Source organism: Entelurus aequoreus, linkage group LG14 (genome assembly GCF_033978785.1).
Source record: "Entelurus aequoreus isolate RoL-2023_Sb linkage group LG14, RoL_Eaeq_v1.1, whole genome shotgun sequence".
Taxonomy (NCBI): domain Eukaryota; kingdom Metazoa; phylum Chordata; class Actinopteri; order Syngnathiformes; family Syngnathidae; genus Entelurus; species Entelurus aequoreus.
In genome coordinates, this window is record NC_084744.1 from 36471383 (window position 1) to 36598916 (window position 127534).

General features: G+C 39.0%; 3 protein-coding genes, 1 long non-coding RNA gene and 1 pseudogene across 6 annotated transcripts; 4 read left to right on the forward strand and 1 right to left on the reverse strand.

The window, feature by feature from the left end:
* Nucleotides 1–15172: 15172 nt before the first annotated feature.
* Nucleotides 15173–17417, reverse strand: LOC133665363 (E3 SUMO-protein ligase ZBED1-like). Its single transcript, XM_062070651.1, has 4 exons — nt 17136–17417; nt 16909–17029; nt 16687–16826; nt 15173–16581 (listed from the first exon to the last, which is right to left on the reverse strand). Exons 1-4 carry the CDS (start codon nt 17397–17399, stop codon nt 15451–15453), a joined length of 1656 nt encoding a protein of 551 aa, XP_061926635.1. The 5' UTR covers nt 17400–17417; the 3' UTR covers nt 15173–15450.
* A 543-nt stretch (nt 17418–17960) lies between these two features.
* LOC133664284 (calcium homeostasis endoplasmic reticulum protein-like) lies at nt 17961–23792 on the forward strand (annotated as a pseudogene).
* A 715-nt stretch (nt 23793–24507) lies between these two features.
* On the forward strand, nt 24508–25364 carry LOC133665364 (uncharacterized). The gene is made up of 4 exons (XR_009828736.1): nt 24508–24699; nt 24782–24861; nt 24940–25044; nt 25202–25364. It is a non-coding gene; the product is annotated as an uncharacterized LOC133665364 (long non-coding RNA).
* A 4878-nt stretch (nt 25365–30242) lies between these two features.
* On the forward strand, nt 30243–69240 carry LOC133664822 (importin subunit alpha-4). Its single transcript, XM_062069755.1, has 17 exons — nt 30243–30440; nt 39338–39382; nt 45485–45574; nt 47301–47330; nt 47418–47470; nt 47619–47714; nt 48100–48185; nt 53742–53828; nt 53983–54152; nt 54404–54448; nt 54521–54652; nt 54739–54867; nt 59614–59718; nt 59889–59960; nt 63831–63993; nt 64086–64180; nt 65930–69240. The coding sequence occupies exons 1-17, from the start codon at nt 30372–30374 to the stop codon at nt 66026–66028; spliced, it is 1566 nt and encodes a 521-aa protein (XP_061925739.1). The 5' UTR covers nt 30243–30371; the 3' UTR covers nt 66029–69240.
* A 5887-nt stretch (nt 69241–75127) lies between these two features.
* On the forward strand, nt 75128–96942 carry rcbtb1 (regulator of chromosome condensation (RCC1) and BTB (POZ) domain containing protein 1). 3 transcript variants are annotated; one of them, XM_062069756.1, is made up of 11 exons: nt 75129–75301; nt 78444–78585; nt 84049–84199; nt 84266–84432; nt 86235–86393; nt 86461–86568; nt 86639–86787; nt 86855–87045; nt 92317–92443; nt 95840–96122; nt 96195–96942. In XM_062069756.1, exons 2-11 carry the CDS (start codon nt 78460–78462, stop codon nt 96333–96335), a joined length of 1602 nt encoding a protein of 533 aa, XP_061925740.1. In that variant the 5' UTR covers nt 75129–75301; nt 78444–78459; the 3' UTR covers nt 96336–96942. The 3 variants fall into 3 exon arrangements, with proteins under 3 accessions (XP_061925742.1, XP_061925740.1, XP_061925741.1); XM_062069757.1 differs by having other exon boundaries at nt 86639–86781; nt 96195–96937; XM_062069758.1 differs by having other exon boundaries at nt 75128–75301; nt 95840–96342.
* The last annotated feature ends 30592 nt before the right edge of the window (nt 96943–127534 follow it).

A 127534-nucleotide genomic window follows, 5' to 3' on the forward strand; every position in this document is an offset into this window, starting at 1 on the left:
ATATATATATATATATAATAATAATAATACCTGGGATTTATATAGCGCTTTTCTAAGTACCCAAAGTCGCTTTACATGTTAAAAACCCATCAGTCATTCACACCTGGTGGTGGTAAGCTACTTTCATAGCCACAGCTGCCCTGGGGTAGACTGACTGACATATATATATGCTATATTTCCATGCATCACTCCTTCACCCTATATATATATATATATATATATATATATATATATATATATATATATATATATATATATATATATATATATATATATATATATATATATATATATATTATAGGTGGGAGGGGCCTATCCCCAGGTGCATGTCTTTGGAGGTGGGAGGAAGCCGGAGTAAAACCCACACAGTCACAGGGAGAACATGCAAACTCCACACAGAAAGATCCAGAGCGCAGGATCGAACCCAGGACCTTCGTATTGTGAGGCAGACGCACTAACCCCTCTCCAACCGTGCTCTTGAACTTGAGGTTTGAGAGGTTTAAGCGCGTTTGCCCTAATAACAGGCCTCACTTATATTATCCTGGCCGACCTTCGGTGGGTACTGCAGATTGTTCCAAAACAGCAAATGAGGAAAACATGAAGGATTAGAGAGATGTTGTAATTGTATGTCACATTTTCCCACACCCCTAATATATATATATATATATATATATATATATATATATATATATATATATATATATATATATATATATATATATATATATATATATATATATATATATATAAAATTTAAAAAATGCTAGAAAAATAATCTGTGATTAATCAGGATTAATCACAGATCTAGAGTGTGATTAATCTGATTAAAACAAATTAATCACTTGACAGCCCTTAGATATACGGTATAAATGTTAATTTTTGTATATGTATATATACATATACAGTATGTACAGTATATATATGTAGCTGAGTGGTTAACACTGGCAACTGTGCACCAAGGGGTACTGGGTACAAATCCCGGTCAGGTTACAAGGCTCCAGCCAAAAGAGTCAGTGTTTTTTTACACATCCATTTGTAGTTAACTGAGACAGGTTCTCATTTAAATATGTCATTGGGGCATGAAAATCAGATTTTCAGCCAACCAAGGGTAGCTGAGTGGTTAAAGCAACTAGCTTCCAATCAAAGAGGACTGGGTTCAAATCCCAGTCATGGCCGAGCAGTGACTGGGTAAACTCCGGCTGGAGGAGTTACTTTTTTGTATCATAGTTTACTGAGACAGTTTCTCAATTAAATATGTCATTGGGGCCCGAAGTCTTGGCTCCAGCAGACCAATGATAGTTGAGTGGTTAAGGCAGCTAGCTGTCACTCAAAGGGGATTGGTTTCAAATCCACGTCATGTCGTGCAGTGACTAGGAAAGCTCCAACTGGAAGAGTTGCTGTTTTATATCCTAGTTTACTAGGACAGGTTATGTCATTGGAGCACGAAAACTGTGAATTGGCAGACAAAAGATAGCCGAGTGGTTATAGCAGCCAGCTCCCAATCAAAGGTTACTAGGTTCAAATCCAAGTCATGGTCCAGCAGTGACTAGGAAGGCTCCAGCTGGGGAGTTATATCATAATTTTCTGAGACACCTTCTCAAATAAATATGTCATTGGGGCCCGAAATCTTGTCTCAAGAATAATTTGTTTCAACTATTAAATGAACCAAAAAATGACTTATTTTATCTTTGTGAAAATATTGGACACAGTGTGTTGTCAAGCTTATGAGATGCGATGCAAGTGTAAGCCACTGTGACACTATTGTTCTTTTTTTTATATATATACATGTCTAATGATAATGTCAATGAGGGATTTTTAATCACTGCTGTTTTGATATTGTTACTAGTATTGATGCTGTTGTCGATAATGTTCATTTTTGTTTCACTACATTTGGATTGTTCCGTGTCATGTTTGTGTGTCCTCAATTGCTCTGTTTACTGTTGTTCTTAGTGTTGCTGGGGCGGGTTTGCTTTTGGAATTGGATTGCTTTGTTGTGTATTGTTTTGTTGATTGATTAATAAATTCATAAAAATATTTAAAAAATAAACATATATAAATCAAATGTTAACAATCAAATGTAGATACTTTTTCTTATGCTTTCTTTTACACCTGTTGGGAGCGCATTCCACATTGATGTGGCATAGAAAGAGAATGAGTTAAGACCTTTGTTAGATCGGAATCTGGGTTTAACGTGGTTAGTGGAGCTCCCCTGGTGTTGTGGTTATGGCGGTCATTTACGTTATGGAAGTAGTTTGACATGTACTTCGGTATCAGGGAGGTGTAGTGGATTTTATAGACTAGGCTCAGTGCAAGTTGTTTTACTCTGTCCTCCACCTTGAGCCAGCCCACTTTGGAGAAGTGGGTAGGAGTGAGGTGGGATCTGGGGTGGAGGTCTAGAAGTAATCTGACTAGCTTGTTCTGGGATGTTTGGAGTTTAGATTTGAGGGTTTTAGAGGTGCTAGGGTACCAGGAGGTGCATGCGTAATCAAAAAAGGGTTGAACGAGAGTTCCCGCCAGAATCCTCATGGTGCTTTTGTTGACCAGAGAGGAGATTCTATAGAGAAATCTCGTTCGTTGGTTGACCTTTTTGATTACCTTGGTTGCCATTTTATCACAGGAAAGATTAGCCTCTAGAATGGAACCTAGGTAGGTGACCTCATCTTTCCTGGTGAGAACAACGTCACCCACTTTTATAGTGAAGTCATTGACTTTCTTAAGGTTGATGTGGGACCCAAACAGGATGGATTCCGTTTTACCCAAGTGTGTGGATAGCTTGTTGTCAGCGAGCCAGGTGCAAGTTCTACAGAGTTCAGCACTGAGGATTTTCTCCACCTGTGACTTGTCCTTGCCGGATACCAGCAGGGCCGAGTCATCCGCAAACAAAAACAATTCACAGTCGCATGCCGATGACAAGTCGTTTATGTATACCAGGAACAGTAAAGGCCCTAATATACTGCCTTGGGGGACTCCACAGCTCACTGAGAGGGGGGGGACACGGTGCCGTTCACCTCTACCACCTGTTTCCTCCCCTCCAAGTAGGATTGCATCCAGCTCCATGAGGTTTTGTTAAATCCGATTGCTCTGAGCTTATCCAACAGTATCTGTTAGTCTGTCTCTACCCCCCTCTGTGAAGCGACATCCGGTGGTCCATGTATCCCAGAGTAAGCCTGTCTCCAGTTCTCCACTCTCTTCCCCTGACCCTACCCCTCCTAGAATTCTGGATAACGATGACCCAGTTTGGACCGTCAAGGAGATCCTTGGGGTCCGTCGGCAAGGTAGGGGCCTGGTATTTTTGGTAGATTGGGAGGGTTATGGTCCAGAGGATAGATCCTGGGTGTCGGCCTCCTACCTTGCTGACCCCACCCTTCTGGAGGACTTCTATCAGGTCAACCCTGGAGCTCTCCGGCGCTCGTCGAGAGCCTCGCATAAGAGGGGGGGCACTGTTACGGCGCTCGCGCAGTCTGCTTCTCCCTCCTCGGCAGGAGCTCCTCGAAGCTACGCTGCAAGCACCGCAGGACACGCCCCCGCACGCGCCACGCAGACCGCGGCCACACGCCTCCACAGCCGGCGGCAATCATCAATCAACGCACCTGGTCTTGACGAGAAGCAGCAGCATAAAGGCTCACTCCACTGACTACTCCACGCCGGAACAAAGCCCTGATTCAGTAAGCTTCACGTCTCTGGCTCCTCACCTGTATCGCTCTCTTTTGCTCGCTTTGTCTCCCTCGTGCCTAGTCCTTATTTGTCCTTGTCATCTCCTGTTCCCACAGTACATCCGTGTCTCCGCAGTGAGCCGTGCGCCTCACCTGCCGATCTTCCCCCTGGACTCTGACTGCCTTCCTCGACCTCCGCACTCGGACCTGGACTTCTGGACGCCTCTCTCCTGCCCCCACGGACCTCGCTTGGATCACGAACCTCTTTTGCTTCGCCCCTCTGGACTTCTTTGCTGCCACAACCAACACACACTTACAATAACCTCTGGTAACTTATATTTGGTTAACTTCTACACATAGCCCTGCATCCACACACATAGTAGCATACACACCCGACGTAATCATCAAGCTCAAATAAAACCCGTTGAGCTAGACCTCCTGCTGTCGTACCGTCTCCTTCCCCCTTCGTCTTACGTAACAGTACCGGTACCAAAATGTATTTTGATACTTTTCTAAAAAAAAGGGTACCACAAAAAATTGCATTATTGGCTTTATTTGAACAAAACATCTTAGTGTACATGAAACATATGTTTATTATTGTAATTTAGTCCTCAAATAAAATAGTGAACATACTAGACAACTTGTCTTTTAGTAATAAGTAAACAAACAAAGACTCCTAATTAGTCTGCTGACGTATGCATTAACATATTGTGTCATTTATCTACCTATTATTTTGTACACATTATGAGGGACAAACTGCAAAAATTGATTATTAATCTACTTGTTCATTTGCTCTTAAAATCTGCTTATTTTCTGTTTCAACATTTTCTATCTACACTTTTGTTCAAATGTAATAATCACTTATTCTTCTCTTCTTTGATACTTTACATTAGTTTTGGATGATACCACACATTTAGGTATCGATCTGATACCAAGTAGTTACAGGATCATACATTGGTCATTTTCAAAGTCCTCATGTGTCCAGGGACATATTTACTGACTTTATAAACCTAATATACATTTTAAAAAAAGGAAAAAAGATTTTGTGACGATAAAAAATATCGATGTAATCATAGTAGTATCGACTAGATACGCTCTTGTACTTGGTATCATTACAGTAGATGTCAGGTGTAGATCCACCCATGGCATTTGTTTACATTGTGACGGCGGTGAGATATTGTATCCTCCTACGGTGTGTAGTGAAGCATGTTTAGGTATTCCTCATCCTCCAGTGATAATGCTACTTGTAAAAAACTTACTTTATTTGTTGCCATGGAGGCCAGGATTAGTGATTTAGAAGTAGCTAAAACACTGTGGATGTGTGTTAGCTGTGAGCTAGTTAGCCATGTCTTAAAGCAGCTCTTCCTGAGGGTGTTTCAGTGTTATAACTTCACCTTTATCTTTACTTTTTACACCAAAATGCGTCCATTCTCCCTTTTCTGTCTACACACTGTGTCTGCTTGTAAGTACTCTGTGTGTGTGTGCTGCCCAACAGCAGTAAAACCAGCAATGTCATGATTGACTATTTGCTTGATCAGTAACTTAACAAAGCTCCAAAGTTTTGGTTCACCTCCATCGTAGTTCACTAAGACGGGTCCTCGATTATATTTGTCATTAGGGCCTGGAATCTAGCTCTACAAGACCTGGGATAGCTGAGTGGTTAACACTGTTGGCCACCAAGCAAGGGGTACTGGGTTCAAATCCCAGTAGGGAGTTAGTGTTTTGTTTCACTATCATTGTGATTTTGTGAGACAGGTTCTCAATTAAATATGTCATTGGGGCCCGAAATCTAGCTTAAAGAAGACCAAGAATAGCTTAGTGGTCAAAGCAGCTAGTGCCCAATCAAATGGGACCGCGTTCGAATCCCAGTCAGATCGTTTGGTGACTAGGAAAGATCCAGTCAGAGAAATTACTCTTTTATATCATAGTTTACTGAGACAGGTTCTCAACTAAATATGTGATTGGGGACGGAAATCTCCTTTCAAGAAGACCACAGATAGCTGAATGGTTAAAGCACCTAGCTCCCAATCAAAGGGTTCTGGGTTCAAATCCCAGTCAGGTCACTCTGAAGGTAGTAAAGATCTAGTCAGAGGAGTAAAACTTTTGTATGATAGTTTAAAGAATCTCAATTATATATGTCATTGGGGCCCAAAATCTAGTAACAAAAAGACTAAGGGTAGCTGAATGTTTAAACAGCTAGCTCCCAATCATAGGGTTCTGCGTTCAATCCCAGTCAGATCAATGATCTTTGATTTGCGTTTTGTAACATGTATTTAAAACAACAGAGTGCTCCTGTCACAGAAAGGATCTTTGACCTGCATTTTTCCACAGTACAGTGCTCCCGTCAAACAAGATCTTTGATTAGTGTTTTGTAACACCTCCATTCCACTGTATTATCCTGAATCAGATGCACCTGTGTGAGGTCGTTAGCTGCATAAAGACACCTGTCCACCCCATACAATCAGTAAGAGCCAAACATTCAGCATGGCTAAGAGCAAAGAGCTGTCCAAAGACACCAGAGACAAAATTGTACAACTCCACAAGGATGGAAAGGGCTACGGAGAAATTGCCAAGCAGCTTGGTGAAAAAAGGTCCACTGTTGGAGCAATCATTAGAAAATGGAAGAAGCTAAACATGACGGTCAATCTCAATCGGAGTGGAGCCCCATGCAAGATATCACCTGGTGGGGTCTCAATGATGCTAAGAAAGGTGAGGAATCAGCCCAGGACTACACGGCAGGACTTGGTCCTGAAAAGAGCTGGGACCCACTGTTTCCATGGTCACTGTTGGTAATAACGTCATGGTTTGAAATCATGCATGGCACGGAAGGTTCCCCTGCTTAAACCAGAACATGTTAAGGCCCGTCTTAAGTTTGCCAATGACCATTTGGATGATCCAGAGGAGTCATAGTAGAAAGTGTTGTGGACAGTGTTTTATCGCATCTCTATCATAGTTTACAGACACAGGTTCACCATTAAATCTGGTCTTAAGAAAACCCAAGGTAGCTCAGTGGGTTACATCAATACTGTTAACCAATGGGTACTGGGTTCAAGTCCCACTTACAGTTTTATATCATAGTTTACTGAGACAGGTTCTCAATCAAATGTTTCATTGGGGCCCGAAAACTTTTTTCTAGAAGACCAAAGATAGCTGAAGGGTTAAACAGCTACCTCCCAATCAAAGGGTTCTGGGTTCAATCCCAGTCAGGTCACTCTAAAACTAGTAAATATTGAGTCAGAGCAATTAATCATTTAAATGAATGTTTACTGAGACAGTTCTCAATTATATATGTCATTGGGGCCCGGAAATCTGGTAATTGTATGGCCGAGGATAGCTGAATGGTTAAACAGCTAGCTCCCAACAAAGGGTTCATGGGTTCAGTCCAAGCAAGGGAGGGGAGTAGCGTTATGTGCGGGTGTATCACCAGATAATTAATTATCTCAATTGAGATAATTAAGATAATTATCTCAATTATCTCAATTGAGATAATTAATTATTGCAATTGGAGATAATTGTAATTGAGATAATTAATTATCTCAATTGAGATAATTAAGATAATTATCTCAATTATCTCAATTGAGATAATTAATTATGTCAATTGCAATTATCTCAATTGCATGACAGACATGTTTTTATTAATCTCATTTTTTTATTATTCAATTATTATTTTTTTGTTGTATCAATTGCAGTTTTTTTATTTTTTATTATCTCAACTGCAATTAGTCAGACCAGGAGAGCTGATTGGTCAACACTCACAATGAATTAATTATCTATCTTTCTATTCCCGCCCATCCCAGCCAACTTTAGCCTCGGCAAGGAGGAGGAGCTAACCCCCGAGGTTACCCTTGACTTTTGGACTATAGACTATTTGTTATTACTCATACTTACCTTTTTAACTATAAGTTAATTAACCAGCTACCACTTGACTTTACTCTGTGTGGGGGAGGTGATACACCCCCACATAACGCTACTCACCTCCCTTGCTTGGACCTTGGACTGGGATTGAACCCATGAACCCTTTGTTGGGAGCTAGCTGTTTAACCATTCAGCTATCCTCGGCCATACAATTGCCAGATTTCTGGGCCCCAATGACATATATAATTGAGAACTGTCTCAGTAAACTTTCATTTAAAAGATTAATTGCTCTGAGTGGATATTTAGTAGTTGTAGAGCGACCAGACTGGGATTGAACCCAGAACCCTTTGATTGTAAGATAGCTGTTTAACCATTCAGCCATTCTTGTTCTTTTTATTACAAGATTTCCGGGCCCCAATGACATATATATTTGAGAACTGTCTCAGTAAACTTTCATTTAAAGGATTAATTGCTCCGAGTGGATATTTAGTAGTTGTAGAGTGACCTGACTGGGATTGAACCCAGAACCCGTTGATTGAGAGGTAGCTGTTTAACCATTCAGCCATCCTTGCTCTTTTTATTGCCAGATTTCCGGGCCCCAATGACATATATATTTGAGAACTGTCTCAGTAAACTTTCATTTAAAAGATTAATTGCTCCGAGTGGATATTTAGTAGTTGTAGAGTGACCTGACTGGGATTGAACACAGAACCCTTTGATTGAGAGGTAGCTGTTTAACCATTCAGCCATCCTTGCTCTTTTTGTTGTCAGATTTCCGGGCCCCAATGACATATATAATTGAGAACTGTCTCAGTAAACATCCCTTCGTATTGAATGAATAGAGAATCCTTTTGAATCTGGAAAATATCGTTTTTAAATCGAGAATCGTGTTGAATTGAAAACAAATCGATTTTGAATCGAATTGTGACCCCAAGAATCGATATTGAATCGAATAATGGGACACCCAAAGATTCACAGCCCTAATATATATATATATATATATATATATATATATATATATATATATATATATATATATATATATATATATATATATATATATATATATATATATATATATATATATATATATATATATTTTTTTTTTTTTTTTTTTTTTTTTTTACAGTGTACCTAAACAATATAATAATCAAAGGCATAGGAAAATGTGTATATTTTTAACTGCTCCATGCAGCCCTCTGAGGGGGTTTGACACCCATGGGTTAGAAGAACATATAAAAAGGAGGATACATACAAAAGTACCTTTTTTTTGCAAGATGGCACTAAAATATTTGACTCCTAAGTTGAAGTCTAGTTTTGGCTCTGCAAGAGTGTTTTTAGCACCTCACCAATGGGAAGGACGTATTCATATGCCTTCACCAGCACCTGCATCAAACATACAGAGAGTTACACAAGGTAGGGACTGATCTCTGAAATATTAGTGAATAGATAGGCCCCTTGGGTATTATCAGTCATGGTTAACTGATGGCTCTCTCACAATGCCCACCTCACTAGGAACGGCAGTCCCTCGTCGACTCCCTCCACCCCCCTCACCAGCAGCCCTCAACATGTGGCAGACAGAGGAGCCTGGATCCAGCCTGGCCTACAGGCCAACATGGCGAGGGGGAAGAATGGCCGACAACGTTTCCTGCTCTGGTGAGCAATAACTGACAAGTACCGGATGGTCATTCTGTGCCACAAATTTTGGAAAAAATTCAAATTCACAAGCAATCACATATTTTCTTCAAACTTTGTCAATAACTTTTGTCATTAACTGAGGTCAATAGCTAATGTCAGGATTATGAGTAATGAGGATAAACACTGAAACATGTTCATTTTATACTGCTGTTTGTCAACAGCGCTTGAGGTAATCCACATCCTTAGCCTGCTGGAAACTATTAAGCACAACCAAGACCAGCTGATTGCGAAGGTAAACTTCTTAAGCCTTGAATAGGTCAATAATTCATAATGACATTGATTTTGATTCATTATTATTTTTTAAAGAAAGAAACAGCCTACATGGCAGCTTTGTGTGATTAGAGTAAACACTGCTACATTTTCTTGTTACATTTCACCTGTTTGCTCTTTATATACCACTTTTAATGTATTTTATTTATTTCAATCGTATTATTTAAAAATGTGCCCTGGGGCCGTTAAAAAATTACCTGCAGGCCGAAAATGGCCCCCGGGCCGCACTTTGGACACCCCTGGCCTACACGAATACAAACATAGAATGATAGTACAAATATAATAAGAAAACAATGTCAACCTCCCAAAGTTGGGTTATGGATATTTATTTATGTCCCCCACCCCCAACAGAGCCAAACAAGTACTCTGATCAAGGAACCAAATAACGATATTGTTTAAACATTTTGGATGTCTTGCACACCTATACCCTGATCACAAATTCATAGTTTACGCACCTTATTTTAACCACCTCCAGTAACTTTAAGTCATGTTTTTTTTTCAAATGTAATCTCCTTAATACCTATCACATATTTTGTATTGTGTAAGCATACTTGGCTTTGGATGCTACATACCATAAACAAATGTATCTGTCTTGTAATCTTGTTTGATTACAGGTGCTGTGAGAAAAAATGTGTTGACAAGGTCAGCCACGGACGCTGAGGTCACCAAACACGCCATCAGGTGGTTCAACTTGGCGGGGGATCGGGCAACGAGGAGACGAGTCCCGCTTCCACCTCAGGAGGAATAGAGATGTATATGTATAAATAAACAACCTTTTATTGGACTTCTCGTCATTCACCAGTTATTCATTTTCTGATATGTTAGCTAGGCATGGAGCAGCATTTCGTTGAAGTTGTAGCCTAATAGATTAAATATGTATATTTACTTTTTATATATATATTTATATATTTACTTTATAGAGTGAATTGACTATTTTCTGTTTCTGCCTATTGACAATATTGTTAGTTTAAAAATACAAGGCAATGCATATGTAAGCTTATATTGCTGTAGTAGAGCTTAGTGAATTTTTTAGTTCCCTATTTTATCCTACAGCAAGAACAGAAGGGATTTTGAAAATAAGATAAAGGGGTCCAAAACGGCCAGATGAGCCAGGGTTTTTATGAGTCCGTTGCTGGTCCGCGGCGAGAAGTTAGGCTTTGATCATGGGTGCGGAGCAGATGCAGCGCGCCGCCACGGCGCACCCGCCGCGGAAATTAGGTTTTGATCATGGATGCGGAGCGGATGCAGCGCGCCGCCATGGCGGATTCGCGACCCGCCTCCGTGGCGGATACGTTCCTGAGAGCAAGTGGACGCCGACACGGGTCCGTTTCGCGGTTCCGTTTCGCGGTTCCGTTCCGGAAAGCGCGACACCTCTGCGGGGGATCCGCCGCGGAGTGTTTTTGCTGTGTGGGTAGCTGAATGGTTAAACAGCTAGCTCCCCATCAAAGGGTTCTGGGTTCAAACCCAGTCAGGTCACTCTACAACTACTAAATATCCACTCAGAGCAATTAATCTTTTAAATGAAAGTTTACTGAGACAGTTCTCAATTATATATGTCATTGGGGCCCGGAAATCTGGTAATTATAAGACCCAGGATAGCTGAATGGTTAAACAGCTAGCTCCCAATCAAAGGGTTCTGGGTTCAATCCCAGTCAGGTCACTCTACAACTACTAAATATCCACTCAGAGCAATGAATCTTTTAAATGAAAGTTTACTGAGACAGTTCTCAATTATATATGTCATTGGGGCCCGGAAACCTGGTAATTATAAGACCGAGGATAGCTGAATGGTTAAACAGCTAGCTCCCAGTCAAAGGGTTCATGGGTTCAATCCCAGCCAGGTCTGATAGGCTTGCCAAGCCGAAGTAAGCAAGGGTGGGGAAGGGCATTATGTGGGGTTGTATCACCTCCCCCACACAGAATCAAGTGGTAGCTGGTTAATTAACTCATGGTAAGTATGGCTAATAATAATAACAAATTTAGAATTATTTTTTAATTAATCAATCCAACAAAACAATACACAGCAATACCATAACAATGCAATCCAATTCCAAAACCAAACCCGACCCAGCAACACTCAGAACTGCAATAAACAGAGCAATTGAGAGGAGACACAAACACCACACAGAACAAACCAAAAGTAGTGAAACAAAAATGAATATTATCAACAACAGTATCAATATTAGTTACAATTTCAACATAGCAGTGATTACAAATCCCTCATTGACATTATCATTGGACATTTATAAAAAATTATAAAAAAAGAACAATAGTGTCACACTGTGTCCAATATTTTCACAAAGATAAAATAAGTCATATTTTTGGTTCATTTAATAGTTAAAACAAATTTACATTAATGCAATCAGTTGATAAAACATTGTCCTTTACAAATATAAAAGCTTTTTACAAAAATCTACTACTCTGCTTGCATGTCAGCAGACTGGGGTAGATCCTGCTGAAATCTATGTATTGAATGAATAGACAATCCTTTTCAATCCTGCTGAAATCTATGTATTGAATGAATAGACAATCCTTTTCAATCCTGCTGAAATCTATGTATTGAATGAATAGAGAATCCTTTTGAATCGGGAAAAAATCCTTTTTGAATCGACAATCGTGTTGAATTGAAGAAAAATCGATTTTGAATCGAATCGTGACCCCAAGAATCGATATTGAATCGACTCATGGGACACCCAAAGATTCACAGCCCTAATATATATATATATATATATATATATATATATATATATATATATATATATATATATATATATATATATATATAATTTATTTTTTTACAGTGTACCTAAAAAATATATTAATCAAAGGCATAGGCAAATGTGGATATATTTAACTGCTCCATGCAGCCCTCTGAGGGGGTTTGACACCCATGGGTTAGAAGAACATATAAAAAGGAGGATACATATAAAAAGTACCTTTTTTTTTGCAAGATGGCACTAAGATATTTGACTCTTAAGTTGAGGTCTAGTTTTGGCTCTGCAAGAGTGGGTTTTTTTTACAAATCCTATCTGAAAAGGATTTTGATTGATTGAGACTTTTATTAGTAGGTTGCACAGTGAAGTACATATTCCGTACAATTGACCACTAAATGGTAACACCCGAATAGTTTTTCAACTTGTTTAAGTCGGGGTCCACTTAAATTGATTCATGATACAGATATATACTATCATATATACTATCATCATAATACAGTCATCACACAAGATAATCACATTGAATTATTACATTATTTACAGGATAGGGCGTACGTTCCCCTCCAGAGTCTATTGCTGTCATTAAAAGACACTTGGGCAATAGCCAGAGGTTATTTCTTCACATGTCTGCTCCTCTAAATAAGGGACACTCAGACTGCGAAGTCTGGGACTCTAAATAAGGCACACTTGCAAATAATGCCTTTCTTTATGTGTGCAATTGCCGCAGAAGTCCACAGGAGGGCGCACGTTCCCCTCCAGGCTATTGCTGTCATTTTAAGACACGTGGCGGAAGTGGCTCACCTGAGCAGGTGAAAACAATCAGTCAATCACAATCACATCTAAAACATCCAATAAATAGACTGCAACAGTCAGAAGTTTACAAGCAGGATGGAAGCAGCAAGCGAGGTAAGAAGGAGCTATTTTCTTTACAACTTGTTTCAACTTTAAATCAGAGATGACAGATCTTACTAGTGATGGGTCGATGAGGCCTCATGAAGCGTTTCGACACATTGCAAAACTGTATTGATACTGTGTCGATACTGTGTCACTAAATACTGACATCTGCTGGACATTAAAAATCCCTACAGGCAACCTATGGGCCGACTCAACTGACACTGATTTTATGACCTAGTATATACAATAATATAAACCAAGCCATTGTATTTCATTTAGGATTATTTCATATCTTCATTTAAATAAAAATATATTTTTATCTTTTTTAGATACAGTCAATAAATAATGTGAACATGTATCGTGACTAGGATGGTAGAAGGTGGGGATTGAACCCCAGTAACCAGCAACCCTCCGTTTGCTGGCACGGCCACTCTACCGACTTCGCCACGGCGTCATTCCTGTAACCTTCTCTAATAACAGTAGTGATGGGTCCCACAACACAGATGCATCGGCGCATGCGTCGAGCAGCTCATAGAGCGAAACCCTGTGTCGGTGCGCGTACCGCTTTTAGAAAGTCACGTGACCGATCATGAGCTGCTTTGGTCACGTGACCGATCATGAGCTGCTTTGGTCACGTGACCGATACGCGAACTGTATCGCACTGACGCCTCCTCTGTGCCCTGTGAGCCACGTTCCCTCGAAGGTGCGCGCCTGCGCAATTGCGCAGTGCTCAAGCGTCCTCTGCGCACACCGTGCGCCGCACAGCCAATATATGCCGCGCACCAAATCAAACCCATCTGAATTCTAAACAAATTAAACACATTTATTCTGTGTAATTTTGAAATGCAACTTTGAGTGACAGTGACAACAAGCGGCCCTAACGGTGTTCGTCAACAACTAAGCGTTTAAGGCCACACAAAAAGTCGGACAACTCAAACACCACACAAAGTTACACTATGATTCCTCAGTCATACGTGTGCTTATTTTTCTGTCATTTATTATTAATATTAATTTATTGATATTAATCATGGAATGCTGTTAGTCAATAAATAATGTGAACATGTATCAGAACAGTGGTTCTCAACCTTTTTTCAGTGATGTACCCCCTGTGAAATTTTTTTTAATTCAAGTACCCCCTAATCAGAGCAAAGCATTTTTGGTTGAAAAAAAGAGATAAAGAAGTAAAATACAGCACTATGTCATCAGTTTCTGATTTAGTAAATTGTATAACAGTGCAAAATATTGCTCATTTGTAGTGGTCTTTCTTGAACTATTTGGAAAAAAATATATAAAAATAACTAAAAACTTGTTAAAAAATAAACAAGTGATTCAATTATAAATAAAGATTTCTACACATAGAAGTAATCATCAACTTAAAGTGCCCTCTTTGGGGATTGTAATAGAGATCCAACTGGATTCATGAACTTAATTCTAAACATTTCTTCACAAAAAAATAAATCTTTAACATCAATGGGACATGTCCACAAAATTTTTTAGCTGTCAACACTGAATATTGCATTGTAATGAATGGAATAGCCTACTTGATTTGATGTCCAGTTTATGAACTTACATTCATATTTTGTTGAAGTATTATTCAATAAATATATTTATAAATGATTTTTGAATTGTTGCTATTTTTAGAATATTTTAAAAGATTAAGATTAAGATTAAAGTACCAATGATTGTCACACACACACACTAGATGTGGTGAAATTTGTCCTCTGCATTTGTCCCATCCCCTTGGGGAGCAGTGGGCAGCAGCGGCGCCGCGCCCGGGAATCATTTTGGTGATTTAACCCCCAACTCCAACCCATGTTGCTGAGTGCCAAGCAGGGAGGTTATGGGTCCCATTTTTATAGTCTTTGGTATGACTCGGCTGGGATTTGAACTCCAACCTACCGAAAAAATCTCACGTACCCCTTGGCATACCTTCAAGTACCCCCAGGGGTACGCGTACCCCCATTTGAGAACCACTGTATCAGAACATGGAAATCTAAGAGAATGTGTTGTAAATGATGATGCTTGTGGACTGGGATTTTTTTTTTTTTTTACATATTTTTATTCAAAAAAACCAGTTTTTCCAAAGTATTAAATTTTAAGCGATTTCTCTTTTTGGTTATAATTTCTCCAGCTGTAGAAAATACCCGCTCACAGGGCACAGAGGAGGCGGGAGTGCAGAGGAAATGAAGAGATAGCTGGAAGAGGTTTGGGAAGGTGGTCTTCTGTTGGTCCCAGTATTTTAATGGGTCCTGGGACCTAGCTACATTTCCCTCTGCCAGGTACCGTTGGACCTCTTGTATGGCATCTACAGTAGAGTTTTTTGTCTGCCTTCCCACTTCCATATCCAGATGTTTCCAAAGGTTATCTTAAAAACAAAAAATATGCATTTTATTACATGATTTCAAACAACAACAACAAACAAATAATGCTGAATAAATGCCTGAAGTGGGTGCAGACAGCTGTTCTGCAGATGGTCCTGGCAGGGGCTCATTTGTGTGTCCGATGACAGACGCACATTCGGAGCGTAGGCGAACGATGGCGTCATTTAATTTAAAAGAACTGCGGAACCCGAGTGATTTATATCTGGGGTCAAGAAGTGTTGCTAGGGTCAACACACTTAATAACTCCAGATTGGAAGCAGTGTCTGTGACTCGACGCTTCAAATTTTCATGGAGGTGTTTGGCTGCCTGTGTTTGCAATGTTGAAGCACTATGCTCTAGTGCAAGGTACAGCATTTTCATCATCGGGATGACCTTTGACCCTGACACTCGCCTCTCCTCAGACAACTCCACTGTGGCTTGATGGAAAGGAGCAAGCACAATAAGTGTTTCTCCTACGATGTTAAACTCATCAGCTGTAAGTGGAGTCAAATCTGTTTTTAGAGAGGCCAGAGATACCCACACTGACTCCTTCTCATCATGTAGCCTTGACAGCATTTCATATGTGCTATTCCAGCGTGTTGCCACCTCATTGATGAGTTTCAGGGTTGGCCGTCCCATCTGTTGCTGCACTTGAGCAAGCTTTTCCTTAGCTGTAGTGCTCGATCTGAAGTATGTGACAATGTGCCTAGCTTTGTGTCTGATGGATGCAAGTGTGGGGATCTGGTCACATGATTTTCTAACTAATAAATTAAGACTATGTGCAATGCAAATTGAGTGTCGAATTTGGAGCTGTCTAGTGGATGCAATCATGTTTGGTGCTGCGTCGGTCACAAAACACTTTACTTTATTAGTTATGGCCCAGTCTGCCATCATGTCCCTTTTGACCTGGGCCAAATTGTCAGCAGTGTGACTTTGTGGAAAGTATTGCACACCCAACACAGATGTACACAACTGCAAATTATCATTTATGTAGTGGCAGGTAAGAGCCAAGTAAGCCTCCATGTTTACAGATGTCCACATGTCAGCTGTTATACTCACTGCCACAGCTTGCTGTACTTCCAATTTCACTCGTTCCCGTTCCTCCTCATATTTTGTCACCAGCATTTTTTTGATGGTCTGAAAATAACACCAAGTCAAACCAAAAGCAACTCAACGTATTTAATTTAAATATTAAATAAATTGGATGTATCAACTACAACTTTAGATCATTTCCACACAAACCTTTCTGGTAGGCAAAACATATGATGGCTCAAGGACCTGCACCAGTTCCCTGAACCCTTCACTCTCCACAATGCTGAGGGGCTGGCAGTCCTTCACAATGAAGTTCAGCAGAGCCTCATCCAGCATCTGCTTTCTGGTAGCTTGATGGTTAAAAATGAGATAAAGAAGAAGGGAATTAATTCTCAAAAAATAAACTGAGTAAGTTGTAGAATGGCTGTATACCTGAGTTTATCCTGGGTGTCTCTGGAACTTCATTTTCATGCCTGGCCCTATGATGCCTCAGCATTGAGGAGGTGGATTTGTTTATGTACGACAATTCTGTCGAACAAATGCGACATTTAACCTGCAGAAAATATGAATAGTAAACTAAGAATCATTTTGAATTCTAATAGATCAAGTGGAAACTTTGAGAGAAGAGGATGAAACGAGAAGGAAATAAACACCAATACCTTATTATCCGGTATTTGATCAAAATAGTCCCACACGGCGGAATTTTTTCTTTTTCCCTGAGGCTGCTCCATGATCGACGACGATAAATGATAAATGGCCAACAAGAGAAGTGCGCCGATTCTGTTGCCAGGTGCATCTCGTTGACAGATGCGCCGCTTCCTTATAAACACAGTTTGGCGCGCACGCGTCAGTGCGATACAGTTCGCGTATTGGTCACGTGTCCGGAACAGCTCATGAGCAGTCACGTGATAAGAACAGCTCATGAGCGGTCACGTGACCAAAACAGCTCGTGTTCGGTCACGTGACTTTCTAAAAGCGATACGCGCACCGACACAGGGTATCGCTCTATGAGCTCGACGCATGCGCCGATGCATCTGTGTTGCCGGACCCATCACTAGATCTTACTTTATCTTCCTGGTTCTTGTATCACTACGTGTTAGTGATGGGTTGATGAGGCCTCATGAAGCGTTTCGACACATTGCAAAACTGTATTGATACTGTGTCAATACTGTGTCACTAAATACTGACATCTGCTGGACATTAAAAATCCCTACAGGCAACCTATGGACCGACTCAACTGACACTGATATTATGACCTAGTATATACAATAATATAAACCAAGTCATTGTATTTCATTTAGGATTATATCATATCTTCATTTAAATAAAAATATATTTTTTAGATACAGTCAAATAATGTGAACATGTATCATGACTAGGATGGTAGAAGGTGGGGATTGAACCCCAGTAACCAATTGCTGGCACAGCCACGCTACCAACTTCGCCACGCCGTCATTCCTGTACCGTCTCTAGTATCAGTAGTGATGGGTCCACACAGATGCATCGGCGCATGCATCGAGCTCATAGAGCGAAACCCTGTGTCGGTGCGCGTACCGCTTTTAGAAAGTCACGTGACCGATACGCGACTGTATCGCACTGACGCCTCCTCTGTGCACTGTGAGCAACCTTCCCTCTAAGGTGCGCGCCTGCGCAATTGCGCAGTGCTCAAGCGTCCTCCGCGCACACCGTGCGCCGCACAGCCAATATATGCCGCGCACCAAATCAAACCCATCTGAATTCTAAACAAAATAAACACATTTATTATGTGTAATTTTGAAATGCAACTTTGAGTGACAGTGACAACAAGCGGCCCTAATGGTGTTCGTCAACAACACGCATTGCGCCGCTTCCTAATAAACACAGTTTGGCGCGCAGGCGTCAGTGCGATACAGTTCATGAGCGGTCACGTGACCAGAACAGCTTGAGTCAAACGTCAATGTTTCCGCCAGGCCGGTAAGAACTGGATGTTCAACAACGCCAAGACTCCGCAGCACAGTGAGCTGATGACATCGCATCGTCGCAACCGCATCACGGCTGACGGAGTGCACTTGGAGCTCCGCCCGCATCTCATCTATTTGACCAACGACGTTCTCCATCACTGGTAGGCGCCCTCCACGTGAATACAAGTAGGCATGTTCCCATCAGGGGTCTATGCTGCCGATACCATCATCTTTTAGCGCACAGGTGTCAAACCCAAGGCCCGGGGGGCCAGATGTTTATTTGGCCCTGGAAAGCCTGGAAATATGTATCAATAAAGTAGTGAAGTGAAGTGTGAAGTGAATTACATTTATATAGCGCTTTTTCTCAAGTGACTCAAAGCGCTTTACATTGTGAAACCCAATATCTAAGTTACATTTAAACCAGTGTGGGTGGCACTGGGAGCAGGTGGGTAAAGTGTCTTGCCCAAGGACACAACGGCAGTGACTAGGATGGCGGAAGCGGGGATCGAACCTGCAACCCTCAAGTTGCTGGCACGGCCGCTCTACCAACCGAGCTATACCGTCCCAAAGTACTGTAACTTTTCTTACTAAATGTATTCTTTGTATTTTGGCAGAAAAAAAATACATGTACTCCAAATTATGCGAACTTAAATTATGTCTAATTATGAAAAAATATATGATCAAACATTCAAACCATTTTTTAAATATAAATAAATACTAATAACAATGATTTCAAAGCAAGTTCTCCATTAAAGTGTGCAATGTAAAAGTAGCAATAGATTTCATGGTCAAATTGTGAAATTGACTGTGGTTTTTACTGCATTTGTCCCAAAATGAAAAAAACTGTACTTTTTTTTACTGTAATAAACTGTGGTGTCATTTTGGCATTTACAGTAATACACTGAAAAATCTACACTTGTTGATTTGCGGTAAAAAACAAAAACTGGCAACCTTTTTTTAACAACAAAAACAGCAGTACTGTTTTTCCATTTACAGTAATATACACTACATTTTGAGCTGAAATGATTGCAACTTACCATATTTTTTTTTACATTTTAGTTTACTTTTTTTGTATTGATATTATGTGTCTATTGTGATATAAATATATGAATCATTTTAGTATCAATCATGTAGTGATATTACCCACCACCAATTTATGGATCGCTCCATCTTGCATGTCAGCACCAGTTATTATATTATTTCATCTATTTGTATGATCTGCTTACTTTCTGCTCCAACATGCTTCCATCTACACTTCCTAAACTTTACTCAGCACTTGTTTCTTGGTGTTGTTTCAAGCTAGCTTTGCTTTTAGTGTGTTTACTTCCTGCTTATGGCTTGCTCACTCGGTGTGTAACATGTGTAGCCTCCTCCAGTGATAATAGCACTTTTAAATGCAGTTTATTGGCTGCAATAGAGTTGATTATCATTCTGAACTTAGGGGAGGGTCTCCACACTGCGTATGGAGACACGGTATTAGCTGCGAGCTTGTCTGTCGAGGGACTAAAAATAAATGCAGCGTTAATCGGCAATGGCGATTAGGTTCTTCTTCATGAGAGTGGGCTGATGCACCCCTCTCGTAAAAGCCATCTTTCTCCAAATGACACGCATAATGTCCTGCTTCTTCAGCCAGCGCAAACAGCAGAAGGATTTGCTGGCAGCTTTGCAGAAAGTTGTGGTTCCAATCTAATGCACCAGCTTCCTGGCGTCGTCTTCGTGGCTTCCGTCCGCAGTTGTTGCAGCTTTGGGAGAAGAATGGCTACTTCGACGACGAGACCATTCAGCAACTCCAGAACCCGGCGCTGGGCCTGGGCCAGGGCCAGTACCAGGTGACGTCACACGCCTCCCCCGGCGCACCTCGACCTTTGACGTTTGACCGCACCTCTCCCGCAGGCCTCGCTGATAACGGACCACGCCAGCGTGGTGCAGCCCATCCAGCTGGCCTTCCAGCAGCAGATCTAAGCCCTGAAGAGCCAGCACGAAGACTTTGTGACGACGCTGACACTGCAGCCCGCCCCTAAGCTGGCCCCGCCCGCTGACCCCGAAAAGGCCTCGCTCGTGACCGCAGGTGACGCCTCCTTTCGTTGTTGTGATGTCATCATGTGTGTCACGTGTTAGTCATACGTAGGGATGATGTTTGACAAGGAATTGTCGAGTTCGAGCCTATTATCGAATCCTCTTATCGAACCGATTCCTTATCGATTCTCTTATCGAGTCCAGATAGGTTGTTGTATATGGAAAAAAACACACAATATTTGGTTGAACTAAAGCTCACTTTTATTATATAAGAAAAAAATAATTTCTAATAAATAAATAAATATTGACTGTTACCCCCCCTAAAAAAATAAAATAAAATAAATATATTAAGTGGGATTTTTCAGAAAAACAAATGTATACAGTAACACAAAACAAGCTGTCTCTGTGATCACTATAGGTGTATAAATAATAATATAGTGTTCAATAAAATCAGTCCCTTGGGCACAAAACTGAAAATAATACAGCTCTGCAAAAAGTGCACTTCTGCTGCTATTTGACATAACTGTTTGTTATGATGCTTTGACATTTTTGCACTTCATTTCTTTATTGAAAGAAAATCCTATGAAGAGAAAAGTTGTTTGCAAATGTGGTTACAATGCTAAAAAATGAAAAGTTAAAGCTAAAAAAAGAAATACAATTTATTGAGTTAACATTATTTCTTTATAGGGGGAAAGATGTGATATGATGAGCTAGGGAATATAACAACTATACTACCCAGCATGCAACAGGACTGACGAGCATGCGTGGTAGCCCCGAAAAGTGTTGTTGCATGTTGCCACCCGGCAGCTAAGAATGAGGTTATGAGCACGCTGTGAAAGTAAACGTCAAGAACTCAGCCAACGCGCCTCGTCTGCATTATTTATAATTAGATAGACAACACTTATACAGTGTGATTTTGTTTTGTTTACCGTACAAGGAAAGAAAAACAAAAGTTAAAGAAGGGAGATGTGTTGTATATATATTAGAGATGCGCGGATAGGCATTTATTTCATCCGCAACCGCATCACAAAAGTCGTCATCCACCCGAACCAACATTTTATCAAAACCACACCCGCCCGTTGTTGTATATCCAATATAGACGATGCAAGGCATTAGTGAGGTTAGAAAGCTTTTGCCTGTTAAAGAAAGGAGACTGATCCGATGCAGCAGAGACATTCAATGCGTGCCACGCATTAATATCTCTTGGCCACGCATTAGTGGCTAAGAGATATTAATGCGTGATATTATTTATCATTATTATAATATTATTGTCATTTCCATTAAGAAAGTGTTGACTATTGTTGCCAATGTCCTCAGATCAGGAGTGCGTTCATCACACTTTGTGTGCGCAGTTGCAGCAAGCAGAACGAGGCTTTAAAGAAGTTTAAAAAATGTTTTAGAAAGACTAGGCCTATATTTTCGTTAAGTAAAAAAAATTTTCTGAATTTATTTCAATGAATATTAACTTGTTAACGTTATAATGCTCAAATAGGGACGAGGGCGGGGTGCACAGTGAAACAGTGAACAATTTTGCGACAAAGATGAACCTTTATTGATTGATCTGCAGCCATGACAAAATATCAGACAATCTCCATTGTCAACCACAGGCAGGAAAATAAAGATGAACACATAGAACTATGTTGTAGGCATAGGCATAGGCTCATACGTTTTTAAGCTGAAATTAAAAAAAAAAAAAAAAAAAATGTGCCTCACAAGCCTTAGGCTGTCAATCACGCACACAAACTTAAATTATACAATAACATATGTATGTCATCCCTATTTAAACAAAAATAAATTAAATACATAATAATAATAAATTACGTGCAACTTATTGGCCAAGGCAAATAGCTGAAGGGAATCAAACCCATCAGACTGCACTTTATCATCAAACTTGAATTATAATGAAAATAGACAAACAAAGCCGGTTAAATAGCCTTACATTGTAGCCAATCGGAGATGTGCTTCACTTGAAAGCGAGGCCAAAAAATTAAAACACAGTAGTACATCTCCAATAGAAAAAACCCACAATAAACAACGCAATTGCCTTAATTCCTTTGCGTTGTAGTGCGTCCAAACAACACGTAACCATCAAAATTATTCAGCTGACCCAACTCAATATAGGTTAGACATGGGCTTATTTGGTATAGCCTAGGTAACGTAGACTAATTCGTTTAACATATCCAACCGTATGTCTACTTACTTTTTTTTTTTGTTAGCACTATGCAGGAATAAAATGGCATCTACAGTGCCAGGATTCAGGCGAGAGCGTCTGGCCTCTAAAATGCGCCCTGCTGTGCATATATACATTTAACTATGTATATATATTTCCGAATTGGTTCAACCGCCACCCGCCCAAATCTATTTAAAATCAATTTTTTTTGTCATGTCACCCGCCCAACGCGCGGTTTATCCGCGGACTCCGCGGTTGTGTCCGCAAACCGCGCATCTCTAATATATATGTATGTGCTGCGGTTGCTTTAAGAAGGTTGCGACAGCTGCCAGAAAGGAGGTGCGTTGCTAGCCTGGTTGCTATGTTTCCGGTTGGTCGTAAAAGTGTTTATGTGTTTGTACCCTGCTCAAATCTCTCAGTAAAGTTATTCATTGAATTATACCTTTTGTTTTGAACTTTATTACACCTTGAAGCGCTTTTTCCGGTCCATTGTTTTCCTGCTTTCCCTATCTGCGCCTAATGACTGAGCTACGTGACGTCATTTCTTGTGATGTCACACGGGGCATTTCTGGTTCGTTCCCAGGGATTCGAATAAAGAACCAACTCTTTTTCTTTACTATAGTGGTCTCGATAACGGGTACCGGTTCTCAAAAAGGGGTTCTTTTCTTATCGAACAACCGGGGAAACCGGTTTCGAGTATCATCCCTAGTCATACGTGTGCTCCGCAGCAGAGGCAAAGTCCCCCAGGTCAGGTCGGTCTCCAGGAGACTTTGACGAAGCTCCATCCAAACCTCAGGACCCCAGCGGACCCTCAGAGCTGCCCCCAAGCCTGTGTGGTACGACGCCCAGCACATGGGCCCGTGGAACCCGAACCAGCCGGTAAAAAAGGCGTCACCATGTGCTCTCCTGATCTCCGTCGACCACTTTGCTTTGTCCTCCGCCAGCCACCCTTCGACCCCAACCAGCCCCCCGCCTCCGTGTCCGCACTGGAACAGCCACGAGGGGATGTGGAGCGATCAGAGGGAGCCGGGCAGCTGGAGCGGCGGGGCCCTGAAACTCGCACGACCAGCCGCCTCCGTGGGGGAACCAGCCCGATCAGCCACCGTGGGGCCAGCGGGAGCCACCCCCCCCCCCCCCCCCCCACATGCAGGCATGTTTACATTTCCACTCAATCCACCATTATTGTGTGAATGCTCCAGAACATTCACACATGCTTTTCTACCCCAAAATTCATCTATTATTATTATTATTATTCTACAGATTTTGACGCGCTCTACCTTCCACATTTTTCATCCGATTCAAAGTGTTCCAACTTCAAACTGTTCAGCCTATTCTGAAATTGCGGGCTTTCCCTTGACAAATTCCCAGAGTTCCCAGAATTCCAGGTTTTCCGGGACATTTTTCCCATTCAAAATGAATTGGCCATTTTTCTAACTTCCACCATTTCCACATTTTCCAACCTACCGGTATTCAAATAATTCCACCTTTAACACATTCCACTCATCCTGGACATTCAAACTATCATTTTTCCAAGTGAAAAAAAATTCCAGGAATTCCCAGAATTCTCGTTTTTTTTCACCCTTTTTTCTGTCGACTACTCCTCCCACATTTTTCAACCGTTCCACCGTCAAATCATTCCTTTTAATCAGGACAAAACTGGAAAAATTCCCGGTGTTCCTGAAATTCCGTAATACTATTTCTCAATTAAAAATGTTACTACTTCAACATTTCTCGACCGATTTGAATAATTCCAACACCAACCATTTCCACTCATTCACAACATTCAAAGTATTTAGCTTTCTTTTTTTTTATTCCCAAATTTCCATGAAATTCCCATTGAAAAGAATGGGACATTCTTCAAAGTTCCACAACTCCCACATTTTTTTATCCGATTCAAAGCGTTCCAACTTCAAACTGTTCAGCCTATTCGGGAATCACAGGCTTTCCCTTGGCAATTTCCCAGAATTTCAGCGGCACCCCCGACACCTCCTTCCACAGCTGCTGGAGGTCCGACGGACACATCGTGGCTGGCAACCTTAGTCGTTCTCGTCATCACTGGCAAAGTGTTTTCTCTCCTCTGAGGTTCCTCCCAGTCAGGTATCGGGTGTTGTCTCTCCTCTCCCGATACCTGACTGGGAGAGGAGAGTCAACTTTTCTCTCTACTCTTTGCGTCCATCAGGATCTTCTTGTGAGGTTGACGGATGACGTGGATCCATGTTTTCTCTACAGCCTCCACATTTCAGAGGAAGATTTTCAAAGGTTTGTGTCAGAAGTCGTTCTTTCCACTAATAAACGTGTTGCCTTTTTTGACTTTTTTTCTTTCGTCTAATTGCACAGTTTAAAAGTGCAGCGGAGAATTCGGTTGGAATTCACATCGTTTCCCGACATGCTCATGGAGTATTTTAATGAATGTCGATCCGAGCAGAAGTCCAGCCATCCCAGGTAGGAATGTAAATAAATAAAGGTGTACCGGTACATGTCAGGTATCCTCCTCCTCCTAATGTGAACTTTAGGATGCATGCAGTTAATGTCTTATCGTGAAAATACACAGCATGCACAATAAATTCTGACATGTGTTTGTTGGGTTTTTGGGCTGCAGGTTCCAGCTGCTTCTTCCTTGTGACTCTGCCTCACTCCAAGGCCCCGCCAACTTCAGTGTGGTGGAGAGATGTTCCTACCAAGACACGGACCGCCTGACCCTGAGGCTCAAGCCAGGCTCAGACAGAGAAGTCAATGAGTATCTGGCTGCGTCTCTGACATCTCTCAAGGTTGGTGTGCTCCAAAACTGATGCGTATACAAATATACAGTAGTACCTCAAGTTACAAGTTGAATTGGTTCTGTGGCGGAGCTCTCAACTCAAAACACTTGTATCATAAACCAGCGTCAGCCATTGAAGTCAATTAAAATAGAGTATTTCATTGGAAAGGCACAGCATGTTTTGTGTTCGACATATGTGAAGAGCAGTGTGGTTAAAAGGTCGGAATCGGGTAAAAAAAAAAGGCACATAATTTTGGGCATTGTAATACAATGACCATGTCCATTCATTTGAGTGGGAATTTCTTAAAAATTTGGGAATTTCGAGATAAACGGGTATTTTTGAAATAATAAGTAATACAACAATTGTCCTAGATCAGTGGTTTTCAACCTTTTTTGAGCCAAGGCACATTTTTTCCACGGAGGCACACCACCAGCAGAAAAGGTTAAACAATGAAACTCCACCAGGTTGTCGTGCCTTATTTTGAGTTTGTTGTTGTTTCTTGTGTGTCGTGCTTCAGTTCCTGTCTTGCGCTGTTATTTTGGTGACCCTTCCTGTTTTGTTGGTGTTCTCCTGGAGCAGCTTCACGCCTTCCTTTGAGTGCTATTGCCCGCACCTGCTTTGTTTTGGCAATTAAGACTCTAAGTTGTGCGTACGCTATCCTTCTTTGTGGGGACATTGTTGATTGTCATGTCATGTACGGAATGTGCTTTGTGGACGTCGTCTTTGCTCCACACGCTGTAAGTTTTTGCTGTCGTCCAGCATTCTGTGTTTGTTGACTTTGTAGCCGGTTCAGTTTTACTTTTGTTTTACATAGCCATTCCTATGATTCAGTGCCTTTTCCTAGCGGGACTTATTTTTTGGTTGAAGCGTTACATACCTTTTTACCTGCACGCTGTCTGTCTCCCGCTGTGCTCTGCATATTGGGATCACGACAAACCATCCTCGACGCGTTCCGACTTCTACAAAGCAATGAACTACCTGCTGCCACCTACTGGTATGGAGTATTACAAGATTACCCTGCCAAGCTCTACACAGCACAGGCACTAGACAACGGCACATTAATATGATTATTGATTTGAAAAAAATCTTTTTTGGACCAATTAGGTGAAGTTGCATAATTTCCCACGGCACACCAGACAATATCTCACGGCACACTAGTGTGCCACGGCACAGTGGTTGAAAATCACTGTCCTAGATGATATGATGAATGAGTTGTTGGAATTTTTCAAAACGGCTAATAAATGTTGACATAGCAACAGTTTAGATTGGAATGGGTATTTCAGGAAAATCGGGAATTTGTACGAAAAGAAAAACTGTAGTTTTGTTGTCCCAATTAAGAAGGACGTTTTGAAGGATGAATGGTCAAAAACGGTTGAAAAATGTGGACTGTGAAAGCTTTCCAGGAAGAGGTAAAAATAGGGCTTTGGAAAACCCAGGAAATCCTGGAATTTTTTTTAATTTGGTAGTGGTAGTTTGATCGGAAAGGTCAGTGGAGTGTGTGGATTGTGGAACGGTTGAAACCGGCTGAGAAATGTGGAAATTGTGCAAGTTCGAAAAATGGGTAATATGGGTAATCAACAATATTTTTTTCTTTTTTTTTTGGGCAGTTCACGATTACCGGTCGAGCCGAACGTTTCGATACTCGAATGGTTCCGATCGGATGCAAACTGTGTGCCAAAGTGCTTGTCATTCACACAAAAAGTATTAAAACAAGCTAACTAGGAACATGTAGAAAAGAATATAAGAGTCATTTATTAGACAGGAACAAACATCATATTAGAGCAACATGGGGCATCCTGAATAGTATCATTATAAATGGCACTAAGAAAGGTTACCCTCAAAACTTTATAGGCGAAAACATAAAAAATGACAATATGAACGAAGCGGTGGAACACTTTAATGACTACTCTGTAAATATAGGAACCTATTTAGAGCTAAGGGTTTGAAAAACCGGGTCAGTTAGGTACCTAAATGACACAATAAATAGAAATGTTCCTAAATAATGTGAGGGGAAATAATCAAAATCGTAAAGAAATGTAAGTAAGACTTCAACAGACTGTCACGGATGAAATATGAAAGTAATAAAATGGGTTATCGGAGGAATTTTCGAACCTTAAACGTATGGCTATAAAGAACGAGAGAAGAACATATATGTTAGTAATTGCTATGAAGTGGAAAAGGGGTAGGATAAGGGTTGCAAAGGGGTGGAAAGTTTCCGGTAAATTTCCGGAAATTTCCCACGGGAAGTTAAACTCGGGAAGTTTGGAAATTTTGACCATTTTTAGATTATTCAAAGTTGGACACCGTCCATCTTATTGTGTAGAATAAGATGAGAAGCTTGTAAACACTAATGCAATGCCACACACAGATAGAAATAGTCAGCTAAACAATTGGAGTAGTCTTTAACAATATTTGACTGATGGACAAATGAATAGAAATAGGCTAGATGAATAAATGAACAGTCAATCAGCATGCTCAATCAAACTATAAGCTACATTCTTGTATGACAACAGAATGGCTAGCAGAACAGAAGGCAGAGGAAACTACACCTTTTGATTTACTATTTGCTAGTTGAACTTTACACATCACAAAAAAGGTCAATTCTGATCGCTAACGTTGTTAGCATACATGAATGGGATTTAACATAGAGAAAATTAGCATCACGGCTAACGGAGAAATATTTTGGGTTCATTATGAGACTGTGGTGGTACATAAACCTAGCTAGCTAGAGATATTGGCCCCAAAATCATTGAACAAGTACAGGAACAGCTAGTCTGCTGGAGTAGTCTGCAGTCATACAGTAACAAGCAATTACACCTCTATTCCACTTAAATACCATAGATCAAATATTATTATTATAGAGGTTTATTTAAAATAGGGACAGATACAAAAACATAGACATCTGAAACAGTTATCCGATGCATGCATCACAGTGTTTGTAGCCAAAGCTAATTTACAACACTTGTCCCCAACAACACAGATCCAACATCATTAAAATAGGAAAATAAAAAATAGAATGAGTTGATAATAATGATAATAGTAATAATACAAAGTGCAGACTAGATAAAAGCCAATAATAATAATAATGATAATAACACAGACAAAGTGCAGACTAGATAAAAACCAATTAGTAAAAATGAGTAAAAACTAAACATGGGAACACGATCGTTGCTCAACTAGCCATAATTGTGTTTGTTTTTTGAAAGTGACAAGTGCAGGTATACTTTTCAAAGTGTCCGGTAAAGAGTTCCATAGTTGTGGTCCTTTTATTGAAAAGGCAGTCTGGGCAAAAGATGTTCTACGGAATGGAACACAACAGTTGCCTTTTGACACTGCTCGGGTGGTAGATCTGGTACCACTTTGCAGTCTTGTAATTGCCTTGCAGAGCGATTGGGGAGCAGAGTTATGCAAGCATTTAAAAACCAGTTTGACTGTGTGTAACAAAATAAAATTGGTAAAACTTAAAATATTGTATTTGGTTAAAATTTGGCAATGATGATATCGTATACTCTTCTTGTCTAGAACTTTCAAGGTGCGGTTATAAAGACACTCAATGGTCTTGATTGATGACTGGTGTGCCTGGGACCATGTGGTTAAGCCATAAGATATGTGTGACAGAATCATTGCATTCATAAAAGTAAAAGCACAGCTAAGAGTTAAGCAGTGTCTTTTTATATAAATAAGACTTTTGAAGTAATTTTGATAGTAGGCTAATATAGCTAATATTTCCATCATGTGTTGTCTTCATTATTACACTTATATAAGACTTTTAAAAATAAAGCTAATATAAATGATAAATGGGTTATACTTGTATAGCGCTTTTCTACCTTCAAGATACTCAAAGCGCTTTGACAGTATTTCCACAGTCACACACACATTCACACACTGATGGAGGGAGCTGCCATGCAAGGCGCTACCAGCACCCATCAGGAGCAAGGGTGAAGTGTCTTGCCCAAGGACACAACGGACGTGACTAGGATGGTAGAAGGTGGGGATTGAACCCCAGTAACCGGCAACCCTCCGATTGCTGGCACGGCCACTCTACCAACTTCGCCACGCCGTCCTGTTGTCTTCATTATAACACTTATATAAGACTTTTAAAGTAATTTTGATAGTAGGCTAATATAGCTAATATAGACACTTACATCATATGTTGTCTTCATTATAACACTTAAATAAGACTTTTAAAGTCATTTTGATAGTAGGCTAATCTAGCTAATAAAGACACTTCCATCATGTGTTGTCTTCAATATAACACTTATATAAGACTTTTAAAGTCATTTTGATAGTAGGCTAAAATAGACACATCATCATCATCATTTCTTTTTATTCCTTTCATGAAAATGCATATATACAAGCCATATACAGTTGGCACTTTCTTTGTTTTTGTGTTTCTTATACATTTCCATGATCAGAAAGGAGCAGGTGGAAGAATACTATTCTTATATTTATCTGCCCCCTTTTCAACACAAATTATTTGAAATGACTTTATCACTGTTCCCTCCATCAACACCCCAACTCCAACATACTTTAAATTTTCGTTTAAGTATTTTCAAAATGACACGTCCAATCAAAATCAAAAATCAGTTTTGATTTGACACTTACATCATGTGTTGTCTTCATTATAACACTTACATAAGACTTTTGAAGTCATTTTGATAGTAGGCTAATATAGCTAATAAAGACAGTTACATCATGTGTTGCCTTCATTTTAACACTTGTATGAGACTTTTAATTTTTTGCGGCTCCAGACCGATTACTTTCTTGTATTTGTGGTGGAATATAACGTGACACAAATAGACTTATGAAACCAGCATGGCGTCAAAAAGTCCAAACTCCACCTACTTCCGCCCGGTGATTCATGACGTCATCGCTGACCCTCCCCTCCCAGAAGCCCAGAAGCCCAGCAGCAGCAGCAGCAGGACACGAGCTGCCTCATCTCTCTCAGAGGAGATCCCGAAAGAAAAACCCCCTCCCGCCTCTACGCGCACAACACACACACGCAGAGCCATGGCAGACAACGCCGGCTTGGAAAACCACCGCATCAAAAGCTTTAAGAACAAGGGGCGAGATGTCGAGGTGAGCCGGCGACTTCTCGTAACGCCCGCGGGTCATTTTGTCCGTTGAAGAGGGGGATCTCTTCGGGCCTCGTTGGTGGACGATGAGGAGGAGGAGGAGCAGCCCAGCTACTAGTACAAGCTAGTTGACCTAAAACAGCACTAACATCGCTTATTAGCCCACATGAGCCTTTTTACACATTTTACCCGAGTGGAATGATGTTATTTAGCACACTTTGCTGTAGTTTGTCTGGATTTCTGATGGAATTGAGTGAGTAGTTAGCAGCTAGCTGTCAGTGTGTTTGGCTAGCCGGGTGGAAGCCGGTGGCTAGCGGGAAGGGTGGGCCCCGGCCAAGCCTCACTTTCGCTATATTTGCACCCACATTGTTGAAAAACCGTACACTTCTCACATTAAAGCGCCATTTTTTTACACGCAGTCGGCGTAGTTTTGGACTTCGGTTGAAGACTATCCGGCTTAATCGGAAGCGCTAGCTAATATTGTGAAGGTTAGCCAGGTGAGCTAGCTAAAGCGAGCCTCGGGGGATTAAACATCGACATGTTGTGAGGCTATTTTTGTACATTTATATTCTATACGTTATACCAGGCTTGGGCAATTATTTTGACCCGGGGGCCACATTTAGAGAAAAATATGTGTCTGGGGGCCGATATATCTATTTTTAGGAACACTAATACAAAACCTCACAATAATGTCTGACTGAATGCTAAAAACGTTATGACAGACCGCCTTAAAAAACGTAATGGAATTTTAAATTTTCCTATGAACGATAAAACACTGAATATTGACAAAATATAAACGCAACACCCCCAGATCGAGATATTTTACAATCAAGTGAAACGCAACAAAAATGCAACAAACAGTGAAATATGAACGCAAAGGGTACAAAATAAACCTAACCGACAATCTGATACATCACGAAGCTTTAGAACTTTGTTGTGAAAATCTCCTTCCGCGTCTGTGGAAACGCTTCCCGCCCACACTGCTTGGTGCCTCGTCTGAGCTGCTGTGACGTAGATGACCATAGTAACTAATTAGATTACCATTGTAACTAATTAGATTACCATAGTAACTAGAATATTATCCCAAAGCGCAGATTCCAACCATTGAAATACTTTGTATAGTTCAAGACTTTCGGTCATTAGAAAACATCACTGCACATCATAATGGCAGCTAGTTTCCATCTTAAACATCTAAAAAAATTATTTGGGAATGTCCGGCGGGCCAGATTGAAAAGCTCAATGGGGTGGCCCCGGGCCTTAATTTGCCCAGGCCTGCATTATACTCTCATGGTGTAAGCGGGAATAGTTACAGTTGCCCGTGCACAATGTTTACATCACCCGTTAACCAGTCAAGAGTGCCACTAGCCTCTTTTCAACCAACATATCCAGGGACTTTTTAAACCAGGTAATCAGTCTCATTTACCTTAACACCGACCCTCCATCCATCCATTTTCTACCGCTTGTCCCGTTTGGGGTCGCGGGGGGTGCTGGAGCCTATCTCAGCTGCATTCTGGCGGAAGGCCGGGTACACCCTGGACATGTCGCCACCTCATCGCAGGGCCAACACAGACAGACAGACAACATTCACACTCACATTCACGCACTAGGGCAGTGGTTCTTAACCTGGGTTCGATCAAACCCTAGGGGTTCGGTGAGTCGGCCTCAGGGGTTCGGCGGAGCTTCCGCCACGGAGGTAAAGACACATCCGACTTATCGTGTAAATAAAAACTTATCCCTATCGGCGTATTATGGATACCCCCAAACAATGTTCCCTCTAATTATCCATCTGATTTGCAGGTTTTTTAGACTTAGACTTAGACAAACTTTAATGATCAACAAGGGAAATTGTTCAACACAGTAGTTACAATGATGGAAAGTGTAAGGATGGAAAGGACAATGCAGGTATAAATAGACTAATATAGCGATAAAAAAAAATCTAACATATATACGAATATATACATAATATGTGTACAGAATAATATATATACAGATATATTATATTATGTCTATAACATATATACAATATATACCAATGACCATGTACAATATTACAGTATATACAGTATATGTGACAGCAGCAGCATAAAACAGAGAGTAGATCCAGCAGAAAATAGACATTAAAAACAAAGAGAAGTAGCTAACATGTCAGGTAATAGGCAGATATCATCTATTGCTGTATGGCGAGTGATTATACAGCTGGATTGAGTGTGGAATGAAGGAGTTCTTGAATCGCACAGTGCGGGAAGGAAGCTGGAGGAGCCTGTTGGAGTATGAGCTCCGCTGTCCCTTAATTGTCAGGTGGAGTGGGTGGGCGGGATTGTCCATGATGGCCAGCAGTTTGTCCAGTGTCGTCCTGTCCCTCACTGACACAAACGCCTCCAACTGCGTGCCAATAGTTTGGCCGGCTTTCCGGATCAGTTTATCAATCCGGTTTGATTGATTGAAACTTTTACTAGTAGATTGCAAAGGAAGAGAATACATTATATGAAACAGTACAGTTTACACAGTACAGTACATATTACATACAATTGACCACTAAATGGTAACACCCGAATAAGTTTTTCAACTAGTTTAAGTCGGGGTCCCCGTTAATCAATTCATGGTAATGTGTGTAAGGTGTGTAATTTGTTGTGAGTTCATGCACTGTGTTGGTTTTGTTCTTTGAACAAGGTGATGTTCATGCACGGTTCATTTTGTGCACCAGTAAAAAAACATGACTTTTTCTTGAATTTGAACATTTTATTTTTCACTAAAGAAGGGTTCGGTGAATGCGCATATGAAACTGGTGGGGTTCGGTACCTCCAACAAGGTTAAGAACCACTGCACTAGGGTCAATTTTAGTGTTGCCCATCAACCTATCCCCAGGTGCATGTCTTTGGAGGTGGGAGGAAGCCGGAGTACCCGGAGGGAACCCACGCAGTCACGGGGAGAACATGCAAACTCCACACGGAAAGATCCCGAGCGCAGGATCGAACCCAGGACCTTCGTATTGTGAGGCAGATGCACTAACCCCTCTTCCACGGACCCTTGAAGTTCAAATCAGTACTGATGACAATGTCATACAAATAAACAGATTTGGCAATCAAGTAGGGCTGCAACTAACAACTAATTTGACAATCGATTAATCTGTCGATTATTACTTCGATTAATAATCGGATAAAAGAGACAAACTACATTTCTTTCCTTTCCAGTATTTTATTGAGAAAAAAAACAGCATACTGGCACCATACTTATTTTGATTAGTGTTTCTCAGCTGTTTGTAAATGTTGCAGTTTATAAATAAAGGTTTATAAAAAAGTAGCCTCTGCGCATGCGCATAGCATAGATCCAACGAATCGATGACTAAATTAATCGCCAACTACTTTTATAATCGATTTTAATCGATTAGTTGTTGCAGCCCTACAATCAAGTAATTGTAGAGATGGTTACAACATCTTCAGTTGTTCCATAGTACCTGTGAACCGACATCTAAAATAACAAAACAACAAGATATTTGACACATTAGCCAATAGCCTGAAGCGATGAAGCCATCTTTGAAATGGCTGCTGTCATAACTGCGGTTGAATTTTGCTATCTGGCAGCACGGTGGAAGAGGGGTTAGTGCATGTGCCTCACAATACGAAGGTCCTGAGTTCAATCCCGGACTCGGGATCTTTCTGTGTGGAGTTTGCATGTTTTCCCCGTGACTGCGTGGGTTCCTTCCGGGTACTCCGGCTTCCTCCCACCTCCAAAGACATGCACCTGGGGATAGGTTGATTGGCAACACTAAAATTGACCTTAGTGTGTGAATGTGAGTGAGAATGATGTCTGTCTATCTGTGTTGGCCCTGGGATGAGGTGGTGACTTGTCCAGGGTGTACGCCGCCTTCCGCCCGTGTGCAGCTGAGATAGGCTCCAGCACCGTCCGCAACCCTGAAAGGGACAAGCGGTAGAAAATGGATGGATACTCTCATGGGGCGATATGACGTAGTGGGTAGAGCGGCCGTGCCAGAAACCTGAGGGTTGCAGGTTCGCTCCCCGCCTCTTGACATCCAAATCGCTGCCGTTGTGTCCTTGGGCAGGGCACTTCACCCTTGCCTTCCTTCAGTCTACCCCAGGGCAGCTTTGGCTACAAATGTAGCTTACCACCACCAGGTGTGAATGAATGATGGGTTCCCACTTCTCTGTGAGCGCTTTAAGTATCTAATAATAGAAAAGCGCAATATAAAATCTAATCCATCATTATTAGTAGTATTATTATGGTGTAAGCGACAATAGTTACATTTGCCCGTGCACGATGTTTACATAACCTGTTAACCAGGCAGTAGTGCATATGTTACTGCCACTAGCCCATTTTCAACCAACATATCCAGGGACTTTTTAAACCAGGTAAAAATAATTCCAGGTAATGTATCTCTTTTACCTTTACACCGACCCTTAAAGTTCAAATCAGTACTGATGACAATGTCATACAAATAACAGATTTGGCAATCAAGTAATTGTAGAGGTGGTTACAACATCTTTAGTTGTTCCATAGTACCTGTGAACCGACATCTAAAATAACAAAACAACAAGATATTTGACACATTACAAACATTACAGGGAGACAGAACAGGATCGCTGAAGGGGCCGGAAGTTGGCAGATCCGTCAGCGATCCTGTTCTGTCTCCCTGTAATGTTTGTCTGCTCTTGAATGGGATTGTGCTGAAAATCTTAATTTCCCCTTCGGGGATTTAAAGTATTTCTGATTCTGATTCATTAGCCAATAGCCTGAAGCGATGAAGCCATATTTGAAATAGCTCTCATAATTGCGGTTGAATTTTGCTTTCTGGTCTCACTGTTATCATCATTAGCTTGGGAAAGTTATTTCCTCCTCTCTGCCGAGTCCCAAGATCGTAAGATCAAACTTGCCAACATGAGGGCATTTCTGGAGGAGGGGAATATATTCTTACACAAACATGTTTTTGAGTAATCAAAAAAAAAAAGCTTGGAGGGTGGCACTCACTCCTGCTGTAGTTTTCTGATCTATTAGTAATCCTGAGGTAATCCTCATGCGGTACAATGCTATGTGATGGCGTATAATGACCCAGTTTGCAAAATCCAACCAGCACAGTTCAATGTACGGCGAGTAGTTGTTTTGAATGAGCTGGGAGTCAGTGTGACAAGCACATGGCCGCTTTGACAGATGGACTTTGCCAATTGCATTCTTGATGCTATTTCAAGCATCCTGGATGTCTTGACTGAGCTGCTCCTGCTGCTGCCGCCGCTGCCAGCGTCTCCTTTAGCAGCCTCTGTGTCTGCATGATTGTGTTTGCTTAAACGCATGACTCAGACCACAGCTGGGTCGTTTAATTGCAAATATCCGTTACTTTTATTTAGCTACCATTTTGCGCGAGCATGCATTGAAGAGCTGTAGCTTAGACACAATAATGATTATGGTTTATTTTGAACATGTATACAGTTACAATATGATACATCATATATTTGACATATTTTAATTTCTTGTTACAACATGTGTTGTACAACATGAAAATGGTCAGTTTTGATGACACATTCGGGTAAGGCTGGATGATTATGGCAAAAAGAATAATCACAATTATTTTTTATTAATATTGTAACCACGATTAATAACACGGTTATTCATTAATTTGAAAACATGAGTATTTATTGTACCACCAAAACTGAACTTTAAATATAGTTTAAAAAAAACCTGGATATCAATGAGTAACAAATAAACCACAATAAGTAAAATAATAGTAATAACAAATGTAAATAACAATAGCTATATAAGAAACAAAACAATTAAGTTTCTCCGTTTGTAATTGTTTTTAATTACATTTTTGACCTTTTACACTTATTGTACCACCATAGAGTGTGTGCTTTTTGTGTAAATTAAATTAAATAAAATGTTTAACTAAATGCAAACATCCTCACATTTATTGGTGCAAGACAATTTTGACCAGTATTTTCGATCAAAACATAATCATTTTGTAAACGTATTAATAAGTGCTTTAAAGGGGAACTACACTTTTTTGGGGAATTTTGTTTATCGTTCATAATCATTATGAGAGACAAGAAGACAAACGTTTTCTTTTTTTTTTTTGCATTTTAATTTGTAAAAATCGGCTCATTCATTGTGGCTGGAAATGGGAGCAATCCTTTTTGCCCCTAAATCCCTTTAAAAATGCATCCAAAAACCACCAACATTATATTTAATTTACATTCCATAATCTGTATAATAACCAAGCTGTAGCAACATTGTTTTGGTAGGAGCAAACACTGAGGAACTGTTTATCTAGCGTAGTAATACATCATCTAGCGACAGCATACTACGGCAAAAGGTAAGCTAGCTTTTGCGTCAGCAGCTGAATCGCTTTTGAGTTTGTAATGCACAACACAATGCGATAGGACACCAATCTGTAGTGAATGAAAAACATATTACAGTATCTATAAAGTGTTAGCTCACATTTTGTGTTTTGTTTGTACACAGCTAGCTCGACAGCGTATGTAGTTGTAATACCAAAGAATGCTGCTTCAACGTTTCACCCTCCATTTGTGCCCATTTTTTTAACCAGCAGTTCATCCTCTGTATATTCAGCTTAAAAAAAATAAGGTTGTGAATCCTTATTTGTCCAAAAAAATAGTCTGCCCTGATTACAACACAATCACGTTTATTTCCGGATGTAGGAACACACAATTGTTGCTGGAAGTCGGAAGTGCGCTGAATACACATAATGTTGTCTGGAGCAGAGGCAGCATGTCTGCAATGTGGACATACTTTAATATACCGTCAACAGCGGTCTTCAAAATTTAAGATGACAGTGGCGGCTTTTAAGGGAAGGATGGCTCCCAGCAGCGTGAAGCAAGAGTGACGTCAGGCTCTCTGCAGCTCACTTTTCGTCGCGGACATGGGGCGACAGAAGTGAAGAGTCTCTAAACAGGAGTGCAGTCTACAATAACACCAGCAATAGATGCTAGATTTGTTGCCATTCGTTTTAAATAAAGAGTTACTATAAGGATTAGAGATATATTTTGAGAGAAAAAATTCTCAGCAAAGTACATTGTAAAATAAGCAGCAACAATTAAAAAATAAAGCAAAACTATGTTATTAATCTGTTTAAATTTTTTAAAATAATGTTATACAAAGTCCAATTTATATATATTCTAAAGATAACCCACTTCATAATAATTAGAATTTAGCAGCTAATGTCCCTTCACAGGGCAAAGCTACTTTTAAGTCAGAAATCCTCACCTCCATGGCGGCAAACAGACTGTTTCTTACAAGTATGACTGGAGGACGAGGAATATCTAAACATATTACAACAGAAAGTAACAACGACAGAAAGTAACCAACTATTTACTGTAAATTTGCAAGTCGATTAATAACAGTTTTGAGAAAATAATACATTTGGAAATGACGCAATATGTTTTTGCATATGTCAGCAGACAAATTATGAGCCTTTGTAACCTGTTTTGAAATGGTTCTATTATCATTCATTTACCAAATAATATATGGTTATATACTGTGATCGCAAGAGTTTTTTCATTAAAATATTGTGATTAATTGTGTCAAATGCTTTTGTTAGACAGTTTGTCGTTGCATCCCGAATTAGATTACTCCTTGCGCTTTAACGGTATCACTGATCACGATACAGATTTTAGGCCATATCGATCATCCCTAGTTCAAATTCGACAAGGATTTTAAAATACCTAAGTATTTTGAACAGATTTTCCCAAAGTTAGGAACAGGCGTCCAAAGGTGTTCTATTTGGAGACACTCAGTCCAAAGTCTTTATGTGAACTCCATGCAAACACAGCTGCTTGGCATCCTGACACAAAGTCACAGCATCAAGGGAGTTAATCGCTCGCACAGATTCCATAGCAACTGAGCTCCACTGACACAATTACTGTGAACAACTTAACAACTGAATGTGATGTTGTGCACGGCCCGATTCCTGTTGCTGTTTTAGGTCACGTCCTGAGCCTCTCAAATATGTTGATAGGCTTAATTGCCTTTTATCGCCATCAGAACTAGAGGCCAAGTAGTGTTTGCCGCCTCTACTGCCTCCCACTTTGAGCTTTTAATGTGAACACAAGGGCGCTTTTCGCTGACCATCCACACATTTGCAGCAAGCTGACGCCACAAGCTACACCTGTAGCACGCTGAGCTGGTTTGTCGTGGTAACACGGCTAGAAAAGACCAAAAGAAACCCACACATTTAGATTAGCTGACCCTGTTGCTGCTGTATTATACGCCACCTTTAACAGTTGGACAGTTGAACAATGCCTACTGGGTTACATTGTGGTACTGGATTGTAAAAATTTAGATTTTCTATAAAGTTTTGGAATAAAAGGAATTATAACAATACAGTATGCGTGACAATTTGAAACGTGCTTTAATTTCAAGGTGTAATATTTGCATAGGTCCTCATCAATTAATCAACTAAAATTGTTAATTGTTGTTGCTCTGCGGCAGCGGTCGGGAAGCACCTCCACCACAGCCTCCCTCCCGAGTAATGACTGTGACCACGTTTACGCAAGAGGCTATTTGGGAAGGCAACATGACCCCGTTTAAACAGTCACAAGATCTCGGACCATCTCAAACTGGATACGCCAACAGATGCACAAATGCAGCAATTGCTCCAACTTCCTCGCCCCGTTTACGTTCCATAAAAAGCTTTTTTTTCAGGAAACCGTTGAAGATTATGTAAATGTAGAACACCAAAATGTTTGTTCATGGATAAGAAACAGTTTCCTCCATTACTGTAATCCGGGACATAACGTTTTGTTGCAATTACAGCATTAATATCAAATTAATCATGTGTCAAGAGTCCTGTTGTTTCAACTGATAGTAAAGTCGGTCTGCAAGGTGTGTGTACTTCAGACCATAAACCACTAATAGTTTGTTTGTGTTTAATTACAGACTATGCGAAGACATCGAAATGAAGTGACGGTGGAGTTGAGAAAGGTAAGAACACATCAAAGCAGGGGTGTCTAAAGTGGGGACCGGGGGCCATTTAAGCCCGTAGCTCGAGTTCTGTTGGCCCGCAGCATTGTGTGGAATTAAAATAAAAACAAAATAACAGTAAAAATGTTAAAAAGAAGCGCAAAACACTTTTATGAAATGAGAAAAGTCCAAAATGCTATACAACTAACACAAAGTTTTCTATGTACAAGGTGAAACTCAAACCATTTAAATATCTTGCAAAAGTCCATTCATGTCAGCAATTCAACTTCAAATGTCAAACTAATATGTTGTATAAACTCATTGCATACAAAGTGATATATGTCATGCCTTTATATCTCATCATTTTGATGGTCATCGCTTACAGTTTTTTGATAACTCCAAATTTTCAATTCAAGGTTTTCATAAACTGTAAGCCATAATCATCAAAGTTATACCAAAAGAAGACTTGAAATATCTTGATTTCCATTATGAGCCTTTTTTCATTTAGTTTCACTTTCTAAATCTAATTGCTGCAATATACAAACTTTGCACAATGTTAAAAAATAATACATTATTTCACCACCATATTTGTTTTAATCAAAATGGCCCTGCACGCTTTGACTTTTTTTTTTTGCATATCAGTATATAGTTTGGACACACCTGCCTTGAAAGATTAATGCAGCATATTTTTTTCAAGATGTCCGTAGAAAGAATGTACAGTAGTACCTCAAATTGCGTGCTTAACTGATTTTGTGGTGTAGCTCTTAACTTGAAACACACGTATCTCAAATGAATTGGTCCTTGGCTTCCCCAAACCAGCACAATTTTAACATGTAACGTGCCTTTTAAAAAAAACTACTTTTGAATAAGAAATAATGTATAACATAGGGTTTCCCCTTAATGTAGCTAAACATGATGCACTGCTACAGCAAAATTATTGCCTCCACAGCTTGAAAGTAAGTTTTTTTTGAAAGAAATAAAACAAATTAAAGTAGTATAATGTATAGTCTCCTCGAGAATAAGTCACACAAAGTCCGACACAATTTAAAAAATTTTTTGCCAATTTTATGATAACTGGCCCAATTCCAACAGATTTTACCTTCCGTGCACAGACACTTCCTCATTCTCCGCCAATCCGCTTTCAGGTACAGTGTGTTTGGGATCATGGGAGAAATTAACATCAAATCAAAAACCACACAAGCGTAAAATTACCACACCAGGTCTTTAGAGTATAAATGGATATAGAGCCTATTAATTGCGCACTATTGACAAGTGATGCACCAAAAATTAGCCCCCCGAAAAAAACTTTGGTGACCAAAAGAGCGCACAAGACGCACACGTTTGTCTGGAGCATAGTCAGCATGTCTGCGATGTGGAAGTAACTTTAATGTATCCCAGCTATATCTGCGGATAGCGATCTACAGATTCTGCAAATATTGGATGAATGAAATACGTTTATTTCGGCCATAAAATCAACCCTCAACCAATAACCATTTTGTGTGACAGTACAGTACAAATTATACATATATAACAATCATACACATTTACACACAAAAAGAAAAGAAAAGAAAAAGCATGACCGAAAAAGAAATAGGCTGAAGCCAAAGCTTATTTTTGCCTATCCTATACCTCCACTGAAAATAAGATTACCTGGAACATCAACATTAAAAAGAAAAAAAAAAATCAATGGGATGAAAGTAATCGTTGCTATATTTTATAATTTTCAATTATTTCACCTTTCAATGTTTTCTTAAACCTTAACAAAGAAGTACATGTCTTCAGCTCATCACTGAGCTTGTTCCACCACTTAACTCCTAAAACTGAAATACATTTGTATTTTGTATTCGTTCTTGCTTTACATATTTCAAAAACCAATATCCCCCGTAAATTATAGTTTTCTCCTCTTAATCGAAATAACCTAAGAATACAAGCTGGAAGGCTGTTGTTCTTTACTCTAAACATAATTTCCATTGTTTTTAAAAACACAATATCTGAAAATTTTAACACATTAGAACTTATAAATAATGGATTGGTATGTTCATAGTAGCACACTTTGTGTATTATTCTAATGACCCTTTTTTGAAGTTTAATTATTGGGTCTACGTTTGTTTTATAAACATTTCCCCAAACTTCAACACAATATGTTAAATATGGAAAAATAAAAGAATAATATAACATATGCAAACATTTCTTATTCAGCATGTGTTTTACTTTATAAAGAATAGCAATGGATTTGGATATTTTTCCCTTTATATATTCAATATGCGATTTCCAACATAATTTATGATCAATTATTATTCCCAAGAATTTAGTTTCATATACTCTATCAATTTCCACTTGATTTAATTTTAATTTTGCTTCACAGTTTGTCCTTGCACCACTAAACACCATAAACTTAGTTTTCTTATCATTTAATGATAACTTATTAATATCAAACCATTTTTTTAGCTGAATCAACTCAACCTCTATTATCCTCAACACTTCCTTCAAGTCTTCTCCTGAACAATATACATTTGTATCATCTGCAAACATAATAAATTTCAATTTATTAGACACTGAACAAATATCATTTAAATATAGTATAAATAACTTAGGTCCCAGTACCGAGCCTTGTGGCACCCCACAAGTTACTCTTCTTGGCTGTGATTTAGTCTTTTTAATTTCCACATATTGAGATCTATTGCTTAAATAACTATTTAACCACTGTTGTGAAACACCTCTTATGCCATAGTTTTCCAATTTTTGCAGAAGTAAGGAATGATCGATTGTGTCAAAAGCTTTACATAAGTCAATAAATACTCCAACGGTGTGTTGCTTCTTTTCTATTAAGAGGACAGTGGTGGCTTTTAAGGAAAAACATTCCAACAGGAACAGCTGCTTGGAGCAAGTGTGATGTCATGGTCGCTGCAGCTCGCTTTTCATCGGGGAAATGGAGGGATATAAGTAAAGTCTCTAAACACTAAACAGTCTATACAAACACTAGAAAAAGATTCTAGATATGTTGCTAGTCGTTTTTATTAAAAAACATCACAAAGTCTTTAGACACATGATAAATTCTCAACAAGTACATTGTACAATAAGTGGCAACAATTGTAAATAGAGCAAAACGATATAATATATCAAAAATATTTCAATACTAAATAATAATAATATAGATTTGATTTTGAATGTATGTATACATTTTTTGAGACTTTTTAAAGAACATCTTAACGTTATAGAAAATTATTTAAACTATACAATGATGTCATCGTGACCGCGCCTCCACCACAACCCTAACCACGCTCACAGCGCCACAGTTATTTTTGCAATGTAGAGGAAACCCTGTAACAACAATAGAGAAAAACGTTTTACTAACATCCACTTCGTTTTATGAAATGTAATAATAATGTATGTTTACTAGGGTTGGGTATCGTTTGAATTCGAACGATTCCGATTCTTTGTTTCGATTCCGATTCCTGGCGATTCTCGATTCCGATTCTTTTAAGAGGCCGGGGCAAAAAAAAGTTTAGGATATTTTAAATGAGCTAGCTAACCTACAGTCTTTCTGAATGAAATAGTCTGACATTCTCCATCAATTTTAATTCTATTAACTTTTTATGAACTTTACTATAAATTCCTCACAGGGCTGTTTTCAACTAGTATATAAATATCAAATCTATGAACTTGAATATAAATATTATAAATTATGAATACATTTTCCCAGGGGTACACTTTCCTCAAGAGAGCTTTATTTTTGAAAACCTCACGAAAACACATTTACACATAAGTGTATGATGCTGCAGGAAACCTCATGAAAACACCTTTACACATAAGTGTATGATGCTACAGGAAACCTCATGAAAACACATTTACACACACAAGTGTGTGATGCTGCAGGTACTTAAAAATGTTACCGTGCTCCCACTGATGGGCTAACCTGGTGCAGAAAAGCAAATAAACAATAAGAAACAACTTGCAAAACCCAGTCCAGATTAGCAGCAGGTACAGTATAAAATCAGAGACAGTTCTTGTTTAGGAAAACGACCATATCCGCCTTCTCAGGCAGGATGCGTGAGCGTTCTGGACAGATAGTGTCTCCTGCTGTGGAAAATACACGTTCGCTGGGTGTGGAAGAAGCTTGAACGCATAAATAGGAGAAAGCGAGATATGACAGCAAAGGATAAGTCTTTTGTTGGTTCCACCGGACCACCACCATGCAGCAGGGTTGTCAGACATAAGTATCGGTGGAACGCCCTGGTACATCTGCAGCTCTCTCTCCACTCGTTTCTTGATGGACATGGAGCTCTGTTATTTCGCGGTTATTTCATTTTTTTTTGTAAAGTAAAGCCACACTTTCGACCGCCGATGCCCACTATCAATGCTTGAGCTTGACTGACTCGCTCGGCTATGCTAACACTTCCGGCGGTGGGCGCTTCTTCGTTGGTGTTCAGCGGCTTCTTCTTCCGGCTCGGCGGACATATTTTTTTCCGGTCGGCGGACTGTATATCGAAAATAGGAATCGAAATTTAAACTTTTGAACGATTCCGGGAGAATCGGAAAGTTAGTCCCGGTTCCAATCGATACTCGATACCCAACCCTAACATTTACCTTGGAAAGTGGACTTCTACGGTAGCTTCTTCAAGTTGCTTGTCTATCAAACACACCATCTGCAACGTTTCCATATTTTCATGGATACATTTCAGCCGTTTAGATATAATTTTAACATTCTTGGCTGGCGTTAGACTCATTCTGCTTCAGTACGGTGCAGACTGGCAGTTATACATTGGAATTGCTTCGTTAAGTTGCAACAGCTCAGTCATGTTTTTGATGATTTCTTTACTGAATATCATCCACTTCTGCTTCTCAGCACAGTCGTTCACATCTTCTTTCCCACGGTTGGAAAACAAAGTAATGTCAATCTCTAGCTATAAGCTAGTGCTAGTGATTAAGACCAGATGTTTTGGGCGGCTCATTGCGACATTTGCTGAGCCAACAAATGGCTGGCATGCTTGTAACTGAATTTTTTACTTGCAACCTAAAACATAACAATTAGCAGAGCGACTGCTCTTATCTGGAAACACTTTTTTGCATTTTCTTCAACAAAATAATATATAAAAATAGCGTCACCATACTTTTGACTTTTTAGTATGCACCCTTTGTTGGAATGGGTTGGGGACATATATTCCAAACACTTTTTGTTAGAATAAAATGTTTGTCCCCCTGACTTATGACTTTAAAAGCAATTATGTTATCCATCAATATGTTTGTGAAAAAATTTAATAATTACAATTTTAGGGAATTTTGTCATAACATAGTGAGGTGATTATGCAGTATAATTCTTATACAGTATATTCACTGTAACAAGCGGCCCTCTGAGACCAGCCATAACTGCAATGTGGCCCTCAATGAAAACAAGTTTAACACCTCTGCCTTTGAGGTTCCATTGTAAATAATTATGGGTTTATTGAAAACACAATGCGCACAAGTGCTTGAGTAATGCACTGTGCGGCGTCTGTGTATTGAAATCGAAGTGAAGACTCAAATTGCTGTCAATGTATTTGTCCTAATGTGATCCTACACAGCCGAACAGGTTTTTCCTGCAGCCAAAGTGAAGTTCCAAATGCAGAACAACATGCATCAATACATTTTGGTAAATGAGTCACGGGGGGATTATTGGTCATTAAACATTTGGTTTGCCAGTAGTAACAGGCTTGTGGAGTTGTCGGGCAAAAAGGCAGTGGCGGTAAATCGTCATCATGGCTGCAGAGTGCCGAGGTGGTCTTGAGTCTAGCACATTCCCTCTAGCTGGATTGCACCAAGACCAAACAGCAGTAAGGCTGATTAGTCATCACTGACGCACAAGCATGATGTACAAGAATGTAGGCCACGGGAATCTTCTCCTACTAGAAGAATGTGTCTGTATGTACATTTATATGTGCATTATCATACAGTGTGTGTGCGTGTGCACTATGATTAAAATGCAGGTTTCAACAAACTGCACCCCAGAAATGAAATATTTTTTATATTTTAATATTTTGAGGATGGCCTGGATTCACTGTGGCTTTAAGAATTCATGAATGCATTAACAGCCCCCCACCACCACCATCACCACCCCACTTTCATGACTTTCTGTCCCGCTGTCAGAACAAACGAGACGAACATCTACTGAAGAAGAGAAACGTCCCGCAGGAGGAGAGTCTGGAGGACTCTGATGTCGACTCAGACTTCAAAGGGGTAAGTGAGGTCTGAAGATGAGGCGTGACATTACCTCAGAGCTTATGTTTGTCAACAGTGTAGCACAAAACAATGTCAATGTTCCGCGATTGTACAGTCCCTTGCATTTGAGCAACCGTTATTATTATGACAGTCTATCTTCTCATTACCTTTACAGTCACCTTCCTCAGCAGTCATCTTGGAAATGTGTTAGGGCTCACTATGTTCGTCAACTGCCATGCATCCCAGTTTCCCAAGAGACGGATTCATGTGCTGCGACACAATTGTACAGCAAATGTTGGAATTTATCTTTCCCCTCAATGAACCGCAGCTTCTCAGTGGCGACAGCACTCATGCAGCCCCAGAACTTTATGCTACCACCACCATGATTGACTTTAGGCAAGACATTACTGCACATACTGAAATGTATCTTTCCCCTCAATGAACCGCAGCTCCTTAGTGGTGACAGCACTCATACTTGACTTAAGGCAAGACATTATCTTCATCCTCACTTGTGCCAGCTATTTAGAAAGGGCTGTGTGTTGACCCATTTTCAGTGAATATTAAGTCCATACTCTTATACAAGTTTTACACTGACCACTAAAAATATCCAGGATTACTTTCTACAGGTATTATCTTTTGAGAAGACACACTGTCAAAAATGCTTGCACAATGTTAGAGGTGTACTCAAATTTGTGAGCTACTTTATATGAAGTAACCAGTAGGGATGGGTATTGTGTACATTTTAACCGATGCTGGTAACAAATCGATATTTGAAAAACCGTGCCGGTGCCCTAACTGGTACTTAAAAACGGAAAACATGCTAGTTTAAAAAAGAAACCAAAAAAACGTTGTATTCTGATGTAATTTTGTGCTATTTGAATTTGAACACAATAGTAATTGAAATACTTGGATCATATACATTAAATAACTAAGTATACATTGATTGATTGATTGAAGTAACACATTCAAAAAATATATATAATGAAAATAATATCCACAACAACAAATTGTCATAATTATTGCAGCATAGATAACATGCAGCATAGATAATATTGATGCTGATAATTACGAGGGTTCGTGAATGCAACCTTGCTCATTGTAACTGTTGCATAATGAAGTGCTCTGCTGCTATTGTTGTGGCTACTTGCTAGTCTAACACTGCAGGGCTAGCGGTGTTATGAAACTGGGAACCCTGCTAATTTAAATATATTTTTAAAAAAAATTGGATTCTGATGCAATTTTGGGACATTCAAGTCGAACAGACTAGTAATTGAAATATTTCAATTATATAAATCAAATGATAACTTTAAGTAAATAAATAACCTGGCTTGCTCGCTGTAACTGTCAATGGTGCATAATGAAGTCTTTTATTGTTATTGTGGCTACTAGCTAGCCTATCACTGCAGGGCTAGCTGTGTTGTGAGGCCTGCATTTGGCATGTTGTGATTACAGTTGGTAAAAAGTTTAAAAAGAGCGCCAGACTCTGTCCTGCTGTCAGGATGCTACATTACTCACAATACATTACTTGTACAATATCACTGCCAAGCATTTGTTGCAGGTGACTCAGACTGCATTCATTTAGCATCGAAATTAAGCGAAATTAGCTTTTTTTTCCGTTGTGGGTACTACCGTTCACATTGGCATCAGTGCTATTTTGCAAGCCAGTTTTGGTGCCCATCCCAAATAATCAGTGGATTAGCCTTTGTTACTCTTAATATTTCAACTTGTGTTTTTCTTTGTGCAGCAAAACGTTACTCTTGATGCCATCTTACAAGTAAGATTCTTCCGATTTTAGTCAAAAATGTCCTCACAAGACAGCTCTACTGTTTGCTAATGATTGCACTCTTCTCATTGCTTTCAGAACGCAACCAGCGACAATGCGGTCATCCAACTCAGTGCAGTGCAGGCAGCCAGGTGAGAGAGAGAGACACACACACACACACACACACACACACACACACACACACACACACACACACACACACACACACACACACGTACATGCATGTTCACACACCAGCTGATTTGAACAAGACTTTGATCCCTGTTTCCCCTTTGTCAGAAAACTGCTCTCCAGTGACAGAAACCCTCCTATTGACGACTTGATAAAGTCTGGCATCCTGCCCATTTTAGTCAATTGCCTGGAAAGAGATGACAAGTGAGTCTGCCTCATCCAAAAAAGAAAAACGTTTAAAACATGAGCTTGTAGTGAGTGCGTAGGAAACGCAGCAGTCAGTTGACTGGTCCAAGCCAAATATAACGGCATTCCTGCCTTTCGGGAGGTCCACAATTCCCAGGACCTTGTGTTGAAGAATTTAAAGGAGGGAGGAGTAAAAAAGGATTTGACTGTGGTCGCCAAAACCGAACTTGTGTCATGTTAACATGGCACACCTGTTTATATTTAGGCTTTGCTGTTAGTTTTGACGATGCAGCGTTTCTTGTTTGCATATCACTTTACTCGTTTGGCCCTCAGTCTGCTTTTGTCCACCACCAACTGCCCTCCGCCAATGTCTCCTAACTGTCTGTGTTGATGTCTCCCGCAGCCCCTCTCTTCAGTTCGAGGCAGCTTGGGCTCTGACCAACATTGCCTCTGGGACGTCGGCACAGACTCAAGCTGTGGTTAAATCCAGTAAGTTGACCCCACACCCCTACAGTGTTCCCCAGCTATTTGTGTATGTAGGCTGACGACCCAGCAATCATTTGTGTTTACCATATGGAAACATTTGTTTGTGTTATTTGTGATGAATGGATTTTATGAATGATTTGTGCATGGGCAAAAAAGGATAATAGTTCTGTGTACTTAAATAGGTCGTCACCTTAAACAAATAAAAGCCACCTTTGCTTGGTTGTTTTTACCCATCAAAAATAACAAGTGGTGTCACTAAGAATATATGATTCACTATAACCCTGTTCACACAAGGCGGAACATGTTTGGCTTGGTGTGTTTTGGCATGTGGTGGCATAAGCACCGTAAATAGTGTGACATCATAGCCGACATATTAAAAAAATCACAAACCGCTTTAACTCCTTTCTGTAGCACATGAATCTGCAGGTCTTGGTTTTAAATTGATAAAAAAAAACTTGAGAGCAAACCTAATTAATAAAAACATGCATAAAATGCAGAAAGTGCAAACTTTGTATGTATCACAATTAGTGATGAGACAATTAATGAAAAATAATCTGAACCATTCGGTTGACCTGACACAGTTCGCATCATGGGTGCAAATGGCAATGGGGACAGGGGGTTGTGTCCACCTCAGATTCATAGTGATACCGATTGCGTGCTACGTCGATGGTGCGGTCAAGGTATGCGTGAATGTTGGAATTTTAATCGGGGTCTGAAAGACGAATTGGTAGCTATGCCTACACAGTAGTACAGATACTACTACGGGGGCATAATAAATTCATTAAAGTGACAACAATGTAACCCTACAACATCCCGTTTGCGTATAATGAGATGCAGCCACCGTATGACGTTCTATGGCAGAGATTCCCAAACTGTGGTACCACTAGTAGTAAGCTAAAGAATCACTTAAATCAAACACATTGTAACTGTTCAAACTTTGTGTAATGTTACAGTGGCCAAGATATTTAATGTACTTGTTAAATAAAACATATGCCTCGTTTTTAATGAATAGTTTGGCCTACTATGCTCCTATATTTAAATGTTGTTCAATATGGTAGTAATTAGAGAGCCAAGTGTTTTCTGAGGTGGTACTTGGTGAAATAAGTTTGAGAACCTCTGTTCTATGGCTTTATTAACTAGCACTAACAACAGGGTCACCCTTGGGCAAGGTGTAGCACCCGAATGCCCCCCCCATCAGGGTTACGATACCCCCATGAACCAAACTAAAAGAGGATGCGTTACCCGGCCCGGAGGAAGCCCGGGGCCCTCCTCCGGAGCTAGGCCCGGAGGTAGGGCTCGTCAGCGAGCGCCTGGTGGCCGGGCTAGCCATGGAGCCCGGCCGGGCACAGCCCGAAGAAGCTACGTGGACACACCATCTTCTCCGCCACGTGGGCCCACCACCCGCGGTCGGAACCAGTGGGGTCGGGTGCGCTGCCAAGTGGATGGCAGTGAAAGTGGAGGCTCCGGACGGACCAATTCGGGGCAGCAGAGGCTGACTTTCGGGACGTGGAACATCTCTACGCTGGTGGGGAAGGAGCCTGAGCTGGTGCGAGAGGTTGAGCGCTACCGGTTGGATCTGGTGGGGCTTACCTCTACGCATAGCAAGGGCTCTGAAACCACACTCCTGGACAAGGGATGGACCTTGTTCACTTCTGGAGTTGCTCAGGGTGTGAGGGCACAGGCGGGTGTGGGGATACTCACGAGTCCCCGGCTGAGTGCCTGTATGTTGGAGTTCACCCCGGTGGACAAGAGGGTCGCCTCCCTTCGCCCTAGGGTTGGGGGGGGGGGGGGGGGGGGGGAAACTCTGACTGTTGTTTGTGCGTACGCACCAAACAAGAGTTCAGAGTATTCGGCCTTCTTGGATACCTTGCATGGGGTCCTGTATGGGGCACCGGCAGGGGATTCCATAGTCTTGCTGGGGGACTTCAACGCGCACGTGGGCAATGACAGTGATACTTGGACTGGCGTTATTGGGAGGAACGGCCTCCCTGATCTGAACCTGAGTGGTGGATTGTTATTGGACTTCTGTGCTAGTCACAGACTTGCGATAACAAACTCCATGTTCAAGCATAAGGATGCTCATAGGTGTACCTGGTACCAGAGCACCCTAGGCCAAAGATCAATGATCGATTTTGTAATCGTATCAGCTGATCTGAGGCCGTATGTTTTGGACACTCGGGTGAAGAGAGGGGCGGAGCTGTCAACTGATCACCATCTGGTGGAGAGTTGGGTTAGATGGCGGGGGAAACCTCTGGACAGACCTGGCAAACCCAAGCGTGTAGTGCGGGTGAACTGGGAACGTTTGGAGGAGTCCTCTGTCCGGAAGGACTTCAACTCCCACCTCCGGCGGGACTTCTCTGCCATCCCTTTGGAGGTTGGGGACATTGAACAGGAATGGGCAGTGTTCAAAGCCTCTATTGCTAAAGCTGCAGCTGCGAGCTGTGGCCAGAAGGTCTTAGGTGCCTCAAGGGGCGGTAACCCTCGAACACCCTGGTGGACAGTGGTGGTCAGGGAAGCCGTCCGACTGAAGAAGGAGTCCTACCGGGGTATGTTATCCCGGGGGACTCCGGAGGCAGTTGCAAGGTACCGACGGGCCCGAAGGGCAGCGGCCGTGGCTGTGGACGAGGCTAAGCAGAGGGTGTGGGAGCGGTTCGGGGAATCCATGGAGAAGGACTATCCGGCGGCACCAAAGCTGTTCTGGAAGACCATACGGCACCTCAAGAGGGGGAAGCAGGGAACCATCCAAGCTGTGTACGGCAAGGATGGGACTTTGCTGACTTCAAGTGAGGAAGTCGTAGGGCGTTGGAAAGAGCACTTTGAGGAACTCCTGAACCCAAATACATCAGACACACCCTCCCTGATAGGAGCAGGGCCTGAGGATGATGGGGGATCGACGTCGATCTCTCGGAGTGAAGTCACTGAGGTAGTTAGACAACTCCACAGTGGCAAAGCTCCGGGGGTTGACGAGATCCGTCCAGAAATGCTGAAGGCTCTGGGTGTTGATGGGCTGTCTTGGTTGATACGCCTTTTCAACATTGCGTGGAAGTCTGGGACAGTGCCGCGGGAGTGGCAGACTGGGGTGGTGGTTCCCCTTTTCAAAAAGGTACTGGAAAGGAGGGTCCGGCCGATAGTCGAACCTCAGATTCAAAAGGAGCAGTGTGGATTCCGTCCTGGTCGTGGAACAACTGACCAACTCTTTACTCTTGCGGGAATCCTAGAGAAGGCCTGGGAGTATGCCTATCCAGTCTACATGTGCTTTGTGGATTTGGAGAAGGCGTATGACCTGTGGGAGGTGCTGAGGGAGTACGGAGTGAGGGGAACCCTGCTGAGGGCCATCCAATCTCTGTACAACCAAAGCGAGAGTTGTGTCCGGGTGCTTGGATGTAAGTCGGATCCGTTTCCAGTGGGGGTTGGTCTCCGCCAGGGCTGCGCTCTGTCACCTATCCTGTTTGTGATTTTCATGGACAGGATTTCTAGGCGGAGTCGTGGCCATGGCGGAGAGGGTATATGTCTCGGGGGGCTAAGGGTTGCGTCACTGCTGTTTGCAGATGATGTGGTCCTGATGGCACCTTCGGTTCGTGACCTTCAGCTCTCACTGGATCGGTTCGCAGCTGAGTGTTCGGCGGCTGGAATGAGGATCAGCATCTCCAAATCTGAGGCCATGGTTTTCAGCAGGAAACCGATGGTTTGTACAGTCCGGGTAGGGGACGAGACTCTGTCCCAGGTGGAGGAGTTTAAGTATCTTGGGGTCTTGTTCACGAGTGAGGGAACGATGGAGAAGGAAATCAGCCGGAGAATCGGAGCAGCTGGGGCAGTATTGCAGTCTCTCTGCCGCACTGTTGTGACGAAATGAGAGCTGAGCCAGAAGGCAAAGCTCTCGGTCTACTGAGCTATCTACATCCCTACTCTCACCTATGGTCATGAAGTGTGGGTCATGACCGAAAGAATAAGATCGCGGATACAAGCGGCCGAAATGAGTTTTCTCAGAAGGGTGGCTGGCATCTCCCTTAGAGATAGGGTGAGAAGTTCAGTCACCCGAGAGAGACTCGGAGTAGAGCCGCTGCTCCTTCGCTTGGAAAGGAGCCAGCTTAGGTGGTTCCGGCATCTCGTGCGGATGCCTCACGAGCGTCTCCCTAGGGAGGTCCTTGTTGCACGTCCCACTGGGAGGAGGCCCCGCGGCAGGCCAAGGGCCAGATGGGGGGGATTATATCTCCTCTCTGGCCTGGGAACGCTTCCGGATTCCCCAGGAGGAAGTCACTAATGTTGCTCTGGAGAGGGAAGTCTGGGGGTCTCTGCTGGAGCTGTTGTCCCCGCGACCCGATTCCGGATAAGCGGTTGAAGATGGATGGATGGCTGGATGGCTGGATAACAACATGTATTCAACTGGACCTGCTGGCGGGAACATTTCCTAGTTCCAATTACTCTAGAGGAGGCGCGGACTGCCCTGCCTGTTCTAGCACAGTTAATGCTTCTCTCCCTCACAGACGTCACAAACAGGTGCAGCCTTTTAAAGACACACACTCACGCGCTCTGATCTCATGATACATCTGTCAATGGTAAACATGGCTTCAACTTATTGTTTCTGTATTATTATTAATATTACTTAAGCTACTTCTGTCATTTAAAGGGGCTGTTTGCAACATGCTCACAGTTCAATTTTTCAAAGCAAACAATATAACGACACCATTAGCTCGCTTATGTTACCGTTAGTGGTTTAACAGAACATATTGGTGTTAAAACTGTCTATATTTTTCACATTTACGAAGTCTGTGTGGGTAAAAAAAAAAAATAAATCACCGGCCCTAATAAAATGTATGGTGTTTACGGCAGTCACATACAAAAGCAGTCTGACAGAAGCGACGGACAATTTGCATTCATGCTGTTGTATACATTTGACTATACATTTCATGATAGCTAACGTTAACTATCCGAATCAGTATTATTAGCTAACACCCAAAGCTAATGCGCGTGCATGTGTTACGTACGTAGGTAATTACGTTATGTTTGAGAAGCCGTAAGAAGGCGGGATGTAACTTCGAAAAGTTAGCGCCCTCTAGACATCTGTGTAAATGTTGCAAACAGCCCCTTTAAAATGTGAATTTCATGTACAGTATATAAACTTTTTTATTGATGCACATATGTTGTTTGCACTACAGTTATAATTAAATGTGTGAATAAAACACATTTTGATTAAGACATGGAGTTGAAAATAACTGAGTTGAAATTATATGCTGACAGTTCAAAAATCCCATCTGCTCCCCGGAACCAGCCCATTTTGTAAACCGTTCCACCAATGATCACAATACAGCTCACATTCAAAAAAGAAAAAATGCTGAGACCTTAAATTAGTACAAATAAAGGCCCCCTCTCAAGTAGCCTGCAGTTGAGCTAATAAATCCCTGCGGGCCACAATTTATGGAAATCATTTTTACTGACATCTAATTGATTATTTTAGCACCTATGTCCCTTTTGTAGGTGCGATCGTTCAAGTAATAATCAATTGTTGATTGCTGCTTGGTTTTTGGCTGCCTAAATTAACGTTGATATTTGTTTGTCCAGATGCAGTGCCGTTGTTTCTGCGACTGCTGCACTCTCCCCACCAGAATGTATGTGAACAGGCTGTTTGGGCGCTGGGAAACATTATAGGTTAGTAGACCACGTGTGTAGGAAAACTACAAGTGATGTGTACAAGTGAGACCATTTTAGTGATTGTGGTATAACTGTTTTGCACATAGTGATTCTTTGTTGAGCATTAGAGCGATTGATTGGTAGCACCGACCTTTAATCCTTCACTATCCAGGTGATGGCCCACCGTGCAGGGATTACGTCATCTCCCTGGGCGTGGTCAAGCCACTGCTCTCCTTCATCAACCCCTCTATCCCAATCACCTTCCTACGCAACGTCACGTGGGTCATTGTAAACCTCTGTCGCAATAAGGACCCGCCCCCACCCATGGAGACAGTGCAAGAGGTAGGATTGTTTTTCCCCTGCATGTGTGTCAGACAGAATGAGTCACACAGAAATGGTCCATAGCTCTGCCACTCACCGGGGAGGTTCTAACTTCATTGATCTTTGCAGAACTTCAAGTCTTGACAGCTATTCCTCCTTGTGCTGCTTTCCCACTGTGCCATGTTTTTTGCGTCATTTGCTGAAAATGCTCCTCCTTCTCGGATTGATCTCCCTACTTATTTGATTTTTTTTCTCTCTTCTCTTTCACACAGATATTGCCTGCCCTCCGTGTGCTAATACATCACACAGATATAAATGTAAGTATATGAGCAATGAGTGATTTACAAGTGATGTACTCTAGTTGTTGACATTTTCTTTTCTGTGTTTAGATCCTCGTCGACACAGTGTGGGCTTTATCTTACCTGACGGACGGCGGTAACGAGCAGATCCAGATGGTCATCGACTCTGATGTTGTCCCGCATCTTGTGCCTCTCCTCAGCCACCAGGAGGTGAAAGTGCAGGTGAGACTTGAGATGCCTCAGCGGTGTCCAGACTGAATGAATCTGGATCGTGACATTAATTGCCTTTGGTACGTTTCCATCTGCAGACGGCGGCTCTGCGAGCGGTAGGGAACATCGTAACTGGCACAGACGAGCAGACACAAGTAGTCCTCAACTGCGAGGTCCTCAGATACTTCCCCAACTTGCTCACACACCCTAAAGAAAAGATCAATAAGGTAACCATGAGCACGGTCCACTTCCCATTTTGATCACTTTTTAAAACGGTTATTTCTTATGAGAAATAATCATCTCCAAGGTTAAAATACCTTTAGAAACTATGCAGAACAGGCAATGTTTTGAGGAAATATTTAAAATCCTTAACAGCCATACACATGTATATATGTTTTAGCTACTGTAATATCCATCAATCCCTCCATTTTATATACCGCTTCTCATTAGGGTCACAAATGAGCTGGAGCCTAACGTAGCTGACTTCGGCCGAGAGGCAGAGTATGCCATAAATTGGTTCACAGCCAATCACAGGGCGCATGTAAACCAACAACCATTCACATTCCAATTCCAGTGTTTACCAGTGAACTGCAATCAAATTAATCTTAAATAGGCATGCATGTTAGCCATAATAGCTTATTAGTTTAGTAGTCTAAAACACCTGATACACTTAAAGGGGAACTGCACTTCTTTTGGAATTTTGCCTATCGTTCACAATCATTATGAGACACATAAAGATGGATGGAATTTTTAAAATGCATGCTAATTGTTAAATAACCCTAAATAAAAGTCCGCTCACAAAAGAGCCGATGGGAACTCCAATACTCCGCCCATAAAATCTGATAAATAACTATTCAAAAAGCGCCAACAATAATCCATTTACATTTCATGACTTGAATATTAACCAAGTATTGGTGATATTGTTATTATAGGCGCTAACGCAGACAAACTATTTATAGCGGCGAAGTGATCACTTCCGTGTGTCCCTAAGTTTACATCATCGAGTGGTCTGCGGTTTCCTCGCTTCCCTGCGCCCTGTAAGTTTATTGTAGATCATAAATCACCTCTCTCCTGAAAAGTAGATGGCTGAGGATACAATCTGACAAGTTGGGACACTTTAACAGTCATTTAGGACTTGGAACTGGCAAGAACGACACAAAAAATTGCATTCCCCCTTTAAGAGAATCCAATATAGGTAAAACTCAAAATATTTTAATATACCGTAATGCAAAAGTTCATTCATGTCAATAATTTCACTTCACATGTGAAACTAATATACAAACATAATATGTAAACATTCAATCCAAAGTGGCAAGCCTTTATTTGTTGTAATTTTGATGATCACAGTTTTTTAAAACCCACAATTTTCTGAGGTTTTCTGTGGAAGGTTTTCATCAGCGCCACAGATAGATAGCTAGCGACTAGCAATGTAATTGCTACCTAGCTGAAATGCAGCTTAAACATAAGCTATAAGTCATAATCATCAGAATTATATCAATAGAAGACTTGAAAAATATAATGTACGTTATGAGCCTATGTCATTTAATAGTTTTACCTTGTAAATCTAATCGCTGGAATAAACAAACCTTTGCACAATATTAAATTTATTTTAGTTTCACCTGTATAGCTAAAAATGGTACCAAATTCACAACATTAATGTCCTCTGCATATCCGCAGAGAGAATAGTCTTGTGAGCGAAGCTGTAGTAGCAGTACCACACTATGCTAATGCTATCTTCCAACAACAACAAAAGTCAGGGGCTTACCAGCATTACCACTTGATTCTCCATGGGCCCTGAATATACAGTAATAGAAGCCATCGCAGTTTGGTAGTAATTTACACTTGCGCTCGAAGGCTACAAATCTCTTTTTCAGGTGCTCAAAATGAACCATACTACATAATGATCATGCAAGGTAAACATCTGACTAAAAGTGTTATCTTATTGATTTTATTTGTATGTGAGAGTCTTGTAAGATTACCGCTGATGTGGTTCAAGCTCACTATTAAGTAAGGATGGCAGCCATAACCTGGGAGGTACTTTTTTTTACTGCACACAGCACTGTCACCGAGTGCGCCAGAAAACCCAAGAGTGCACTTTTGGCCTTCAAGATAAAATCGCTGTGCGTTACATCCTCTCTGACGGCGCTAACAAAATAAGGGCCCAGAGAGAAATAGCTTACATATTTATTGTTATTATTTTGCACTCAAAGAAACAATACCTTAAATGGGGATTTTGCCCTATTGTTCACAATCCTTACGAGAGACAAAGACACATGTTTTTTTTGCATTCTAGTTTGTAATCATTTGCTCGTTCTAGGTGGCTAGCGACACAGTTAATGGGAACAATCCGTTCTGCCTCTAAACCACTCTAAAATGCTTCATAAAACCGCCAACGATACTTATTTTACGTTCCATAACCTGTATAATAACCAAGCTGTAGCAACATTGTTATTGTAAAAGGGAACACTGAGGAACTGTTTTTCTAGCATAGTAACACATTGCTCACAGAGAGACACACACTGCTACAGCAAGAGGTAAGCTAGCTACGCCAAGAGGTAAAATAGAGCTTCTTCGTCAGAAGCTGAATCGCTTTTGAGTTTGTAATGCACAACACAATGCCATAGGACAGTGGTTCTCAAATGGGGGTACGCGTACCCCTGGGGGTACTTGAAGGTAAGCCAAGGGGTACGTGAGATTTTTTTTAAATATTCTAAAAATAGCAACAATTCAAAAATCCTTTATAAATATAAATAAAAACCTATTGTTGGAGCCAAAATTCCTTATTTGTTTATATTGTTTTTATTTTTATTTTCTCTAATTGATTGTTGGGTTCAGCATGTTTAATTTCCTTTTCGGCAGATTGCTCCGCCCACTTCCTGTTAGGAACCAGGAAGGGTTGACAGGGAGGTGACTGTTGCTATGGTGCGGTTACTATGGTAGCCTCTTTAAATTGGGTTCAGGTGTGAGCGTGGGAGGGCGATTGGAGGACAAACAGTTTTCGAGCGTGGTCGTGGTCGTGTTCGTGTTTGTGACGTGACGTGTCGTGTCTTGCCGTGACAATGCTGTGACAATGTGCCATTCAAGGTTAGCATACTTTATGTTATATAACTTACATTTGATTTAATTTAGATAGCTGGAATAAACGGATTGTCATATCCAAACACAGTTCTACAGTACTGGACATTCTATCATTTACACGCGTCAAACTGGTCAACACAGTCGCCCTCGGTACCAGCCCAAAGGTAAGGGCTGTACACCTATCTTTTTTTCCAAATAGTTCAAGAAAGACCACTACAAATTAGCAATATTGTGCACTGTTACACAATTTAATAAATCAGAAACTGATGACATAGTGCTGTATTTTACTTCTTTATCTCTTTTTTTCAACCAAAATGGCTTTGCTCTGATTAGGGGCTACTTGAATTAAAACATTTTCACAGGGGGCACATCACTGAAAAAAGGTTGAGAACCACTGCCATAGAACACCAATCTGTACTGACTGAAAAACATGAACGATCATATTACAGTATCTGTAAAATATTAGCCCACATTTCATGTTTTGTTTGTACACATGTATCTTAACAGTGTATGTAGTTGTAATAACAAGGATTGTGTGCTGCATGTATCATGATCAATATTATGGTGACTTACTCGATGGACAATTGTCTCTTTGTTTGGTCCAGCTGGCCAGGGATGTTTCTGCTTGATTTGAGTAGGTGGAAAAAAGTTTGTCCCGCTGCAGGGTTTGTTCGCGCAAACAGTTCGTCTTTTGTCCAGTTCCTTTAAGCAGTGTCCCCATAGCTTGGCTCCAATCTCCACATTTACGGTCCTGAATCTCTCTCTCTCTCCTGACGACTCTCGTGTACTCCAGCCTTTCACCCTCTCTTCCTGCTCGCTCAGCTTCTATAACCAGTAGTTCACCCAGCGTTTATTCAGTTTTAAAAAGATAAGGTTGTAAATCCTCATTTGTCCAAAAATAGCCGTCTATTACAAGGTTTGCCATGATTAGCAAACACAGGCTTTTGTTGCCGGGAGTAGGGAGTATGTTACTATTAGAAGTAAGAAGTACCTTCTTATGTGCAATGAAATTAATGCGCCTAGGAAAATTAGTTACAATAATGCTTAAAATAAACAAAATACAATGGATACTGTACATATATTACATTTTGTTACGAACGTGTGTGTTACATTTAATTTATATACTTACATCATGTATATACTATGTTGATGGAGGTTTTTGAAGATGTTATCAAGGTTTTTGAAGGTAGCACAGAGGACTCCGATTAGCCACATCTTATGAGCATTTTTTTATATTTAAAATGCAAAATAATTTAAGCTGGATATGTGTTCTTGTCCCTCATAATGTTTGTGAACGAAAGGCAATATTAAAAAAAAAGTTCAGTTCCCCTTTAATCCATGATGGAATGTTGCAATACAATTAGACGTTCATTTACAATTCCGTTCTTTTCAAAATGGCACTTTTGAGTTTTCTTTACAGTTCAGCTTTAAACTCTCCAAAGTTATTTTTGCTGAAGTGAAAAATAAAGTACAGTTTGGACATTTTCGTTATTTAAGCGCAGATCGAATCGTGATTAATCGATTTAGAAGCTTATAAATCGAAATCGATTTCAGAAATTGTTCATGATACCCAGCCCTAATCATAGGATTTACAGGGTGTTCATCTGATTGCTATGGAATTATCCCATTTTGTTCACAACTTCTAGGAGTCAGTTTGGTATAATTCCTGGTAATTGCTGTGTTTTGGCTTTTTAGAATTCACAAAACTATTTTACAGGAAGTTGGAATTGGGTCTGTATGTTTTCCGAAAGACATACGATTGTCTTTGACTCCAATTTCAGAAATAACTCAGATTTCTAGTCGTGTGCTTATATCCGCACAAAAAATGCTTCCGAGTGTGAGTGAGAGACGGAAAGTTGGTATTGAATGTTTTTGTGATTGGCTATGTTTTGTAGGAAGCAGTCTGGTTCTTGTCCAACATTACAGCTGGGAACCAGCAGCAGGTCCAGTCTGTGATCGATGCAGGACTCATCCCCATGATCATTCACCAACTGGCCAAGGTCTCTTTCTAATTTATGAGTCAGTGTTTGTATTACAATAGTTATTAATAGCATCTTTTACCCTTGGAACCAACTGTGCTTAATGCTTTGCTAACATGGAGCTTGCTTGGTAGAAAAAAGGTAGCACATACAGTACATGTTATTTAATGATAGCCTGTTTCTCTCCACAGGGGGACTTCTGCACTCAAAAGGAGGCAGCATGGGCCATCAGCAACCTCACCATCAGTGGAAGGAAAGACCAGGTGAGCTTTTTCAATAAACTCCCATCAAAGTCTCTTGCCAATGATTGGCTTTAGCTAGAAAGGGGCAATTCCAACAAATTTCCCATTGCAAAAACTTTTTTGCACATTAATAATATGTCTAAAATATTTTGATCAACAAAAAAACATTGAAATCATACCTAAGAGTAAATGTTACAAATGTCTGTTTTATGGTGTCGGCCATAGGACAACAAATGAAATGTCACTACTGTAGCTATTACTGGCATTTTCACTGCGGTGCTTTTGCTCATACATTGCTCAATATGCACAGCCCCTAATTAACTAAATAAGCTAAAGGGAAACCTGAGGCTCTGAGCTAAATCCTTAGACACTCAAGTGCGACATAAGTAACTACTGTTTAGTATACCTCGTACACAGCTCGTACCTTGAAAAAATGTACTCCGTGCTTGGTGCCCCAAAACAGCAGCATTTTAACATTTAACATTCCTTTTAAAAAGAAAATGAAACGTTTAAAGGGGTCATATGATTTATTTTTTTCTGTTTGTGAAACACTTCATTTTGGTCTACATAACATGTAACAATGTTTTTTGGGTGAAAAATTTGCATAGATTTTGTTTTACAGGCCTACTTGTAATATTTGGGTCCCTTTGAAAACAAGCCATTTTGAGAGGCAGAGTTGTTAGATGCAAATAAACCCCTCCTCACCATCCCTCACGCTGAGTCAGCATTTTCCTTCGCCCAGCAGAAATACTTTGTAGTTGTTTTAGCTTTCTTGCTTTTATTGTGGACTTTAGACATCGATGATCGGCACCAGCCATTTATTTTGAGTGACTTTCACCACAAAACCACAACACAACATCCCAGATGATATAGCGAGACCAGCGGCTCATCGTGTTTTATTGTCTGCGCGATAAGACGACTATGCGGGCAGAAGAGAGAAAGGAAACAGACGCCAGGCTGCAGGTCTGTAACTATACATGGAGGTTAAACTTCTACAGAGTCTATCTCTCCAATGCTAAATCCTGGACATATGCATGTATATATTGGCAGTAAAATGTTTTTTATTCTATATCATGTTAATACTTTTGCTGCTGCTTTGAACACTAAAACAATGGGGGCTCAAGTCGGCTGCAGTAAACAACACTACGAGCGACATCGTGAATGTAATAACAGATTATAATACTGACTGGTCCATTGCCAAACACAGTAGGCACTGATCCAATTAAAAAGTAGTTTTTTGGAAACAGTGATGCTATTGTGTTACATTAGCAGGCTAAGCGAGCTACACAACAAATCGAGCTAAAAATGCGAAGGTATCATTCACACATTTCTAACCTACTGTTATTACTTACCGTTTCATTGTCTCCTCCGTTTCCATAAATAGTCACTGAGCCCGCCATCCAGAGTAATTTTTTCAGAAAATCTATCTTTTAGTCAAGGTCCATTGTTGAAGCAGGACTAATCTTTGCAAACACTTAAAGCGACTTTTCACAGATAAAGGCACATTGGCACGAATCATAAAAGTTAAAAGTAAGACAATTTTTACTTCAGATGAGGCTAAAAGTTAGTGTAGTGTCTTGCGCTATGTAAAGCAAACAAACAACAGAGCATTTTCCTTCATTCGGTTTCATTGTTGACACGATGTTGTAGCATGTTGATGCACCTTTAGTAATAAATACAGCCTTTAGTCTTTTTGAATACGATGCCACAAGCTAGACACATCTATCTTTGGGCAGTTTTTCTCTTTGCCCATTTCTTTTTACAGCACCTCTCAAGCTCCATCAGGTTGGATGTTAAGTGTTGGTTTTCATCCAGGATGTCTCTGTACATTGCTGCATTTGTATGTCTCTCTCTATCCTGACTAGTCTCCCAGTTCCTGCTGCTGAACAACATGCTATTGGAATGTTGACGAGCAATGCCTGGTTTCCTCCTAACATGATGCCTGGTATTCACGCCAAATAGTTCATTTTTTGTCTCATCAGACCACAGAATTTAGTTTCTCATGGTCTGAGAGTCTTTCAGGTGCAACTTGGCAAACCTTTTACTCAGACATGGCTTCTGTCTGGCCACTCTCACTATACCATACATGACTAATTGGTGGATTGCTGCAGAGATGGTTGTCCTTTTGGAAGGTTCTCCTCTCTACCCTGAGGAATGCTGTAGCTCTGACAGAGTGACCATCGGGGTCTTGGTCACCTCCATGACTAGACTAAGATGAATGCGGCAATGCACAGAGACATCCTGGATGAAAACGAATGCTTCTCATCCAACCTCATGGAGCTTTGAGAGGTGCTGCAAAGAGGAATGGGTGAAACTGCCCAAAGATAGGTGTGCCAAGTTTGTGGAATCGTATTAAAAAAGACTTGAGGCTGTAATTGCTGCCAAAGTTGCATCAACAAAGTTGAGCGAAGGCTTTGAATACTTCTGTACATGGGATTTTTTTCCTTTTTTATTTTTGTTATGTTTGCAAAGTTAAAAGAAACCAAAACGTTTTCACATTTTCCTCATGGGATATTGTCTGTAGAATTTTGAGGACAAAAAATGTATCTATTCAATTTTGGAATAAGGCTGTAACATAAATGATAAATGGGTTATACTTGTATAGCGCTTTTCTACCTTCAAGGTACTCAAAGCGCTTTGACAGTATTTCCACATTCACACACTGATGGCGGGAGCTGCCATGCAAGGCGCTAACCAGCACCCATCAGGAGCAAGGGTGAAGTGTCTTGCCCAAGGACACAACGGACGTGACTAGGATGGTAGAAGGTGGGGATTGAACCCCAGTAACCAGCAACCCTCCGATTGCTGGCACGGCCACTCTACCAACTTCGCCACGCCGTCCCATAACATAACATGACAAAATGTGGAAAAAGTGAAGTGCTGTGAATACTTTCTGGGTGCACTGTATGTTTCAGCCTTAGCAGTGCTATACGTTTGATGAGTTCTTTAATTCAATCAGTACCATCCACTTCTTTTAGCACTCTCCTTCACACTCATTCAAAAGATGGCAAACCTGAGGTATTGAGGGAAACCTTTTTACACTAAATTACGACAGAAATAGACAGACAGCATGTCACGTCTCTATCATAATTTACATTTTTCAATTTTCAATTTATTTGGTGACTGCGTGGGTTCCCTCCGGGTACTCCGGCTTCCTCCCACCTCCAAAGACATGCACCTGGGGATAGGTTGATTGGAAACACTAAATTGGCCCTAGTGTGTGAATGTGAGTGTGAATGTTGTCTATCTGAGTTGGCCCTGTGATGACTTGTCCAGGGTGTACCCCGCCTTCCGCCCGAATGCAGCTGAGATAGGCTCCAGCACCCCCGCGACCCCAAAAAGGGACAAGCGGTATCAAATGGATGAATGGATGTTAAAACTTCACAAGCACACATTTTGCTCTAGTGGTCAACAGTCCAAAAGGAGTGAAAAGAAGCGAGCTGGTCTGATCACATCATCAACATAGGAACAGTTAGTCCACCAGATAATAACTGTGATGTATTAATCTGCTAATTTAGCCAGTTATTAGTTAATAATTGATTGATTGAGTGATTGTAGCAACTTTGCATAATTTACTATTTACGCTTTCCTCTGCAACCTGTCAGTCAGCTGTTTTAGCCCCCTATGCTGGTTACTTTCAAGTGGTGAAACATGTTTTTTTTTGCTGTCCAGTGAAAAAAAGGCAGCTGTCTACATAGGCTCCAGCACCCCCCGCGACCCCGAAAGGCACAAGCGGTAGAAAATGGATGGATGGTTGTCCACAAACGTTTTTGTTTGTGTCGGACTTGAAAATTATTATTTTAAGGAGAACATTTCTGATCTGTTGTGATTTGTTATTTTTATGTTGTAATCAAGTGCGGATGTGTTGTGTATACGTGTGTCTTTATGTAGGTGGAGTACCTGGTGGAGCAGAACGTCATCCCGCCCTTCTGTAACCTGATGTTGGTCAAAGACCCCCAGGTGGTGCAGGTTGTCCTGGACGGCCTAAAGAACATCCTCATCATGGTGGGCGATGAAGCCAGCACCATCGCTGAGATCATCGAGGAGTGCGGAGGTGCATATAGCGTGGCTTTAGCTTTGACTTTGACACTTGTCCACTTTTCATTCTACAGTGCATGCTTTTTTTGCTTTTTCTCCTGATATCAGGTTTGGAAAAAATTGAGAGCTTGCAGCAGCATGAGAACGAGGACATCTACAAGCTTGCCTTTGAAATTATTGATCAGTACTTTTCAGGAGATGATGTAAGTGTACCACATGCAAGAGACATAAAATGTTTCCACCAAGCAATGGAATTGAGTGGGGTTTGCCATGGTCCATATTGCTGTAGGATGGTAATTGGGTGCATGTCACAAAACAACTCAGTGAGATACATCACTATCCAAAGAATGGAAAATAATATAATAATAATACTACAACATCAATGCATAGCTGAGGGAAAATATTTTACTTTATGAGATGTTACAATATTACAAGGAAAAAATTAATAGTCTTACACATTACAGGAATAAAATAATTGTATTCTAAGAAAAAAGTTTAAGCCGTGCATTTATCCTCATTTGTTTTTCTGCTGAAATAGAATTGGACTTATTTTTTTTCGAAAAATAGGACCTAAATAAAATTAATTATTCTTTATCCTTTCCCCCATTAGTAAATGCTAGCCTGGTACTTGTTAAACACTGCAAGTGAACAAAGAAGGGGGTGGATTAAAATAAACTCCACTTTTTTGGAATGGACATATGTAAGCACGCTCCTCGGTTTTGAGACCGAAAGAATGAAAACCGAAGCAATTTTCCCACAAATAATGCAAATTCAGCTAGTCTGCTTCAGACCCAGAAAATATTCACAAACTAGAAAAGCAGTCGTAGACCGCAGACCTCTGCCAATAATAAAGAATTTATACGACAAATTATTGTGAGGGAGATGTCTGTTTATAATCCAAACTTGTGACCACATGCCACTCTTTATCATTTAAGATGTTTATGATGAAGATGTCTATGCTTATGGTTTCTACAAAACAGAAAAAAAATACAATTAGCAATCAAACATTGCTAAACATATGCTATCTATACAAAACGCAGATGGTTGTTATTTCTCCTTTCAAAGAAGATGACATCAAGATGTTGCAAATAATGATAGGGAATGGCTAACCTATAAACTTAAAATAGTGTAATTGAATAGAATACAAGACAAACAATAAGTAACATAATAAAAATAAATACACGAATACCAGTAAAAACAGCAGTGCAACAGTGGAAAAACAGTGCCAGATTTAATATCCTAATGGTTTATGAGTAAAAATGGTTTAATTTTGAAGAGAAATACTATCCTTTGTGGCAAATCTCACCAAATACTGATAATTCATATGGTCCATGTAAAGAAGTTTAGTGTATCTGAAGATTACGAACAGCCACTTAATGCATCGGCTGCTCAGTTTATGCAATTATAATAAATTGTCTAAAGTAGAAGCAATTAAGGTAAAATACATATCAAAGTACGCATAAACATTGAACGTCCAAATGAAAGTAAAGGACTCTAATGAGGAGAGAGAGCTATTGTTGTCTGATGGCTGCCAGCTGTGAACCGATGAGGGGCGACTGTCGAACTTAGAAGACACTTCAACACTGCAAACTCGGATGATCAATTGCAGGCAAAGTCACGCCGCATAAAGGATGTACTAAAAACCATGGGATGCAGATGCGTTCATAGTGTCCAGGAAGAAGTACAACTGAAACCTTTTGAACAATCCTGACTCCAGACGGTGATCTAGATCAGCCCCAAAATCTAATCACGTATCTTATCCTGTTTCTCCCATTTCCTGAAAAGTTTCATCCAAATCTGGGCATAACATTTTTTGATTTATGTTACCTAGTAGAGGTAATATTAATCATAGTTTAAAATGGATTTAGAAAATGCTTATTTGCATTGTGTGGGATATTTTGGCAAGGCGATAGATTCTAACGTACGTGTTGTCGTGCGTCTTCTCCTCTCAGATCGATGAAGATTCCAGCTTGATCCCTGAGAACACTCAAGGAGGAACCTTCAACTTTGACCCTGCGTCCAACATGCAAACCAAGGAGTTTAATTTCTAAAAAGGAATAAAAAGCCAGGATGTTTGCTTCAAGCAGCTGCACGGGTACTCTGTAAATTCCCCCCGACCCCCACATCCACCACCACCCCCTTTCCCTACCTCCCCCTCCTCCCACACTGACATTCATTCAGCTCTGTTCCCAACCTGGATGCATCACTTCAACATGGATCCTCACAGTCAACACTGAGGGATTATTTCAGCGCCGCTGCACTGAAGGCTGCTGCTTTTTTTTTTTATCACCATCTGGCAACCTACACACGACAAATATTGTCGTTTTTCCCAACATATCACACAAGCACACTTTAAAACACATTTTTACAAGCCATCATATCACTGGGGGTGAAAAAACTACTGTTTTTGTGCTTTTCTCACACCACAGCTAAGCCATGATTACCCCCTCCCTGCCACACCTCACTGAGGGTGAACAGCTCCACGTTGGAACTTTTGACTTCTTCATGATGTCACTTTTTTTAATTTTTTTTTCATCTTCCTCCTCCTAAAAATAGGATCCCGAAGTCATGATTCTTCCCATGCTGGAGAACACTTAGAGCTCACGACTCCCCTCAAATGTGAAACTCGCTGTTGTCGGGAGGGCGACAGCCGTGCGGTTTTAAAACCCACCCAAAACTGATCTTTTATAACTACATGGTTATATTTGTTTTCAAACAATATTGGGTCTTTTAAAAGTTTTTAGTTCACAACTTTTGGTTGGAGCTTCCATGATGTTTTGGTTTGGACCTTTTCTCCATCTCCTCAATCTTAGTTTAACATCCGCAAACGTATCGAGGCATTTTAGGACCACGCTGACGAGACAAAAATGTTAAGCTAAAGTTGAGAGAACTATGTAATGAGGAACAAAAGTCGAGAACGTTTGTGGAAAAGGTTAGTTTAGAATAGTACATTTTATAGTTAAATAGTGATACTGTTACCAAAGTCTTGATATCATGTCACCACTTTTTTGTTGTAATATTGCCGCTATGTTCTCTGAATATTCCAGGACGGGAATTACACCTTTTTTCTTTTTTTAGTAAAGAATTTTTTTTTTTTTAACTAACATACGAGTACAATCAATTTGTACTTTTATGAGGAAAAAGTTGAGCATAAAATTGACATGTTATGAAAAATATATATATTTTTTTGTTTTTGTTTTTTTCAATATGTCAATTTTATGCTCAACTTTTTCCTCATACAAGTACAACTTGATTGTCGTAATTGTTCAAATTAGTTGTACTGTAGGTTATTTCTTTTCAGTGTGGTCCTAATAGTCTCTTAAAGCGTTAATAGTCACTATTTTTAATAATTTTTTAAATTGGAGAATGGCGGGTCAAAGTGCTGCTTCACGCTCTCGTGTCATCACTCGATTTAAACACTTTGTATAAAAAAATGTGATGTGTATCTCTTTGCCGTCTAATGAACACACATATATACATATATAAATATATATTAAGTATATTGACATGAAGCCTGTACAAAGCTGCTGCAGCTGACACTGTGGACAACGTTGACGATGACCTCGCTGTCAAAGATGCTGAGGCACTTGTTTTTTTGTTTTTTTATTTTGGACTTGCATACGTATTGTGATGACATGCTGATTTATCATTGGAATGGAACTGTTATTTTTCTTCGTAGTGGTGTCGGGCCGATACCAGCTGATGTTGCGATATTATAGTGCTCCTCTGGTTGGCTGCTAACTACTGAGGGGGGGGGGGGGGGCGTGGTAGTTTATAAAGGAACACAATTGTACAGCGCGGGTGTACAGTCAGTCATGCACTAGCAGACTTCGAGCGAGCCACTTTAAAGATTTACAATTTTGTTTGCCTTGTAGCCAAATTGGATACAAGCTTATGTTTGTTGCAAGATTTTTACTTGCTCGTGAAGAAAAAAAAAAGTTGTTTTAATGAACACCAGAAGAAACAGCAACAGACAGCGTTTTGGCCTCTGATTGTTTATATCTTTTTTATAAATTTTAGATTGAAACACTCGTCTCTCTTTAAGGTGGCTCATTGTTGCTTTCAACTCCTGTGCATATTAAAAACAATTTTGAGTTGAAAAAAAAAACACTTTTGGTGCCTTTTCGTTTTTCATTTCAAAGGTCCTAATAGAATGGAGACGAGAGCAGGTTTAAATCTATAAATATACTATATTAGTGTTGTGACGTTCACAAACAAGTCGAGTCTTTTGAACGACTCTTTTACTGTCTGTGAACGAGGGGAACCATTTGGGAGTCGTTTGTTTTCTGCGAGCCATTTTTATATTAAAATTGTCCACGCTGCCTACAGTACATCTTCGCGCCACTTTTAGTGCTGTACCAGATTCACATTTTTATTATGTGCACAATTGCATTCTCGTTGTAGATCAATTGCGTTCATCATGTCTTCTAATGAATAGGTACAACATTCTTGTTTTGAGTAAGAGATTTCTCTTCCATGCTAACACTTCGTCAGAGCTAGTGTGACATGTCTAAAAAACATCTGACCGGGCCAGGAAACTTTGAAAATAAAGATCTTGTTCCTAAATATTCTAGTTGTATTTAAATGTATTATAAACATGCATTTCATTACTACTTGTATAAATGTATTATGTAGGTTAAAATGTTGGTGGAAAACTTCTGCTTGCATGGACTATCTGTATCATGCATACTTGTTATATGTATTTTAGGTAAGGGAAAATACAAACAGAGCATGGGGGTATGGTACCACTTAATGAAATGTATATAAAGTACAAGCCAAATTAAATGACATTACAAATAATATCCACCATCAGAGTAAATTTTAGGAGAAAAATATAACAACGAGCCAGTATTCTGAATGACTCTTTGATGGGAAGCCATGAATCCCATGTCTACGATATATACTGTGTGTGTATGTACTGTGTATATATATATATATAACAAAGTATATTTATATATTTGTAGGGCGGTTAAAGTTAAACTGATTTACCACAAAATGTTGCATTAATCATGTATGAACAATTTATCTATTACTCAAATTATTTTGACTGCTCATGCTCTTTTACCTTAACGGTCAGTGATCAGGTCAATGCATGGAGGAGACTCCGACTGCTGTGCTCGCTGGCAAATTTCACTTCAAAATAAACCCAGAGGGTACTTTAGTTGAAACTGTTCGCACATTTTGAGCAAAAGCATGGCGTGCATTCCCATTCAAGTAACCCTTTACAAATGTTCATGTATTACATTCTGACAATAAAATTGCATTTGGGTCAAAATATTGGGGTCTTTTTTAAAGTTAATTTAAATGATGCACGGAAGAAATTTACTGCTATTCATAAAAGTTTCATTAATGTGATTTAAAAACTGTTAAACAGCTTTATTTTTTTTATCTGCTTGTGGATTATTCTGCTCACCTTTGACCGACCTAAAATTGTTCCATTTTTACTATTTGCGTCACGTTAGCAGTGCAGGTGTACAAATATTTTTTCTTTATTTTTCTCAAGTTGTGAGTGGAGTTTTCTGTTCACTTAAAGAATGTAAGATAAAAAAATTTAAAAAAGGTAGGATTGGCTGTTATTGTCATAGCCCAACAGGTTTCCAAAAATAATTTGTTCTTTATTTTTCTCACGTCTGTAGGACTGAAAAATTGTTTTATTTTACATTGAACAGAGCCTAATTTGGCACAGTAGATTGTTTTTCTTGTCTCCGGCTGTTATTTGTCTCTGTGTGTTAATTAATGATTAAGCGACACACTGACACAGAGTGTTAACACAAACCACCAAAACAAGATAACAAGGCCAAAAGTGGAATGTAAGCACATATCCCTAATAAAACATTGTCAAGATTTTTTTTTTTCCATTGTAAATTTGGACATTATAAATGCGACTTTTTTCTTAATGTTGAATCCAGATTGGCCAACATGGCTAATTGAAGGGAGCCGGTGTTCTGGGGGAATTAGCTACCCATAAGAACGCTACTGAGCACACGCACTCATACGCATCAATACCAAATGTTTCCTCAAACAAAAATTAAGGTAAACAACATTTATATTGTGGTTATTTTTTAGCATTTCTTTTACATACCAGGAAACAAACCGAAACAAAAATGATATGAAACTTGATTAACCTAAACCTGGTTGTTTGTCTATACCAGTCCAGTGGTTGTCAAACTTAAGTACCACTTCAGAAAGCACTTGGCTTTCCAAGTACCACCATAATGACCAACATTAAATTACAGTAGCGGCCCCAAAATAATGATTTAAAACAAGACAGAGGTTTTATTTAAAAATTATATTTGAACACATTACACACAATTTGAACGGTAACACTGTGTTTGAATATTTAAGTTATTATTTGGCGTACCACTGGATGAAGTGGCATGCGTACCACAATTTGAGAATCACTGGTCTATATACTGTATGGCAGGGGTCGGCAACCCAAAACCTTGAAAGAGCCACAATGAGCCAAAAATACAAATCTGTCTGGAGCCGCAAACAATTAAAAGCCTTATATAAGTCTTATAATGAGTTACACATGACGTGTCTACATTAGCTATAATAGCCTACCATCAAAATGACTAGGTGTCGCAGACTGAAGCAAATCTTTGTTGACAGAAATGTTAAAATGTAATATTTATTCTACACATTTTTACAACATTAGAAACCATTAGTAAATCAGAGGCTACTCAGAAGGTGACATATAAGTCCCGGGAATTACTGGCTTTTAATGGCCAAAGGTATATATGTGAGTGTCCAAATGAAAGGAAACGGCAGGCTGTCTTCTTTTAATAGATTTATTACAATATTTGGCAAGCTAGGTAATGTTTGCTGTGGTCTGGAACAACATGGCACACAAACAACTATCTGTAATGCAGCCAATATTACATACAGATAATGTGTCATGAGACATCCAAAACTAAATTATATACAAAGAGGACAAAAGTAAAGGATATTAAATTAGCTGTAATATACCTACACATGAGGCATAATGATGCAATATGTACATGCATAGCCCAAATAGCATGTTAGCAATGCAGTCATGCACTAAACAAATATGTCTGATTAGCACTCCAACAAGTCAATAACATCAACAAAGCTCACCTTTGTGCATTCACGCACAGCATGACTTTTGTTGACAAAATGAGACAAAAAAGGAGTGGAAGATTTTACATGTAAACAAACTGTTGCCACAGTCCACACTATGGTGAGTTCAAGAACCGCCGAAATTAGTAGGACAAAACGATGTTCACCAAATACTCTCATGAAGCATTGATTGATTGATTGAAACTTTTATTAGTAGGTTGCACAATGAAGTACATATTCCGTACAATTGACCACTAAATGGTAACACCCCAATACGTTTTTCAACTTGTTTAAGTCGGGATCCACTTAAATTGATTCATGATACAGATAAATACTATCATCATACAGTCATCACACAAGATAATCATCAGCAGTGTTGGGTTAGTTACTGAAAACCAGTAACTAGTTATAGTTACTAGTTACTTCATTTCAAAAGTAACTCAGTTACTAACTCAGTTACTTACACCAAAAAGTAATGCGTTACTTTGAAAAGTAACTATTTAGTTACTTATTTTTTTCTTTTTCTTTTTTAAAGCTCCCATTAATGCCCTTTAGCCTTCATTTCAGTACTGTTATTGCACTGCAGAATAATACAATGTGTTGATCAACTTGACATGCATTTGCATCACTGAACTCTGCTAAGCAATGTGGTCTACATACAACACACAAAGACAAAGATATGTTACAAAGGCCAATTTGTTTCTGGCCAGAACAAATTGACAAAGCTATTTTAAATAGCTGCAACATAACATACATAAGTAACAAACAGCATAATAACAACATCGCTGTAAACCAAATAAGTACTTTAACTTTATTTTTACATACACAAAGCCTAACCAGGCATTTTTTCCTCAAAGAATTCTGACACAAAATCATGTCTGAAGCCCAGAACACTCTACACATTTCCCCAGTTTTAGTTTAGAGATAAGGAAAGATTGGCCTGGCCCACTAGGATCCCTCTTTATGTTTGTGAACTTTATAGTCTATACATTTAGAGTGATGTGATAGTCAAACACTCTAGAAGTCTATGATGAAAGAGTTTATAAGAGAATTGACAGCAACGTTCCCTCTAAGGTGCGCGTCTGTGCAATTGCGCACTGCTCAATCGTCCTCTGCGCACGGCAAATATATGCCACGCACAAAATCAAATAAAAAAATAAGCGCATAACAATTTTTAACACGACACGGACACGACAGAGAAAACAGTTTTTGTCATCATTGTTCAAATATTGTAACGTCTGTCGAGACGCTTTGAGGACATGAATTCCATCCATCACTTTACTGAGCAAAACTCTATATTGTCGGCCAAAAACACATCACCAAAACATTAGTAAAAAAAATGATATCTAGCAAAAGTGGTCATTTTCTGCAGTACAAACCAGACCAAAAGCAACTTTGTTATATCAACAGCAGCCGCTCGCTCTTTCTCACTTGCGCCAACACATGCACATATGGCACTTAGCCAGTGATGCGTTTACAGCCACACAAAAAGTCGGACAACTCCAACACCACACATAAAGTGTCATTCAAGGTCCGACTCCTTACACTATGATTTACCAATCAAATGTGTGCTTATTCTAGTGTCATTTATTCATCATCATCATCATCAGCAGCCGTTGTCAGTCCACTGCTGGACGAAAGCCTCAGCATGTTTCTGCCATAGTGAACGATCTCTCTTGGCGTACTCTTCATGCTGGTTATTAGCCTACACCTTCCACGCTGGCTTGGTGCGGGTTGGAAGGGGTATTTTATATCAGAGATCCTTCTCCTAGACTAATTGCCTTACTGGACTGTTGAACTTAGCCTGTTGGTTGTCCGCGCCCCAATTACCCAGGGACCCGCTCAGCTTTATGGCGCTGACCGCCCGCCAGTCACAAGAGAAGGTGCAAACGGTTCTTTGTGTGCATTTTATAGACGTTAGTTGGGACTCACTAACCCCACACACAACCTCCCATCTCATGCCTGGATGTAGTCATTTATTAGGAATCTTAATTTATAAATTATAATCATGAAATGCTATTAGTATATTAAATAAATACTCTTAAAAATATATTTTTTACAAACAGGAAGTTGCAGGAATGTACACATGATCCCCTGCTTACATCTCATTGTGCAACATGTGAATGTTTTAATGGGAACTAAATGCAATGTCTGAAAGGGGTACAAATTGTTTCCAAAGCAGGACCTCCAGCCAGACAAACAATACAAGTACGGTACACAGTTCATGAAAAACAATATTTGTTGTTATTGTCATTATAAGTGGGCCTAAACACTTATGTTAGAAAAGTAAATGACTGCTGTCATTTCATTATAATAATAAGAGAATGTTGTATGTCTATCTGTGTTGGCCCTGCGATGAGGTGGGGACTTGTCCAGGGTGTACACCGCCTTCCGCCAGAATGCAGCTGAGATAGGCTCCAGCGACCCCGAAAGGGACAAGCGGTATAAAATGGATGGATGGATGGAGATGTAAGTTGTTATTTAGTCAGGTTTGGGACAGGTGTGCTGCTGGTGTAGCCACAGTGTGCACGTCTGATGTTGCTCACATGGGCTCCACTCAATGCTCACGGACTTTTTGCGTTTGCTCACACATGAACAATTAGAGGGAACATTGATTGACAGAGTGTGTACCTTCAGTGCTGAATGATGAACAGAGGCAGAGTTAATCCTTAAGTGGTGGAGGGAAAGTGTATGGCGTCACAATAGTACCAAAAATCCAAGCGCGTAAAAGTGGCATCGGGGTGTCTCTCTTTACTAGCTACGAAGCTTATGTAGCTTGTTGCAGCACTCAGCAGATTTGAATTGCTGTTTTGGGCAGTAGGTGGGATCTTTGATCCAAAGCACAATTTACATTTAACTAAAATGTTATTTTCTTTGTGCTCGACAAAAGAATAGTAGTGAAAATATCTCCAACAAACTCGACTGCAGCTCCGCCATGATCAGACACGCCCCCCTCCTCTCTCTCTTTACTCCCCACACTCAGACACACACACAGAGCGCACGTCTCTCTTCTCCGGTTTGTGACACAAGAAGAATCAGAACTACGACACTAACACACTTTATACTACATTAAAAGTAATGTAAAATAACGCAGTAACGCATCATGTAGTAACGGTAACTGAGTTACTGAAAAATAAAAAATAATGCGTTAGATTACTAGTTACCGCCGAAACTAACGGCGTTACAGTAACGCGTTACTTTGTAACGCGTTAGTCCCAACACTGATCATCAGAGTATATACATTGAATTATTTTCATATACACACAAACATATTAAACAGTTGGATTTCTAACATTTGTGAAGGTTTGTGTCATGTTTGTCCTCAAACAAAAAACATACTAAAACAAAAAAATATATTTCCCCCCATCTTTTTCCATTTGCAATCTTTTTTAAAAAAAAGCTCCATGGAGCCACTAGGACGGCGCTAAAGAGCTGTATGGTGACGAACAGAATGTCAACAGTAAGTATTTTGACATGCTCATATTTATAAACTGCAAGAAAACACTTGTTCCAGGATTTGTTTCAATTTTTTTCTGAAAATTCTGTTACTTTTTTTTTACTATCAGATTGCGCAACTGGTTGCATTTTCTTTATGAAGCAGCAATTTTTTTTCCAGACAAGCGGATGTTCAGGATTCGTTCTTTACGATAAGCTGTTCAAAAGACTGGCTCATTATTATAGATTGTGAAAACAATCAACGGTGTAAGTAAAATATTTAGACGTGGATCAGTATAATTATAATTTCCAACAAAATTACTATATTACTGGGATTTTTTTTTTTTTAATATTCACTATATATATATATTTTATGTTTTCATTGTAATCATTTCATTATTTGGTGCTTTGTTTGATAGTGACATCACTATATTAAGCTTTCCCCTCACGTAAAAACATTTTAACTCCACAAAAAAACAATAAGTAAGAAAAAAATGGATTAAAAAGGTACATATAGAGTTGAGGACATAATAAAGATGTAAATACAAAATTGTACTGCGCTATCTGGTGCGTGCGTACGCTTGGCGAGTCGGCGCCCATCGGTCACTTCAAAGAGCAGCGTGTTATTTTCGATTCGTTCTTGAACGTCACATCTCGAGTTACGTCACTTCCGCCTCCTGAGCGGTGCTTAATGAAGATAGCGATGTTAACTTTCTTTTCCGCGGCGTCAACATGACATATTGTTGAATCCCGGTGAATATGGCAGGTTGACCTGAGCAGCGACAATTGACCCTCAACAATTAAGAGCGGTGAGTATGGCCAAAACGCGTCAAAAATACTATTTCAAGCTAGTTCGCGAACTAGCTTAGCCGCCACTTTCCAGCAAGTACTCGGTGCCACATTGTTGTTTTAAGGCCATTGTCCCATGTTTGTTATGTAACAGTGGCCGCCATTTGTCAGCCAACTCTTATTATAATGTGCCAACCGTATAGACGTGTAAAACGTTGTTTTTATAACCCGTAGAAGCAGAATGTACGTCCTCTCTTTGGAGCTACTAGCTATTTTCTAGCTAGCTACCGAGCCTGCTTCCGGTAAGCGTCAACGCGACGATGACGTAATTTAGAACGGTTAAATGCTCCTGATAAATGTTTAATGCAGACTAGCTGTTATTTAAGCCATCAAAATGTCAGCTACATTGCACTGTACCAAATTTCCCCAAATGAGTTGCCCGCCGTCTGATAAATATCGTGCTCTAATCAATAACTAAAAGAAATGAACACTTTAACCAGAGAAATCCACCCCGATTATTATGAACCTAATAGCAATGTGCCTAGCCTTCAAAGTGAGGGTGTAACGATTAATCGATATATCGATTTATATTCCTGCGATTCTACTACTGGCACATTGATCTGTGCTTGGCAAGTTTGCTCTTGGGAAGATGGGCATTGAATATTGAATTGAATTGAATTATATTTATATAATGCTTTTCTCTAGTGACTCAAAGCACTTTACATTGTGAAACCCAATATCTAAGTTACATTTTTAAACCAGTGTGGGTGGCACTGGGAGCAGGTGGGTAAAGTGTCTTGCCCAAGGACACAATGGTAGTGACTAGGTTGGCAGAAGCAGGGATCAAACCTGGAACCCTCAAATTGCTGGCACGGCCACTCTACCACCCGAGCTATACCGCCCAATATCGATCCAACTTCGTTTTAAAATGAAATAGGCCAATTTTACCGATAGTAGAAAAAGGAAAACATTGGGTTTAAGAACAGCCGACTTTATATGAAGTTTAACACTATTTAACGTTAAACGTTACTCAATTCTGTCCACTCGTCTGTGGCGTTATCACCCTCAGTTGCCAAAACAATGATAGTGGATAGCTATGGTGGCTGAGAAAGGTCAGAACAAATGCATTAAAAAAAAGTTACTTATGACTGAAAAAGTGGTCACACTTGACTTATTTTTCCTACTTCGTTTATTACACCGTTTTCAACTTTCTGTCTCAGGAAGCTGGGGAGTGGCCAAAACTTGTCCGCCGTCACTTCCGTTCCCGTCTTTGCATTGTCGTGTTTTGGCTAATAGTTTTTGTGTTATGGTTTTAATTTATTTTAAACAGGTTATACTTGTATAGCGCTTTTCTACTTTCAAGGTACTCAAAGCGCTTTGACACTATTTCCACATTCACCCATTCACACACACATTCACACACTGATGGCGGGAGCTGCCATGCAAGGCCCTAACCACCACCCATCAGGAGCAAGGTTGAAGTGTCTTGCTCAAGGACACAACGGACGTGACTAGGTTGGTCGAAGCTGGGAATCGAACCAGGAACCCTCAGGTTGCTGGCACGGCCACTCTTCCAATGGTGCGACGCCGTTTTGTTGTGGCGTTTGCATTTGTTGTGACTTTTCTCTGCTTTCGTAGTTATTTATTCAAATGAAGGTAGTAGCAGGTCCAACCACTGCTCATTTAACCTGAAAAGATTTGGTTGCACTTAAGTTTTTATATTATTTTATTTTGTATTTGTATTTTCTCTGTCAAAAAAAAACACTAAAAGTGGCAGGTAAACCTACTGTTAGTTCAACCTAAACAGGTATTGGTTGCATTTTTTTTTTTAGATTAATATTAGCAGGTAAGTTTACCTGCTACTTGTTGGTTACTGTACTTTTATGGAACATTTGTTGAATGTTGAAAATGTGAGCAGAAAAGGTTTCCTCTTGTTAAGTCAACCTAAAGCAGGGGTGTCAAACGTACGATCAGGCCCGCAAACAGGTTTTATCCGGCCCGCGGTTTGAGTTTGCTAAGTATAAAAATGAGCCGAAATTTTTGAATGATAAAAACTGCTGTTCTAAATGTGTCCACTAGATGTCGCAGTAGCAATTCTTTGTATCTTTGGAGATGATGCTGCACATGTAAAAAAAAATAAACCACAGGATGTTAATGCACCAGTCGATGAAAATGAGCAAACTACATAAATAACATCCTGTAATTTGATTTTGATATTATTTTTGTATCTTGATAGATTGAAAATCAACACCAATGAGTTGACTGATGAACATTATCACATAATTTATTCAGAAAATATAAATAAAGACAAATAAAGATAGATTTACAAGTAAGTGTAAAAAAAAACCCAACAACATTATGATTTGTACAGATTCAGAATGTGCTTGTTCTATTTCCAAACAAAGAAAACAATCTGATGTTGTCTTTATTTTTAAGTTATTGTGCCGTGATTTTACCAATCCGGATTTTTTTCCATGTGGCCTCGATCTAAAAGGAATTTGACACCCCTGACCTAAAGTGTTGGTTGCCCTTTTTTCAAATAAGATGTGAATGCATTGGCCATTAATTTTTGTTTACTTGCTTGTTTGTACCCATAAATAATTTATACCTAATTCCCTTACAAGAAATAACCGGGATATAGGAAATTTCACTTGCAGTGTCCAGTATCCAGAATTGATCTCACAGTCCCACTGCTTGAATTTATTTTGCTAAAAAGTTACTAAATTATTTTACCTGACTTGAATCGTTTCGGATCGTATTGCTGGAAAAAAATGGTATCATCCTTGAATTCTATCAAATCATTGTTACACCCCTACTACAAAGCAGGCATGGCATCTGTAAAGCTGGAGTTTACAATGGAGCGAAGAATTCCGGAGCAAAATCTAAAAGTGACTCAATTTGTTTTGCTCATACTTGTCCAGATTGTTCTGCTAAGCCACATGATCCAAAATGCTAATCTCTTTAGCGAGGTCACGAGGTCGGCAGGCACTTTTGTTTGTACTAATCTGGTGTTTTGTGCGTGTGTGTGAAGCTTGTTTAATGTTAAAATTTACACAAGTTCATGTCGCAGCACCGGCAGCCTTCACTACCTCCACTGCCACTTGACTTGGTTTTGAGGGTCTGTCTGCCCGTCGTCCCACTCTCTTTCTCTCCCACCGCCAGCTCGTAAGAACTTAAAATGGTGGACGTCACCAAATGGCCCCTCTTCAGCTTGATGGCGCCCCAGGAGTTGACCTCTGTATGGAAAGCGTTTGTGTTTGGAGCGTCCGCCAACGAGGCCATCTACATCACCAGGGACGATGAGGTAACAAAGTAGCAGAATAACTTGCAACATTAATTATAAAAGGTAGTAAATAAAAATACCATTAGTGTTAGAATGATAGCCGAGGGGTGTACTTTGCTAAGGTGCAAAGAGAAAGACAGTTGTTTATGTCATTTTCATTGAATGTTTAACTTGTTTAAGGATTTGGACTGCATGAGAACGTGGAAAGAATAGTACCTTATTGACTACCGTATTTTTCGGACTATAAGTCGCAGTTTTTTTCATAGTTTGGTCGGGGGTGCGACTTATACTCAGGAGCGACTTATGTGTGAAATTATTAACACATTACCGTAAAATATCAAATAATATTATTTATCTCATTCACGTAAGAGACTAGACCAGGGGTCGGCAACCCAAAATGTTGAAAGAGCCATATTGGACCAAAAATACAAAAACAAATCTGTCTGGAGCCGCAAAAAATTAAAAGCCATATTACATGTGTCATTGGATATAAATTTAATTAAGAGGACTTAAAGGAAACTAAATGACCTCAAATATAGCTACAAATGAGGCATAATGATGCAATATGTACATATCGCTAGCCTAAATAGCATGTTAGCATCGATTAGCTTGCAGTCATGCAGTGACCAAATATGTCTGATTAGCACTCCACACAAGTCAATAACATCAAAACTCACCTTTGTGCACTCATGCACGACGTTAAAAGTGTGGTGGACAAAATGAGACGGAAAAAGAAGTGGCATAAAACACGTCCTAGAAAGTCGGAGAAAGTTATACATGGAAACAAACTAAGGTGAGTTCAAGGACCGCCAAAATTAGTAGGACAAAACGGCGCTCGCCAAATACTCGAATCAGTGAAGCATGTTTAATATAAACAGTGTGTTTTATAACAATTAGGGAGGTTTGTGTCATGTTTGTCCTCCTACAGAAACCATACTAAAACAAAAAAATCGTTTTTTTTTCCCCTCATCTTTTTCCATTCTTCATACATTTTTGAAAAATCTCCAGAGAGCCACTAGGGCGGCGCTAAAGAGCCGCATGCGGCTCTAGAGCCGCGGGTTGCCGACCCCCGGACTAGACGTATAAGATTTCATGGACTTTAGCGATTAGGAGTGACAGATAGTTTGGTAAACATATAGCATGTTGTATATGTTATAGTTATTTGAATGACTCTTATCATAATATGTTACGTTAACATACCAGGCACGTTCTCAGTTGGTTATTTATGTGTCATATAACGTACACTTATTCAGCCTGTTGTTCACTATTCTTTATTTATTTTAAATTGCCTTTCAAATGTCTATTCTTGGTGTTGGGTTTTATCAAATAAATTTCCCCCAAAAATGCGACTTATACTCCAGTGCGACTTATATATGTTTTTTTACTTCTTTATTATGTATTTTCGTCAGGTGCGACTTATACTCCGGTGCGACTTATACTCACAAAAATACGGTACATAGTCATTTATCAACAAGTATATTGTAAATACTGCAACAACAGAACCAATGTTGTAATACAGGGGTGTCAAACTCATTTTAGCTAAGGGGCCACATGGTGGAAAATCTGTGCACACGCGGGCCGGACTATTAAAATCATGGCATTAAAACTAAAAAATGGAGACAGCTTCAGATTGTTTTCTTTGTCTTACTTTGGCCAGAAATAGAACAGACACATTCTGGAAATATTACAATAAAAATACAGAAAAAAATACGGGCAGCAGTAATGTTTAGATCCATGAAGGAAAGAAGACAGTGAATGAATTGTTATAACTGAACAGATTTACAATGCATAAAAATGGGTTTTCTTTTGTATTATTTTTTTTAATGAATTAAGTTACGTTTTTGACAACCTTTTTTTAAAACACAATATAGAATGTCCAAAAAAGGGACAAGCGGTAGAAAATGGATGGATGGATATAACAGGATAATGCATACATTTATCATTTGTTTTCAAAATGGTTACAAAAAAATGGGACCCCAAAAATGTACTGTGAGATCCCATTTTTATCACTTGATGGGGTCCCTGTGACCCCATTTTGAAAATTCCAAGCTCAACACTGATGGAGTGCCGGTTCTAATACTAATCAAATATCAACCCGGGGGCCATAAATAATTCATTCGTGGGCCTTGTCTTTGACACCCCTGTTGTAATAGCACCAAGGAGCAAACTGCTCAGGCAGCATTAATACCACTGATGAGTACATTGTAAACCCAAGTTTCTCGCCATCCAGGGTTTCCTCTACATGTAATTGATTGAAATACAGTAAAAGCCGCCACACCTTAAAAATGAGTTGTTTTATGTGAGAACAAATTAAATTTATGTAACACAGATTTTTTTTCCAATGTATAACATTTTTAAGCCTTTTTAAAGAAAATATATGCGTTAACTCCGGTTATGCAAATATATAATGACGTCATATCGGCCCCATTCCATATTGGAAATCTAGGGGAAGTGCGTGCAGAGGTAGAGCAAGGTGTTGGGTGCTGACCGCTCCTGACACCTCAAATGCAGATACTGCCATGTTGTGGAGTTATTTGAAATGTTTTCAATCTAATCATAGACGCTGGCAGTTATTTGCTGTTGTAGATAAACAAGCAACAATAGGAAAGTCTGCAGTTAAAGCGGAACTGCACTTTTTTGGGAATTTTGCCTATCGTTCACAATCATGAGGGACAAGAAGGCAAAAGGGTTTTTTTCCCCCCTCTTTCTAACATGAAAAAATCGGCTTGTTCTTGGTGGCGAGCAATGCAGCTAATAGGAGCGATCAATTCTACCTCTAAATCACTTTAAAAATGCATAAAGACATGTCAACTATACTTCATTTATGTTCAATAACCTGTATAATAACCAAGCTGTAGCGACATTCTTATTGTAAGAGCAAACCCTGAGGAACTCTTTTTCTAGCGTACTAAAACATCGGCGTGCTACGGTATTAGCCGTAAAAGCTAACCAAGGAAAGAGATCAAGCTAGCTTCTACGTCAACACGAAACACGTTTTGAGTTTGTATTGCACAACACTAAGGCTGAAACGACGCGTCGGCATAGTCGACGTCATCGGTTACGTAAATACGTCAACGCCGTTTTTGTGCGTCGACGCGTCGCATATTTACGTCACACTACCGTCATGGCGAAGCGCAAAGCAGACGATCAAAGCAGACAATGCGAGCGGTGCGAGCGAGGGGGAAAAAGCATGCCAAAAGTTGTCAAAAGTGTGGGAGTATTTCAATACACGGCCTAATAATGTTGTATGCACACTGTGTCGAGCGGAAATGGCCTATCATAGCAGCACAACGGCTATGAACGAACATTTGAAAAGAAAACCATCAACTAGTCAATCGTCCGCGCGAGTATACGTTGTCTTCATTACACAAAAACATGAATGTGTCATTTGTATCTGCTAGGGGTGTAACGGTACGTGTTTTGTATTGAACCGTTTCGGTACGGGGCTTTCGGTTCGGTACGGGGGTGTACCGAACGAGTTTCTAAGCTAAAGCTAAAGTGTTAACAAGCTGCTTTGCTCCTTCTGCTTCTGTCTCAGTACGCATCATTGTCCCACCCACACAACCATCTGATTGGTACACACAAAGCATTATCAGCCAATCAGCAGTGCGTATTCAGAGCGTTAGCAGCCAATCAGCAGTGCGTATTCAGAGCGCATGTAGTCAGCGCTTCAGCGTGGAGCAGATAGGTGTTTAGCAGGTGAGCATCAGGCAGCGGACTCTTCCCAAATGATAACAAACACCTCCCAGTCAACTACTAGTAACATCACTATGAGCCCGTTGACCTTCTAGAAACTTAAACTGCAGCTCAGCTCACTTGCAGTCCTGGCTTGAGGTGAAGGCTAATTAGCTCTCAGTTCCAGCCACATCGACCCCTTCTGAGCGCTTATTTTCAGCTGCTGGGAATATTGTAAACAAGAAAAGAACCAGAGCATGTACACATGCTAACCTTTCTTCATTACAACTGTTAGACACTCACTGGAATGAGTAGAATTGGTTATTGTGTACTGTGTTGGACTGGATGTTTATTTTTCACATTTTAAAAGCAATACTTAATGTTTACAGTGCTCCAGAATATTTAGATTGGCACTTTTTTGTATTGGATGTTTATCTTTATTTTTGCACATTTTAAAGCAAAATAAGCAATACTTTTACTTTTGAAATGCTTATACTATTGCAGAATATTAAGATTTGCACTGGATGTTGACTTTTATATTTGCACATAAAAAAGCAAATAAACTACTTTTAATTTTGTTAAATGTTAAAAGTTTTAAATGTTTACATTGTTACAGAATATTTAGTCATGTTGTTGTCAATGTTGACTGAGTGGCCATACTTCTTTTTTTTGTGTAAATAAAAGCCATGTCTTTTGAAAAAACTGGCCTACATTTATTTTTTCATCTTCATTTTGAATAAAAAAAATAATCTGTAAAAGGAAAAATAATCTATAGATTAATCGAAAAATAATCTATAGATTAACCGATTAATCGAAAAAAATAATCTATAGATTAATCAATAGAAAAATAATCGTTAGCTGCAGCCTTACACAACACAATGTGATAAGACACAAATCTGTACTGACTGAAAAACATGAACAATCATATTACAGTGTCTGTTAAGTATTAGCCCACATTTCATACAGCGAGCCAGGTAGCGTATGTACAGTAGTGTACAGTGATGTCTTGGATGTATCATGATCAACTGTATAGTGACTCACTCGATGGACAGCTGGCCGGGGACGTTTACAGTTGATTTGTGCTCTCCATTAATTCGGCATAGCTTGGCTCAAAAGATCCAGATTTGCAGCGTGACAGTGTCGCACTCTCTCGGCTTCCGTCTACTCCAACGTTTCAGCCTCTTCTTCGTGCTTGCTTCTATAAGCAGCAGTTCATCCTCCGTATATTTAGTTTAAAAGAGATAATGGTGTTAATCCTCATTTTTCCCAAAATAGTGGTCTTTGTTTGTTACCAAGTGTGTCATGATTAGAACACACACACGCCTTGTTTACGTAAGTAGGACACACGTTGTTGCCAGAAGTCGGAAGGGCGCTGCTATGTAAACGGAAATAAAGGCGCCTGAGAACTAGTTCCGGCAATGATTAAAATGATCAAAATACAGTAATTATTGTACATATTACATATTGTTACGAATGTGTCTGTTACTACATCATAAATAGATTTGCAGTGTGTGTATATAAAACGTTGATGGAAGGTTTTGAAGTTGTTTTAGAGGGCTTTGAAGGCTACAACTGTGACTCCCATTAGCCGAATCTTGCAAGCATTTTTTTATCATCTTTAAAATCCTAAAGGAAAAAGACATGTGTTCTGGTCTCTCATAATGATTTTGATCAAAGTGGCTATATAAATAAACATTGATCGATTGATTATGAACAATAGGCAACATTCCAAAAAAAAAGTGCAGTTCCCCTTTTAATTAAAAGGAATATTTGTTGGCCATGTCCTCATGTATTAACCTTGCCCTGCAGGTGTATGTTTTTGGGCTCAACTGCAGTAACTGCCTGGGCACTGGAGACTGCAAGAGCACCATCGTCCCAAAGAAGCTGGACTTCCTAAGCGGCAAGAAGGTGGTCAACATGAGCTACGGCAGCGGTCCGCACATCCTGCTGGTCACTGAGGGTATGACTGCCAAACAAACACAAAAGTTCCATCACATGACTTTTAATGAATATTCCGGTGATTCAGACGGAGAACTATTCGCCTGGGGACACAATGGCTACTGCCAGCTGGGCAATGGGAACACCAACCAAGGGGTGGCGCCGGTGCTCGTGTCAGCCAACTTGCTCAATAAGAAGGTCACTCAGGTGGCTTGTGGTTCCCACCACTCCATGGCTCTCACCAACACTGGAGAGGTAAGCACTGTTACTTCCTGTTCTAATATAAATATAATATAGCCTCCTAGTGGGTCACTGCATTGGATACACATGCATGAGACATATAAGATTCTATGAACTTTGTTGTCATACCAGCACACATGAGGTGGCGCAAAATCTAGTACCCGAGGTCCCAGATTTCGACCAATGAGTCTGACAAGAAGGATATTATCTACATAATCATTTGAATAGAATATGATATAAATAGTGTAGTTTTAGTAGGAATATGTTATAAATAGAAAAATAGACTAAATTCTGATCCTGTTAGTAAGGATTGACCAGTATTGACCAGTACCAAAGTACTGCGGTACTGATGAATTAAAAAAGGTACTATAATGCCTTTGAAAAATACAGATACATTTTTTTCATGGACATGATAGCGCGCTGTGGTGACATTGTTTGTAATATGAGCACAGGCGCATGTCGCAAGTCAATACACTCCGCACTTGCAAGCAGAAGCAGTGTGTAGACAGAAGAAGGACAATAGCTGTATTTTGGCCACAAAACTAACAGCAATGGGGACTCTGAAAGCGGTGTTTTAAAGCTGCTCAAGTCCGTCCACAGTGTTTTAACTACTTCTAAATAACTAATCATCACCCCCAAGGCAACAAAAAACTGTCTCTCTTACAAATATCATCCCTGCTGGACGAGGAACAGCTAAACATGCTTCACGACATAACCACTGTCGACAAGCTAGCGCTCCTGAATGTAAACAAATGGGTGGCTCTATTCAAATATTGACTGTAATGATATTAGGTGCAAGAGCCGTATATAGTCGATAATACAATGATTACATCAATATTTTTTGATAACACCAAATATTTAATTTTTATTGTTTATAAACCCAAGTAATATGTCTCTGGACATAGGACAATTATGACTAATGTATTACCCTGTAACTGCTTGGTATCGACTCCAAAGCCAAATTTGTAGTACCACCCAAAACTTATGTAAAGTATCCAAACAACAAAATAAGTGCTTATTACATTTTAACAGAAGTGTTGATGGAACATGTTAAAACAGAAAATAACCAGATATTAACAGTAAATGAACAGGTAGATTAATAACTCATCCATTTTTGACTGCTTGTTCCTCATAATTTTGACAAAATAATAGAATGAGAAATGACAAAATATGTTACTGCATACATCAGGAGCCAAATTAAGAGTCTTTGTTAGCTTACTTACGTAGATGTACACAACTGTTCAAAAGTTTGGGGTCACCCAAACAATTTTGTGGAATAGCCTTCATTTCTAAGAACAAGAATAGACTGTCGAGTTTCAGATGAAAGTTCTCTTTTTTTTCTGGCCATTTTGAGCGTTTAATTGACCTCACAAATGTGATGCTCCAGAAACTCAATCTGCTCAAAGGAAGGTCAGTTTTGTAGCTTCTGTAACGAGCTAAACTGTTTTAAGATGTGTGAACATGATTGCACAAGGGTTTTCCAATCATCAATTAGCCTTCTGAGCCAATGAGCAAACACATTGTACCATTAGAACACTGGAGTGATAGTTGCTGGAAATGGGCCTCTATACACCTATGTAGATATTGCACCAAAAACCAGACATTTGCAGCTAGAATAGTCATTTACCACATTAGCAATGTATAGAGTGTATTTCTTTAAAGTTAAGACTAGTTTAAAGTTATCTTCATTGAAAAGTACAGTGCTTTTCCTTCAAAAATAAAGACATTTCAATGTGACCCCAAACTTTTGAACAGTAGTGTACATGTTTTAGGACAGTTCTTACTCACTCCTTCCTGTTCGTGCATCTGCCTGCTAGGTGTACGCGTGGGGTTACAACAACTGCGGTCAAGTAGGTTCCGGTTCCACCGCCAACCAGCCTCACCCACGCCGAGTCTCCAGCCTCCTCCAGAACAAGATAGCCGTCAGCATTGTCTGTGGACAGACTTCATCCATGGCAGTGGTGGACAACGGAGAGGTGATGGGCGTCATTCTTCTCGCTGTTCAAACCTTGGAAAACAGTCACTCTGACATTTTGTCAACAGGTGTTCGGTTGGGGTTACAACGGCAATGGACAGCTGGGACTAGGAAATAACGGAAACCAGCTGACTCCGTGTCAACTGATTGGTCTGATGGGTCTGTGTGTGCAACAGGTGACTACAGCCATTTTTCTGTGGCGACATGGCACAGGTGTCACAGGTGTCATGTCACTTTCACCTGCAGATCGTGTGTGGTTATGCACATTCTTTGGCTCTGACCGACGAAGGCTTCGTGTACGCCTGGGGCGCCAACACGTACGGACAGCTGGGCACTGGGAACAAGAGCAACCAGCTCAGCCCGATCGAGATCATGGCCGACAAAGAAAGGTCCCGGCAAGTTCCTGCACTCTTCCTCTCATCAACGAGTCACCGCTGATGCTTAACTTGGTTTCTCGGGCAGGATCGTGGAGGTGGCCGCCTGCCACTCCACACACACGTCGGCCGCCAAGACCCAGACCGGCCAGGTGTACATGTGGGGGCAGTGCAGGGGTCAGTCCATACTAGTGCCCCACCTCACACACTTCACCTGCACCGACGACGTCTTCGCCTGCTTCGCCATGCCCTCTGTGATGTGGAGGCCTCTGTCCATGGGTAAGACTTAGACTTCCTTTTATTGTCATTCCAATTTGAACTTTACAGTACAGATAAGAACGAAATGTCGTTGCATTAGCTCGTTGTAGTGCAGGATAAAAGAGCAATAAGGTGCAGATATAAATAAATAGATTACTGTACAGATAAATATATTGCAATTTTGCATATGCATCCACGTTTATGGATGTATGTTATATTGTCTTTATATTCCAGCGAGTTAATCCGTTTTTGGGGGGAGTTGAAAGGATTATTATGATGCAATAAAAGAGTCTTACGACCTGAGGGAAGAAGCTGTTACAGAACCTGGAGGTTCTGTTACGGAGGCTGCAGAACCTCTTTCTAGAGTCCAGCAGTGAAAACAGTCCTTGGTGGGGGTGGGAGGAGTCTCTACAGATTTTCTGAGCCCTGGTCAGGCAGCGGCTTTTTGTGATCTCCCGGATAGGAGGACGAGGAGTCCTGATGGTCTTTTCCGCCGTCATCACCACTCTCTGCAGAGACTCCCAGTCTGAGGCACTGCAGGCTCCAGTCCAGACAGAGATGCAAAGACCACGTCAGCGTCTCTAATACGTCCAAAATAAGCATGGCAGTCAAAATGTTGTGCGGCACTCGACTGTAACCATCAGGGAAGTTTAGGGCTGGGAAACGATACATTTTTAAATTCATTAATCAATCGTGGACAAATGTCCAAATATTGATTATTTACAGGCATGTGAAATTTCGGCAAAAACACAGAAATCCGCTTGTTTAAACATTAATTTCCTTGTCAAAATATCACTTCTGTGTTTTTTATAATGAAATCTCAAAAAAATGCAATTAAAAACAAATCGGTTGAACGCTGGCCTCTTCCATGCTCTTAGTTCCGAACCAGTTGTAGTTCTCGAGCAGTGATTCTCAAACTGTGTAATGCCAAACAATCACTTTATTAAATATTCAAACACAGTGTTACTGTTCAAACTGTGTGTAATGTTACAGCAGCCCAACATATTATATTTACTTGTTAAATAAAATATCTGCCTTGTTTTGAATTAATATTTAGGCCTACTATAATGTTGGTCATCATGGTGGTTACCTGGATAGCCAAGTGTTTTCTGAGGTGCTACTTGGTGAAACAAATGTGAGAACCTCTGTACTAGAGTAGGTATTAGTAGCCAGCAAGAAGGTATATTTTTAATGTGAAAGATTATAAACACAGGGCACAATATCTTAAGTATATTACCCGGGGGGCGTAGCTACAGGATAGAGTTACCAAATGAGAAACTATTTTTGAGTTATTTGCATGCACGTTGTCGAATTTGTCCAAATAAAATTGTTTTTGTTTTAGGTCTCGAAACAAAAATTAAAAAAAACAAATTTTTTAAACTTAAAATTAAAAAAATAAAATGAATGAGCGAATGACACCCAGATTACACTTGACCGACCGCTAGTATTATTCTGTTGTTCAACACTGGCATGGAAACAGGAGTTTAGAATCTTCATTGTCTACATTTTCAAAATATATCAATCCTTAGTTCCACGTTTTGGCAACCTTCTACTTTGGTACCGACTCGTACATTAAAGTACCAGTAGAGTGGAAACACAAGCTATTATCATATGTATCTGATTTGATGATCAAAATAGAATCAATCCCAATGAGATTCCACAGCCATTTTGAGGGATATTGAGCAAGCCAATCATAATCCACACGAAGCGTTAAAAGGAAAAGTTGCTGCCTACAGACACTGTCTTGTCTCAATTGTCTTGTATACATTGAATGTCACAGATGAACAGCTTCTAGATTCATGGCTAAATCCTTTTAATATCGTGATGAGAGCCATGATTTATAATGTAAAACAACTTTGCAGCATAAGCTGTTATCAATGCCTTTGTCTGCGTTATAACTCTTATCGTTAATACTCAGGTCACGATATGTAAATGGAGTATTGTTGCCAAAGACATTCGGCGCGGAATATTTAAAATGGCTGTCTGAAATTGTGGCGTTTCGTGATGTTTAGACGGATATTTTGCGAATCTTTAGGCACCACACGATTCGATTTAGAACCAATTTTCGAGTCAAAACGAATCTCAATTCAAAATTAATACTTTTTTTTTTTTTAATAACATAGGATGTCAGTTCTATGATTAACTACATTCCTCCATAAACTAGATAAACAGCTCTGATGACTTTTTATATTACTCAAAAGAAAACTGTTTTTCTTTAATAACATTCTACCCAAACAGTGAATACAGTCAAAAACAAATAAGGCAACAAGAGAAGTATCCAACACTTCTCTTTTCTAGTGTACATCTGCATCAATAAAATGATTTGCCTGAGTGGCTGGACAGGACCCATAAAAAAACAAAAACAAAAAAAAACATTTAAAAAAAATCTATTTTATGAACTGTTTACAAATCGTTACAAATATCAGAATCAATCGTATTTTCCGCACTATAAGGCGCACCTTCAATGAATGGCCTATTTTAAAACTTTGTTCATATATAAGGCGCACCGCATTATAAGGCGCATAGAATAGACGCTACAGTAGAGGCTGGGGTTACGCTATGCATCCATTAGATGGAGCTGCGCTAAAGGGAATGTCAACAAAACAGTCAGATAGATCAGTCAAACTTTAATAATAGATTACAAACACAGCTGTTTTATTATTATTATTATTATTTTCCCCTAGGTAAAGTCAGTGACGTGGTATTTCGTTTATCTTTTAACAACAGCAAGGTATAACATGTAGTGCAACATTTATATCGCATAGTGGAGGGGAACTATGTTCAATAAACACGTAAAAAACAGTGATACTGTTACGGTAAATCAAACGTTAGTGCAATCACAATATAGTAACACTGGAAATAGTGCAGAGCAATAACAATATATCAATAACTCAACGTTGCTCTAACGTTAATGTCACACAACACACAAAATAAACATGTAAAGATCACTTTATTAAGTTATTCCTCATCCACGAATCCCTCAAATTCTTCTTCTTCAGTGTCTGAATTAAACAGTTGGGCGAATACGGCATCCAACATGTCTCGTCAAAGTCGTCATTAATAGAGTCAGTGTCGCTGCTGTTGTCTAGCAGTTCAGTGACAATTCCTTCATCTTGTTGCTTCCTCCACTTCCACACCATTATCCCATAATGTTAAATTCTCTCGCTGCTACTCTATTCCCGTGTTCTACTGCGTGACTGATCGCCTTGAGTTTAAACTCTGCGTCGTAAGCGTGTCTCTTAATATGTTGAAGAGGTTCATTTAGCCTACTAATGTGTATTTATAAATGGTTGATTTATATAGGCTAGTAAGGTAAAGTTTTGTACCTGACAAGTCTCGTCTATTTTGCTTCTGCAGCCTTCATCAGAGGTGTCTCTTACTAGGAGCCATTTTGGGGTCTTTACATAAACACACAAATGGAAATGAAACGGCACGCCTCGCGCAGTCATATATCCCAGCATGCACCGCGCGCTTCTTCTTCTACGGGGCAAAATGAAGTCGGCGGCTGCTTACCGTAGTTGCGAGACCTGTTGTGGCTCAATATTGGTCCATATATAAGGCGCACCGGATTATAAGGCGCACTGTCAGCTTTTGAGAAAATTGGAGGTTTTTAGGTGCGACTTATAGTGCGGAAAATACGGTACTTTATTAATCCCCGAGGGGAAATTAAATAAATAAATAAATGATAAATGGGTTATACTTGTATAGCGCTTTTCTACCTTCAAGGTACTCAAAGCGCTTTGACAGTATTTCCACATTCACCCATTCACACACACATTCACACACTGATGGCGGGAGCTGCCATGCAAGGCGCTAACCAGCAGCCATCAGGAGCAAGGGTGAAGTGTCTTGCCCAAGGACACAACGGACGTGACTAGGATGGTAGAAGGTGGGGATTGAACCCCAGTAACCAGCAACCCTCCGATTGCTGGCAGGGCCACTCTACCAACTTCGCCACGCCAGATTTTCAGCACAATCCCATTCAAGATCAGACAAACATTACAGGGAATCGCGATGCATTAAAAAATCTGTTTGTTTTTTTACACCTGATACAGTGTTTCCCATAAACTGCCAAGATACCTGTGGCGGTAATTTGCATAATTTACTACAATGATATGATTTTCTCTAAAAAGGCTCAAAAAATGTATACTTACTAATTAATAATAACAGTTTTGTTTTAAACGTCCATCCATCCATCCATCCATCCATCCATTTTACAATATAATTACAACACTTTATGTACATATTTATATACAGATTTGAACAATAAGTTATTCACTGAAATATATTTATTAATTGTGGTTCTTCCAAAAAATATATCTTATGAAATACAAAAGCTAAAATATCTCTTAAAGCTCTGCCCCTTTAATTAGTGCATACTAAATAATTTAACTTTAGCCTACTACTACAACCATATTATTTACCAGCAACATAAAGTGAAACAGAGGCAGAGGTGTCCTGCCACAGTCAGTAACAAATAAACAGAAAACAGTAGTGGTCAAATACAAATAAGGCAACAAGAGAAGTATTCTTCACTTCTCTTTTGTAAAGTAAATCTGAACAGCCTATATGGGCATCTACATCAACTATATGATTTGCCTGAGAAGCTGGACAGGACCAAAAAAAAAAAGAAAAATATAAATATTTTTTTTAATTTGTGGCGGACGTAATTCTTTCGTGGCGGGCCGCCACAAATAAATGAATGTGTGGGAAACACTGTGATATGGTTTAATGGATACAATGAAACAATTCAGCATAAACAATCAACTTGTTTTTCACTCTACTTTACTGGTCCTTTAATGGTGTGGAAGAAAAATAAACAATGTAGTCTGTTGATTGCTTGGTGGACAGTTGTCACTATTGGGAGACTAGGAACTAAAGTGATTCTCAAACTGTAGTATGTAGGCTGCATTTGTGGAGCGCCAAAGAATCACCTGATCTTAGTACAGTGTTTTATTTTCCTATATTCAAACACAGTGTTACTGTTCAAACTGTACTTGGTAAATAAAAGCTCTCGTTTTTGAATGGATACTTAGGCCTACTTTTAATATTGGTCACTATGGCGGTACTTGGAGAGCTAAGTTTTTTCGGAGGTGGCACTTGGTGAAAAAAGTTTGAGAACCACTGCTCTAAAATGTACATTATATCATCTGAACTGGACTGTTTCCCATCGGTGGAAAAAAATGCTGTTGGAAAATCAATGTTGGTAAACAAAAAAAAAGGGGGAAAAAAGCTGTTCTAACTGAGCTTGTGTGCGTGTGTGTGTGTGTGTGTGTGTACCTTCTTAAAAAGAGTATGATGACTTCCTGACGGTGGCTCAGTCTCTGAAGAAAGAGTTCGACAACCCAGAGACGGCCGACCTCAAGTTCTGTGTGGATGGGAAGTACATCTGCGTCCACAAAGCAATCCTCAAGATCAGGTAGAGAAAGTTTTGTACGTTTGTGACTGATGTCAGAGCAACATGGCAGACATCACTGAAGGAGTTTAAAGACAATGTACCCCCAAATATTACATCTAAAGTGTCTTTAAAGGCCTACTGAAATGATTTTTTTAAATTTAAACGGGAATAGCAGATCCATTCTATGTGTCATACTTGATCATTTTGCGATATTGCCATATTTTTGATGAAAGGATTTAGTAGAGAAAATCGACGATAAAGTTCGCAACTTTTGCTCGCTGATAAAAAAAACCTTGCCCCTACCGGAAGTAGCGTGACGTCACAAGCGGTAGTGCTGCTCACAATTCCCCGTTGTTTACATGGAGCGAGAGATATTAGGAGCGAGAAAGTGACGATTACCCCATTAATTTGAGCGAGGATGAACAATTCGTGGATGAGTCACGTTAGAGTGAAGAACTAGAGGCAGTGCCGGACGTATCTTTTTTCGCTCTGACCGTAACTTAGGTACAAGCTGGCTCTTTGGATTCCACACACTCCTTTTTCTATTGTGGATCACGGATTTGTATTTTAAACCACCTCAGATACTATATCCTCTTGAAAATGAGAGTCGAGCACGCGAAATGGACATTCAGAGTGACTTTTATCTCCACGACAATACATCGGTGACATACTTAGCTACTGAGCTAACGTGATAGCATCTGTCTCAAATGCAGATAGAAACAAAATAAATAAATCCCTGACCGGAAAGATAGACAGAAGATCAACAATACTACTATCAGGAGACACTGAACCAAACACTGGACATGTAAAAACACGGTTAATGTGTATTCGACGCCTGTCGAAGCCTAGCAATGCTGTTGCTAACGACGCTAACTTAACAACGGGACCTCGTCAGAGCTATGATAAAAACATTAGCGCTCCACCTACGCCAGCCAGCCCTCCTCCGCTCATCAACACCCGTGCTCACCTGCGTTCCAGCGTTTGACGATGCGGTCGGCGGCCCGGAGACGTAGGAAGTCAAGGTGAGTTCGCCGCTTGCGCGTCTGCTATCCAAGTCAAAGTCCTCCTTGTTGTGTTGCTACAGCCAGCCACATACACCGATCCCACCTACAACGTTCTTCTTTGCAGCCTCCATTGCAAAAGATTCACCAACACAGATGTCCAGAATACTGTGGAATTTTGTCGAAGAAAACAGAGCTCTGTGTATTGTGTCCAATATGGTCCAAACACTTCCGTGGATCTCTCGACGACACACGCATACGTCAGCATAATAAAACGTTTTCAAGCGGAAGTGTGGCGGGAAATTTTAAATTGCACTTTATAAGTTAACCCTGCCGTATTGGCATGTGTTGCAAGTTAAGATTTCATCATTGATATATAAACTATCAGACTGTGTGGTCGGTAGTAGTGGCTTTCAGTAGGCCTTTAATAGAAGTGGGAGTCTTTGGGCGCCTCATGATTGGATTAAAAATAATTTATTGATGCATCTTTAACTTATGTATATTGATGCACTTTTACATTTCTTTTTGTCTCACTAAATAAGACTTTATCGCTTGCAACTTTCAAAACAGTAAGAAACCGTGAAATTATTTTCCATTACATTTATTAAAGTAATTGACATGTCCGCAAAACTGGAACATAAGTGCCCTAAAATAAAGAAGCTGGTCGAATCTGTGGGTGAGGTAGCTCACTGCAGTCAGAGACATTTTAGAAAAGGTCTGCATTAAATCATTTACCATAAATAAATCGATTATTAAACTTTACTAATTGATTTTATAATCAGCCATGTCAAATTTGCGATACATCTAAAAATGTATTATTTCCCTCACCTCTAGTGGTTAACGTTTGGATTCTTTTCTTCTTTTTTTTTAAAGAACGGTCAGTTGGATAAAAGTATGGCCATTCTTAATGTTTGCCAAGCAGCACAACTAATCTAAGCACTCACCTGTTGCGATGACATCAAGACCCTCAAGCCCAGTGATGCTAATGATAACTGATTTGAAAGACTTCCCGCCACAACTCTGAGAAGTAATCACACCAGCTACTACACTATTCATTAGGGACGTATACCAAGTACTGGTATGTTTTAGTACCGGTTTCTAATTGGCTCTGTTCTTCTGGACCGTGAAGGTTCTGGACTCATGATATGTTTTTATCCAGCTGATCGTCGTAATTATGACACGCTGTCACATTCCTTTCAGCAGCCACTGCATACACATTACAAATCTGTTTGTAATAATTACCTTATTTTTCGGACTATAAGTTGCAGTTTTATTCATGCGACTTATACTCAGGAGCGACTTATGTGTGAAATTATTAACACATTACCGTAAAATATCAAATAATATTATTTCGCTCATTCACGTAAGAGACTTGACGTATAAGATTTCATGGGATTTAGCGATTAGGAGTGACAAATTGTTTGGTAAACGTATAGCATGTTCTATATGTTATAGTTATTTGAATGGCTCTTACCATAATATGTTACGTTAACATACCAGGCACGTTCTCAGTTGGTTATTTATGCCTCATATAACATACACTTATTCAGCCTGTTGTTCACTATTTTTTATTTATTTTAAATTGCCTTTCAAATGTCTATTCTTGGTGTTGGGTTTTATCAAATACCTTTCCCCAAAAAATGTGACTTATACTCCAGTGCGACTTATGTTTTTTTCCCTTCTTTATTATGCATTTTCAGCCGGTGCGACTTATACCCCGAAAAATACAGTACAAATAAGGAACATCACACAAAAGTTAACACAACAATTTATTCTCAAAAGTGAACGCCACTTAAAGGGGAACTGCTCTTTTTTTTGGAATGTTGCCTATCGTTCATAATCATTACAGAAGACAAGATGACAAATGTATTTTTTTAGTGCATTGGAAATAGTGTTTCAGCTTCTACACGGAAGCTGCTGTTTAGTTCACTTAGTGGTAGTTAAATGTAACTTGCACTTGTGTTATTGTGATGTTTTTAACACCTCTACTTGATGCACAGTTTGATTTTCTCTAATTGTTTCTACCTGAGCAAACAGCAAATACCTGCTAGCTTTTCTTTACGTTTATGGATTGCAATGCCTTGAAGTTGATATACCGTATTTTTCGGAGTATAAGTCGAACCTGCCGAAAATGCATAATAAAGAAGGAAAAAACATATATAAGTCGCACTGGAGCCCGGCCAAACTATGAAAAAAAAACTGTGACTTAGTCTGAAAAATACGGTATTCTAATTAATGCAAGCACCGCCTGTTTAAAAAATACACATGACATTGTTCTGACATGATACATTTATTTATTTTTTCATCATGCACAGGTTATTCATCAAATCGTAATGTTTTGAAAAGTATTGTTAGTGAATTGAATCGTAACCCATGTATCGAGATCCCTATTAAATCACCATCCTGTGTGACACAGGTGTGAACACTTCCGCTCCATGTTCCAGTCTCACTGGAATGAAGATGCCAAGGAGGTGATTGAGGTCGATCAGTTCTCCTTCCCGGTGTATCGTTCCTTCCTGGAGTTCCTGTACACGGACGAGGTGGAGCTTCCTCCCGAGGACGCCATCGGCCTGCTGGACTTGGCCACTTCCTACTGCGAGAACCGCCTGAAGCGTCTGTGCCAGCACGTCATCAAGAGAGGCATCACGGTGGAGAACGCCTTCACCCTGCTGTCCGCCGCCGTGCGCTACGACGCCGAGGTCGGGCCTCCTTCTACCCCGTAACCATCCACCCATCTTTAATCCTCACCTGTTTTATTTTGTTTGATTCAGGACTTGGAGGACTTCTGCTTCAGGTTCTGCGTGAACCACCTGACCCAGGTGACGCAGACGGCTTCTTTTTGGCAGATCGATGGGAAGCTGCTCAAAGACTTCATTTGTCGAGCGAGTCGCTACGGCGCCTTCAACAACTGAGCCATAAATGATCGCAGCATTGAGGGCACTCGTTCGAAAGATTTGAATGTTGACCAAGTGACTGAAAGTTTTGCACTTTTATTTTCTTAAAGAGTTAGTGGCACCACCTGGAGGCCAGCAGATTGCACTAAGAGAGTTTCATCATCATTTTTAGCGCTTGCAGTTGCTTAACAGATTGAGTTTGTTACAGTCTTGACATGTGACTTGAACACTGCACCTGAACCTTGTTTTAGGGACACTTTGATACATTCATCTACACTACTGCTGTCACACTTGCATTCCAACACAGAGACCAGTCTTTATATTCACAAGCTTTAACATAAAAATGTCTTTTCATGATGCAGAAAATAGCAACAAAAAAAAAAGTTTGATTGAGGCTTTATCATGAATCATGTAGACCAATGTGACAGTTTAACATTTTTTAAATGAAAATGTAATAAAAAGTTTTGTATTTACAAAGTGTCGCACTGACAAAATGACTACCTCCCATCATGTGGAATAAAACACTTAATATTGTGTATAATTAAGAGTACAAAGAGTAAATAGGTATTAAAATGAGTACAATAGACAATAAAATGTGATGTCATCTCCTCAGCGCTGACTCCACTTCCTGCATGGCTTCCAGTGACTTTTGCAGCTCTATTTGTTTACCCCTCAATGCTGTCAAAACCAAACAAAGTTCCTTTAAATTTAGGTAAAAAAAAAAATACCAGAGCAACACTTTGAAACAACCTCAAGCTTAAATACTTCGACCCACCGTTCTGCTGTTTTTTCACCAGCTGTGGAAGTTTCCCAGAAGCCATCATGACTTTCAGGGCAGTGTCATAATCTGCAGAGTCAGCAGAAGACATGTGAGTCCAGTCGGAAGTTGTTTTTTGCGTGTGGAGAATGCTTTGCTCACCTTCCTGGCTGGCTTGGTGTGATTGGATCCTGGTGGAGATGTTGCTGATTTCCATGATTAAATCCACAAAGATGGCTTGCGTGCATCCTGCCACATTGCAGCTTCTCCAGAAGCTGGTGGGGTCCAAGGCGGGCGGCGCTTCTAGGACAAGAAAAAGAAAAATACTATTAAATCAAACAGTATTTTTAACAAGTTTCATAAATCCAGCAGTACAAATATACCTTTGTCTTCCCTGTTTGTTGCCTCTGCAGCAGTGGACATCACCCCAGTGGGAGGGGCCGGTGATGGCGTCATAGTGGGGAGCTCCATTGGAGGCGGGAGAAAATTCGCACACTCATCCTAAAAGAAACATGCGCTTAAAAACATTTTCTGGTTTTTAACTGAGTCAGGCGATCAGAACTCACAAAGACCTCTCGTCCAATCATGATGCTTTGGGGCTCTGCAGAAGGAAAAGGCACATATGTTGAATATTAAGTACTCTGTATGTTTCTAGGATATGACAAACAGTATAACGTTTGTTACGATGTATGATCATGTCACAAAAACAGTCATGTCTGAAATCAGACTACCGGTATATATTGTGTGTGGGGGAATAAATCAGACTATACATTGTGTGCAAAAAATGTCAGATTATACATTGTGCATGGAAAAAAGTCGGATTATACATTGTGTGTGGAAAAAATATGAACACTGTACATTATGTGTGGAGAAAAAATACACCAGACTATACATCATGTGTGGGAAAAAATAAGTGGGATTATACATTGTGTGAAAAATACGTGGGACTATACGTTAAATGTGGAGGAAAAATACGTCAGACTATACATTATGTGTGGAAAAAATATGTCTGATCATATACTACGTGTGGGGGGGAAAAAATGTGGCATTATACATAATGTGTGGAAAACAAATATGTCACTATACATTATGTGTGGAAAAATAATGTGGGATTATACATTATGTGTGGAAAAATAATGTGGGATTATATATTATGTGTGGAAAAAATGTCGGATTATTTATTATGTGTTGAAAAAAATACATCAGACTATACATTATGTGTGAAAAAAAAATGTCAGATTATACACTGTGGAAAAAATATGTCGGAAAATTACATTATGTGTGGAAAAAATATGTCGGACTATAAATTATGTGCGGAAAAAAATAAATGGGATTATACATTATGTGTGGAAAACAAATATGTCACTACATTGTTTGTGGAAAAATTATGTGGGATTATACATTGTGTGAAAAAAATGTGGGACTATACGTTAAGTGTGGGAAAAAATACGTCAGAGTATACATTATGTGTGGAAAAAATATGTTAGATTATATACTATGTGTGGAAAAAAATTGTGGATTATACATTGTGTGGAAAAAATATCTCGGACTATTTATTGTGTGTGGGGATAAAAAAAATTCAGACTACACGTTATGTGTGGAAAATATGTTTAACTATACATTATGTGTGGAAAAAATATTTCAGACTATACATTATGTGTGGAAAAATATATGTTGGATTATACATTGTGTGAAAATTATGTGGGATTATACATTAAGTGTGGAGGAAAAATACATCAGACTATACATTATGTGTGGAAAAAATATGTGGGATTATATACTACGCGTGGAAAAAAATGTGGGATTATACATTATGTGTGAAAAAAATATGGCAGACTATACATTATGTGTGGAAAAAGATAAGTGGGATTATACATCATGTGTGGAAAACAAATATGTCACTATACATTGTGTGTGGAAAAAATTATGTGGGATTATACATTATGTGTGGGAAAAATATGTGGGATTATACATTGTGTTTGGAAAAAATGTCGGATTATTTATTATGTGTTGAAAAAAATATGTGAGATTATACATTATGTGTGGAAAAAATAAATGGGATTATACATTATGTGTGGAAAAAATAAGTGGGATTATACATTATGTGTGGGAAAAATAAGTGGGATTATACATTATGTGTGGAAAAAATAAATGGGATTATACATTGTGTGAAAAATACGTGGGACTATACATTAAGTGTGGAGGAAAAATACGTCAGACTATACATTATGTGTGGAAAAAATATGTCGGATTATATACTACGTGTGGGGGGGGGGGGAAATGTGGCATTATACATAATGTGTGGAAAACAAATATGTCACTATACATTATGTGTGGAAAAATAATGTGGGATTATACATTATGTGTGGAAAAAATACGTCGGATTATTTATTATGTGTTGAAAAAAATACATCAGACTATACATTATGTGTGAAAAAAAAAAGTCAGATTATACACTATGTGTGGAAAAAATATGTCGGACATTACATTATGTGTGGAAAAAATATGGCAGACATACATTATGTGTGGAAAAAGATAAGTGGGATTATACATCATGTGTGGAAAACAAATATGTCACTATACATTGTGTGTGGAAAAAATTATGTGGGATTATACATTGTGTTTGGAAAAAATATGTCGGATTATTTATTATGTGTTGAAAAAAATATGTGAGACTATACATTATGTGTGGAAAAAAAAAAGGGATTATACATTATGTGTGGAAAAAAAAAATGGGATTATACATTATGTGTGGGAAAAATAAGTGGGATTATACATTATGTGTGGAAAAAATAAATGGGATTATACATTATGTGTGGAAAAAATAAGTGGGATTATACATTATGTGTGGGAAAAATAAATGGGATTATACATTATGTGTGGTAAAAATAAATGGGATTATACATTGTGTGAAAAATACGTGGGACTATACGTTAAGTGTGGAGGAAAAATACGTCAGACTATACATTATGTGTGGAAAAAATACGTCGGATTATATACTACGTGTGGGGGGGGGATGTGGCATTATACATAATGTGTGGAAAACAAATATGTCACTATACATTATGTGTGGAAAAATAATGTGGGATTATACATTATGTGTGAAAAAAATATGGCAGACTATACATTATGTGTGGAAAAAGATAAGTGGGATTATACATCATGTGTGGAAAACAAATATGTCACTATACATTGTGTGTGGAAAAAATTATGTGGGATTATACATTATGTGTGGGAAAAATATGTGGGATTATACATTGTGTTTGGAAAAAATGTCGGATTATTTATTATGTGTTGAAAAAAATATGTGAGATTATACATTATGTGTGGAAAAAATAAATGGGATTATACATTGTGTGGAAAAAATAAGTGGGATTATACATTATGTGTGGGAAAAATAAGTGGGATTATACATTATGTGTGGAAAAAATAAATGGGATTATACATTGTGTGAAAAATACGTGGGACTATACATTAAGTGTGGAGGAAAAATACGTCAGACTATACATTATGTGTGGAAAAAATATGTCGGATTATATACTACGTGTGGGGGGGGGGGAAATGTGGCATTATACATAATGTGTGGAAAACAAATATGTCACTATACATTATGTGTGGAAAAATAATGTGGGATTATACATTATGTGTGGAAAAAATACGTCGGATTATTTATTATGTGTTGAAAAAAATACATCAGACTATACATTATGTGTGAAAAAAAAAAGTCAGATTATACACTATGTGTGGAAAAAATATGTCGGACATTACATTATGTGTGGAAAAAATATGGCAGACATACATTATGTGTGGAAAAAGATAAGTGGGATTATACATCATGTGTGGAAAACAAATATGTCACTATACATTGTGTGTGGAAAAAATTATGTGGGATTATACATTGTGTTTGGAAAAAATATGTCGGATTATTTATTATGTGTTGAAAAAAATATGTGAGACTATACATTATGTGTGGAAAAAAAAAAGGGATTATACATTATGTGTGGAAAAAAAAAATGGGATTATACATTATGTGTGGGAAAAATAAGTGGGATTATACATTATGTGTGGAAAAAATAAATGGGATTATACATTATGTGTGGAAAAAATAAGTGGGATTATACATTATGTGTGGGAAAAATAAATGGGATTATACATTATGTGTGGTAAAAATAAATGGGATTATACATTGTGTGAAAAATACGTGGGACTATACGTTAAGTGTGGAGGAAAAATACGTCAGACTATACATTATGTGTGGAAAAAATACGTCGGATTATATACTACGTGTGGGGGGGGGATGTGGCATTATACATAATGTGTGGAAAACAAATATGTCACTATACATTATGTGTGGAAAAATAATGTGGGATTATACATTATGTGTGGAAAAAATATGTCGGATTATTTATTATGTGTTGAAAAAAATACATCAGACTATACATTATGTGTGAAAAAAAATGTCAGATTATACACTGTGTGGAAAAAATATGTCGGACATTACATTATGTGTGGAAAAAATATGTCGGACTATACATTATGTGCGGAAAAAAATAAATGGGATTATACATTATGTGTGGAAAACAAATATGTCACTACATTGTGTGTGGAAAAATTATGTGGGATTATACATTGTGTGAAAAAAATATGTCGGACTATACATTATGTGCGGAAAAAAATAAATGGGATTATACATTATGTGTGGAAAACAAATATGTCACTACATTGTGTGTGGAAAAATTATGTGGGATTATACATTGTGTGAAAAAAATGTGGGACTATACGTTAAGTGTGGGAAAAAATACGTCAGAGTATACATTATGTGTGGAAAAAATATGTTAGATTATATACTATGTGTGGAAAAAAATTGTGGATTATACATTGTGTGGAAAAAATATGTCGGACTATTTATTGTGTGTGGGGATAAAAAAAATTCAGACTACACGTTATGTGTGGAAAATATGTTTAACTATACATTATGTGTGGAAAAAATATTTCAGACTATACATTATGTGTGGAAAAATATATGTTGGATTATACATTGTGTGAAAATTATGTGGGATTATACATTAAGTGTGGAGGAAAAATACATCAGACTATACATTATGTGTGGAAAAAATATGTGGGATTATATACTACGCGTGGAAAAAAATGTGGGATTATACATTATGTGTGGGAAAAAATACATCAGACTATACATTATGTGTGAAAAAAATATGGCAGACTATACATCATGTGTGGAAAAAGATAAGTGGGATTATACATCATGTGTGGAAAACAAATATGTCACTATACATTGTGTGTGGAAAAAATTATGTGGGATTATACATTATGTGTGGGAAAAATATGTGGGATTATACATTGTGTTTGGAAAAAATATGTCGGATTATTTATTATGTGTTGAAAAAAATATGTGAGACTATACATTATGTGTGGAAAAAATAAATGGGATTATACATTATGTGTGGAAAAAATAAGTGGGATTATACATTATGTGTGGGAAAAATAAATGGGATTATACATGTGTGGAAAAAATAAATGGGATTATACATTGTGTGAAAAATATGTGGGACTATACGTTAAATGTGGAGGAAAAATACGTCAGACTATACATTATGTGTGGAAAAAATATGTCGGATTATATACTACGTGTGGGGGGGGGGAAATGTGGCATTATACATAATGTGTGGAAAACAAATATGTCACTATACATTATGTGTGGAAAAATAATGTGGGATTATACATTATGTGTGGAAAAAATATGTCGGATTATTTATTATGTGTTGAAAAAAATACATCAGACTATACATTATGTGTGAAAAAAAAAAGTCAGATTATACACTATGTGTGGAAAAAATATGTCGGACATTACATTATGTGTGGAAAAAATATGTCGGACTATACATTATGTGCGGAAAAAATATGTCGGACTATACATTATGTGTGGAAAAAATATGTCGGACTATACATTATGTGCGGAAAAAAATAAATGGGATTATACATTATGTGTGGAAAACAAATATGTCACTATACATTGTGTGTGGAAAAATTATGTGGGATTATACATTGTGTGAAAAAAATGTGGGACTATACGTTAAGTGTGGGAAAAAATATGTCGGATTATTTATTATGTGTTGAAAAAAATACATCAGACTATACATTATGTGTGAAAAAAAAAAGTCAGATTATACACTATGTGTGGAAAAAATATGTCGGACATTACATTATGTGTGGAAAAAATATGTCGGACTATACATTATGTGCGGAAAAAATATGTCGGACTATACATTATGTGTGGAAAAAATATGTCGGACTATACATTATGTGCGGAAAAAAATAAATGGGATTATACATTATGTGTGGAAAACAAATATGTCACTATACATTGTGTGTGGAAAAATTATGTGGGATTATACATTGTGTGAAAAAAATGTGGGACTATACGTTAAGTGTGGGAAAAAATATGTCGGATTATTTATTATGTGTTGAAAAAAATACATCAGACTATACATTATGTGTGAAAAAAAAAAGTCAGATTATACACTATGTGTGGAAAAAATATGTCGGACATTACATTATGTGTGAAAAAAATATGGCAGACATACATTATGTGTGGAAAAAGATAAGTGGGATTATACATCATGTGTGGAAAACAAATATGTCACTATACATTGTGTGTGGAAAAAATTATGTGGGATTATACATTATGTGTGGGAAAAATATGTGGGATTATACATTGTGTTTGGAAAAAATATGTCGGATTATTTATTATGTGTTGAAAAAAATATGTGAGACTATACATTATGTGTGGAAAAAATAAATGGGATTATACATTATGTGTGGAAAAAATAAATGGGATTATACATTATGTGTGGGAAAAATAAGTGGGATTATACATTATGTGTGGAAAAAATAAATGGGATTATACATTATGTGTGGAAAAAATAAATGGGATTATACATTATGTGTGGGAAAAATAAGTGGGATTATACATTATGTGTGGAAAAAATAAATGGGATTATACATAATGTGTGGGAAAAATAAGCGGGATTATACATTATGTGTGGGAAAAATAAGTGGGATTATACATTATGTGTGGAAAAAATAAATGGGATTATACATTATGTGGGAAAAAAATGTCAGAGTATACATTATGTGGGGGGGGGGGGGGGGAATATGTCAGACTACCCATTATGTGTGGAAAAAAATTGGTGGGATTATACATTATTGCGGGAAAAAAATTACGTCACGCTATACATTGTGTGTGGAAAAAATATTTGTGTTATATATTGTGTGGGAAAAAAATATTTCAGACTACCGGTACACATTATGTGTGTAAAAAATACATTGGATTATATATGATGTGTGGGAAAAAATATGTGGGATTATACATTATGTGTGGACATTTTTTTATGTCAGGCTATACATTATGTGTGGGGAAAAAAATGTGTAGAACATATGTTGGACTATACATATGTGCGGAAAAAATATTTCAGACTAAACATTGTGTGTGGAAAAAAATATGTGGGATTATACATTATGTGTGGGGAAAAATATGTTGGATTATTTATTATGTGTTGAAAAAAATATGTTGTATTGTACATCATATCCATCCATCCATCCATTTTCTACCGCTTATTCCCTTCGGGGTCGCGGGGGGCGGAAGACGGTGTACACCCTGGACAAGTCGCCACCTCATCGCAGGGCCAACACAGATAGACAGACAACATTCACACTCACATTCACACACTATGTGGGGGGAAAATACGTGAGACTATACACTATGTGTGGAAAAAATATGTCGGACCATACATTATGTGTGGAAAAAATATGTCGGACTATACATTATGTGTGGAAAAAAATAAGTGGGATTATACATTATGTGTGGAAAACAAATAGGTCACTGTACATTGTGTGTGGAAAACATGATGTGGAATTATACATTGTGTGAAAAATATGTGGGACTCTACAATAAGTGTGGGGGGAAAATACGTCAAACTATACATTATGTGTGGAAAAAATGTGTCGGATTATATATTATGTGTGGAAAAAAATATGTGGGATTATCCATTATGTGTGGAAAAAATATGTTGTATTATATACTGTGTGGGAAAAAATATGTGGGACTATAGATTATGCGTGGAAAAAAAATATTTCAGACTACACATTATGCGTGGAAAATATGTTGGACTATACATTGTGTGGAAAAAATATTTCAGACTACACAAATTATGTGTGGAAAAAAATATGTCGGACTACGCTGTGTGTGGAACAATATATGGGATTATACATTACGTGTGGAAAAAAAATGTCGGACTACGCTGTGTGTGGAAAAATATGTGGGATTATACATTACGGGTGGATAAAAAAATGTTGGATTATACATTGTGTGTGGAATAAATATGTCGGATTTATTATGTGTTAAAAAATATGTGGGACTATACATTGTGTGTGGGGGAAAAAATGAGTGGGATTATACATTATGTGTGGAATAAAAATAAGTGGGATTATGCATTATGTGTGGAAAAAATAAGTGGGATTATACATTATGTGTGGGGGGAAAAATACATCAGACTATACATTGTGTGTAAAAATATATCATATTATACATTGTGTGGAAAAAATAAGTGAGATTTTACATTATGTGTGGGAAAAATAAGTGGGATTATACATTGTGTGGAAAACAAATATATCAGATTATCCATTATGTGTGGAAAAAATAAGTGGGACTATACATTATGTGTGGGAAAAATCAATGGGATTATACATCATGTGTGGGAAAAATATGTGGGACTATACATTATGTGTGGAAAAAAATATCAGATTATACATTATGTGTGGAAAAAAATAAATGGGATGATACATTATGTGTGGAAAACAAATATATCAGATTATACATTGTGTGCAAAAAATTAATGGGATTATACATTATGTGTGGGAAAAATATGTTGGATTATACATTATGTGTGGAATAAAATAAATGGGATTATACATTATGTATGGAATACAAATAAGTGGGATTATACATTATGTGTGACAATATTTTGTGTGTGGAAAACAAATTTCAGACCATATATGTCAGATTATAAAATGTGTGGAAAATATGTGGGACTATAGATTATGTGTGGAAAAAAATATTTTCAGACCATACCTTGTTTGTGGAATAAAATGTCCGATTATACGTTGTGTAGGAAAAAAAATTCAGAATATACTTTGTGTATGGGAAAAATATGTGGGATTATACATTGTGTGGAAAACAAATATCAGATTATACATTATGTGTGGAAAAAATAAGTGGGATTATACATTATGTGTGGGGGGAAAAATACAGACTATACATTGTGTGTAAAAATATATCAGACTATACATTGTGTGGAAAAAATAAGTGAGATTTTACATTATGTGTGGGAAAAATAAGTGGGATTATACATTGTGTGGAAAAAAAAAATCAGATTATCCATTATGTGTGGAAAAAATAAGTGGGACTATACATTATGTGTGGAATAAAAATATTTGGGAATATACATTATGTGTGGAATAAAAATATTTGGGACTACACATTGTTTGGGAAAAAATGTGGGATTATACATCATGTGTGGGGAAAATATGTGGGACTATACATTGTGTGTGGAATAAAAATATTTGGGAATATACATTATGTGTGGAATAAAAATATTTGGGACTACACATTGTTTGGGAAAAAATGTGGGATTATACATTATGTGTGGAAAAAATATGTCAGACTATACATTATGTGTGAAATAAAATATGTCAGATTATACATTATGTGTGGGGAAAAATATGTTGGACAATATTTTGTGAGTGGAAAACAAATTTCAGACTATACATTATGTGTGGAAAATATATGTCAGATTATAAATTGTGTGGAAAATATGTGGGACTATAGATTATGTGTGGGGAAAAAACATTTTCCAACTATACCTTGTGTGTGGAATAAAATGTCCGATTATACGTTGTGTAGAAAAACATTTCAGAATATACTTTGTGTATGGTAAAAGTATGTGATATTATGCATTATGTGTGGGAAAAAAATATGTGGGACTATACATTAGGTGTGCAAAACATGTAGGGTTATCAATTATGTTTGGAAAAAAATATGTCGTATTATACATCATGTGTGGAAAAAAATACGTCAGACTATACATTATGTGTGGAACATTTTTTTCAGACTACGGTATACACTGTGAAAAAAAAAAAGGATTATAAATTATGTGTGGGGGGAAAAATACGTCAGACTAAACATTGTGTGTAAAAACATCAGATTATACATCATGTGTGGGAAAAATAAATGGGATTATACATTGTGTGGAAAACAAATATATCAGATTATACATTATGTGTGGAAAAAATATGACAGATTATACATTATGTGTGGAAAAAAATATGTCGGACTATACATTATGTGGGGAAAAAGTATGTCAGATTATACATTATGTGTGGAAAAAAATTACATCAGGCTATATGTTATGTGTGGAAAATTTATGTCAGATTATAAATTGTGTGGAAAATATGTGAGACTATAGATAGTGTGGGAAAAAAATATTTCAGACTATACATTGTCTGTGGAATAAAATATGTCCGATTATACGTTATGTGAAGAAAAAAATACGTCAGAATATACCTTGTGTATGGAAAAAACATGTGATATTATACATTATGTGTGGAAAAAAAACATGTGGGACTATATGGAAAAACAATACGTCAGACTAGACGTTATGTTAGTAAAAAAATATGTGGGACTATAGATTATGTGTGGAAAAATACATCAGACTATACATTATGTGCCTGATTCATTAAAATCCAAATACCTTGCGCTAAACAGCGTGTACAATCTATAAAACAGCGTGTACTATTAGTGGGCGTGTTGCGTGCAATTTACTAAGACTGCATGTGCAATTGAAAAGAGGTGCAGACTGCCTTATTTAAATGAGGGGTTTGGATATACTACATGGTGCATCACCATGGAAACACTAATTTTCTGCACATTCATGTTATTGTGCTCCTACTTGTGGCGTTTTTTTTTTCAAACATGCAGGAGACATTTACCACTTTTTATGGGTATTTAGCAGCAGTCTTGCAGTCCCTCTTTATTGACACCACTATTTTTGACAGCTGAAGGTGCGCTCATTGGGAAGAGGCTGGACTTACTCTACTCCAGATGCAAAAAATGCATACTTAAGAAGTTTTTTATAAGGAATATTTTAATAATATATTACATGGAATAAAAACTAACGTCATTATAAAAATACCAAATGACACCAAAAAGCATAAATTGAATTAGTTGTAATCAGCTCCTTAAATCCTTTAGCAGCTGTTCAATTATAAAATAATGTTGCTGAATAGACGATATGTTTAATTTTTTTAAATTTCCGACCTTCCAAAATGTTGACACACACGTAGGACGGAGAATTATCGTCTGTCCAGCGTGAGCACCGATTCAGCAGCCGTGTGTGGAACTGTCAGTTTGCACTTCATCCCCACACGTGCTGAATAAAACGCAAAATAGTGCTCGCAAAGACGGTGATGAGTGTTGATAAATCACATCACGCTGCTAAATAATTACATTTGCATCTTCTCCTCCCAGTATTGTGGGCATATTGATGATCAGCATATATTTTGCATATTAAGGAAGACAGAGACGCAAAATGGATTGCACGCCTTATTCTGCTCACTTAACAGACGCAATCCACTTGACACACGTTTAATAGATCAGCTTTGCGTGTTCTATCAAGTTTGCACATGTTTTAGAACACGCAAACTTTTAGTAAATCAGGCTCTTTTTGTGAGAAAAAAAATGTCGGACTATAACATTGTGTGTGGAAAAATATGTGTCGTGTGTGGAAAATCTAGACTCTTCTAGTAATACTGTTAAGTTCTTCCCTTTCTTTTGTTTTGCCCCAGATGTCTTCTTGTTGGAAGCTAATGTTAGCATTGTGTGGTACTACTGCTGCTTCACGCACAAAATCGTCTGCTCTCTGTCGCTGTTGTCCAATCAGTAAAATAATAAACACAAAAATGGGCCATCTATGAGACATTCACTGGGACATGGCTTTATAAATACCTTTTTTGAACCCAGCTGAGGTCGCTTCATCTTCCCTGCAGAAGAAAAGAACCTTCAAAAAAGGTATCATATAATGTCCACCTTTAAGATAAACAGTGGTACCTCAACTCACAAGTACTTCAACTTAAGAGTAGTTTCAGATACAAGCTGTCTCACGGCTTTATGTTATGCTTTACTGTAAATTGCGACCAAACCTTGAAATAGGATAATTTTCACCCTCAAGTAAAGTAATATTTTTGACAGGTTGGTGCCGTTTTTTACACGTTACATATTTTTGCCACATTTTACACGTTGTCGTGCCTGCTTCGTTCACACAAACAAACATAAGCATTGACTTAGAGATCAACATCCTGCCCACCAAACATTGGAACAAAGAAAGTCAGTACACAGGAGAAGGAACGAACCAAATCAGAAGAACTATCCATTTAAAAAAAATTCCTCGCTGGCAAACAAGGTCTGTCAGTCTGCATCCCAAAAGCTGTAGCAAGCCTCCGCGCAAGAAACAACGAACATGTATCCATAAAAATATTGACAAGCTGCAGAAGCTGTGTTTCAATTTATTGTGTCTAGTCTTGATCAACTAACTGGATGGTCGAGCATTAGCTTTGTTTGACAGACATTGATTGAAGTGAGCTCGCCGGTCCGTCACTTAAAAGGCAGTAGATGGTGTTGCCAGATGTCACGAGAGAAACACACAGCAGTTCTATGAAAACAAGTAGCTTATAATAAGGAAATAACACACAGATTTGGCAACACTGGACGGAAAATCAGCAAAGGACACGCACGTTAGTCCGCTCCCCAAAGTAAATACTGTTCAGTATACCGTATTTTTCGGAGCATAAGTCGCACCTGCGAAAATGCATAGTAAAGAAGGAAAAAAACATATATAAGTCGCACTGGAGAAGAAGTCGCATTTTTGGGGGAAATGTATTTGATAAAACCCAACACCAAGAATAGACATTTGAAAGGCAATTTAAAATAAATAAAGAATAGTGAACAACAGGCTGAATAAGTGTACGCTATATGAGGCATAAATAACCAACTGAGAACGTGCCTGGTATGTTAACGTAACATATTATGGTAAGAGTCATTCAAATAACTATAACATATAGAACATGCTATACGTTTACCAAACAATCTGTCGCTCCTAATCGCTAAATCGCATGAAATCTTATACGTCTAGTCTCTTACGTGAATGAGCTAAATAATATTATTTGATATTTTACGGTAATGTGTTAATAATTTCACACATAAGTCGCTCCTGAGTATAAGTCGCACCCCCGGCCAAACTATGAAAAAAACTGCAACTTATATTCCGAAAAATACGGTAAATACATTATTACATAAAACTACTGTAGTTTTTTTGTAGTACACTCTATTGTATTGTTTCATTTATACAATATTTCTTATCTTGTTTTTTTTTGTAAAAGACGTGTTACATGTTAAAATTGTGGTGCTTTGGGAGGGCCAAGCAGCAATTAAGTTGATTTAAATTCCTTTCAATGGGCGGAGCTGCTTTATATAATGAGTATTTTGAGTTACGAGCTCGGTCGTGGAACACAATGTACTCGTAGGTTGAGGTACCACTGTACTCAATTTGAATAATTACGCATGTAGATGGCTATATAAGCGGACCTCAAAACCTGACCCCACATTCCAGTGTAACTGACCGCTACTGTCATCCAATGCTTAGCTAAAGTTAGCGTGCATGCCTTTACTATTTGGTAAGAAAGCAGAGATCGTACCTGAAAGACTGAGGAAAAGGTGCAGGAAAGAGAAGAAACAAATGGCTTGGTTACATTTGTAATCATCTTCATACTTCATGACGTCAAACAGCTCCAACTTACGTGGTCCATTGAATCCATGTCAGAACTTTCAAAATCTGAATCATCTATGGGGGCAAACAGCTGTGAAGGTTCTTCACCATCTGTGGGAAATGATACGATAATCAGTCTTGAGGTGTTACTTTACTAGCAAGTCACAATGAAAAGTAACAAACCTGAACAAGAGGATCCCAATAAGGTCTGGATTTTCCTTCCCAGGCTTTGACGTGACCTATTGTGGGGCGGGGCGGCCTGTCTGCAAGGGATGTCGTTCAAACCCACACGACACAAGAATTGGACACTAACTTACCTTTTAGGAGCAGTTTGACGTTTCTGTAAGAAGACAAAAGCGCACAATAACTACATCATCATGTAACAAATAGACATTTTATTTACAGTAGGTCCTTGCTTTTTGCCAGGGTTATTGCACTCCCGAAACCACAAATAGCAAATGAACACAACGGGACCATAAAATCCATCCATCTTCTACCGTCCGTAACTCTCGGGGTCGTGGGGGTGCTGGAGCCTATCCCAACTGTATTTGGGCGGAAGGCGGGGTACACCCTGGACAAGTCGCCTGCATAGAGCCTGTGTATTATGTGGTATGATACACAGGCTCGCCCCTCCCCCTACAAAACATCCTGTTATCTTGACCTCTTTTCTCGTTTTCGACGAACATTTGTAATTGATTGATTGAATGAATTAATGAAATGAATGAATTTATTTATTCCGGTAGACATATATAGCCACACTTCATCACTCTTTGTAATTTGACAGACATGCAACGGCACCTCCCGAAAAGGGATTCGGGGAAAAAAGCAAAAATGCTTATCCATGTCCGGCCCCTAATTTACAATCAACTTATATGTTGGTTATATAGTCCAAGTCTCAACAGCAGATTTGATGGATACATGACAATTTCAGAACGAGAATAAAATATGATGGAAAACACTTTGTCAATAGCATTGAGCGACCATGAGATTATCTCCATCTTGCCTGGGTATCTCATATTCTGAAGCCTTGTCTGGTGTGTTATGTCCCTTATTCCACAGTGAGTTATTTTGCACCTGTGTCGCACAGTTAAGATAGTCCAAACAACTTGTCATGTTTTTGATAGTTTCCCAACAACACATTTTTACCACAAGGTTGAACACTCTTAGACTAGAAGACAGTTTAATGTCTCCGCTCAGGTATGATGTGGAAGGGGGATGGTGTTAGTTTAGGGTTGAAGTTGCCTGGAGGTGTTCTTTTAGTGCGGTTTTGAAGGAGGATAGAGATGCCCTTTCTTTTACACCTGTTGGGAGTGCATTCCATATTGATGTGGCATAGAAAGATAATGAGTTTAGACCTTTGTTAGATCGGAATCTGGGTTTAATGTGGTTAGTGGAGCTCCCTCTGGTGTTGTGGTTATGGCGGTCATTTACGTTAAGGAAGTAGTTTGACATGTACTTCTGCATCAGGGAGGTGTAGCGGATTTTATAGACTAGGCTCAGTGCAAGTTGTTTTACTCTGGTTGTGCCAGATCCGATTGTAATGTACCATGAATTTATTAACGTGGACCCCGACTTTTACAAGTTGAAAAATGTATTCGGGTGTTACCATTTAGTGGTCAATTGTACGGAATATGTACTGTACTGTGCAATTCACTAATAAAAGTTTGAATCAATCAATCAATCATTTAGAGTCCCGATCCGATATTTAAACAACATTATAAATTATGGAATTGAAAATGTGAACAATGTATGTACAGCATCCGTACATCTGGGGTGAAATTTACAGCTGGCGTGTTTTGTCTAAATCAACTGAATGTGTTCCGGTACTCGTTAGTGCAACCGCAGTAAGATTATATCGTGACGTAATATCGTGATGGCGGAGCACAGTGTGATCGATACATTCTAAAAGACGGTAAAAAAACAACAACAACAAAACACGTTCTCCTCGACAGAGATGAATAAAATAAATGCGACTACCTTTTTAGTGATCCAGTCCAGAGAATATGGTTTTGACAAAGCAGCCTTTTCGTCGGTGGCCTTGCAAAACGCTCGGTATTCCGTTTCGTGTCTCATCTTCAGGTGACGGATTAAATTGGTGGTATTGAATGACGCTCTGCAGATACCACCCCTAGGAACATTCATTTTGCAGACATTGCAAATGGCTAAAGGACTATGTTCATTTTCGATAGAGAAGTACATCCACACAGCAGACATGGCTTTGATAATTGCACCTACTTTACGATCTGCTGCAATTAGAATTTACAGCAGCTCTACTGCCGTAAAGGCAGGATGGGCTCATCAGCCGATCTACGATCAGTTAAACAAAAACAAGAGGCAACAATAGGACCGATCCGATAATTTAACCCCTATTTATTTAACTGCCATTGTTCACTTGGGACGAATGTGCTTCTTTTATCCATTTAATTATCAAACAGCCCTTTATTTCTGAACGGTGATTTATACTGTTAAGTGTGTCCTTCCTCCAACAAAGCTCAACGAGACCACGTGACCAACACGCAATGCATCCCGGGAAGTAGTCGCACCCCGCCAAACCGCACATAAAAATAGGTGGTTTTTTTAACAAAAAAGAGACCCATATATTGACCATGTTTAACCTTTTCCTGTGGATGTGTCACCAATAAGTAAATGCTTTATTTATTTATTTAGTTGAGTTTATTGTTTAACATATTAAAAAAGCATTAGTCCAATGCATCATAACGTAAGCTCATTTGCAGAAGTTGGATTTTATAAACTGCATGTTTAAAATATTGCAGTGATAACAAGTAAACACTGATAGCAGCAACATTATTTATATACAAACAAATGCAACAGAGGACAAAACCATAATTAAACATGACAACAGTGCTGTTTTTAAAAAAAAAAAAAAAACAGGTGACAGAATTTAAATTGACAGGTAGCGAATTTCCAACTCCCAATTCCTGTCAAAGACAAACAGTGCTTTGAGCAAAGGAGACCTTACACTGGAACCGCTACAACACTGCAGGTTCTTTATGCAGTTACTAACTGACATGAGTTTCAAAACAAATTTTTACCCACGGACTGTTTTCCTGCTCATTTGTCCACCATTTCTTTCCACCATGTCTAGTTGGGAAAATAACTACGGCGTTTGTCGCCTTTCCACGGCTTAATAGATCTGGGGCCGTACTTATCAAGCTTCTTAGAATTACTCCTAAGAAGTCTGCTAAGAGTTGACTTAAGAGTAAATAAATTCTTCGCTGAAAGCTGCACTTAAAAGTTAGTTATCAAGCGTCTTACTCACACTTTCAGCGAAGTGTAGGACTGAATCTTAAGTGTCACACTCAGAGCTGAATTACGACATTACTATGTGCCGTAAACGGAATTTTAGGTGACGTAATTTCTGTGTCCATAGAAATGACCAATCACGGAAGGGAATCCGTTGTCTAAGAATAAAGAAATATCTTGGAAATATTTAAGTGGACAATGGGAGTGTATATTTTGACAATAAACTACAAAATAATACAAAACAAACTAGTCCCCGCCGGCACTCACGATACCGCTCCCTCTCTTCTATCGCCCACACACTCACTGACATCACTCACCTCACGGCCACACACATACGCTACTGTCATAACATTTTCTTTCCAATTCATTAATTAGGCAACTAATTTGAAACTGGTGTGGGTGGCTCTATATATACTAGTCCACTGCAGCCACATGCAGAAATCAACAAGGAATCGAAAAGTATTAAATCTGTGACAAAAATAATATCCGCTCTGTCTAAACGATACCGTTTGATCAGCTGCTCGTCATCAAAAAAAAACAAAAACATTGTTCCGTTCCCTGAACGTTCGCGCACGTCTCTCTCACCTCAGTGCCATCCCCTACTGGCAACTCCTAACCACTTAAGACACCTCTGAAGGTCTCTTAAATATCGCGGAGAGTAGGAGTGATTCTTAGACTTAAGAACGTTAATAAAGAGCTTTTATTCTTAAGTTTGAGAGTAGGACTAAATTTCGCAAATTCTCAGGACTTAAGTGTAAAATGGCACTCTAAGAAGCTTGATAAGTACGGCCCCTGATGAACAACTTGCAGTTGGATACATATCAGATACAAGACCACATACAAAAGAAACCTGGGTTGGGTTTTTTAACTCAATTGTACTGCTTATACTGAAATGCAAAAATCAAATGCATGAGCAAAAACAATTGTGTAAACTTTGCCTCGTTTGGAGAGTGGGTGACCCGATAGTACCTCTATAAGGCAGGTATGATCAAATCATTGAATTGAAAAACATCTATACAGTGGGCTCAATGTAGTGGTACGCCAAATATTCTCTTTATTCAAGTACAGTGTTACTGTTCAAACTGTGTGTAGTGTTACACTGGCCAAAAATATTAAATAAACTTGATGAATAAAACCTCTGCCTTGTTTTTAACGAATACTAGGCCTACTATGCTACAGTTGTTTAATGTTGGTCATAATGGTGGTACTTGGACAGTCAAGTTTTTTCTGAGGTGGTACTTGGTGAAAAAAGTTTGAGAACCACTGATATACACAATCAAAGGTCAAACATTTGCTCATTATTTTGAAACAGTCATGTGTTACATGATCTAACAGATTTCATGCTTTTTTTAATCGTGGCTTTTAAAACTGAACTGATAATCTACAATGATCTAATTAATATTCCACAACATTCTACTATTCAGGTGAGATGCATGATTAATAATCAATAATTAGCTTTCACCAGCTCAGACGTGAGAGAGCAGCTCCCCAGCTCATGACGTCAATACAGCAGCATAAAGGAGATGCCTGTCTGTGATCAATGCGCTGCTAAAAGTAGGTCCTTAACTTACGCGCCAATAATAACAATATCAGTAATACTTGATTAATACTCAGGTCACGAAATGTAAATTGAGTATTGTTTGCGCTTTTTGGATATTTTAAGTGGGTTTTGTAGGCGCAATAAAGGCAATGATGTCATGACTCCCATTAGATCCATTGTTAGCTGACTTTACTTGCATTTATTTACGAGTTAGTAGCATTCAAAAAAGACGTGTTTGGATTGTGAATGATTCCAAACAAAGTGCAGTAACCCTTTAAAAGGGGCCGTTTGCAACTTGCTTAAAGTTACATTTTTCACACCAAAAAATATAGCGAGTCAGGGTTTCCCCTAAACTGCCAAGATACCTGTGGCGGTGGGGGCGTGGTCACCATGACATCATTGAGTAATTTGCAAAATTTGCTGTGACGATATGATTGACCTTAAAAAGGCTAAAACATGTATACATACATTTAAAACAAATATGTTATTAATTAGCCTTATTCTCGCTGCTTTTTGTACAATGTACTTTGTTGAGATTTTTTTCAAGTGTTTACAGACTTACCGTAATTACTTTTTTAAATTAAAAACATCTAGCAACAAATCTAGTATCTTCTTCTGGTGTTGTTATAGATTGTAGTTGTGTTTAGAGACAATACTATTGCAGTAACACATCATCAGTAGGGTAAAACTAACCTTTCTCACAACAGTCTACAAGTTTATTTTTTACATGAGATTTTCAATTTATTTTATCATCTATCATTACTCCCAAAAATTACGCCTTTGATTTTTCTTCCTTTGGTCCAGACTTGGCACAGTCCTCTTTATTTGTGGAACCATTTTTTCTGCTGTTTAGCCTTATGTTACATCACTGTGCATGTTTTGCTGTACATAAAATAAGATGAGCCAAACATACTCTGTTGTCCATTTTTGGAGAGTTTGAAGCAGAACAGCCTGCGACAAGAACGCACAAACTTGTTCAAAGATAGCCCATTATAAATAAAAAGCAGCTAAAAATTGCACTTTAAACGCACAGATATTTGTCGCTGTTGTAATCCACCACAGCCTCCGCCCCGCATTTGATTGCACTAGGGTAGTGGTAGCATCTTTGGCACTAGCTCACCTCAGAACCAACCATGGCATAGTTCTTCCTACATTTGGCATGCTTCTGACACAATCAGATAAATAAAAAGGGTTGTTTATAGCAACGTTGCACGGGTTACAATAGAATCCTATTAATTTGCTTGCCTATCTTAATTTTTAAAATGTTTACCAGCTTGCTTCCTTGTTTCATCTCCGCCTCTCCATCCTCCACATAAAAACTGAAAAGATTGTCCAACTGAGGCGAATCCTAGCAGTAAATACCCGAAGAGAACAACCGTGACATCAGAAACAACATCAGCAAGATTTCGCAGTAAGATTTTTAAAGTGACCAAAAAGACAAAATACGAGACGCTGAATAAGGGACATAAAGTGCGATGACAACCAAAGAACAGCAAAGGGAACGTCTCACAAAATACGTAGCAGTAGCATTGTGGCACAAATATGGCTGTCATCGCAAGGGGGGTCCCAAATTTTCTTACTTACGATACCCTTATCAGAGCTGTGAATATTGGCGGATTTCAATGTTAATCCAATACGATGTCAGCACGTATTTATTGTTACTTATTGTTATTATTTATTGTTTTCTAGTGTGGAATGTTAGATAAGGCTTAATCAAGTGAAATTACTGCCCAGCTTTGCACAAGTAAACAAGCTGCAGGACTGCTTGTATACCATGAATTGATTTACGTGGACCCCGACTTAAACAAGTTGAAAAACTTATCCGGGTGTTACCATTTAGTGGTCAATTGTACGGAATATGTACTGTACTGTGCAATCTACTAATAAAAGTTTCAATCAATCAATCAAAACATACCGGTATGTCTTGGTCGTCATCTGTGTCACCTTGTCTCAGGGGCTGATTGAGGAGGCCGTGTAGATCACCCTGATTCTCTACCAGTGCCTTGCTCTTCTCTGACAACTCTTTGCAAGCGTCATGTGCAATGCCCCCTGCTTTCAGCACTCCTATTTCACCATCCTGTGATCCATCTGGGCTTGTTATCCCGCAAACCCGGAAAGATTTCCGAATCATTTCTTCATCAAGCCCTTGCCAAGCAGCTTTCACCCACTTAACCATCAGGACTTTTGTTGGTGGTTTCATGTTAGCCCCCTTAGTGTATTCTTTTGGTCTGTCACTCAGCCATTTCTCATACATAGCTCTGTACGCTGTCTTGAAAGGCTTGTTCCAACAAACATCGGGTGCCTGGATGAGTCCTGCAGATGAAAACATGAATCTAATGAGAATTTGTCACCCTGGTATCAAGCAACATATCAATTATATTTAGATCAGGGGTGTCCAAACTTTTTCCACTGAGGGCCGCACACGGAAAAATTAAAGCATGCGGGGGCCATTTTGATATTTTTCATTTTCAAACCATAACAAAATATATAGACTTTTTTTTTTTTAACAATTAGGGCTCCTGGGGCCTGTAAAGGGTCTCAGTCATTAAAATGTTAAAAACAAGTCAAACTATTATTGCCTATTATTATATATGCCTTTTCTGTCAAAGAACAACTTTGTTCTTTATAGTAAAACTGAAATATGCAGTATTTCCCCCACCGCCCAAAACATTCAGAAAGCAATGTTTGATGTGAAGTAATTGGAGCCCTGAAAAGATCAATAATGCATGACACCATTGATTTTATTTTCATTATTATTTTTTATTAATCACAGTGAAAAGATCAATAAAATCCCACTAAATATCTTTGGGATCCAAAAGGTACCCCACTCATAAAGTGATACATTTTTATTATTATTTGTTTTACTTTCAACACTTAAGTTACGAGATCAACTTCAGATATATCTGTCGATTTTACGTTTGAACTATTATTTTGTTTGTTTTATGCTCTTTTGTCAAAGAAAACTTGGATGTTTTTATATGGCAAGCACACAATATATGCAATATTTTTCCACACAAAACATTTGAATGTGAAATATTTGAAGTAATTGGAGCCTTGAAGATGTCAATAATTCATTATTATTGATTTTTTGTCTTTTTTGAGCAATGGCAAAAAAAGGAAAATAAAGATAGACAAAATAAAATAAAATAAACAGCCTGCATGGCAGCTTTGTATCAACATTGCAACGTTTTCTAGTTAGATTTCACCTCATTCAACTTTTTTAATGTTTTTTTGATTTTTGCAATGGCATTTCCAGAATGTGGGGCATCTTTATTCTCCTTCAAAACCGCAATAAAAGTTCACCTCCAGGCAGCTACAACCCTAAACTAACACCCTCCCCAGATTGTTAATCAGAATCAGAATCAGAATCGTTTTATTGCCATTGTTTGAGAACGGGTTCACAAACTAGGAATTTTTCCTTGGTGCAAAATAATCAAATGTAAACAATCAAATGCAGATACTTTTTCTTTTTATGCCTTCTGATCTCTCTCTCTCTCTCTCCCTATGCCCACTACTTGCTGTCCATATCCTACCAAGTCAGACCTACACTGTTCCAGTATCAATTTCTCTGTTCTCAATTGTTGATGACTGATGATAACAACCAAACCTACCCCCCCCCCACCCCCTCCCCCCGCCCCCTTCCACACCCCGGATTGTAAATAAAGTAAATAATTCAATGTGATTATCTTGTGTGATGACTGTATTATGATGATAGTATATATCAGAGTATATATCTGTATCATGAATTAATTTAAGTGGACCCCGACTTAAACAAGTTGAAAAACTTATTCGGGTGTTACCATTTAGTGGTCAATTGTACAGAATATGTACTTCACTGTGCAACCTACTAATAGAAGTCTCAATCAATCAATCAAAGCCGCTAAACAATTAGCTGCGGGCCGCAAATGGCCCCCGGGGCTGCACTTTGGACACCCCTGATTTAGATACTTTGGACACCCCTGTTAGATATTTTGGTTCATTAAATTGTATATATCGTACAGTGAAATGTGAGTGTTTGAATGAAATCATATTACCTGTGCAACCACCAGGAATGACAGCCATTTTTGTGCTCATGGTCCTGAGCAGAGCCTTTGTGGAGTTCTGGATGTGGCATCTGAACGCATCCCACACCAATAGACGTGGGCCAATCCGTCCCCATACATCACGAAGCCATTGGTGCGTCAGATCTTCATTCATCCACCCATTTTTAGACATTGCCACTACAACACCGCTTATTTTGTCCGCTTCTCTATCCCTTCGCACCCCCTTGAAGACAATGAACGGCTTCAGCTTTTGTCCATTGGCCTTTGCCGATAAACACACGATCACGCGTGTCTTTTCACGGCCTGTGGATTTGACTGGGAGGCTTTTGGTAGCAGTCAGATCCTCCGTCGTATCTCCCGGGATATCCAACCAAATTGGCGCCTCGTCCATTGCGCCAATCATGTCGAGTGTGAAGCTGTTCTTGATAAGCAGGGATCGGACATACAGAATAAAGTCAATCAATTTTGGAATGACTTTTACCGGAATAGCTTGACTAACAGTCGTTGTCTTTTTCAGAGTAGCGCCGTGTCTGACAAAGAAGCCTTGGAGCCACCCCCTACTCCCAACAAAAGTTTCTGCTGCCGCATGGCCACGGATACTGGCGTCATTTCTCCATAATTCCATTGCTTTCGCTTGAACCATTTTCCTTGATACTCTTCGTCTCTCACGGCTCTGCTTCACATACCATTCTAGCAGAATATGCTCCATTGTCTCGCTTACCACCTGTCGGCCTGCGCCTTTGAACCTTTTCCTCTCACTTCCCGCTTTGTATTCCGCCATCAGCTTCTCTTCCACACTACACCAATCTCTTATTCTGCGAGGATCTACTCCAAACTTTCGAGCAGTTCCCTCCTTACTGTTCTTTTTAGCATATTCAACAGCTTGGACCTTAAATCCTAATGAATAGCTCTTTATCTTCTTCCCTTTATGCGATTTTAAATCATTGAAATCAGCCTCCTCCATTTTGGAAAATGATGCCCTGACGAGTTTGACCCGGCAGTAAAACGAGGCATATGCTAATTATTCTGTAAAACGAGTTTGACCCGGCAGTAAAACGAGACATATGCTAACTATTCTGCGAAACGAGTTTGACCCGGCGGTAAACCGCGGCATGCGCTAATTATTTTGCTAAACAAGTTTGACCCAGCAGTAATTCTAAACATGCTGTCACGCCAAATTCCCCCCCCCCCCATTTACTTCCGGGGCTGCGTCCAATAAAGTCACAAAGTTGCCGGGGGTCCTTAACCGGCACGCGACTGTCCTGTTTTGCGCCTGTACAAAAAACAAAACAATAATCGATTTCTTCAGATTCCAGCAGCTGTCAAAGACGGAGTATCCTTCCAGGGGGGGGGGGGGGGGGGGGGGCAGAGAAATTTGGCGTGGCAATGCCCAAGTTATTATTTTTTTTATTTTTGTAAACTTTTATTTATACATTTCAACATCTACAAACAGACGAGAATCAATAATCAAATAAGTACAAAGACAGTACAAAATAGTACAAAAACAGTACAAAACAGCGCCAGGGGGTTGTAAATTCAAAGTAACTAAAATAGAATACAAAAAGAGACAAACTACATTTCTATCCTTTCCAGTGTTTTATTGGGGGGAAAAAACAGCATACTGGCACCATACTTATTTTGATTATTGTTTCTCAGCTGTTTGTAAATGTTGCAGTTTATAAATAAAGGTTTATTTAATTTTTTAATTTATTTATTTATTTTTATTTTTAAAGCCTCTTAGCATGCACATAGCTTAGATCCAACGAATCGATGACTAAATTAATCGGCAACTATTTTTATAATCGATTTTAATCGATTTAATCGATTAGTTGTTGCAGCCCTAAAAAAAAATATATATATATATATATATATATATATATATATATATATATATATATATATATATATATATATATATAATATATATATATATATATATATATATATATATATATAAACAACAAAGTGCAAAGCCATAGGCTCACTCAATTTCAGTAAATATCTTAAATTTGGAGCACAGCGTCATCGTTTTCACAGCTTTTTTTTGTCGTTAGAGGTAGAGAGCGTTTTAATGTAGAGTTCTAAATCTTTTTTAAAGGCACAAAAAGACAGGTCGGGTATTGAGAAACTTACATTTATGAATATAGAACTTAGCCAATAGAATAATGAGGTTGCAAAGGTAAAATTCCTTTCCAAATCTTTGTTCATAGAGTGTAAAACCAAATATCACATCTTTAAAACAAAGCACAAATTTGTCATGAATTTTGTTGACGGTCTGACATGGAAATCTCATATTGCACATGTACGGAAAAAGATGTCTAAGAGTATTTTTATATTAAATAAGGTAAAATATGCGTTAGATTATAGGGCAATGTGTATATTGTATTGTGCACTTATATTGCCATATATCAGCTACTGTGTGGAAGTGTGGGGGAACACATACAAGAGTAACATAAAGGCATTGTATCAACTACAGAAAAGAGCTATAAGGATTATTCATAAAGTAGATTACTTAGAACACACTAACATATTATTTATTAATCCGGGGTTTATTGAAATTACAGGAGCTAGCAAAGTTACAGACATTATGTGTCATGTTTAAGGCTAAAAGTAAAACATTACCAGCAAATTTACAAAAAATGTTTGTCATCACTTCTGAGAATGAAGAGCATAGAAGAAAAGGTCATTTCCAACATCAGTATTCAAGGACAACTTTAAAACAAATGTGCATATCAGTGGTGGGGGGTTAAACTATGGAATTATCTTTACAATGAGATAAAATATTGTAAAAATATATTCCAATTGAAAAAATATATAAAGACAGAACAATAAAATCATATGGACAGCCATAAGTGTTTACATTTTGCTTTATATTTATTATTTTACTTATTTTTTGCCTGGTTTTGTATTTTTTTTGTATCATCCCGTCAGTTGTATATTACTTCTTTTGTTTTTTTGTTCGGTTTGTACTTCATGAAGTTTTGCACTTGTGTTTTTTTGTTTGTTTTGTTATATTTGGATGTAATTGTTGGTTTATATGATATCATTAAGTAAGACTACGTATTATGTTGAAGGGGGCAGGAAAATATAAGATTTTTCTTCATCCTGCTCCTTCTCAGGCATTGATGTATAACTGTATAACTGAATAATTGTGGTATAATTGTCTATCAAAGATGCACATCAATGAAGGAGATAAATAAAAATGAAAATGAAAAATGAATATTGTCCAGGATGAAGCGACAGATGCCCTGCCATAGTGATCGAGTGCTTTCACAAGTCCAAAACAGGTGGTAAACAGTCTCTGGATGTATGTTACATAAGGTGCAGGTAACATCAATGTCCTTCTTGTATCTAACCATCACAGTCTTCACAGGGTAATAACGATGAATGATTTTAAAAGATATCTCTTTGACTTTGTTGGTAAGTAAATACCTGTTAGGAAGGGACCACGTTTTGACCCAGCAGATGTCATTCACAACATTATTCCAGAGCGCAATTACATAGGAGACAGACATACAATCATTTTGGAATAAGCTGCGGATTTTTCTGTTATTTTTCTGATCAAAGCAAAGTTTCCCCACAGGAGTGTCAAGCGGATCATTCACAATTTTTACAGCAGAAAGAGGAGATGAGTAAGCCCTGTACAACGTAACAACACCTGTTGGAATGGCATTAAATACAATGGCAAATTGTTTGGGAGTCACAGGGACCTTAAAATGGTTGAGAAATTCTTGGTAATTAAAAAGTTTACCTTATTGAAAAGCTGACTGACTAAAATAATATTATTGTTAAACCAATTGTTGAGGAAAAGAGATTTCCTTTTGTAACATACAGTATGTTTTTATTGTTCCAAATGAAATATTTGGTAGGTGAGAAATTGTGCTTGTATATAAGAGACCATGCCAGAAGGGCTTGTTTGTGGAAGTTTGAAAGAGCAACAGGAATCCTATCAATGTTATAGTTACACAATAGCAAACATTTTAGGCCTCTAAGGTTAGAAAATACATGATGAGAAATGAAGTTCCAAATTGAGGTAGGGTCTTTCAAATAGTGTCTTATCCAATTAATCTTAAAGGTGTTGTTTAGTGTAGTGAAATCCAGAAAGTTTAGACCACCCTGATTGTAATTGTTCATTATAACAGATTTCTTAATATAATGAATTTTGTTTTTCCCAATAAAGTCAACAAGTATTTTGTCAATAGTTTAACATATTTTTTGGTTAACATCTAAAGAAATAGCCGCATACGTAAGCCTGGAGATACTTTCTGCTTTGGAAAGCAAGGTTCTGCCTTTTAAGGATAAATCTCTCTATAGCCATTGGTTAAATCTTGTCTTAGTTTTTTCTACAATTGGATTAAAGTTCAAGACCGATTTAGAACTCTGATTTTTAGTGATAAGTATTCCTAGGTAATTAATACTATCCTTAACTGGAATTTGACATATAGACCTCATTTCACATCTCTTCACAGCCATTAGTTCACACTTATTCAAATTTAGACGGAGACCAGAAGCCAAGGAAAAAACATGAATCACATCCAAGGCTAGACAAATTTGAGAAGAGTCCTTCAAAGAGTGTTGTGTCGTCGGCCAGTTGGCTGATAGTTATCTCTCTGTCTAATACAGAGATCCCCTTTAAACGACTAGTTTTTATATGAACCGATAACAATTGGGTGGCTAACAAAACTAAATATGGAGAAATAGGACAACCTTGCCGTATCCCACGTTTTAATTCGAATCTTGGAGATGTACCAGATTTGAGCTTTATCGAGCTATTACCATTGCAGTACAAAGTCTTGATTGTTTTGCGGAAAAAAATGCCAAAGCCAAATTTGTCAAGTGTCCTGAAAATAAATTCATGTTCGATCGAGTCAAAAGCTTTGTAGAAGTCCAGGAAAAAAAGGAAGCCTTCATCATTAATGACCTCTGGGTAATCCAGTATGTCAAGTACAAGCCTGATATTATTCGGTATGTCTCCCTCTCATATAGCCTGACTGTGTCTCATCAATTATGTCATCCAGAACCAATTTTAAACGTTTAGCCAAAATAATAGCTACAATTTTATAGTCATTGTTTAGAAGGCTAATTGGACGCCAATTGTCAATGATTAGTAAATCTTTGTTTGGTTTGGGTATAAGGGTAATGAGGCCTTGTGTTAAAGTTGGAGGAAGGGCGCCTGTATCAATACATTCACAAAACACTTCTAGTAAGAAAGGAGCTAGCTCTTTTGAAAATATTTGATAGAATTCAGATGTAATACCATCCACTCCAGGGGATTTGCTATTTTTTAAACTATTAATTGATTCCACTACTTCCTTGAGACAGATTGGACGGTCACAGAATACTTGGTCAGCTGTGCTGATTGATTTAGTTTCAGTTAAGGCATCCATAAACGAAACAGCATCACTTTCACAGTATTGACTATTGTATAATTTTTTGTAAAATTGAGAACAATAATTTGCAATCTGTTTTGCATCATTGCAAACCACATTGTTTATTTTCAGTTGATCAATTGTGTTGTTTTGAGCCTGCGATTTTTCTAAACGAAAGAAATATGCGGAATTTTGTTCACCTTCCTCCAGCCATTGTTTTCTAGATCTTACAAAGGCTCCTTCTGCTTGCAATTGATACATTTTGTCTAATTTATTTTGGCTTTCTAAGAGACTTTCTTTTTCTTCTGCTGACATATTATCTGGACATATAGAGGATAATGCAGTAATGATGGAAATCACATTTTCCTCCTCAGAACGCTTACTCTTACCTAGATTACTGCTATATTTTCTAATAAATTTATCTACCTCATATTTAAGGAGTTCCCAGTTAGTACAATAAATGTTTTGGATTTTGGCTTTATTAAGAAATGTTTTTATTCAATCTTTAAAGGCCTACTGAAAGCCACTACTACCGACCACGCAGTCTGATAGTTTATATATCAATGATGAAATCTTAACATTGCAACACATGCCAATACAGCCGGGTTAACTTATAAAGTGACATTTTAAAATTCCCGGGAAATATGCGGCTGAAACATCGCGGTATGATGACGTATGCGCGTGACGAAGTCCGAGTAACGGAAGTTATGGTACCCCGTAGAATCCTATACAAAAAGCTCTGTTTTCATTTCATAATTCCACAGTATTCTGGACATCTTTTGCAATTTTTTTAATGAACAATGAAGGCTGCAAAGAAGACAGTTGTAAGTGGGATCAGTGTATTAGCAGCGGACTACAGCAACACAACCAGGAGGACTTTGTTGGAGCGCTAACCGCGCTAGCCGCCGACTTCACCTTGACTTCCTACGTCTCCGGGCCGCCAAACGCATCGGGTGAAGTCCTTCGTCCTTCTGCCGATCGCTGGAACGCAGGTGAGCACGGGTGTTGATGAGCAAATGAGGGCTGGCTGGCGTAGGTGGAGAGCTAATGTTTTTAGCATAGCTCTGTGCAGTGCGGTTGCTAAGTTAGCTTCAATGGCGTCGTTAGCACAGCATTGTTAACCTTCGCCAGCCTGGAAAGCATTAACCGTGTATTTACATGTCCACGGTTTTATAGTATTTTCTATCTATACTTCCAGTCAGGGGTTTATTTCTTTTGTTTCTATATGCAGTTAAAGCAAGATGCTATCACGTTAGCTCGTAGCTAAAGCATTTCGCCGATGTATTGTCGTGGAGATAAAAGGCACTGAATGTCCATTTCGCGTTCTCGACTCTCATTTTCAAGAGGATATAGTATCCGAGGTGGTTTAAAATACAAATCTGTGATCTACAATAGAAAAAGGAGAGTGTGGAATCCAATGAGCCAGCTTGTACCTAAGTTACGGTCAGAGCGAAAAAAGATACGTCCATCGCTGCCTCTCAAGTCATTCACTGTAACGTTCCTCATCTACGAATCTTTCATCCTCGCTCAAATTAATGGGGTAATCATCACTTTCTCGGTCCGAATCTCTCTCGCTCCATTGTAAACAATGGGGAATTGTGAGGAATCCTAGCTCCTGTGACGTCACGCTACTTCCGGTACAGGCAAGGCTTTTTTTTTTATCAGCGAGCAAAAGTTGCGACTTTATCGTCGATTTTCTCTACTAAATCCTTTCAGCAAAAATATGGCAATATCGCGAAATGATCAAGTATGACACATAGAATGGATCTGCTATTCCCGTTTAAATTAAAAAAAAATCATCTCAGTAGGCCTTTAATCCTCATTTTAACTGCTTCATGACATAAAACCGAACTGTTGAGTTTCCAGTATGAGCTTTTTGAATGATTGTGAGAGGGATGTAGAGATGTGAATCTGTATAGCCCTATGATCAGTCAAAGGAGTGGATAGAATTTGAACAGTAACACTGTTTTGCAGTGATTTAGAAATTAAAGACCTACTGAAACCCACTACTACCGACCACGCAGTTTATATATCAATGATGAAATCTTAACATTGCAACACATGCCAATACGGCCGGGTTAATTTATAAAGTGCAATTTTAAATTTCCCGGCAAACTTCCGGCTGAAAACGTTTCGATATGATGACGTTTGCGCGTGACGTCAACGGTTGAAGCGGAAGTATTCGGAGCCCATTGAATCCAATACAAAAAGCTCTGTTTTCATCGTGTTGGTGAATCTTTTGCAATTTGTTTAATGAACAATGGAGACTGCAAAGAAGAAAGTTGAAGGTGGGATCGGTGTATTAGCGGCGGACTACAGCAACACAACCAGGAGGACTTTGAGGATAGC

What these genes read in the sequence shown, in the direction of transcription:
- LOC133665363 (XM_062070651.1), bottom strand. Translation starts at nt 17,399, where the DNA reads ATGAGCTGTTCTTATCACGTGACTGCTCATGAGCTGTTCCGGACACGT. An exon ending in ATCAAATACCGGATAATAAG is followed by an intron (nt 17,030 to 17,135) that starts GTATTGGTGTTT and finishes TATTTTCTGCAG; the next exon opens with GTTAAATGTCGCATTTGTTC. An exon ending in GACACCCAGGATAAACTCAG is followed by an intron (nt 16,827 to 16,908) that starts GTATACAGCCAT and finishes TTAACCATCAAG; the next exon opens with CTACCAGAAAGCAGATGCTG.
- LOC133664822 (XM_062069755.1), top strand. Translation starts at nt 30,372, where the DNA reads ATGGCAGACAACGCCGGCTTGGAAAACCACCGCATCAAAAGCTTTAAG. An exon ending in ACAAGGGGCGAGATGTCGAG is followed by an intron (nt 30,441 to 39,337) that starts GTGAGCCGGCGA and finishes GTTTAATTACAG; the next exon opens with ACTATGCGAAGACATCGAAA. An exon ending in CCATGGAGACAGTGCAAGAG is followed by an intron (nt 54,153 to 54,403) that starts GTAGGATTGTTT and finishes TCTTTCACACAG; the next exon opens with ATATTGCCTGCCCTCCGTGT.
- rcbtb1 (XM_062069756.1), top strand. Translation starts at nt 78,460, where the DNA reads ATGGTGGACGTCACCAAATGGCCCCTCTTCAGCTTGATGGCGCCCCAG. An exon ending in TGGGTCTGTGTGTGCAACAG is followed by an intron (nt 86,569 to 86,638) that starts GTGACTACAGCC and finishes TTTCACCTGCAG; the next exon opens with ATCGTGTGTGGTTATGCACA. An exon ending in CCGTGCGCTACGACGCCGAG is followed by an intron (nt 96,123 to 96,194) that starts GTCGGGCCTCCT and finishes TGTTTGATTCAG; the next exon opens with GACTTGGAGGACTTCTGCTT.